We start from the raw sequence: 144179 nt of genomic DNA on the forward strand, positions 1-144179 counted from the left end.
TCCCAGTATTAGTCTTCAAACCTCCATGTTTAATAATGGCTTTTCACTTTTCATATTCACTGATCTCACCATGACCAAAATAATTAATCTGGTACATCTGTAATCTTTCAACAGGGTTCCATTTTCTTTTGTTTTAGGAAAATGGAGACAAATTAGAAAAAGCATTTAGGAAAATTTCCTGCTTCAGTAAAATAAGATTAACTCACTGCTTCAATGCTTTCCGAAGTCTCTTGGCTCATCATATCTCCAAAATAGCTCAGTATAGAACTTTCTAGATGAGCACATTGACTTAATCTGTTAGCTTTGGCAACTACTAGTAATGTTGAGTGAACTCTCTTCTTGCTGATAATGGTTAAGGAGTTGTGGTTGAAATTACTTTGTTCTTAGAACAGTTTCTACATATGTGAAAGACTCTGAAAGGCTCATAAACAAAGCCATAGGTAGTAACAGTGACATGACTCTCAGTTTTGTGGCATAATGTAGAAATTCTGGAAATTCTAGAGAAATGTCAAATCATTTTGTTTCAGTGTGGTTTTTAGTTATTAGTTTTCAATCTAGACTGTGAATCATTTTTCTTCTAATTTTGAATTTGTGAATATTACCCATACTTTTTTTTTTTCCAGATGTTCCATAAACTTTTGCACAAAAAGCAAACAGACAGGGCTATCAACATATTGGATAAAGATTAATTTGGAGGCAACATCACAGCTGTGGAGTGCCAGGGGTGCAGTTTGTAAAGCCCAGAGAGCATTATTGACTGAGTGCAAGGAGCAGGATTATGTGAGGGTCAGCAAGAAATGAAACAGTATTTGCCACTGTAATTTTACCTTTGGCTGCTTTCTTACATGAAAGGTTTTAAAGTGTAACTTCAAAGTGAATCACTTGGCCTTTTCAATATTTAAGTGGTGTGAGGAGAAAAAAAAAATCATGTATTCCCTTTGCCTGTCCCCATTTATGGCTTCATTACATTACTCATTTTCAGGCTACAGAAAGTGCAAAAATCCCTGCCATCCTGGCACAAAACACACTTCAAACTTAAGTGGTCTCAAGCCAGTTGTGCTTTAACCTTCATGAAAATTCCATTGAAACAAATTATTTTAGTGTGGCATAGACTAGTCCCTTTGTCTGACAGCAGATGAGATATCTCTTTCAATGACTGTACAAAGAATAGGTGCAGCAATATGCATTGTTTCTTCTGCTTGCTTATGAGATATATTTGAAGGCAGAGGGTATATTTTAATATTGTCATGTCTCATGGTTCCTGTTTCATGTGACTGAATTAAGATTCTAGCAGAGATTTAAATACAAATATTCCCATACATGAAGGCTAATTTTTGGAGGGTGGGGGGATGATTTTCTGCCTGAGATCTGTAGGACTTCTCGGGGCCAGAGCCTTGCCATTAGGTCAGTAGAGAACAGTTCAGTGCCTTCCCCCCCCCGTCCAGGTCCTTTCTTTTCTATCAAGTTGGTTTAAATGGATTTTAGCCTGCTGGCTTTTAACTATGTCCTGTAATATTTTAGTAAATGCCAAGTGGAGATTTGTAAGTGAGAAAGAAATTCTCTGTGTTAACAATGTCTGAGGAGCACACTGAGAAAAGAAATGAAAGCAGAAAAGAGAACTTACTAGAGTCATTCATGAGGAGAAAATGAGCAAGTCGGCAACTGGTGATACAATTAGCATTAACAGTGAAATAATTTAAGTATGTCTCCTTAGTTTCCTACAAGTGGCATAGTAAATGCTAAAATGATAAAAGCCACAGTTAGGATTAACAAGCATATGCAGTTTGCACTTTCAAGAAATAAAGAGACACTAGATATTTACTTGCATTTAAATCACATGTATTTTCTGTCTGTCATGGTGGTGAGCAATACCCCAAGGACCCATTAGCAGTGGCAGCCATCCCTTTAAATTTTGAATCTGTTTCCCACAAGTGTTGAAGTGTTTGTTTTTTAGAAGACTGATATATTTTCTGCTCTTTGATACAACAAAATCCCAATCACCTCTCTTGCTTCCTCACAGTTGAATAAATCTCCCACTGCCTTGTCTCATGGGCAAAGATACATATTGTACTGTCCTTCGTGTTTGCAAATACCTAACTCTGAACTCACAGCTGGCATTGTGGTTTTACTTGGCGAAAACGTTTGTGTGTTTTCTATGTGTATATTAGGAATTTTCAAGAACTGCTAAGCTGGGCTGTTACCAATAAACTTGTGCTTAGAAAAAATCTAAGAAACTAGGACACAGATGTTGTATCTGCAAAGTGTTAATACGATCAAATGCTCAAATACAGTAATTGTAATGACAGGGTTTATGGCTATGGCTTACAAAGTATTGATAGCTTGGACTAATTTGTTGCCACCAAACAACAGTGAATGGAAATCTGTATTAGAATCAAGTTCTGGGCTGCAGAATTGTTTTGTCTCTGAAGCTGCTGGTATTGACACTGCTGGGGGTGCTAGGCTGGATGGATTGCCTGGTCTTGCTAATATGACTGTTGCTGTTTGCTGTGTTTTCCTCACTTCAGTTGCAGCAGAATTAAGATAATAAGGAGCACTTTTGAAAAATCTATCTGTTTTTACATAAAACATGTGCATGGTTTAGTAAAGCCAAAGTAATTTGCAAATGTCTAAATTTGACCTCAACTTACAGGCCTTTAGAGCACATGATACCTGGTGACAAGGAAGACAAATATGCAACAGGCCTGGTTGAAAACAATTTGAAGTGCCATATGCTATTATGAAACGTGTAAGGTTGTTAAAATTTTCTTAGTGAACTATTCATAAAAATACCAATAGTTTGAGGGGTTTTTTTGGCCGTGTCTGTGATTTCTTCATTATTGATGGAAATAATTAAACTGATCATCAAAGATTTTAATAGCTGCAGCAATTTATGCACTTGTGTAGTTTCTGGACAACTGAACGGCAGAACTCAGTGGCTTTGTGCACACCAGCTTGTTGCAGGTCATGCACAAGTGCTACCAAAGAGGTGATGGAAGTGGGGTCTCCTCAGGAGCATGGGCACCGTCAGGGGACACGCAGCCGGGCAATGTCCCAGTTGTGTCAGGACCGCTTCCCCCTCCAGGCAGGAACTATAGAAAGCTGTCTCCTGTGACTTTTGTCATGGTTGTAATGTGTTGGATTTTAAATGGGTTTAGTTCAGGTGATTATTCTCATATGTCTGGACTTTTTACTAGAAGCATATTGCATTCCAGAATCTCATGGTATTAATTCAGGAGTTCAGATAAACTAAGCATCTTCAGCAGCAGCTCTAAAACTTCTGGATGGGTGTTTTTTTGTCAGAGCACTGCTTGAACATGACACAGCTTTGTGTGTGTTCAACCTCAGAATGAAAGTGCTCATTTCGAAGTGTTTACTATGGGCAGAAGTAACAGCAGGACAGTAAACATTGCTATGCACAAGCAATTTTATTCATAAAACATTTCTGCATTTTAAATTATAGAATAGGTATTTGAATATTTTGCCGGTGCTGAAGAGAGATTTGAAGTTACGTTATTTTAATTTCATCCTGTAAAAACATTGATGGTAGATTCGCATTGGGATTTTTGGGCAAGGGTTTTTCAGGCGGTGATGGGCAAGACAAGCACTGGAAATAGTCTGATTGTATTTATGTGAAAGGTGCTTGTCAAGCAGAGAGGCTTGGCAGCAATGCAATAATGCAATAAAATAATCGTGTGTTTTGCTGCCCACAAACCTGCACAAGCCCTGGGTACGGGGGCGCACTGAGCGCTGCTGAGGTACCTGCACATCGGCCACACGGCTGCTCCCAGGCCTTTGTCAGACATGAAGAATTAATGAGATTGGGGAAACTATTGAGCTTCTTGCTACTTACATAGAGGTTTATTTATTCAGACTTCTGGAAACTAAGTTCATGCTGAACAACTCTGCTGAATGTTTCATTATGAATAGCACCTTCAACGAAGGCCTGTTTCAAAATGAAAGCTGTTTAAGGGTCAAACGGAGTTTATAGCATCATTATTCACCGCGTGCTCATTCTTTGGGAACTGCATTCAGATGCCTGGTTGTTGTAAAAATATTTTTGCAAAGTAAAAGCTCTTTTTCTATGTGCTAGAAATGTTAGTTTTGAATTCAAGTGAAATACGTTATTTTATTAAGGCTGCAGAGCGATGTATGAAAAACAGATAAGATTAGTACTGTTTATGCACTTTGATTTAATAAAGCCCATTTTCCTTTTGGAGGTACCTTTCTTGGCCTCTTGCCCTTCTTCCTCAAACAGAAGTCTTTAGCTACTCATAGCTTACCAGCTTAAGTACACTTTAAAAATGGTAATTTAAAAGCCCTGTATAGCCAAAATAGCTCTGTTCCGGAACGACTCACAGCATGGTCTTTAAAACAGAACACCCAGCTACTAAGCTGTTCTGTGTCACCTCAAAACATCTGCTGGAAAACAAGGCTATAATAGATACATTGTTCTCAGATGCTCTTTTTTCTTTTTTTCTTAAGTCTTGTTGAATAGCCAGTATTTCATTTCAGTAGAATAGGGCCCTTTTCTCTTGCAATAGGAAAAACTTTCCTCCTACAAGGGTAATTCTCTATGCGTGCGTGCCTCTACTTTCTTTTACATCTTTTCTTTAAAGAGACTCCAATCAAGAGCTAATCTAACTCAAGTGGTGTCTGTTTACCCCTCTTAGCCATTTCTTTCCCACCGTGCAGAAGGCTCCCTACTTCCTTCCCATTCCTTCAGCGGCACTGATGCTCTTCTCTTGCTCTCTGAAAAAGGACAGTGTTCACATGTGTGGCTGTGATGTATTATCCCTTCACTTTTAGTGCCTTCACTCTAAATGCCTGCTGCTCTCTAGGTTCTGTTCTTCATCCACAGCCCTCAAAGCAAGTACCATGTATTTCTCCTACAAACATGCCCTCTTCTGCAGTCCATGGAGCAACAGCACTGTCCTATGGAGGAGACGACCAGATCAGTTTGGTGCTTACCCTGTGGCGTTGGCTCCCATCCACAGCTCCCTGTCTCCCTCTCTTTAAAAGTACCCAGCGAAATAAGATGAAGCATGCCTGTTCTACAAGGAAGCTTTGTAGTTGCTTTTAGGTCTACAGGTCTAGAAACTTAGAAGATAAAAATAGAAACTAAAGGTAGCTTTGAGATTCAGAGAGCTCGTAACCTGAGAGGACCCTTTGGAGGTAGTCAGCGAGAAGGAATCTCCTGAGGCTTTTCTTTTTATTCATCCTTTGATCAAGAGTGTTTGCCTCTGAAATGGCAAAGTTTAAAGACTATCTACAAAAGCATCTGCTATGAGCCAGCTCCTGAGAAATGACTGTATCTGTAGGCAAACTGGAAATAACATTTCCGCTGCCAGATGAACTTTCAGACAGTTAAATTCTGATCACAGTGGGGAAAGGAAAAAGGAACACTGAGTTATGAAAAACACTTTCATTAAAATAAAAAAAATATCCTTTTCAAGTTGGTTGCATTCCATTTTAAGTATGGCTCATAATACCTACTTATCAGTCAGGTTTAATGTAAATAGCAAGTAAAATAACTTACTTGATGTCATTTGATTAGAAATAGTTTTATTTTAATTCATATCATGTCAACTCTTTCCTCATTTCAAAACAACAGACCTACTGACTTCTTAAATTTAGACTTGTTCAGACATTTCAAATATCAAATACAATAAAAATACTTGCATAAGGAAGTTAACACATTCATCTAATCGTAATGGTGATGTGGAAAATGTGAAGATTCCTAAAACCATGTTTTGTGTTTAATCATGAAATTTGCTTCTGCCCTTGTGTGTGGAAATATATATTCCATCTCTGCCATTGCAGTAGATAAAGCACTGCCATTTCTGGTGAGCTTTAATGAATTTCAGGATGAACAAGAGAACACACAAACCAGCATAAGATGCTGCAGGTAGACGTTCCTTGACTGTTGGGCTTTCATTATTTTTCAAGAATCTGACTCACATATAGTTGCATATTCTTGCACGAGTACCGATCTCTCCAAAAGCCTTGGGAACCTGATTGTATGCACCACAAGGCAGCCCTTTGGCACAAACTCCTGTTTTCTGTGCTCCCTCTCAAAATAGCTGTACTGTAGCTGTATTTGTAGCAAGAGATTCTTTTAGTTTATAGCCAACTTCTGTCTGATACATAGACTTGGTTAAGATTTTGTTTCCTTTCCAATCCAGGCTTTCCAATAAAAGAACAACAGGATCAACCTAATGTTTTAAATCTCCACCTTTTTTTTTTTTTGGGTGGATTATTGCCAAGCCACTAAATCTTTTGTATACCCACAAAGGTTTATACAGTGGAACTGTAGCTGTGGCACAACGTGCAAGATCTTGGAGCCACCTGTAGTCATTTCCACTGTGTTTACTTTGTGCTTCTAGCTTCTGTTCACATAATTTTGGGTAGGTAGCATTAATTTTTCCTGGTATTCAGTTCTGTGCCTAAATACGTGAATTTATTCACTTGTTCCTTGGTAGCTGTTTCTTCTAGTGAAGAATTCCAGTGTGTCCCCAGTCCCATCTCTGACTCAGCAGGATGTGATTTTTGGATGCTGGAGTCTCCGTCTCGGCTCTGTTTGGTAGTGGATGCTACTGACCATATGTGGTCACCAGAGGTTCGTGGCTCAGTGCCCTGCTCTTCTCCTGGCCATCCTCCTGGGAAGGAGAGAGGAGGAGGGAGAGAGGTGGCCTTCATCCTCGGACCATCCCCTGGGATGGGGCCCACTGCTATTGCCAGATCATTTACTTGTGACTACTGTGGAAAGGCTATGGGGAGCCTGTGCAGTGTCTCTCTGTAGGCTTGCTGACGGATAGCACTTCTTTCTGCCCTTGCCTTATAGGGGACAATCTGCCTCTTGAACTTTTGCTGGAGTCCTTTTATGATCCCTCCTCCTTCCCACTCTGCTGCCTGAGTGACCTGTACACCTTGATGCTTTGGGAAGGGCCTAATTCTCCATTTTCCCCTTTTACAACAGGCTGAAGCCCTTTGGTTGCCTGTGGTCACATTGAACAATGAGCCATTTAATATTTGGCTGTTCCAGAGCTTTCTGTAAACCAAAAAAGTTTGGCCCTGCCAGCCCCATGCACCTTTTCTCCTGCTTGTGTCACCCCAACATCTTCTGATCTGGGCCTTCATTTGGGAGAAGAAGGATGGCTCATCTGGGCCTACCTCTTTCATAGTCCCTCCTGGCCCTTAGTGACCCCAGCCAAGTTCCCTGCCCAGGCAGCAAGACTTTCTGTGCAGTCTGGCTTAGGCCATGGCACTGGGCCCGATGGAATGCTGCTCCTCCAGCTTCAGATGTTCTGAGTTTGAGCAGCCATGGAGCCCTTATCACAGACACTCCATGTGCTGCAGAGCTGAGCTCCAGGCCGGGCTGCGCTCAGGCTCTGGCCGTCACCAGGTTGCAGACACAGCAAAATTTGTTCTCAATGAAACTAAGATGGTAACCACGATGCATCTGCACATTGCAATCAGTTCTGCCACCCCTCTCCAGTTTTACCTCCATTGTGAAGGGGGTGGAAAAACCCCAAACCAACAAAGTGTTTGAGAAACTGGACTTGGGCAGAGTGGCTGCTCCCTTACAGACTTCTCTAGGGTGCAGCTGCAGAACTGGACATCTTTTTACCCTTAAGAGCACTATGCATGACCAAAAAAATTGAAATACTGTGTACAGAAGGGGTAAATTTTAGGGGACCAGTAAAAACACTTGAACAAAAGGGAATATCTTTAATGTAATAATTTTAAGCAAAAAGAAAGAAGGAGACTAGAGTAAGATTGACTTTCAGTGAACACCGTTTGAGTTCATTTAGCTTTTCTATTGTCATTGTGAAAAAATATATATCTGAACAGCAACAAAATGTGACATATTAACTAAATGATAGACATTTGTCCTTGATTTCTTACTGTGAAAATTTCCAAAGAATGCAGTCTTTTCTAGATCTAAGTCAGCTAGAGTTGCATGTATTTTCTTAGCACTGTTTTCATTCCCAAAATGAAAATTTATAAGAAATAGGTAACAGAAAGCAAGGTAATCTTGTGCCAAAAGATTCTTCTAAATCTGGTGTGTTTTTGCTTCAGGAACTTTAGATGTACAAATATTTCTGTGGGTTTGGGAAGGCAACTAGTTGTTTCCTTTGAGGTATCAAAGGATATGAGCATTTTGGGGCTAAATCCTTGTCTCTGCTGGGACACTGGAACAGATTTCTAAGGCCCTTATTTAGGGCCCACGCCAGTGTTGATGAATGAACTAAGAAACTGTCAGGCTTTGTAGAAAGCCTGGCTGGGTTACTGATGAGCTTGGCACTTGAAGCCCAGATCTTGACCAGATAGAGACTGCACATAGGGAGGCCAGGCCAGGAGAATAGCGGAACAAATTACTAATGACACCTAAAGGAGGAAAAAGAATTCGGAAAACATCACAGCTTTGGTGTTCGTGGTTTGACTGCCACAGTTATAAAACTACATCAGTTTTCATCAGGTTTTCTCTGACTTTTTGACTAAGCTGGATCCTACCCTAAAGTATAGGGACTGTGCTTTTGATCATTGGTATTGCAGTGAATTGAGGGGGAGAGGTAAGGAAAAACAGACAGAAACTTATTTTTGACTAATAAATGAGAGATATTATAATTAAAAAAAAAAAAACCAACTTGTTTTGCAGAGGGTGGCCTCTTTTTGGTTCACCTGTTTTCATGTTGGGCCCAAGCCTGCAGCAGTTCAGCTTTTCCAGTTAGGAGCGAGTGTGGCTAAAGACGTGAGCGCTCTTCTCCCTGAGAGCTCTGGGCTGATAATAACACTGCTTGCTCTTGCCCTGTGCAAGGTTGACGGGCCAGGTTACTCCCCTGGGGGGAAATGTGGTCTGCAGAACCATCACAAAGCTGGTGACGTGCCTAGCGAAAACTTGTACAAAGTCCCAATAAGAGCTGCAGAACAAGCCCGCAGCGTACAGTGAGGGTCGACAGAGCAAGTATGTCTGTGTTCTTTGCTCACTTCTAGAGGACTGCCAGTTGTTTGTTTGTTTTTCTTCCCTCTTCCTCTTCAAACTGCCACATTTCCCTCATATGATAAAGGTGACTTCCAGATTCATAAAAACCCGACAGCAGGTAGATGACTTGTATGGTTTCCTTCCCTGTGTAGTTGTGCTTATCTTAACGTTCTTTGCTTTCAGAGAACTCGTCAGAGCGTGGTTACAGAGAAGGAAGGCTGGCTAGGCAAAGCTTTTCCACTGGGAAGAAAAACATGTCCTCAGTACTGCAGCCGGACAGACTATGGCATTTAGGAGTAGGTGTCTTTCCCTGTGAGTTACCAATTCAAACTATCATTTTATCTGAATGAAGAGGGCCTGTGGTTGATTTACAATCTATGGGAAATGAACTGATGTTCTAGTTGAAGGGTGAATTCATATCCCAGCTGGAGCTCGTAGTTTAGCTGTCAACAATCCCAGGAAAATGAAGCAAAAAAAGATACTCCTGGAGGAATGGAACATACTGGTAAGGAAATCTCAAGAAAATATTGCACCAACAGAGTTTCACTTCATTCACATATGAAAAGGGAAGGATTATTTCAGCATTAGCAAAACTGGCAATATGACAATTATACAATTGCTATTATACAAGCTCTACAAAAAATACTGTGTGCTTGCCTGTGAAACATTTTGTGTCATAATCTGTCATCTTTGGCTGGTATCTCTCCCTCATATGGTTTTGTGACCTGATCTGATAGTCTTTGTTATGGACACATAACAGAAAACACCAGTGCATAAAAGAATGAACAAGCCACATTGGAAGATGCCAATCATATGGGATTTATAGACGTAAGAAAAAGTAGCCCTTATTCAGTCTATTTAATATGGTGCATATTTGTGGTCTAGAAAAAGTGTATAGACATAATTACTTCCTTTTGAAACATAAAAACTGTCCATGTTGATTTATGGTTTAAAAAGTGTTTTGAGAGGCATTTATCAGATTCAGTGCTTGGATTCTATTTTAAAATCAATTTAATGCTATACTTACATTGAAACAAACATTTTGCAGCAGAGCTCATGACGTCATTCATGTATAAGGTGCCAAATTTGGCACATGAGAGGTTGCAGTTATTGTCCGTGTTAGAGATGCTGTAAGAACTGAGAAAACGTTGCCATTGTAGCTGAATGTACAAATGGTCCTGGCTCATTTCAGGGAGTAAATTAAACAGCTTATTTAAGTTCACCACAAAAAGATTGAGCTGATCTGTGCAATTTTACTTCCCAAAATGAAGTAGTAGTAATCCCATTATTTGTTAAAACTAAATCTTCAGTATAATTTCAAAACCTTTGAAGGTCTGTATCAGAAGGAAGAGATCATGAATTTATTTGGGGAAGGGAAAGAAAGGTGAGGGGAATGGTTTAAGTTACAGTAAACACTATGAATAATTGTATTAATATCAGGTCATTACTAAATCCAAAACAAAACCTCCCAGCGAATATGGAAAGAATCCACATCAATTCTTGGTAAGGGAAGCCACACAGCTGTCTGGCACTTCATTTTCATCGAGATTAATTTTCATCTGTTTATTTTCATGATACATACACAATACAAACAAGAACGTGGAGCAGTAAATAATAGCTAAATAGCACATCCGTGCTGAGGTGCTAAAAAGCAATTTTATTTAAAAGCATTATGCATATGATCTAGCCCTTAGATTGCCAAAAATATGAATGCACGCACATGAGATTGGAAGACTGAAGCAGGACTCATGACTGAATAGTCCTGAGGCTTTTGGGGCTGTGTCTGGTGTCACAGGATGAAGATCACATCTCCATTGCCAAACCAAGAAAGCAAACCTATGCAATTACGAGAAGGAGCCAGGATAGGTTCAGTATAACATTTTTAAAATGTAAAAGTTGGTCCCACTTGGTTTTCAGATGGGGAAAGACACTGGCAGATAAAGGGAAAGCTAAGTTTATAATTGAACTAAGGGTTTATAATTTGAGAAGAAAAATCATGATGTGTGGGTTGACTAAATATGCTGATTATTGTACGCCTTTGAAGGAGGGCATGCATGTCTTAGTGACATGAGACCACATTAAGGAGCAGAATATATTTGAATGTTGCTGAAAATGACAGATTTCTACATGGAGCAGAGACACCAAACCATTTCCAAACAAAACAGTGGGTTAAATCATCTACTGATTCACTGCACGAAAATTATTAACATTTTCTGTGATCTCTGAAGTTACAGAGAAATCATTGTCACTGTGGCTAGTTTTTCCGTAACACTAGAACACGGACCACGCTTGACCTTCTATGAGGCAGAGCCCTCTGCCAGCAACAAGGAACGACTGAGGAATCATCCAACTGATGAGAGAGAGTAGGTCTCTCTGCTGACTGTTGGTAAACAAGGGCTAGGAGGTTGTTTCAGCCCAACACCTTTTAGTTCAGATCTGAAGAACTTATGATTGATAGTTTTGAAGCTAGTTCTTATGTACCTACTCATAAACCTTTTATTCTTAGGATTGCTCCAGTCAACACACTGGACCAACCATTAAGCAATTCCATTTTGGACTAGATCACTGAAGAGGTAAGAGCTGCACTTTTTTAACTCTGGTCATGGAACTCGTGTGCACAGCAGTGTCGGCTCTGTAACCGTGAATGGCAGCAGCGGTTCCTGTCTTCTCTAGAACTAATGGGCTTTGGGAAAAAGCTGCTGTTCTACGTGCCATTCAGACTGATGTAAACACCATCAATCTTGGCAAAATTTTCTTCTAACACAGGAAAGAAATACTGATTTGTATCAGTGTCTAATTCTGAAAAACAAAAGCACTAAATTAATCATTCACAAAATATTCATGTAAATATTCTAAAACCTTTAAATTAAAATATGAAAGCAAGCAAAAGCTTACTGTTTCAAATTGTGAATTATTTCTTAAATGACATTCATATGTAACCATTTGTAAGGTTTGCTATACCTCCTGAAAGACAGATGTGCCTCTTTTCCACAGCTGAAGACCAGAATGCTTATTTTCTTCCTGAGAACAAGTAAAGCCTTGTGCTTCTTTTACTTACCGAAGTGGGAAGGTAGATCCCAGTAAAGAATTCCCAGTCCCTCGACACGGGAGCTGCTGTACCAGAGGCCGGTGCTGCTGTCGGTGCTGCCCTGTCAGCCAGTCCTGCCTGAGCTTTTCTAATGAGGAAGAGCCTACAAAAGTTCCAAAACTCCCCAGTCCTACATGCAGCCACTTAAAATGTTTATTAGTACCGGCAGCATTCATGATGCTGTTTTACCTAAGAGTCAGTGAGCCAGGCACAACCTCTTCTTTAGGCGCAGGCCTTTGAGGCACCTTTCAGGATGTGAAGGGCATAGTGACTGGCTAGAAATTGAATAAGCTTGCCCAAGAGCCAGCTTACTTTTAACCTTGAGATTTCTTGTACATCCTTCTACACTCCTAATTCCACAGGAGGTATTTACGGAAAAGAGCCAAGTAACAAAAACCAGCACGTTGTATCTTGGGTTGTGAGAAAAACGATGAGTGATCTTCTACAAAGTATTAAATCTGAGATTTTAATGGTAACAGAGAACTTTAAGACTGCTAATACAGCAAAACCAGAAATCTAGTTCGGAAAGGAAAGAGAAGAATGTTTGAAGTACTAAAATTGTATTTATAAAAAAACCCACAGCAAAACAAAAAACCAACAAAACCCAAATTGACCAGCACATGCTCACATAACAGACCTGAAGATCCAGCTATGAAGCTGGGCACAAATCAAACCTGTCTCCAGAGGCAGTGTAAAGACTACAGGTTAGGTTTTTGAACACAGCAACCAGCAAATTCTGTTAAGCTGAGATTTAGGACTGCTCCTGGTTTAAACAAGCAGGGCTCATCCTATCACAAGAGCTGGACAAAAGGTCATATTTTTCAGAAGCTGGTTGGCAGCTGCAAAGTTAAAACTCTCTGCAGAGGAAGCACAGCTTTCTTGGGGATGGATTATTTCAAGCTCCCAGAATAAACTCCCACAGGAAGCAATAAATACCTTAAATGTAATTTTCATTTTCTAAATGCATTTAGACCTTGTTTTTTTACTAACAAATATAGTGTATATGTAGGGAATTAGAATAATGAACTGCATTTGACACAGTGAGTCCTTGCTGATTGCTGTATGGGAGAGTGCTCACATACAACAACTATAATTAACATGACATTAAATATATTTATTGACTTGGCAAAGTTAGAAGTTTATAGCAGTAGTGTGGAGTAGCTTACAACACTGAGCTCAGATAAGTAAATGACATTACTACTTTTTGCTAACATGGTCTAGATTATGCATTTATTTTTTTTATTGTGATACTTTTAAGAAATAGATAAACTGCTTTTATAGATGTTCTGAAAAAAAAATCCATCTGGGGCAAAAAAATATTCCCTTTAGAACAAAATTAACATTCAGTATTGAAGAACAGTGCAAAAAAAAACCTGCTGAAAAAATTACAGTAAGCCAGTAATTCTTGTGATCTCAGTTTCTTAATAAACCCACAACAAATGTTTTCTTTTCACTTTTTGAGTATGCTTGTTAGGTGTCATTTTGAAGACAATTCTTGCTTCATCACCACCAGCAGCGCTGTTTCTAGAGGTAAAGACCTGCATCTATAAAAAAGTGTTGTTACCTTCTCTCAATCCTGTATGCACTCTCCAGAGCTAGCATTACTGACAAAAAATTATATCAAGAGGTTCTTTGAACTACTAAATGCCCCCTACCTCATGCAATCATTAAAAATTGTATTTTAAACTTGTGCTTATAGAACAGTTTAAGAGCTGTTCTGTGAGTAGGACTTGGTTTATTCCCATACATAACAGTCAAAGCAATTACAATAAAAGGTGCAAAAAAAAAAACTATTAAAGATTTCACAGTTTGAAACTGTGACTGTGTAGGCAAGCAATTTTCTCTTAACCTTAAGAGGAAAACTGAATTACTGTATCAGAAACTTGTACTGAAGGTATCTTCAAGTACATCTTTGGACCATCAAACAAAGACTGCACAAATCTCAGTACAACAACCTTAGGGAAATAAAAGGGTAAGAAGTAGTTCTCTTGCACTAAGGCTGGTTGTCTGTGATCCTAAAAGGCAGTTTTGACATTTTCAATTTTGTTAAATAAAGACAGTCTGGCTTTCAAGAAGAACACATCTTCTAAAGACAGACTTGATCTTTCCTTCAAGCCATTGCTTTCTTTACTGTAACAGAAACTATATATAAGAACTGGAAAATGCTATGCTCTTCAGCCAGCTCTGTCATATACCATATCATATACTGTACCAGCTAATATTACATTTAAAATGTAATAATGTGAAACTGACCCCTACCAAAATATAGCAGGTTTTAAGGTTTATTTCTGAAACGCTGATATACACTGTATTAATTACAGATTTTTTGAAGTTATCATATTAATGAAAACAGGTTTAAGTTTTAATATAATGGCAAAATCATAATTATGAAGACATCTGAATGTTTTAACAGTTCTTTGTCATCACGTTGCCATCTAGGTAATGGTGTTCCAGTCTTATTTCTGGCCAAGCTGGGACAGCTAAACATGAAGAGACAGAAAACCGTTAGGATTCTAAGCTTATTCTTTCAGTCAAACTGATATCCACTTAATACAATAAATATTTCCATCCTATAAGCTTCAGTTGTCTCTTACAATGAAAAGTATGCTCGTAATCGATGCTTCATGCATATCCTCACAGGAGAGGATCTGAGCTTCAAATCGTAATATCTGAATAAATCTCAGAGGTAAAGGTACATTGTACACAGTGAAGTCAACATAAAAGTTAACTCTGACAGAAGAGCTACAAGCTCATAAGTTCTATTGGTCTTCTTCAAGTACAACAAGAATTTAAATTAATTCTTAAAAATGTAGTTTTGAATAATAGTTCATTCTCATCTTAGTAGGAAGCAAAACCATAGGTGGTGACTGAAGGGCCGCTCTTTGCTGCCCACCGTGAATAATTTTTATTTTGCATTTGTATTGAAATGAGGCATAGAGAAGTAATGGTAATGAAAGTGTTTTTAACAGCACTAAAAGATTGATTTTAATATAGGTATGGACATCACTAGGACACCACTAGGCCAGTATTTATAAATAGGACAAAGTTTAAAGATCACCATTGAATAGCAGTTTTCAACTTGTAAATGTCACTAGAATAGCCTCGTAAGGTGTGATATTTGTGAAACTATCAAGAACTGAGTCCTGTTTTTCATTAGGATTTATGTTAAGGCTGATTATTTTGAACTTATTCACCTGTCTTACCTGTGAACTCACACTAACAATACAGGCCTCCAAAAGTTAATTAAAAATAATTACTCCAAACTTCCATTTCAATCAAGTGAAAACAGATAACAAGTGTTAACCTTTCACAAATGAGTGTGGTGGTTTTTTTTAATCAATGGAGAGATGTAAGGGTATATAAATCAACACACAGTTACAGAAGTAACAAATATTACTGAAGTTATCAAATATTCCTACCTGTTTTATAAACTGCGTAGCATTAAAAAGTTCACTGCAGCCATACAGGACATGTTTGCCTTGTTTACCCTATAAAAGAAAACAGACAGGAAGAAATCAAGTGTTTAACAGAGTAGCAGAAGTGGCTTAAACTAATTGTGTAAAACAAAACCAACCAAACACAACACAAAGTAACTCTGGATGATATTGAAGTCCTACACTTTTGGCTGGAAAAAGAAAGTTGTTCCACCAGAGGAAAAAATCCTGTAATTAAATTGCAGTGGAAAATGAGAGACCAGAGGCAGAAAGTAAGCAAAAAAAATGGGGCATTTTACACATTTAAACTCAGAAGAATGCCACGTTCTCTGACACATCTATGAATGGCTTGGGGAAGGTAATAACCTTACTTGAGCAAACTCTACCCCCTAAAATACCTGGGCAGTGCTCTAAGAATAGTAACAATGTATTTACTATTTCCGTTCTGTTACAACCTGAAAACCTCAACCTGTAATTCTTTTCCATGTGAGGACGATATTAAAACCAGTACACTTTTGTAAAGGGAATCTGAAACAAAATGTTTATTTCAATCAGATGTATAATAAACCTCGTTTGCAGAGAACAGTTGAACAGTTTTCACTTGCCAGTAAGGCTGCCAAAGTGCTACATTAGCATTTTGGAAGTGAAAATCAGTTTAAGTAATACATAGGTTTCAAGTTTTTTTATCATTGGGCTAATAATCCCATGGTTCCTCAAAGTTAAAGCGTAGGCTTGAGAAACTGTTTTTGCTGTTAAATTATATTGCTTTTTCTATATCAAATAGGTAAAACTTACTTATTAAAGAGCAATATAGGAACTTAAGCCTTGACAAAAATGATTTTGTTTCATACATATTACCGATTGTGCCATTTCAGCAGAAAGTAACACAAACAGATTCAAACAGTCCTTAGCTGGTGGTCACATGCTAATTGGGGGAGATGGTAATCCTCGTTCAAGTCCTCATCCTTATTAGTTTTGAGTGGTTTGTGGTAATAAGCTATTCTTGTCACTGAGCAGGATCTTGAGTTTGCATCTTCCCACGTTTGAGGCCATTTTTTCTTAATCTTGACGCCTGAACAGGTCTGGTTTTGATCTAAAGTGGTATTTTGACAGATTCCACTTTCAGGAGTACGACCAAACAGCATTTGTTTCTGCCTAGTACCAAAAATATTTTAAACCATACAGATCATTGTGAAATGAGTCTGTTGCTTTTCAGACACATCTGAAATACATTAATATACACTTCCAATCTCTCATATATGTTCTTCTAAAAGTGTAATTTTAAATAGAAGCATACATATTTTAAAGGTTCATTAGTCTATTCAAACAAAGAGCTGTATCTCCAAACAATTACTGGAGCCAAGTTAAAACAACCAAACAAAACAAAACACCTCGGTACTCTTCAAAGTCCCATATTTTTTAATGACTGAAAAACTATGCTGGATTTACATTTCTTGAGATAAATGACAATGTCTATCACAGGTGAATTGGAATGGATTATCAAGCCATCCACTAAAGGAAATTAAGGGACACACAAAGTTCTTTTTGTGCAAAACAATATGCAAGTCTCCTCTCAGAGGCTTGCAATTTTGATGACACGTTTTCAGCATGTTGAACTGAACTTGGCCAATTTATCTATTTTAAGGCACAATCTGCCATTATAAATATTTGCTTTTTGATGTTTGTGAAATAGTCCGTTCTAGCACAAAACTGCAAATAATTGGATTTGAGGGTTCCTCTTAGTTCTCCTACAAAAACCCCAGAATGCCAAAGCTGAATGAACATTGCTTTCTGTTTTAGCAAGTTTTAAAATACTTTCTTCTGTGCTTTCAGAGGCAAACTGGCAAAGCAGATAGTGCTTAGAAAAACAAAGCCATGAATAAAATCTTTGTGGTATCTGCTTCCAGGAACAGAGCTGTTGATTTTTCTCTTTTTATTCTGGAGGAATACTGATTGAATATTAGAATAATTAGTAAGCTACATCTGGTGAAAGAACAGATGCTGGAAGCGTACCACATGGAAAAGCAATTTGGAGAGGCCTGTGAGAGAGGCAGACAAGTCTCTGGGGGGTGGGAGATGGAATTAAGGCTTCATTAACCTTTTTTGTTTTCTCAAGAGCAAACGGCCAAGTGGAAAAGAGGTGAGGGAGTCTTCCCTCTTGGGAGGGCATCTCCCCCTGGCCATGTACGCAGCCTGACTGGAGAAACACCCTTCACCTGTGACAACTGGTGATGAAGAAACCTCTGTCCATGGGTTCCAGAAGAATTAAAACTACATCCAACTTCTGGCTCTCCAGAAGATCTAACGTTACCATTCCTATAGTTTTCAGTTCCTTCTGTCCTCTCCATCTCTTTACCAACTGACCTCCTGTTTGGCCTCTTATTTCTCAGAAATTTCAGCTTCTTGCCACTTTGTATGAAGCACTGAGTGTTTACCTTGTCATCACGCAAATGCTCTGCATACACACATATAGACATACATGCATACACAGCAAACCTCAGCTCTGTTGCTATGCAGTGACATCTTGGAGAAGTCTACTAGCCTCTAGAGGATTCAGAGTTTTATTTTAGTAGGAAGTAATGCATGCACATCACAAATACATGTTGCTGGGCATCTTTTGAATTAATATGGCACTTGTAGTGGCTTTGGGTAAACTAAGGAAGCCAAAGGTTTGACAATACTCTGGTACACACAGATGCCCCAATGAATGCTATAACTAGTTATCAAGAATATTTTAAAGAAATTATTTAGGTTCAGCTAAGCACTTAACTTGCATTCCTCTTCCTCTCCTTTCCCCTGTCCAGACCAGCTCTGTTCCTAAATGGCTGCCTGTTAGAGGAGGAAAACAACCCAGCACACACATTCTGACTACCCATTCTTCAAGATTTACCAAACATAGAACTCTCAAGTGCTTGTTTTGTGGAACAAGTGTTTTTCAGTGACTAACGCTCCATTATTTATTGTTTTGTGGGAAAAGCCTCAATCGAGTCCGCCACAGGACAGGACAAGTGTACCATGAAGAAGGTAAGATCTGGTAGGAAGAATGGTATGCTGCTGCTCTTAAATAATTTATTACCTACTTCAAAAATGTATCCAGATTCTTTTGTATATTGTTTATTGGTGGAAAGTGTTCGGATCCCAGCCCTGCCACTCAAGAACTGTAATCCTAGAATATTTCAAGTTGAAAGGGACCCATCGAGTCCAACTCCCCGTTCCTTACAGGCCAATGATGTAGCTACTTTATCCACTGATTGTTGGTATACATGTGTTCTGCTAGGCTGGCCAGCTGGAACCAGAGAAATTAAAGCTGTTAGAGCAGCATTACATAGTTGGTTATATTTTTTTCTTCTTTGTGCATATGAGACCTCTTATGATTTCTATATAGAATCAAATGATCCAGCATATCAGGAATGACCTGTCATTAACTCATTAACAAAAATTTCTAAATGTGGGTAAATAATAAATGCTCAGATATTGATGCCAACCTGATCTTTGCTTTGACAGATAGCACAGTGTTTGCATTATGTTGGCTTGTGAAATGATATCATGCTAAAGTAAGATCATTGTGAAAAAAGTTAGCTATCTGTAGGCCTTTTTTTGAACAGACTTCAAATTGCAGAGCTGCATATGAAAAAGCACTATAGTGTTTATTTTGCGAGATTTATGAAAACTAGATCATTCTGAACAGTTTCTTACTTTTGAGGCTATGATATGCTACAGCTGCTTTATTTGACACCAGTAAATGAAAGCTGGAAACAGGACTCTCAAACAATTCGAAAAGCCAAACTGACACTTGATGTACCAGCACAGAAGACAGGTTAATTCAGTCAGCTACTTCTGCTGACAGCTTTCAACCACTTAAGTGTGTAAATTATGAAAGACAAAACAAAGCAGAATGTAGTTTATGTACTCAATTCAAAAGTGAAATGTGAGCAAAAATACTAGAAACAGTAACTCTCTGTTGGTCCGAATTAATAACCCCCATTTTCTACTGATTTCTTACACAGTTTTTTTCCCAGACTGTGAATATAGTAAGGATGTTATGGCTAATTTCATAGACTTAATCTTCTGAATATTAAATGTTACAGAAAACTTGATAAAACTGGTTTCTATCAGTTATAGACTACAACCAACTGAAGTGCACATACCTTTATGTAGTCAATAAGATTCTGATATTCAATATAGTTGCCTCCTCCAACTACAAACACTATTGCCTAAAAAGTAACACACATGATCAGAATATGCATTCAAATATGTACATTTCGGTAGCAAAATATATACGAAATCATGAAGCCTACAGCAAAAATCATCCTAACCACACTTCAGTCTAAAAAGAACTTGATACAGAACTACTGACTTCCTGCCTGAAACACGATAACAGAAGAATTTCAGTGGGATGCAGAATAGCAAGCAGAGCTTTTAACATATCACTGGCTGCTAGTAAGAAATATCTGAAACATCTGCAGTTTCAACATGTTAGCTTTTTTGTGTGGAGATGTCTCCAGTGTCCACAGGAACAGTTAAATAACTTCCATGGATGCTTAAGAATTAATTTGGGACACAAATAAAATACTGTTATAAAGGAATACACTTTTTCATTATTTTTCCCCCTCCCAGTTACTTCTAGTAATAATCTAGAATATTACAGGTAAAAGCCATCAGTATTTTCTGGGCTAGGTTTAAAAGAGAATGGTTAATGAATAGAAAAAGAAGAGTTAATAGGTGCCTAATTTTTTTAACATTCAATACCCCAAACTGACTACACTATATGAATTTTATATAGACTTTGTTATTACTGACATTTTTGCAATACCACCTGCCAGCCATATATATGATACTATATGGTATTTCTTTTGTTCAGGAGGATGATGAGGACATTTAAAGAGAAATCTGAGACATTTGTACATTTCCAAAGCAAAGCCTTTTCCTGTGAAACGTGGTAGTAAAATCAGATAAGTAATACTTTTACTATTTGCAAATATTTATGTTGAAAAACACTGAAAGTTACTGGTACTTGTAGGAAATTACAGAACTTGTGGTTTTGCGTTTTTCTTTTAATTGCAGACACTGTTTCAAACACTGTCACTTAAATCAGTGGCCAACACTGCTGTTTAAGGCCAGACAAAGGATTAAATCTAGAGAGCATTCTAAAGATCGAGTACAAAAATGGGGGTTTTAAATTGCTGAGTACCCAATTATGATATTAACAAATCCCTGTAATTACCTCCAGAAGAATTGTCTAGATTTTTTTTCTCCAGTATTAGTTAATGCTTACACAGTCCTTTGAAGATGAAAAGATTTCTTCAGCATAACAGCTAATTATAATTAACACTAGATGTAGTTAGCCTAAGTGGCTTTTGCAAACAAGACCTCTCATTTTCTTAATCATGATCACCAAAAATGACTGGTACTTCAGGACCTCTTTTTTTTTTTTTAAACACATGAACACTAAAAAAATAATTTCTATGTGACTTACCTCCTGGAATGGATTTTTATTTCTTGGAACTGAGCTATAAAAAAACCCACAAACAAACTTCAACTTAAATTTTACTGGAGATTCATATAAATATGCAAAATAAGTATAACGTACACATCATGTTTATAGAACAATACATAGTATTAAACAAAAATATAAAATAGAATAATAATGGCCTTTCTGCATTCATTCTTTGAATACTTCATTTAAATGACTTGTTATAGAAAATAATTCATTCAACAGGAAAGAATGAATACAGGAATAACAGGAGATTTACTTCATCAGTTTAAAGGCTGCTGTTTGAATCATAAGCTTCATGACAAGACTTCATTTAGAGCTTAAAAGATCTAACTACAGTGCTGCTAGATGGGAACAAATACGGTGAGTTAAAAAAACCCCAACTCATCAGCATTAGCATGGTTTGTAACTTCCAAATCCTGCCTACTGGAACTGTAACAAGGGCAGCCAGTCTGTTTGCAGCATCTGCACTTACTGATGCTTCAAAATCTCAAAAACTACCGCAGGCAGCAGGTAGGTGTCCTGCTGTCAGGTGTCACAGCAACAACGCTGGGATTAAAATGATTTGAGGAGGAAGAGGTAAGTCAGAGTTTGGGTGGTACAGACTCTTCCTCTCCACTGGAACACCCAGGCATGCAGCAGGGAGATGAGGAGAAACCTCTTGTCCTGCACCACCTTGTGCCTTCAGGATGGGAAAAGCACAGGGAAAACTGTGCCAGGCCAGGCTCCCTCCAGCCCTTCCCTTCCCTCACACACAGCACCTGCTGCCCCAGGCCGTCTAATCCATCCTGCATCCCAGCACAGATTAAAAGCATCGCATTTTCCCCTCAACTCATCTATTCCCTTATTTCAAGAAATTTTCCCAGATCTCTGAGTGACCAACAACAGTTCACTCCAAACATATTCCAGAGTATCAGAAAAGCAGTTTCTAAGAGGGAATGGGTGTCCCTAATACACTGTTGTGATCTGTCATGAATACTACAGACTCCCCATACACAGAACTGTTTGCCTGACTGTCAGAAGGCAAGACCTGTTTATACTTGACACAGTATAAAGATATTGGTTTGCCAAGACTGAATTACAGTAATGCAGTCCCTACTCTTTAAAAATAATAGGTAGAAATGCCAATATTTCTTAAAACAGGAGTAGGTTAGGAAAAAAAAGTTCAGTTGCTTTTTAATATCCTTCCATTGATTATATTATTTGATATTGATTTTTAAATTAGTAATATTTTCTCAAGTCAGCTAACCTATGTTTTTTGATCATCATTTGAAGGGAGAATTAAGACAAACCTCTATGTGACTATACTAGAGTTTTGTTGTCGTGCTCAAATATGATTTAAGGAATGTAACTTGAGTTTCTGTAAAAAGCCCAAACAAACCCTAAACCAGAAATTTAAAATTTTTCCCTCTTATGATTATTCAGCTTCACAGAATGGCACATTTATCAACTGCTCTAAATACATATCTTCACATTGTTTAAAGCAACATAAGAAATACATGGAGTGGGTAAAAACAACACACTGACATGAGAAAACCCCTTTGGCTTTAATAGAACAAATCTTTGCACTTTTGCATAAAATCCTCAAAAAATGCTACAAAAGTATAACAACACAATGAAAGTTGCAATTAAAATGAAACATAAAATCTGCTTATATTTGAAATTGTATAATCTGTGACAATACTTTCCAATAAAACATATATTATCTGAAATGGTTTTCCTATTACTACTTATGCTTTCAGAAATATACTTTCCATGTTTCAAGAACAGAGGAATCAGGGACGGATTTTAATGCAAATAACTAAAACCAAGTCTGGACCTACTTTATCCATATTTGTCCTGTAATAAAATCAGGCGATTACATGAGCTGACTGCTTTCCCACAGCGCAGATGAGAATTATTTTTAGAAGATAGTTAAAATTAAGTGTTTTCTTTGTTTCTAGGATATTAGAAGTGAGATTATCTGCCACAGTTATTGGTAAAAGACATAAAGCAAAAGATACAAATTTATAAACTTTGAGTGTAGTTTCTGGCAAAATAAACTATATCCAACTCTCTCTTCATATGTACATCAATATAATATGTGCGCCTGCCTATACAATAGCAAATGCAGTCCATTTTTAATTACTTTTTTGCTAACTTATTAACAAACTACTAAAGAAGGGCTGTATTTCAAGTAAAATTTTAGCTGTTTAAAAAGTGATGAAGAAATTTTGGTGTACTAACCAATGACATTTTAATTTAACAGTGAAAAACCACAAAGTTTCAAAGAAAGCAAGCGGTACAACTATAAAGAATTCTAACATTTATTATCGCTAAAAATGAGTACGCATTCCTGTGACTGAATCAATGTACTTGTTAGCAGGCATGTTCAGTCACTGGAACAAAAGATTATTTTTTGCAGTGTTATAAAAATGTATCTGGTTAATCCAAGTTCCCGTTGTGAATTCTTTCAACATCAACTTAGAACTGATGATTAAAATTAATTACTTGTAGTCAGCAAGTAAAAGAAAACTGGATTTCTTAAGTTAGCCTTTTCATAGGGTACAAGGAAAGAAGCAAAACGCACAGCAAACTCACCTGTCACTGCCTCGTAGCATCTTGGGGTCAAAATACCGGTAATCATCTGTCTCCTATTAAGAAGTACATATTTATCTCAAAAGATCAGAATTTTGGCTTATGGATTTCTGCTTCTATCTACCACATTAGCATCATTCAAAGCAACATTTCCCATTTAGCAGTCACATCATTTAAAATTAATTGTGGTGTCCACTAATATTAGTAGCATTTGTACATAACTGAACCAGTGCAGAAGAAACAACCGTGAGGAGCTATGAGGGGTGCTATCGAGCTTTTTGCTTCTGGTTCATCTAAAATTGACTATTACACACTCTTCACAAAATACACAGGTTGCATAATAAATCCCAACAGAAAGGCAGCATGCAGAAACAAAAATTCAGGTGTTACCAGCTTAAGAGGAACATCACACAGTTAGTTATAAATGTTAAGATTTTCCAGATTACAGAGATCTGCCATGGATTTAATATTATAAACCAAACCACTTCTATGGCAATGAATGCTAAATACAAGACAGATCAAACTCTGCTACTGTTACAGAACTTACCCTTTTCATTTTATGATTTATGACTATTATTAAACTAAAATTAAGTTCATGAAGAAGAAATGAGTTCCACAAGAATTTGAAAAGCCTGACTGTCTAAACTATACGAAAAATTTCTTTCTTCACACAAAACACTGAGGCACTTCCAATATTTTTATTGGCAACAAGCAGGATTTTTGCCAATTATTACAGATGAAAAACAAAACTTCTTAGTAACTCCTTCTGACAACTACTTGGCTTTCTTCTCTTTCTATAGAACTACATTTTCATCCAGGTACTGTGAAGTTTAGTTTGTGGATAAACTGCATGCAGAACCACAGCAGATTTCATCTGGGTGCTTGCATACAAGATCTCTGTGTTTTGATGATTCTGTAGAGCAGAAGTAATTCTTTTTAGGTAGTAGACAGATTACCTGGGGAATTTATTAGAGCTCACAAAGCAAATACTACAAAATACTTAGTATATATGTGGTGGTTACACACAGAGAAAATAAATCTATTTGATATCAAAGACTTCCATGTAATTAGATAAAACAAGTCTCTTATCCTCAAGTTTGGCTTTCAATTAAAAAAAATAATGTAGATCTCATTTCACACTGAATCTCTGTAAAATGCTTTTATATGCTCCACCGGGAATTTCAACTGAATTTGTAAAGTCTGCCAGCATTCTTGATTTTGGCAGCCTCGTACAGAAAGTTGGTATTGCGACTGTGAAGCAATGAGAGCGCTGGGAATAGACAGATATTGCTACACTAAAACTGAAAGGTATTTGAGAAACCTTTAATTCTGACAAAGAGATGCAACTTCCCCACTTGTCAGAAAGAAATTACAGATTAATGCCAGAACTAACATTAGAGTTAAAAACCCCAATATTACAAACATGTTCTACTGAATGTATTATTGTCGTTGTTTCTTTCACTGTGGGCTTGTGTAAGCAGACATGTGAAAAGTGGTAAAGTAGTAGAAATGTGATAAACTAGTTCATTTTTTCTGTTGTTTAAATACAACATTCCTGCTGAAATCAGTTCTAAGGGTGCAGGGAAAGAAATCCTACTACATTTTATTTGCTTAAAGAAATAGCTAGTCTGCCAATAAAAACAACTGTATGGTGGTTTCCTTACATACAACTGAATTTGTGACTTCCCTAAGTTATTCAAGAATAAAATTCATACTTTTGAAATTGTAAACTTAATTTTCAAGATTTCAAATTAAAATGGAAAAAGACCCGTGGACATATCCTTGATTTTCAGCCTGTATTTGTTTTTGTGCAGGATCTAACATGACTAGTCAGACTAAGGAAATGCCTTTTTTGTAATTTGTCATTGTAATGCATGAAAGGCAATGTATGAAAGGTAATGTAGATCCTTAGCCTGAAAACCACCGTATTTACTGAAATGGACGATATTGACTAAAATATATTTCCACTCATATGTATCACAAATAAGATTTATCTACCCTTAAGTCAACACGAACACATAAACTGTAGTGACGGAGGCTAAACCCCTTTGGAACTTTGTCATAAAAATATTAGAGGTTTACTTATCAAAGATTGTCCTTACTCAAGAATCAAGCCACTTCTATAGGAAGTGGTGCTCAATTTCATATCTATGGGTTAAAATTTGTGTATACTTGACAACATTATCCTTTTGTGTTACGAAGATTTAAGGTTTTAATCAATTTCTATTTAGTGATACCAAAATGAAGCAACTATGCTATTAGATTTATGAAGAGAACACTTCTTTATGAAAACATAATGCCAAAATAAATTGCCTAAAAACAGGCTTCCACCAATAAATGTCACTATTAAAAAAAAAACAACCAAAACCAAACCAAACAAACAAGTAATGGATAACTTTATGGTCATTAACGAAAGTTTCTGAATAAATACTTCAAGAAAAAGTTTAACTATAGTTAAACAATCTAGAGAAATTTTAAAAATTACAGGACGGTATTACTGTCCATAAGAACTGTTCCATCTGTTCCTGCTTCTGAAGGACTTGGAAAATGCTGGTGGGGACTCACTTGTCCTTCCTGGTAGCCCTGCTTGTGAGACAAGCAGCAGCGGGCACAACCACATCTGGAATATTGTGTTCAGTTCTGGGCCCCTCAGTTCCAGAAGGACAGGGAACTGCTGGAGACAGTCCAGTGTAAGGCAACGAAGATGATTAAGGGAGTGGAGCATCTCCCTTATGAAGAAAGGCTGAGGGAGCTGGGTCTCTTTAGTTTGGAGAAGAGGAGACTGAGGAGTGACCTTATTAATGTTTATAAATATATAAAGGGTGAGTGCCATGAGGATGGAGCCAGGCTCTTCTCGGTGGCAAACAATGATAGGACAAGGGGTAATGGGATCAAGCTGGAACACAAGAGGTTCCACTTAAATTTGAGAAAAAACTTCTTCACAGTGAGGGTGACAGAGCACTGGAACAGGCTGCCCAGGGGAGTTGTGGAGTCTCATTCTCTGGAGACATTCAAAACCCACCTGGACATGTTCCTGTGCGACCTCACCTAGGTGTTCCTGCTCCAGCAGGGGGATTGGATTAGATGATCTTTTAGGTCCCTTCCAATCACAAACATACTGTGATACTGTGAACTAACACCCAAAGTGATTTACAGACAACTCTACAGAGTTTTGCACAGCATATCATTCTGAACAAATTTAAAATTTCATTTCAACTGACAATCGTATTTGCGAATGTTGGTGGTACAAGCTGTACTTTTCATATATTTACCTTCTTCTCGCAGTTTATATTTAGAAAATAATTTAAAGTATTTACATTCACTGTAATAATTGACTTCTCATTAATCTGTTCTAATTTGCATTATGACTTCTATTTGCGTGTACATTTCATAAACTGATCACGGTGGTCAGTACAGTTCAATGAAGTATAAAAAAGGTTTTTTCTTTGTTGTAAAAATAAAATAAATAGAATCTTAAACTTCCCCTCTCTCCACTCCCACCTTGTATTTTGCCTGCAGTGCAACAGTTTTCTATTCTGGGGAACAGAAAAGGATGTCAAATATCAGAAGATGAACAGAGGCCACAGTGGTGTATTTTATACATTGCTGTTTTCCAGATACAATTTCACTTCTGTTGATGGTACAGCAAATCTAAACCTACTCCACAATGACTCTCTGGCTTAATTGTTAGCTGGAACTTACTCAAAAAGTCACTGTCAATTTTCCTACAGGTTTTTGGAGAATCATTCTTTAGGCTTGCCTGGACTCCCTATGACTTGAAAAGCAGGATTCCCTGTTTTGGGCCACGAATTCCAGTCTCTAACCTGGCAGTGAAACGCGAAGCCTCGATCTGACAGACTGGCTCAATCTCTGCATTTTCAAGTGAGAAGATCAATGTTTTCTCTAAATCATCAAAGTGATTGTGGCAGTTTTCTGCTAAGTGAAATGTGACAGTATCTAATCAGAAAAAAAGCCCCATACGACTTGTAAACTTTTCCAAGTAAATTCCTGAACTTGTAGCCTGAGGGAACTAGTGTTTATTTTTTAAAAAATTGTTTCATTTTTGACCTAAATGTAAGTTATCAGTAGTTTTTAATTCCAGCGTTCTGCCTTAAGTATTCTGGGTGACCTCTACTGGTTGACTAGACAAAATTAGCCCTGTACAGCTTTTCCAAGTCTGGAAAATAGGGACAGCAATCCACCGCCACTGAAAGTAGAGTCCATTTCTTTGTTTGTTAAGAGAAAGCAATGTTTTTGCTAACCATCATGACATATATTAGCTACGAAGTACAGTTTAAGAAAAGACAAGATTACTTGCACGTTGATAATTTTCATATTTAACCATTATTTGTCTCTCTTTACATATAGTGAACACCTGAAGGTGAAAGTGGAGTAAGAAGAACATTTTGAATCTACTAACCAGTGTGAGATATTAGAATTGTATCTCTGTCTGAAGCTGATGCCATTAAAACGGGAAGAATGATACGATGTGGCAAACACATTAAAGCTTGCTAAATTACTTCTAATTTTTTTCAGAACAAGTTTGTGCAAAGGACAGTTTTACGTAAGAGTTCTGAAAGAATGAAATACATAGCAAGGATAAAAAGCCTGCTTTGACTATACACTATGTGTAAAAGACTTAGGGCTATTTTTAGCTGCAAGTCTAGCAAACGTCTTGACTATCTAGCCAACATTTAAGTGTGTCAAAAGTTTGTAACTTATGTAAGTCTGAATAAATGTTGACAGAAACAAGGGGAAGAGAGGACTTCTCTGACACAAAACCAAGTCTGCTTGCAAACTGAAAGACTGCAGGAGTACGAAAATATTTTTCCCTAAACAACAAAGCCTTAAAGATGAAGGAAACAAAATTTTCTCTTACATACCCTCTTTGGAACTACTTTACTTCTGAAATTGCGCTCTTATTAAAAAGAAAAAAAGTCACCTTAATGCAAAGAAAATTTCAGCCCACAGTCTAAATTTAAATTTAGGGGCAACAGCAACTCAGTACTGCACAAGGTTTACAGAAACTTAGAATAAGGAAAACCTCAAAAACACCGGTTCCAATGAGACACAATAAACTGTCATTGTTAAGAAGCTACTTTTATGCAAAAAAATCTTATGAAATAGTTACGAAAATGTTTCTGTTCTTGAGATACTTCGTGATTAGCTGTAACTGCATTATCATGAAAAAACCAGCCATGACATATCGCATATCACAGCCTCAAGACTTCATTTGTTCTACCTCTTTCCACATGAAGGCACTTATACTCACAGGGTTTGACTTCATCTCCATGAGGTTGTCCAAAATACGTGTGACTGGTAAATTCTGTAAAACGTAACACGAAATTAATGGAATGCTGAAATGCTTACTAGGAATTATTCACAGGTATACATTAACTACGAAATAGTTTACATTTGCAATACTAAACAGTAACTTTTTTCAAAGGTTGAGCATTTTTACCATAAGCTAAATCAGCTTTCTGTACAGAAAATGCCACTGTCTGAGAAGCAACTAGCTAGGGGATGAACAGAAAGTGTAAAAAAAAGTGCGAAAATGGAATCAAGAGTTGTATTTAGGTGTTACCAATATATGCAGATATGTGATGATATTTGAGTTCTTATTAAAAAAATACTGCACAATTTAACAAAAGAATTTTAATGCTAAAGATGAGAATGTAATGTGATTGTAAAAAAGAACTACTGCTGTGAAAGAAATGGGTAAAAAAAGCAATCCTGGGCAAAAATGTTTCATTGAACTGGAAAGGAATAAACTGAGGTGAGATTCGAGATGACTTGTCATTATTTAAGATGGAAAATGTCAGCTTGGACAAAAGATATGAAGTAACAAACAGTCAAATCACTTTAGTTACAATAAACTGAGGGACAGGTTACATAGCAACGGCACTGGAAATGTGTCTTGTTGACAGAATATATCAAAAAAGGACATTCCAAAGGATGTTCTACAAATAACACTGAAAAACAACTAGTAAAAACCCAGTGTAAATCCCTGAACGATTAAACAAGAAATAAAAAGTTAACTTTTACAGAAACACCACAGATATACAACAACTTAAAACTATGAGGAAGAAGAGTATTTTATCTGGCTACCCCAAAACAGCTGGAAAAAGAATTAAAAGTCACAAAAAAAAAAAGTCCTGAAAATATCAGCACTGTGGCTTCTTACTCAGAACTCAAAACAAAGCAAGTCATTTTGTCAAGAATAATACCGATTTTTTAAAGCTACACATGTTAAAAGAAATGTTTAACACAAGAAGAACAGGAATATAATTTTTATCTGCTGTTACAAGTAATAGTTTACATGAAGATCTCTATAAAATACGCATACAAAACATAGAGGCAAGCTGCATAGTAAAAGGTTTCCTCAACTAAATTTCATGACATATTGCTGTTTTGTAACCGTGCAATGTAACTTATCATATCTAGTCATAGTGAAATTCACACAAAAACAATTTTTAATTATTTTTTTAATGTGACAGCTGATATATGTCATACATAAACTAGGTGTATAACAGGATGACTAAAACAAACAACAGTTACAGATTAATTATGTCAAAAAGATGCATATTTAATTAGAGATGAGATTTAATTTTATTTAGTTTTGATGTGCTGCATTTCTAAAATAAATTCTGTTTTTTACAGAAAGAATTATACTGCGGCGAACAATCTTTTTCTTAGAAATCTTGATGTCAAAATATTACAGAATTAAGATTTTAAACTGTAAATATTTATTGCCATCTGACAAAAGCGCACACTGGATAAATTACTGTGTCCTCTACAGGGAAGCAAGTTTCTAGGAACCACAATTCAAAATTTCAGCTACCACAAGTTACGCAACCAGTGTCTTTTTCTTTGTTGTCTGTTTTCTTTTCAGGTGTGTACATTGAAATTTGTATGCAAGTCATGTCAGAAATATTTTCTAAAGTTAAGTGAATATTTGAAGGTAGCCATGTCATTATAAACACACTTCGATTTTCAAGCACATTTCAAGATTATGGTTGCTGTACATTAGTTATGTGGGAAAACCAGAAATGCTTGAATTTTAATTGAACAGAGAATGAACACACTCAGCCTTTCAGTCACTCTGGAATAGATGCATTTAATACATGCTGTTCTAAATAAAGACATGGAGGGGTGTTCTTGGTGTTTATGAAGGTCTAGTCAATTTTGAGTATTCCACAGCTGCTCTTTTTATAATGCTAAAATCAGTCCTAATCACACATACTGGAATCTAATTCCTCACAAACAGAGACATTCAAAGAAAATTTGAACATTATTAATTACTTATCTAAAAACTGGAAGCTACAAAGTGATTGAGCTATCCATCAGCAGAGGTTGATGTTTGGTTTTTTTTTACAGTACAATTAATTTTATTAATATAACAGAGGTACTGAAAGTTGTTTTTCTGAATCTTCACAATCCTCATGTGACAGACTTTTTAAAAAATTGGTTTTTAAACTTACTTGTTGCTTCAGTACCAAGTTCTTCACTCCTTCCATTACATACTGTGATCCTGTATTCATAACACGTGAAAACAGACTGAAAACCAAAAAAATGTGATGTGTAAGACCTTATTTTTTTCATTTGCATTCTAAAGCGTTATGTTGACATCCAATTCCCACTAAAGTTGATAGAACTTAAGCAGCAAATCATTCAACTTGTCATGAAACATATTCTTCAAACCACATGGCAACCAAGTGCAGGGGAAGCTACCTATAATGCAGCAGTTAGATATTCACCTATCAATAGGAGTCCTGAGTTCTAGTCTTTAATCCACTGAACTGTTTATTTTTGCAATTTCAGTAATGTGAAGATTTGAGTGCTCCTTTTAAGTGGGTGTCCTAAGCACCAGAGTTAACAAAGATGCTCAGTGTCTACACCCAACTAAACAGCAATTTTTCCACAAGAAACAGCACTGGAATTCTCTCTAACCACACTGCACCACAGTTTCCTTATGACAGCGAGAGTGCATTCCTGTAAGTGAAGTTGGTAATGAGGATTCAAATCCTTTCAAGCATGAAAAGATCCAAAAGTCCCATAACCTGTATGGGATATATGTACGCTTAGCTCAGTCATTATCTTTTCATGTCCTGAAATAAATAACTGCACCTTTCAATAAGCAGACAGACATCCAGTCTAGGCATGCTAATGAAAGAGCAGCACGTTCTTGCATCCCTGACAGTCTCCAAGCCCTGGCAGGAATCAGTGTTGAATACACAGGGCTGTTCTCATCTTCTTCCATTGATTAAATAAGGCTCAAAATGATGGCTGTCATATATGCGTCTCCTGCTGCCAAATTCTCCTATCTGCAGGTGCAGATGTCACTATATTAAGTTACTTTATGTATTTAGTCACAGATCATTTTATTTTCGTGTGTGTAAGTCCTATGCACTGTTAAGGGGAGATGAGTGCTTGGAATTGTCTGTAACTTGAAGCTTTTTACAAACAGGGAAATGTTTTAGTCTAGGCCTCGTACAGCACTAATCACACTTTCAGTGCTACTAAAATAAGCTAAAAGAACCCAAAGAGTTAGAGAAAATTAACCAAAGCATACCCCAAAGGTTTAGGCGTAGTGTTTCCATAGCTGGTTGGAGCCGAAGCCATCTTAGTGAAAGCCCTGTGAAAGCAGGGACAGAAACCAAATGTTCATGTCATGGCACACACTGCTATAGAATGTTTCACTCTGGTCATTTGAAAGTAAAGAACTTCTGCTTCTCAAACTCTCAGGAAGTAACTATGTATTACATACATCCCTCTTGTCTAGGAATACAATAGTTTAGGAACTGAAAGGAATTACATTTTATACTTAAAAGACAAAGTCTTATTTTGATACAATGCAAAACTGGAGTAAATGACAAGCAGCGTGGTCCTTTGGTATGAACCAAAAACACTTGGGAATCTGAACGTGCACAACTTTTATTTAATTCAGTACGTTGTTTCTGTCTCAGATCATTAAATACATTACTATGTGTCATGTTCAATAGTGTTCTAAACTGGAGTTTAGTTTGAAAATAAGATTTGCATGTATTACCATAACAAATGATAGCAAAAAATTATTGCAGAATGAACGTTTAAGTATGATTTATGATGTATAAGAAATAATACATAATTCTTTGACAACAAGGCTGAGTTCTGTAAAATTACCCAGTTACACCCTCACGTAGGAGAGAAATTACTTACTTCCACTGTTTTATGTAGTTCAAAGGAGCAAGATTACAACCTGCATCCATCAACGCTTTTTTATACTGCTCCAAATCAATCTGAAATTATGAAGCAGAGAATTGCAACAGGTTGAAACTACTCTTAACTCTCTTTATGTGGAAAGTCAGATATCCTTATCTAAATATTAAATAAGCAGTGTAAAGTGATAGCATTAACCAAAGTCTAAAAGTAACTATGAGTCTTAATCCCATCTCCTACCAAGTATGAAAATATAATTTAAAATGATTGGGTTTTTTTAAACTTAACAATATTCATGAAATAAAATTCTGTGCACTTTCAGATATGGGAACAGTCTTTTATATTAGCATCTTTTAAAAGCCTGACAGAATACTGGTTTCCGTAAAATGTCACAACAGCAGATAATAAAAATTAAGAAGAGTTAATATACATCTGCAAGAATACTTTCTCTTTGCCTAACCCAACATATTTCTTCTACCACACAGTATTTCTACAATAAAAATCATCGTAAGTTCAAAAGAAATACTAAGAAATTGTTTCCTGAATTATTCAGACATTGACACAAGAAGCATTTCAACTTTATTCATCTACTAGTCAACTGATCAAATTATTCTTGAATATACAAGGATGGAATGAAAAGAGTCACCTTAACGTCTTGGTTTATCTACTTCTTTTGAGCAGTGGAGCAGAATAATAGAAAGCATGCCAAGATGTGTCTTGCAGTAACTCTGAACTAAGTATTTCAAAAGATAATCTTCATTCTTACTACTCATTCGTATTCTTTCATATCCTTTGAAATGATGGCTGAGCTTTGTGAGCAGATTCTCTGATAATACTACACAATTTATTTAAAGGTTTAGTATTTCTTGGGCATTTCATACTTCACAGAAAATCAGAACTATCTATTTGGTGCCGAAATGATACAGAAAAATCCTGTGTGGTACAATTTCGTGCTGGAAGCTATAAAGAACATACATACCTCTGAAGGTGCCTGAGCTGAGCTTATGTAATAGATAAGAAATAATCGCATTTTGTCTTCTGGAGTTCCCGCTGCAGTAGAAAACAAAAATAATTTCAGTTGTAACTATGCTGCTATGTTAATTGCTCTTCAGTAATTATATATATATATCTACACATTCAGACCTCCAATAATGACATTAATACTTATCTATTATACACACATGGTCTCGTTCAGTGTATAAAATGGTAGAAAGACATCTAGAAATTTTATTAAAAGTTGGGTTAGACTGGCTCACTGTTTCTGAAAGTTTACTTACATTTCTCCCCCTTTGCTTGTAGCTAATAGTATTCTTCAAATAACATACTAAATCAGTTATGTAGTGGCATGATGTCTTATTTTATGTGGGGGCTGCAAGCATTATCAGGGAAGAGATCAATGAAAGAGGGACTAAAGAAAAATCATAAAAATAAAACCCACAGCATACTACTTTTTAGCTCTACAATTTGTTTATGCAGCTCTATGGTTTACTGTACTGAAAAATTTGAGGGCTGCAAAGGCACTTATACAAACTTCTGGTCAGGAAAAAAAATCCTGACCTTCCAACTTGCCTTCAGGAAGGATTTCACCTCCTTTTGTCACAGCACTCACTGGAGAAGAACACTGCTAAAAATTCTTGGGAAGCATTATCAATAGCAATCAAAATTCACCTCTGCCAGATGAAAAGGGTGGAAGGCCATCCCTGTATTACTCAGACCATAACCTACTACAGCAAATTTTGAACACCATCAACTTTTTTCTAGAAGAAAATCACTATTAGTACAGACCATAGTTTCATACAAAGATTTCAGAAGTACAATTTCTGAAAATAAATGCTTCAAATTTGTAATCCAATGCTTAATTTAAAAAGCTGGATAGCTTCAGACACAGTACAATATCTTATTAAAATGTACTTTGTACTTGTAAGAAAAACAATTTTATTTTTATTTTTATCTTTTTTTTCCAGTTTTTGTTTTGTTTTGTGTTTTCCTCCCCCCTCTATGGAATGTGGATCACGTCAGCAGGGGATCGTTTAATCTAATCTGCAACTTTTGTTTATATGTGAGCATATATTTAGTTTGGCAGAAGTTAAGAGTAAGAGCTGTCATAATGAACATTTATGACTTGGTACAATTTATTCTGGGAAAGAAGTTTTATTAACCTTTACCAAATACCAGTAAGCCAGAAGATCCAAGAACTGAAGAAACCTTGTATTATCTAAACCAAAAGCCAACTTTCAAGGTAGACATCCACTTGGAGTTCACTTGCGTAAAAAAAGCCCTTGAACATTCTACATATACAGGGTAACTGACTTTGGTTTCTGCCACGGACTTGGAAACTTTGTTTCTAGCTTGTTCCAGTACTTTGCTGATCACTAAGTTTCAGTTTCAACTGGAATCCCCTGGCACTCAGCAGCATTTCCTTCACTGGGTCTATGCACCATATCTTCGAAACTCCTCGAAAGTTTCTGCTCGCAAGAGTGTGATAATTTGTCTTACTAAAAGATAATAAACTTTAAAAAACATCTGTGATTGTATTGTGCACACTTCACTAAATCTTAGGAAAAATCACTTTGTTTGGCAAAAGTACTTCGACATACTACTGATGTAAATCATAGCTGTGAGAAACAGCAATAAGACCTGGGTCAGTTGCCTGTAAAATGTTCACTATATTCTTCTAGGCTATGGTCCATGACAGCATAGAGAGGGGGAGTGCTAAATTTTCTGAAGAAAACTTAACTCGGTAAACCTAGAACAGAACAATTTTATTTTCCACTCAAATCCCAGCCTGCAGCCTTTAGGGCTACTGACTAACTACTAGAGCAAAGCAAAACCAGTAGCTCCCATTTTATCACTCCAGGGTGTAACAACATCCACCGCCCTGGAGGCAGCTGACAGCCCTGAGCGGCAGATCAGCACAACACAGTGAGAAACGGGAGGCTGAAGCCTGAAGCTGTTTGGTGGTCAAGTCTGAGCGCCTTTGTGAAGAGCTCTGCAGGTGTCATCGTCCATGGGGCAAGCATCCCCACAGATCATGCAAACATGTGGCTCACCATGGAAAGCACTGGAAGACTAGATGCACCATTCCTTCAAAATACTTTCTGCTGGTATTTCTCAGTGAATCGTGTGATAGGAAGCTGGCCAGTTTCACAAGATGGCGTGCCCGGAAATAATAACCGTGATTTAACTTAAATCCTTTTGCTATATAAACTTATTGTAAACCTAGGGATCGCATATGAAATGCCAATGTGCTGCTGTGAACACCTGAACACTTAGGTTATGAAGGAAAACTCCAGCTTGGAAATCTAATCTTTCTCCTGCATAAAAACCAGGAACTTAACAGGCAGGACTATTGGTATGATACATCATCGGGCTTGGAAAACAATTTGCTTTATACTGCAATCTTAAAACACATAAAAAAATGTGGATTCAGCTAAAAAGTAATTGGTCCAGTAGGAAATACTAGTAAGCGTAATAATTTCTGGTTTTATAACTAAGTTCACGTGAGCATAAAAGCTGAACTCAAAATAGTACATGAACAGTTAATTCTGAACATGGAAAAGGACAAGTTTGCATTGATCCTTAATGACAATACAGGTTATATGTATATTTATTAGCTTCATATTAGCAATGACTGTCTCTACTGAATTACAATAGATTGATGCCTGGCATTAGATTTTCTGAAAGTCTGTTAGTTTCTAGACTTGATCCAATATGAGATCTGTAAAATTTTAGCTCAGACTTCTACCAATACTGCCTTTTGATTCTATAGTACAGACACTAATAAAAGATTCTTCTAAACGGTCAGCAGGATTTATATATACTCTTTGTATAAATATGAATCATTATACAAACTCCAAGCAGACATTATGTCCAGTGTGTAGCTACAAGACTATGCACATAAGCATGCAGTAACAAAACATTTTCTTTAAGAGAATACTGGGAAAAGAGCAGGAACCCTGGGTCTCTGCAATGCTCGAGGTTTGCCAATATACTTGCCAATATGCAGAAAGGCCAGTGGTCGTAAGTTTTACAATCTTGCTCTGTGGGTTATTTTGTTCCAGCCAACTGGTATCAGATGATATTGAAATCTGTCAGGGGGCTGTGACGTACCTCAGGTTGTGAGAGGTTGAAATGAGAGGAGATGCTGTGAAAAGCTGAGAACCCATTCTGCTCTCAAGCTTCTACAGAAAGACCCCTAGTGACTCCTGCTAATAAAGAACCTGAGTGTCACCCAGCGTGTAAAGCTTTGTTATGTATGAACCGCATATGAAATAGAGGCTGGGATGCATTGCTCTTGGCAGATGAAAATGGACATGCCACAGTTGAGTCAAGGAGTGCAGAACTTGAGGCGACTCAGTGAACTGGCCAATTTACCTCTCATTTCCCTTCTCTCCACCTTCTCCCATCCCTCTTTCTTCACACAAGCAAGAAGTACCCACATTACAACTCCATGATCTAATGAAATTCTACGAAATGCCCTCTTCCATTCTGTTTATGAGGTATGTAGGTGTTATAAAACATGCAAGAGGATTTTAAAGCAGCAGTATTGTTCAGACCACACAATTCCAAGCTATACTAATAAACACTAGAGAAGCACAGAAGTGAAAATATTTTGACATTCAGAATCAAGTAGTTCAGAAAGCATTTTAGTGGAGCTGCAAAAGTTGCCAATATTTTTGATATTACTCAACCAAAATACTAAACTCCCTAAACTGCTACTAAAAATCAAGAAAAAGCTGTTTTCTTCACCAGTCTTGCACAGCTTACACATAAGCTCTTTACCAAACCCTAAGTCCCAGCAGGTACAGATTTCTTGTACATCTTAACAAGTTTTATGCCAAGTTCAGATTTAAAGTACTCACCATCTGGGTCAGAAATCATGTCCAGAAGAGATTTATCCAGAGTGGATTTGCTCATTATTTTTTCCTCGTATTCAAAATACACATCCAGCTTTCGACTCTGTTTAAGAGTAACTGTTATGGTTAACATCGTAACTCTGTGAAAGAATATTTATTTCCTCTTTAAAACCCTACATAGTTTTTGTTAGCAGGATTGTTTTTAAAAATTTATTTTAAAATAAATTACCAGTAAAAGTAACTAATGCTTGCACAATAATGTGCTTTTACTGACTCTAAGAAGATTGACACTTATATAAATCTCATATTAAAAGTAAAAAACAAGTTAAGCAAGGAATGTCTGACATGCAAATACTAAACTGGCAGAGCAGCTTTGTTTTCAACTATGGTTCTGCCATAGCTGAAAACTACATGCTGTCATATGTAGTGTTATGCTGGAAAAAAATTATATTCTAGTGAATATTATATCAAATTTATGTTGAAACTCAAGTCCCTCAGTCAACAAGGCAGTTACTCAACCAAGATGAACGTTTGAAACTCCTGAATATGTTAAGGCATCATCACAGAGGAAAGCTGGCAACTGCCAACTTGGACTGGTACTGACATAACCACCTCAGATCAAAGGCTTGCAATAATTCATACACACCAAAGATGAAGGACTTAATAATTAGATTATCTTGCTAATACCAGAAAAGGAGTCTCTCATTATACAGTGACATAGGCAGATTAAATTGTGAAAAATCCTTTTTTTCAGGAGGATGGCACAGGGACTGCATAAAATTAACAAGGCAACAGCTTTATGGAAGCCACGGCATGGCCATGCAACTAGTGACCACACTGCAATACATCTGCACAAATCGCCAAGCTTTGCACTTTTTGACCATTGTATCATGAACGTACAATGTAAACATAGCAAAATGCATTCTAAAACTTATTTTCAAAACTTCCATGACATCACAGATCACTATGAGCGCTTGAACATTAAACTGTAGCATCACAACAAATGTTATACATACGCTGCTTACAAAACCTTAATATCCCATAACTAAGTAAATCTTGGTGTCTGGACACGTTCAGCCACACATTGGCTCAAAGAGGAGATGGGCAGAATGGATCTCATTGCCTTGGAAGTGTTTTGACTCCATAACATACCCATTGGGAGACCAAAATTATATTGCCAGAGTGAGGCAAGAGTCACTGGAGCTTTCCTTGGGTTAAGAGATTCAGGAAATTTTCACTGATAACATATAACTGTTATGGTACTGTCTAAGCCAGGGCACTGGTTGTTGTAATGACAGCAACAGAAAGACTTCACAAGACTGGTTTTCAATTGTTTTTGAATTCTACTAAAATTGTTCCTGAGGTCACAAATAAGGAAATGGGATCTTTAAAAATCATTATTTCACACCCCTCCCCCCCCAAAAAAAAAGGAAAAAACCCATACTTCTCTAGCTAAGGATTTTAGGATATCTCACCTTCTGAGTATTTTAAGTTCATAAAAAAAGAGTTGGAAATGAGAATACAAAAAAAAAGAAGAGGTAAGTCACAATAATATTTTAATACTGAAAGCCTTTGACAATCAGCTAATGATACAGGTAGCTATATAACACTTCTATCACTCACTATCTACTGGACTCATTGAGAAGAGCAGTTACTTGCAGAACAATAACTTAATCTAAAACCTTTGTGGAAGCTTGTAATTAAAGTAAATTACCATGAAGAGTCCTCAAAAAAGGATCACTTGCTACTTCTAGGGCCAGAAGGGCGTCTTCTGTTTGTCATAGTGACTATAACTACATTTAATGTGTACGAAGTGACAAAAAAGCTAGATTTTGTTTCAAGCTACATTTACCTTGAGCTCATGTTAGAAGAGCAGTCACAGACAAATTTTGGTAGTTATGCTACTGTAAAACCTGTATTTAGGCCAAATTACAGTGATTACGAGTGGTTATGTTACACTAAAGTCCAAATAGAACTGAACTACCAGCCTTTTTGCAAGTCCTTATTTCAGACGCAATTTGGCATTTGGCACGTCAGACACGTTCTGTGACTTCAGTTCTACAGCATCTTGGAGACTGTCAGCTTTATAGTTTCCTTAACTCTCTCTAGTGAGATAAAATAATTGCAAAGAAATCACTATGATTTTTACAGTTTTTCCATTAAATTCACTTGCTTTTTGTGTTTTAACTACATTTGTATCTCCTTACAGGGAGCTAGATTCAATGTTTTTAAGTTTAAAATATTTTTCCCAGACAAAAGGGCAAAATCCAACAAACAAAGGATTGTCTTGAAATGTGGAAATTTAATCTTATTAAGATAAATATATTATTGTTGAAGTTGGCAATGCCCTTATTATCTTAGCTGGTGACCTGTTCAAAACATATTTATTCAGATGGCATGTAAAAATGTACAACATAAAACAACCCCTACTAATTCTCTATATTCGTTTACATATCAACTTTTAAATGAAATTATGTAATTTAAACATTAAATACTTTAAAATGTAAGAATAAATTTACAGTTGTTAACTTACCTGAGGCATAAACTAGGTAAAATTCTTCTCAATCATGTGCAACCTTATGACTGACCAAGATTGCTGGACAAAACAGACTAACTGCAGCAAAGAAACCTCAATGGTTGTATATATTTGCTACACTTTGAACCTAAACTGAAACATAAGTGCTACATTTACACTCACTCTCTTCAAAAGTGTTGGAAAATTACTTTTGAAGTGTGAACTTAGTACTCTTCAGGGAAAACAAACAAACTCACTCAAAGTCCTAAATCTCCAGCTCCTTAATTTCTATCCACAATAGGGACATCAGAGGTAAGGAGCAACATAAAATTTTTGAGACTCTCTTCCTGATGTGACGAAAGCACGAACTAAAGAGATGGATCAGTATGGTGAGTTTATTCAGCTGCTTCTTCACTAGGTAACTAACAAAGGTTACTGTCAAAGATACTAACTAGGGCAATATTTTTCTTATACCGGTTCACCAGGAATTAAATGGTCACCTCAACAAATATATGGATTACAGAATAGCCCTAAACACTACTGGTTACCTTTTGACAGATTTCCCAGATATGCCACATCAGTGAGACAGTTACTTCCCGAAAAGCCAATTTGTCTAAGACGTGTTGATAAGAAGCAGATGTCCCATTTAATTTAATTAAGTACAGTTTTGCTCACTCAACGGCAAACTCAGACACGCCAAAAGGAAAAGCTGGGGAATAGGAGCTAAACAATCCTGTAGATTAAATAGAGAGACAGCAAAGAAGAGGTTCTCATAGGTGCCAAACTGGCAAGCAGGGTGAAGAAAAATAATAATAAAACCCAATAATAAAATAAAGATCTGTTTACATTTACAGTTTCTGCCTTTCTGCCTCCTGCTGTTGATTTCCTGCTATGACATCTTGTTCCACACCTCCCTCATTGAGGAGACCTTTCTGACTGCCAGTTCAGGGACACGATTTGCATTGCAGTTGAAGTGCGATGCTTCAGCTTGCTTTGACTTTTTTTTGGTAAATATATTTGTGAAAGCTTTCAACTCCGCATCTCTAGAAAAAGGCTGTTTGTAAGACAAAACTTACTTTAGGGTAAATTACTGAAGTGCACGGGCATCTCTACTTGAGTACGGTACTTCCAAATGAACACAAAATTCCTTCTCTTTTAAGCAGAGAAGTGGAAGCAGGACCCATTGAAATCTCTTAGAGGGTCATTTTTGTAAGGACATGTTGAAGACTCTCCATTTGTCTTTAAAGGACAAAGGTTCTTCCTCTTAGAGAGAGAACATGCAGAAGAACTTTTCTAAGAAATTACTATCTCAAAGATACTGACAGAAAACAACCAGAAATAGCAGCCTCTAGAATAAGTGGGGTGGGTCAGGTAATTACCGTGTTCTCCTGCCAGGAGGAAGAGAAGCTCTGGGAAAAGACTCAAAGTGGCAGCTACAGCCGGTTCCCTGCGACTGAACTGCACGGAACGATGCTGGAAAGGTCACTGTAACTGAACTCCGAAAAAGTAGTTATTCACTGGAAAGTTACTCAATTAGTTCTGAACTACAGAAAAACAGCCTGGACCAGTGTGACATATATACTTCACAAACACATATCGTGTCTGTTCACATGGTAAGACAAAAATGTAACTTCATTTAAAACACGATAGTTAAAATGGTGGAATTCCTTTACAAAATATGAATTTGACAATTTGAAAGGCTATCTGGCAACCAGACAATGGAGTCACTCAAAGTATCAGGCCTGGAGAGCAAGTAAAATTAGAGATACATGATAAGAAAATTACGTAGGAATTAAAAAAAAAAAACTAAACCAAAGAAAAGTAAGTAATCTAAGACAGACAACAATTCACATAAAAATATGCCACTTAAATTCACATGCATAGAATTCTAGCAAGATGCTATGTAATCTACCCCTTCTTCAATTCATAATTTTAGAAAAAGGTACATGTACACCTTTTTATATGTCACTATTTAACATACATCAGTAATCCTAGTATTCGCATTAAAATGACAGGCGAAGACAAGCATCACCTGCCTGAACTCTATATCAGCTAGAAAGATTTCCATAATTCTAGTTCTAAATTTGTTATCTGTTGGGTACAGTCCTTCAGTCACCACCTTCTTCAGAGGGAAAGAAAAAAAATCAATGCAAACAAGGCTGCATCTGTTCTAAGCACTGACAATAAATACTTGATAGTTCACTTTACGAAAAAAGTGATGCATTCTTTCCATTATTTCACTAAACACTTAGCTGTGCCAGAAAACTGCCAAGACCCCTAAGTATGTGATTAATTTCTGGTTTCCTCTTGCTGTGTCTTAGAAAATGATCCAAGAGAATGTGGAAAGCAGCTGTAAACTGAACACTAAAATTTGACCACAAGAAAAATTAAATTCACTTAGTATATCTAAAGTAGGTCCTGTAGGATTCTTCGCACTGGTATATGTAGTGAAGAAAAATGCTCAAATACTTGATGTAGCAAAAAACCATGAGGGACAATGCAAACAGTTTATTTTAAAGTATGAATGTGCTTTCAGATTATTTTAAAACTGAAAATACAGTAAGCTGGGGAAGAGCATGATGCCATATTAGTTCCTCATAACCGGGCACTTGCCAAAAAAATTCTCTCTTATCATAACCTGATTAAGTTATTTAACTGTATATAAAACCTAATAACCACAGCCTCACGGTGCCATCAGAATTTCTGTAAGAAGTACTGGCTGAGATAGCATCCTTTTTAAGAGTATTTTTCAAGAATCCATTAGGTAGCATATCATCCGGCACATTAAAATTCCATACCTCGAGAGAGATACTTTTTGTAATGCTATAACACTAGAGAGTGAAAAGAGAGGAGAAAATGGGCAGAAAAAGCAGTTGGAAGGCACTTTATATTCATTCAGCGATATGGCTTAATGTAGGTAAATTCCACAGAAAAACATGCGCTTCTGCATTAGTTTGAGTTTAAGACAGTTTCCTAAATATCTGGAGATGAAGGAAGTGAGCCTTTCTAAAGTAAGAGATGATACAAATGCACATATCATCAACATACTGAAGAAGCTGCATGCTCATTTGTCTCACAATCATCTTTGACAGCTATAGAATCAGGAGGTTTGGAGCCTGAGCATTTCACAATACCAGAATCAAGGGTCATTTTTGGAGCAGTGGGTCCGCGTTCCCTGGGAGCTCTGTGAGAGCAGGCTCCCAGTCTGAGGAGAGGGCCTGCAGGCCAGCAGAGCGCTGCAGTCAAGTGACCCTACGGTAAATATCGACATTGTCCACTTCTACTTATTTTTTTCAATAGTATTAATGTACTACTTTCAAATTGCCAGATATGAGAACTGAAATGCCCAATACTGCAAAGGCAGATAAGTTAGCCCCTACAGTCATGAGCCACACAGACACACTTAGATCTCTTTGCCAGCTTTATAAATATGTAAAATTAATTTATTCATTAAAATTCAGAATGAATCCTTTGTGCATTTACAGTGCTTAGTTTTAAAGAATTAAGTAGCAGTAATATGTGAGGACAGATTTTATGCACTTTACATATGTTAAAGTCAGCTTCAAAACACATTGCCTTCTATGAGTTATAAATAGCATCAGGTAAAATTTTCTAACTATTTATTTTCAGTGAGACTTGGTGCTTGAATCACTTTCAAAACCAGAACTTCAGTGTTTCTGAAAGCCTCATCTATGATTTCTGTTCTCGTATTTTGAAAACAGATCCATCTTCCTAGTTATCCTAGTAGTAACCAAGGTCTTTATTTGATCCTGAAGCCATTTGCAAGTTCACCGATACAAGAGCAGCAGACTTAAACAGGAAAGAGGACAGGCATCCTTCTGAAGTGCTTAAATTATGCGCAGGACATCTAATATGGACCCAGTGGGAAAGATCAGTTTAGTAACTTGCATCATTATTGCCACACTTCTACGTATCATTTTTGTTGATGAACAGTAAACAGTATCCTTCTGATAAACAGATACAGAACGGAAAATTGCTTGGACTAAAGTCGTAACTTGCCATGACACATCTCCAAAGCAAACAAGACACTTCCATCATAAACTGATTTTGGAAAGCCTTCAACCCACACTAAAGGTTAGGCCATCATGAAAAAATGAGAGCATACCAGTAAATTCTGATAAGGAAGACATGATACGTTCACTTCACTTTCCACACAGAGGCATTCAAAATTAATTCCCTCTCACCCTTCAACAGTAAATAGTTACACAGTGATTTCTGTAAAAGGTAGCACAGTTGAGAAGGCCCACTTTCTTATCCTACTTCACCTGCTCAAATGTGTTTCTCAAGGTAAGGAGCAGTACTGATAGAAAACTGAAGCTGGAGAGCAATCGTACCTTTATATGCTCCAAAACGGCTGTTGCAACATTTGTATGAAGATCAATGAGCCTCTTCTTTTCCAGAAGTTCTGGAAGAGAGCTGAAGAGATTAAATACAAACTAACCTGCTGAGTTGCACAGTTAGTTGAATTGTGTATTGTGTAAATTCACAGAATCATAGAAGAGTTTAGGTTGGAAGGGACCCTTAGATATTATTAAAATTTAAAATTATAGAATACAGTAGGATTGGAACAAAAAAATTACCAAGCATAGATGTAATGATTCTCATAACAGAAGGACGTTATCCACATGTTTCACTAACAGTTCTTTTTAAGGAAGGAATGCAGAGGCAGGAAGCTTTTCTGGTGGAAGTGTCAGCAAAGCTATGATGCGCTTAAGGTTATTCAGCTTTTCTGAGGAAGCACTCCAAAGTCATGTGTACAGGGCTCACACACACGCTGTGGAAGTCACATGGGCAAGTACTTGTCTAGGACATTGCATTAAACTTCACCATAATTATAAAGTATTTAAACTCTATTATTGAGCTGAATAGCCAATTTTTAAAGCTAGTTAATTCAAAAGATATTAAATGCAAAATGACAGAAGGAATTAGAAATGGGTCCCAATTAATTAAATAATAATGCACTCTTGATTACTTACCTGACAGCTGAAGTTAGCTTGGCTGTATTGTCGGAAAGCATACTTATTGCTCCTTCATCCTCCCCTTCTATACCCTGGGTTTTGAGGAAGGGTTTGGAAAGACGAATAAAAATTGTCATAATAAACAGCAAGACCACACATGCAAATACAGTCAGTGCGTTTAAAAACTATTTTCTCATAATGGCATTAAAGTCTGGATCACGTTTTACAGTTATTATGGAAGCTACATGTGTAATGCCAATAAATGCAAGACATTGAACCTCTATTTTTCATATTGTATTATGCCTAAAATTCAGTACGTCCTGACAAGTTTTGTGTGTGTGGTGACAGAATGGACTAAGCATCTCTACAAGTCCTGTTATGCTTTACATAAAACACATACAGGTGATAAAACTTACCATGATACTTTTAAGTCTTTTGACTTCATCTTCTTGGGCCCTATAGGATTCCAGTTCTTGCTGAACAGACTCAGCCACCTCTGGAAAAGGACTAACGTGACACTCTGCATTAGGCTCCTCAGTTAAATCAACAAATTGCAATACTAGAACCAGAGAGGTTGCATGATCAAGATGATAATGAAAACGTTTTCAGAAATACCAAAACCCAAACCATGCAACAGTATCAAATCAGTGAAAATAATAATATCTCACTGTAAGTTTACTTAAACTTTCTATGAAATATTTACTGCTTTCAATATTTTTATATAATTTTGATAAGAACAATTTTGTGCTCTGTAACAACAAGCTAATATACAATTAATAATACAATACTGACAAAGATCATTCCTTAAAAAAACAAACTTAAAAAATATTTTCAAAGAAGCTTAAAAATAGAACTAACGTACTATGAAGAATACTTAGAATTCTATTCACTAAATATAAACTCTGTACCATTATAGCTTACCTGCCCTTATGCTTTTGCCAGAATTTATCAGATGCAGTTAAATCATAGGACTTCTTATTTTTTTTCTTAGGTCTAGCACCTGCGGGAGAACTTTCTGTTCCTGTTGATTCTTCCAAGTTAACTCGATTCAAATGGAAATCCTAAAAAAAGACAAGACTTGTGTAAATATTTGACAGGTTTAAATTATTTAATGTCTTTTATACTCAACAAATTATCTTCCAGAATACTTTCTAAAAATATTAACACAGATGATTATAAGAATTTCTTAAAAGGACAGGAAACAGTTTACCAACTAGATAATAACAACAGCTATGTCAGAACTCCAAAATTACTCACATTTACTGAAAAAATGCCTAACAAAGAAACTAATGCTAAGCAAAGACATCTGATTGTCTCACATGCAAGCAGTCTTCTGACACCGGACTCTGAACACTGTTTTCTGTACAGAAAATAAATTACTTAGCAATAACTGAGCTGTAACGACTGATCAAAACTTGAAAGTAACAAGAGTTTGTTTTGCAGACAAAAAAATGTTTGAGGCTAAATTTTGCTTACACAGCTACAGCAAATGTATCAAAGCTGCAAAGCTCATGACATCAGCAACAGGAATCTCCACTGTGAGGACTATTTTGCTGCACCTTCACAGCTCTTTCCCTGTTTTTCTAGACACTGGTGAAATAGTGAGTGCATGATAAAGCAACAGCTTTCAAGAAAGCTGCTATTTCTCCATACAGTTTTTCTTCTTCCATAGGCACATCAACCTAGAAACTACATCTTTTTGCTAGATGACAGTTATGCTCACACAATTATGTCAGTGCGCTGCTCCCTGTGCGTCTTCTGGTTCTTTCCCCCACTACTTTTGCTAAGGACAGCTCTGTGTTTTCTGCTGCATACAGATTCCCTCTGGTTTTCAACAAAGATTAATGAGTATTCCACTTGCTGACTTCATTCTAACCCTTTTCAAGAATGCTTAAAATTTCAGAGGTGCTCTTTGCTTGGCAAATAACAGTAAGAACAGGCAAATCTTCAACTATACAGAATCTGCTGCAAATCTTTTGAAAGAGATATTTTTCCAGAAATAAAACTCCACTTTATTATGTTCATTACAGTACACAGAACTAGATCACTGTAATAAATTTGTCAAATAAAATTTAAAAATGTTTCTAGTTATCCCTTGGCAGAGTTTACACTTAAAATGAAATACTATAAATGATCCATTCCAGAATAGAAACAAAACCAAGTAGCTACTCAAAGGAAGCACATGCAGTCAGTGAGCACAAACCTCATCTCACAAGACTTGTTTAATGCTTCATCAAAAAAAAGAGTATATTTCAAGTACATATGTTCGATGAAAACTTAATGGAAAAAAATATCATTTGATTGCAAATTCAGCTGTAATTTTTGATGGAAATCTATGTTTTGTCTCAATTTAACTCACCAGTGACCAAGTTAGTTTCTAAGTTAGTTTTGGCATTTACAAGTTTTACTAAAATGATTCTTATTGACTAGAGTCTTCCTCCTTTTGCCTCCCCATTTTGTCTTTATAAGGCTTTCTATCCAGGTCTCCAGTTTTCCTGTATCTACTCCTAAAATGGTTTTCTATTCCGAAATGGGAATCTCTTCATACAAGCCTGTTTATGTGTGGAAACACCATCATTATAATCTAAACAGATGTAGCACACAACTTTGTGGTTGGATTAGCATTTAGTTCAACACCCCACAAAATTCCTGGACCACTGTAACTGAGAACTTAAATGGAAAACAATTTATTTGAAAGTACAGTTTACATAATCATCACCTTGGTAACATTTTCACGGTTAAAATTTATGGCATTTTAAAAGGCTACTGTGGTTATTTCATGAAACATTATGCTCAGTACATGAAGAACCTGGCATGCTTGCCTTTAAGATGAATAACTAGACTGGTTTTGAAATTAAACTATTCTCTTTGACATGGAATCACAGGCCACTTGGTTACAATTTCACTAGACAAATTTATCATCCTATCAACTCAGTCAAAACTGAGAAGCAACAGGCAACATTTAAATGTTTGTTCCAGAGAAACAACTGAAGCCTGATGCAGTACAAATGACTACCCAAGGATCTTCAAATCATTCTTTTAGTGTTATTCTAGTACCTCTCCATACTTGCAGCCCTAGTTCTCCTCAGCTTCCACTACATCTCTGATCCCTCTGCACCCTGATGCACCAAAGCCCTACCTCAACACGTGCCTGAGGCCGCCCAACCCTGCCTTCTCTACCCAGCAGCTGAGCAGGAGGTAAATACCTTGAGCGCTGCATGGATTTACTAGCTAGTAAGTGAGTATTTGCTGATTAAGTGGTTGGCAGGTAACAAACTGAAGTGTAGACCTTGTGAAATAGCATTTACAGCATTACAGCCATAAAAATTCTTGTCTGGGTTTCCATCCCCTACTCTTCCACCGATTTTTCAAAAGAAACCTGCAGAAATTCGGTACTTCTATTTGCACTGCAATCATTATTGAAGAAAACACAGTGCAAATTGTGTTTTTTTCATATATGCCTTTCCTAAAGAAACCAGGCCAACAATTGTTTATTTGTAAAAAGCACCCTTAATTTTAAGATGAAGGGACTTTTTATGAAAAGTGAATTACATAAAGTAGAATTTTAAAGTGTCCTAAAGCATCCCATTAGTGCTAAAATATTTTCATCATAGCAATGCAAGTTTCTGGACAACACTATGTATGACTATATATGTAGGACTATACAGTTCACAAGCAACTTTGTCTACAAACACGTATGTGCATGTGCGCATTCGACCTACTCCTCTAATAGTCTCAATAATAAAACCAAAATATTCCTCAAAGCTAGATACTGAAATGATTTGCATGTGTAACCCTACCATACAAAAAAGCCTTCAGACAGTAACTATTCTTACTCATATTATCTTCTATTATTTCATCCATAAATATCTACAAAATGCATAAATCTTAGGTAAATAATATTTGCTTTCATTCAAGTACATTTCTACTACTGATTTGATACTGTAAACTTGAGGAAATAGAAGTGGTTTATGGCTATCTGAATTTCCAAAAAATTATTAAAAAATTCTATTTTAGATTCCTCACAGTAGGGTCATTATACCACTTGGTAACTCTATATTGAACACCTACTCCACCTTGTGGAGAAAATCAGAAATAGGTATTTTTAGAAATTCAAACCAACACTAGATCAGTTTAAAAACCCATTAAAAGCATTTATTTTTCAAAACTGAATTGCACTTGATGGCATTTGGAGTTTACATAAAAGATCATGAACTACTGAAGAAAAAGCTAGGATTGTTGAATTACCTATCTTTTGATAATATCAAGATTTCTATGTTTTAACCGTTTTAGAAGTTCTTGCTAAATAAACCTTCTAGAGAAAATCTTCTAAATCAGTTTTTACTAAACAAGTTTCACATAAAACAAAGAGATTTTGGATTAAGAGAGAATATGGTATTAAATTTTACAAAAAACTGAATGAAGAAATAGTTTCAGGAACAAGATCAGATTTATTCTTACCAGAACATCATGCACTAAAGCTTGGTATGTCCATGTGTGATGTAGAGGAGTTGCTAAATCTATGTTTCTGTCAACAAGGACTAATAGGGGCCTTTGGAAGCTGAAAAGATGACACTGTATTAGTACTTCTTTAAACATGTTTAGAACGCCTCAGTAACATCCTGAGTGATATCAACCACCTTCTATATCATATTTCAAGTTAAAAGCCAAACTGCCTACTGCAGAGCTCCTCCAGCCTTCCCCAAAGCATCTGGGGCTGATCACTGCCAGAAATTCCATGAAATGCTGTCTTAGTACAAAATAAAATAATCTTTTTATCATTACTAAGTGAAATTAACAATACATAAATGTTGAGCAGAAGTCAGAACACTGAACAGTAACTAGCTTTTTAGGTATTAACTAATAACTCCTCCTATGGGTACACATTTGAGTTCCAAACAACTGTCTGAGTGGGTAATATTTGACCTTTATAGCCATCATGAACCTCAAATATAAAATCTCTCTCTCAAAGGTTTTTAATTTAATTTTTCTCTTTATATATGAAATCCATAAAGGAAAAAATATGAACTTCTGAGGTGCATTGTGTTAATTCCATCAATACTCAATTTAGTGGAAAAAAGTATGCGGACATGCCTTAATGTCTTGGGTTATGATTACTTGAAACATTTATAGTGAAGATAGGAAGGCTGCGAATTGACAGAACATTACTGCAACCATTTCCCTTAAGCACATTAATCCTACAGTAAATGTGATGGCCAAATTACAGTGTATTTGAGCAGAGTAAAAGCATGTTAATTCCATGCTCTGGATGTCCATGCAGTAAGTATTTTCAAGTAGATATATAATCTCAAGAGCCTTAGTCACCTGATTCTAAAAACCAAACTAAACATCTGAAGCCATTTAGCTGGTTCCCATGTTTCCCTTTCCCTGCATTTTGATTTTCTGAGGGCAGTGATGCTACACTATCAGGAATACAAGCCAGTGGTTAGAATTCACTTCCCATGAAAATGAGGGAACTGGTATTTTACAGCTATTCTCTCCTAATACCTTTCGAGCTCATTCCGTTTTGCAACCCTTGACGGTTTTTGTGTCTTTTATCCAAGTTCTGGTCTTAATTTGTGACACAAATATGATTACTATTTTATATCCAGTTACGAGATCATAACTGTTTCCTACAGTATTCTCAGTATATCTCCTCACCTTTCCAGTACAGTGTAAACTCCTGTAATACACTTTCCTAAGGCAGCCTCTGAAGTATTCAGCGATCTGGGGGCAACGGTATACACAGGAGGCTACAGAGAACACATTGTCAGATACATGCGAGCATCCACAATGTCTCTTCTCACCTCTCTCCTCTAAGGATTCAAATGGTCATGACTTAACAGTCCTTAACCATCTAATAGTCCTTAAGCAATCCTCCTCTGGTAGAATTTAGGGGTTGGCTGAGAAATACTTGCTTTAGACATAACTACAACTGATAACAGTGCTCACAAGTGAGAAAATGGGTATTTCCCTTCAATGGACTAAAGGTTGCTCACAGATATGTTCAGACAGCCAGCTGCATATTGTGGTTCTGACAGCTGTGTGGTTTTGCAGGAGCTTGGTTCTTGCTGGGTTTAAAGGTTGAACAAAACTACCCAGTTTGTTAAATAATTTCTGTCTCACTGACCTAAGAGTGCACACTTATTAGCTATAAAAGTTTTCAAACCACTTATGCTAAGAGACTGGAAAACTCGCTCAAGAGTATATAAATTCTTTTAATATAGATTTTGAATCAAATTCTTGTAAAGACAATTTTCACTACAGTGGTGACTTATGCTAATATTTCAGACAACTGAAATATGAAAAACAAAACTACGTAGTTATTACTAACACCATACCTGAACTGGCCAGTTCCAAGTGCGTCACCTGTAAAAAGACTGTTTCTGGCATCTCTTAGATTCTCTCTGAGCTTCTTATCTAATTTCTGAGAGGGGGAAAAGAAACAAAACAGCTTTTAACAAACAACAAACCAGCTGTTTCCTAACCCCTTTGTAAGGTGAACATTTAAAGATGTATTGGGTTGTTTTGGTAGTTTACAGATGTCTTAGCTACAGGCAGTCTAGATCCACTGCACACGTGAAAGAATGAAATCTCTTCTTTCTATTTTCTCCCTCCAGCATTTATAGTTGCTTGTGGTTTAACTCAAGCTAGCAATACAATCATGAGAGCTGCTCACTTACCCCCTATCCTCCACCCAACAGGAGAGAGAATAAAAAGGGAAGGGAGAAACTTGGATTGAGATAAACACAGTTTAATAATATAACAAAATACCAATACACTGCTAGTAAATATATATATAATAGAAATAAAAGATACTCAAGGCAATTCCTCATGAACTCTGTCCACAACTGAGCAGCCAGTCCCAGCAAGCCACACCTGGTCCAAACAGCTGATCCCAGAGAGAGAAAAGAGAAGAAAAAGGCAGAAAAGCCCAGAGGCCTCTGCAGGATGGCAAAAGGCCAAGCTAAACATTCCAACCGAAACTCTCCCACATCATTAGCAAGAGCAAGAGACAGAGGAAAAGCTAAACAACCTGGAAGAGCAACTCTCCTTAAATCACTAGCATGACACTAATGGGGTGGAATACTCTTATTCATCAATGTGGATGTCAGTCAAGCTCTGCCCTGCCTGTCTCGATGTCTCACACCTTTTAGAAGACCCCTCAGAATGCCCTTGTCTCTTACACCAGAGCAATCAAAAACATTAGTTCTGTGCGAGGGTGTTACCTGCTTGTTCTCAAACTAAGTCCAAATAATGAGCATGCTTGCTATGAAAAAGTTTCTAACTGCACAAAGACAATTAACCCATTTTCAGTCAAACCAGCACATAGCTATATCCAGGACTACATAGAAGATGCTTCCTTTATGTCCACTAATCTCCTTCCTGACAGTGAGCACACCTTCTCTAAACATGTGAATAGAAAATACCAGTAGGAGGCACCAAGAGAGAACCACAGCAGAAGCAGCAAACTGGGCAGTCAGACGCTGCCACATTGTGTTGCATAAAAATGAGATGACCCTCAATATGAATGCATGCACACTGAATGCTTAGGTCTAATCAGTATTAAGACTTCACTGACAAAGAAACACATGAGGAAGACAGAAGAAACAAAACACAGTGACTCCTAATGAAGACAGTGCTGCAGATATTTTTAATTTAGTTTGGTAATTTCATCCCTACTTGATGATCAAGCTCAATGTGAGCTGGTTCAATATAGTAAAAATGTCTCGCACTTACGGGGTTTTCCACTAAGATAAATAAAAATTTCTTACTAAGACACACAGAAAAATCCAGGCCAGACAGCCACTTTTTAAACTGTGTAGATATAGCTTAATGGTTGTAATTATAATGCCTGTCAGAAAATCTCAGTAAACTCTAGATTAGGAATGATTGTTCACGTTTAAGTTTCTCATCAGTTGGTTCCATAATATTACAATTTCTACAGATGAGTTCCATAGAACTGAAATCAGAGAGGAAAACTGGTGTATCTCCTTTCCAGTTTTATTTCCTTCATAGGGAAAAGGATGACACTAGATCTCTGCCTAGTATTGAGAAAAGTAAACAAGCTCTTAGGAAAGTTTTAAAATGATACTTGTTTAGAAAACAGTTTCTTACCACTGCCACCATTTCAGCTGCAGTTCCTCTTGAGCATCTGATTATAGGAATAGCTCCTAATAAAAGATACATTGACTGCTACTTGCATTATAATTTTCAGATTATAAGTTAGTGTACTTTTCATAAAACAAATTTTAGGAACATTCTGAGATGAAATTTTTCAAGTGGACAATACAAACATATTAAATTTGTCTCTTGTGGTCTTTATATATGAAACAAAAAATACTATATAGAAATATCAAATAAGGTTTTACAAAAGTAGGTGAACACCTCATACAGCAATTTATGAGAAAGCTACTGTACTGTGGAGGGGACATTGTCTCACATAGAAGCATTAAAATGTAGTTTCAAAAGGTGAGAGGTCCCTTTAAAACAATAACAAGCACTATAACACCACTACCACAATATATCCATTACAACTCACTGCAGGGTAATGTTATTTTCAAAAGCGCATTTTTCATTGGCTTTCAGGTGTCAAAACCTTTAGCTACTGTTTCTCACTTATCTATATAAAAATGAAAATTCAAATACCATAGAGTTTAAGTGACTGAATAGAAGAGACTTATTTTGCAACATGCTAACATTTGAAAGAAATCAACAGGTCCAAGGGAATCTCTCTTGAACAGACTGCCCTGTAGCATTCCTACAAGGGAAGCTGGGAATTGCTATCTCTGACTGAGATAAGTCCACTGAGAAGGTAGATTAAACGTCATGAAAACTCACAACACAATAAGTAAATTTAATCTTCCTATCCTGTATTTCAGGTAGATCTTTGCAGGGTTTGTGTGTGGGATTATTTTTTCTTCTTTTTCTGTTTTGCCTTTTTTTGGGTTGTTTGTGTGGGGTGTTTTATTTGTTTGCTTTTGTTTGTTTCTTTATTTTTTGAGAGCTACAAAGCCAAACTCAAAGCACTATTGCTCTTCATTGCAAACTAGGATTTTGTAAAAACAGTGAATCCAAACCTTTGCGCTTCAGTATTATTCTCCCATTGATACTGAAGACTGACACTCAACTCCCATGTAGGGCAGTCTTTACTGTCTTTTGCAGTGATGTATAGTAATGATTTGGAAACCCACTCCACAAACTACTTCTGTCACAGATCTAATTCTGCCTTTAATTTCCAATATGAAATCACTCAAATTCTAGGCACCTCATTGAACATGGATCTTTTCTAAAAGGAAAACATATGGAAAATATGCTAGAATTTGAAAACTTACCAAGTGTAACAAAAAAACAGAAGAGACTATCAACAATAGTGTCCATTATAGTTTCCATTTCTGTGTCCGTTATATCTGGTCGGTTAATGGCTAGAACAGTGTGGAAAAGAGTTAAGAACAGGGTTAAAGAAGTTTATGCCACTTTAACACTGAGAAATTGATCCTCTTCTTACCTAATGGTTGTTAATAGCCAACAGCTTTTGTTGCAAAGAGATTAAATAATGAAATTTCCCTGTTAGCACATCCATTGGCTTTTTCTCCCCCCCGCTTTCTTTTTCTTTTTTTTGAGCAAAAATATGGGAGAACTTAATTATTGCTCACCGTATAAAGTCAAACACTGAACAATCTTTTCCAATTGTCTCTGACAATGCATACTGTAACTTCTGGATTGTGTTAGTATTACATTGTTAAAAACCTCCCATGAAACCATGTTACAGAACAGAAATGGTCATCCACTTGGAAACCATTTTTCAGATATAAAATCCTCAAGAATTAATGCTAAATGCCTGGGAGAAGAGACCAATCCACCTGGCTGTAACTTCCCTTCAGGTAGTTATAGAGAGTGATGAGGTCACCTCTAAGCCTCCTCTTCTCCAGACTAAACAACCCCAGCTCCCTCAGCCTCTCCCCATAGGTCTTGTGCACAAGTCCCTTCACCAGTCTTGTTGCTCTTCTCTGGACCCGCTCCAGCACTTCAATGTCTTTCCTGAACTGAGGGGCCCAGAACTGAACACAATACTCCAGGTGTGGCCTCACCAATGCAGAGTACAGGGGAAGGATCACTTCCCTTGTCCTGCTGACTACATTTTTTGATACAGGACAGGATACCATTGGCCTTCTTGGGCACCTGGGCACACTGTTGGCTCATGTTGAGCTTCCTGTCAATTAGTACTCCCAGGTCCCTTTCTGTCTGACTGCTCTCCAGCCACTCTGCACCCAGCCTGTAGCGCTGCAGGGGGCTGTTGTGGCAAAAGTGCAGGACCCGGCACTTGGCCTTGTTGAACTTCATCCCATTGGAATCACCCCTTTTTTCCAGTCTATCCAGATCCCTCTGGAGAGCCCTCCTGCCTTCCAGCAGGTCGACACTCCCTCCCAGCTTGGTGTCATAAGCAAATTTGCTGACGATGGTCTCAATCCCCTCATCTAAATCATCAATAAAGATGTTAAACAGGACTGGACCCAACACTGACCTCTGGGGGACACCACTAGTGACTGGCCGCCAGCTGGATGCAGCCCCATTCACCAGCACTCTCTGGGTCCGGCCCTCTAGCCAGTTCTTAACCCAGCGTAGAGTGCACTTGTCCAAGCTGTGGGCTACCAGCTTTTGCAGGAGTATATTATGGGAGACAGTGTCAAAGGCTTTGCTGAAATCTAGATAGACCACATCTACAGCTTTCCCCTCATCCACCAGGTAGGTCACCTGATCATAAAAGGAGATCAGGTTGGTCAGACAGGACCTGCCCCTCCTAAACCCATGCTGGCTGGGTCTGATCTCTTGTCCATCCTGAAGGTGCTCTGTGATTGCATTCAGGATGATCTGCTCGATAAGCCTGCCAGGCACCGAGGTCAGGCTGACAGGCCTGTAGTTGCCAGGGTCAGCTTTGCAGCCCTTTTTGTGGATTACTTTCTAGAATGCCCTTTCCCAGATTCTTCCCTGTGCTACTCCAGCCCCTGATCCTAATCACCTCCCCTTGCATACCCCCAAGTTTTCATGTCTTGAATAAGAAAAGCAGGTACTGACTGGTCACTCTCCAGAAGATACAAGAAACTCTTATCAGTTAAAGTAATCTTTCTTGCTTTGCATTTCTTACGGTAACTTTCCAACTGACCATTCAAACAGAAACAAAATACTTAACTCCTTAAGAACTGCAGAAGGGATGATGACAAAACAGTGGTGCCTCCACAGAGCAGCTACCCACACTATTTATCTACATGTGCAGATAATATCAAATTTTTCCACATATAAAAAGCTGTACTATCCATATAAGGTTATGCTGCAGTTTTGCTTTATTAAATTTGTTATTTAAAAATACATAATTATTTTTCAATATTACAATAGCTGTGTAGTAAAAATGCTGAAATTAATATCTAAGAACTGCTTCCTTCATGACTTTAAACTACACATTTAACAGATTATCCTGAATTCTGAGCAGATCAAAGCAAAATAAAATCTTTGCTTGATATTAGCTACAACTTCAAAAGTAAATTTAAAGTTTAGACATTCTGGTATAATTTTTATACAAATTTTACTTACCACGATATGAAACAAGTTCTTTGTTTTGGTTACACAATATAAACATGTCATCTTCTAAAGTAATAAAATTAAGATATTGATCAAACACCTAGAAATCAAGGAATAACAGAACAGTCCAGAGTGAAACATAAAAAAAAAAAATCTGTTTGTGATTTATTGCTACTTCTTTTTGAACCTTTTACAGAACTACCTATTAAACGAAAGAAATGCAAATATAATGTATGCATTAAAAAAACCCTGTGTGACGACTGAGTGATAACACAAAGTATTATATATGCACTGGATGCACTTAATGAGCTAATGAGATTGGCAATACTCTGAAACCACTATATTTCCCCTCTAATCATTTAGCACAAGGGTCTTGCAGCACCTTTAACTAAGCTGAAGTGTAGTACTAAGCTGCATTACTGAGATGACTGAGATTCCCTTTTTTTTTTTCCCCAGTAAATCTATGCCTGACTGTGAATCTAGCTAAACATTTATTTGTTCATGATTCAGTCAGAAAAGCTGTGTATGGCACTGAAGTGGCCATGTAAGAACGCAATAACACCTGTAATGGTAGTATCTTTAACATTAGAGACTGTGAGATTTTCTTACCTTGGCCACCTGAGTTACTGCATTAGCACCTATGGCAGCATTTGCAATATCTTCCAGTTTACTTCTCGAAATGGCAGAAATAAAGTTTAAATAATAAGATTCATAAAGCTGGTTTCGAAGATCCTAAAAAGGAGGAAAACCACAATATTCTTTTTTTCTGAAGAAGTACTAATATATTTCTAACTAATTAAAAAACATTCTTACTTTTATTATGTGGTGTTCCCATTATCCACAGTCAAACTAAATTTTTGGAAGTGCTTAGCTGTCTGTTCATACAGCCCTGTACACAGTGGTTTGACTACATAAATCGATTTAACTAACCTAACACAGAACTGCAAAAAAAAGAAAAGGAAATTTAAGCTACCAGATACTGACTATTACTCCCCACTTTACCACTGACCAAAAGTACCTTTTGCTCTTCTGCTGTCCTTTGGCAAGGATGTCAACCTTCCATCAATTCCTCCCAGAGAATGTGAAAAACTGTGGTTAGCCCAGTCCAACCCCCCTGCCCAAAGCAGAGTCAAACAGAGCAGGCAACTCCAGCCGAGTGCTGAACATCCACAAGGATGGAGACCCCACAAACTCTCCAGGCAATCTCTTCCAGCATTTGATCACCCTCATTAAACCAGCTTTTTCTTACGTTTAAATGGAACTGCCTATATTTTGATTTATGCCCACTTTATGCCTCTTGTCTTTTCACTCCCAAAAGTCTCTCTCCAAAACAAAGACCACTTTTCTACTTTCTTCAAAACTGGAACATTTGCATGTAAAAATTTTGGGTAATATTTTTATGACAAATACTTGCTAATATATCAAAAACGCAAGCACAGGCAGGCACAAGAACTAGATGCAGAACGGTCACACTCTGGTGAGTGCAGGAGTGCTTCACACACTTTACCTCTGCTGCATCCACTCATTTGAAACACTGAGCACTCAAGTTACCTGGCACATTCTGTCAATATTTTCTTCTGTTGGCATTACAAAGTAAACAGCTGGAACATCTGGAATAGCATCCCGATCTGAATGCAAAAGCCTGAAAGGAAGAAAAAAAATACATCTCGAACGTGTTGCTCCTCTGATTTGTGTAAAATTAGAAGAGTTAAAGAAATTATTTACTCATACAGACACATGTAATCTCCTGCAACTTCTTCCTATATTTAGCTAGATTTTAGCAAGAACAAGACATGGAAAATAGCAAAATCGTATTTGTAAAATTTCTAGCTGAATATATTAATAGAGCTCTCCAAAGTTTATCCAAAGCTTGTGAAAAGGCTTTACAAATCTTCAAAAGGAGATTAATCCATTCAGAGAAAAGTAAAACACTGCATCCGCAAAGTTCATATACCAATTATTAATTGTTGACAGGATAACAAAAAAACGCAAATCTCACACTATTAAACTTGCCTTTCCTGCTCATTAAAACAAAGACGGGCAAGGTGCTTACATGTTTCTCTCACATTTCTGCTGATACATCAAAATGATAAACTGTGTTTCCATTTCTAGACTTCACTTAGTAAAAGTTAAAAAACTTTTCAAAAAAATAAATGTATCTTCAAAGATCATCCATGACTCTTACCACAGCTAAGGAATGACAATGAGCTAAATAAATATAATCTGGAGAAAGAGAAATGGGAAATCTCTTAAAATAGTACTTAAAGATTCCATATCTTTAACAAGAGACCATTACAATCTATGTGCATAAAGACGAGCAGAGTGTATGTACAGTCCCATGAAACAGTTTGTGCCAAAGTAATTTTAAGACAGATGAATACAGAAGGAATTGTACAGACAGATTCCTCAAAAGTCTTATTGGGTAATTCTTACTTTGGAGCAGGGAGCTCTTCTACTTCATAAGAAATCTTACTGAACAGTATTTGAAATGACCTTTCTACTTCCTGATTCTGAATAATACCACCTGTCTTTAGAAACAAACTAGGGTATAATCTTTATTTTAGCAGTTATTCACCAAATGATTTTCAATGCTTTGTTTGTGATTTTGGGTGAATATAAAATAATGTTATTTTTAGAAAAAAAAAAAAACAACTGTTTTTTTTTTTTACTTACAGATGCAAAGTGATCCCCATATCTCTCAGCTCTTTCACTGACAGCAAAGGTGAGATTATATCTTGGCCAAATCTGTCATAAATGAGAACCTGAAATAGATACACACCTTTTTACAAAGTGGATATATTAGAATACAGGATACAGGAATTCAAGTTTCAGAACTACTGTCCTAACCTGAAAAGTGCTAAACATTTACCAATTTATAATACATCATCAGTCATGGATTTCCATTTCTCAATGATAAAGGGAAACAAATTCATCACTTCCATCTCCTGAAAAGTGTCAGTCAAACAGGAATGTGCTGTCAGAAATTTGTTATTTTGAGTGCAGAATTTCTCTACTGCATTTGGGAGGAAACAAAAGGAGAAGCAGAGAAGAAAAAAAGTAACTAGCAAAAAAAGAGACCACAGAATGGATGAAGAGACATAATATATGCTTTGTAGTAATAGTAAAATTCTCACAAATTACTTACTCTTTAAATCTAATAAAAGTAGCTTGAGCTCAGTTGTCCTAAATTTAAGGCTACCAATAGTTGTTCCTGACTGTTAGTTTATCTGTAAGGTATCCCATAGGTTTCTGCCAACAGGTATCAATGAGACCTGAGTATATTTCAAACATATTCTCCTCAGTTGCTCATTGAAATATTGTCTAAAGAAGCAGTCACTGGGTCTTGAAACAGCTAATATCTCAAATATGTATTTTTCTCAGCAATTCTGATATTTAATTCTGCACATTCATAACACACAGGAAAAATATTTTGTACAAGTTAAGAACATAGAAAAGATACCGGAGTTAGTTAAAATTTCAAAATCTGAATTTTTTTGAACACTATAAGATTCTCCTATTCCCATTCAAACAGTTCTTACCTTCCATACTGGTTCTCCTGTGCTGTTTTTAACAGGAGGAACATTGAAGTTCAGCATACGTTTCAAAGCCACTGGAAAATAAAACAGAATAATGCTTTACTCTCTTTACATTTCGACAATAGAGATCAAACACATTACCAAGGCTTTATCATGTTTCATTTAAGAGGAAACCATCATAAAATATAAATGCAACAAATCACATTTTCATTATTTTTATGTAGCTTTGACTGACAAGTGGCACATATCAGCTAGAATTTATGGGTTCCCAAAGACACACTAAATGGAGAAAAAGCAAGTCCCAAAACAGAAAGAAAGAATCTCTCTCCTTACCTATACAGGCTGCATTCTGTCACAGTTTGCCTTAGGAATAATGCCAGTATCTTCCTGAAGATGCATTCTGTATGGTAGGTACTAGTTTGCATTATTCCCCCGATATGCTTTTCCCACCCCACGAGAACAACAGTATGCACACAAGCAAAAAATACCTTTTCACCTAACTAAAACTGACACATATTTTGAAACATTTTGAGTACTTACAGGAAGAAATTGCTGCTTTAAGGGGTACAAAAATACTACTTTGAGGCAAAAAAACCTCTTTGAAACAAGAATGAGCTTTCATTTAACTTCCCATTCAAAACAAAAAACAAAGCAGATTCCTTCACCTACCTCTAACTTATAAATCTATTAAGTAAGCAGTCTTTCCTCATTTATTCGACTCAACAATATAGACTATGCACTGTTCTCCCATCTTTGACTACAAGCAAAAGACTTTGTATCAACATAAGTTAGTGGCTATTCTGTTCAAACTCAAAACCAAAATCATCACAAAACTTTGCAAAGAGGAAAAAATTTCAGAAATTAGGGCAACATACACCACTTTGCTCATAAATGGAGAAGAGTAGAAACGGTTAACTTCTTACTCTTTATCTGAAGGAGACTTGTGAGCATCCTCAGGGCATATCCCCTGGGGTTTACAGTATCACAGGACAGCTGAGGCTGGAAAGGACCTCAGGAGATCTCCAGTCCAACCTCCTGCTCAAGCAGGGTCAGCTGTGAGGCCAGGCCAGGCTACTCAGGGATTTACCCAATCAAGTTTTGAAAAATCTTCGGGGACGGAGATGCCACAAACCACCTTGTGCAACCTGTGGCACCAGCTGTCCTCATGGTGAAAAAGTTCTTCCTTATATCAGGTTTGAGTATCTCACTTCAACTTCTGCCTGTTGTTCCTCAACCTACTGCCATATACCACCCCAAGGAGCCTGGTTCCATCTTCTCCATGCCCTCCCCATAGGTATTGGGGAGCTGCTGTTAGGTTGCCCCCTTCCAAGCCAACTTTTCTCCAGGCCGAACAAGCCCCAGTTCTGCAGCCTCAGCTCACAAGGCAAATGCTCCAGCCCCTGACCACCTAGGCAGTCCTTTGCTGAACACTCTTCACCTGATAAATGCCTTGCCTGTACTGGTAGCTGCAAACTGGACACAGTACCTAGATGTGGTCTCCTGGGGCTGAGTAGCAGGGGGACAATCACTGGCCTCAATGTGGCTGCCCTCCTGTGGATATGGCTGCGGATGCTGGTATGCCGGGGAACACCGCAGGCTGGTGCTTAGCTCACTGTCCACCAAGAATAATCCCCATGGGCCTTTTGGGCAGAGCTGCTCTCCAGCCTGCCAGCGTCCTGCACTGTCAGCTGTATGTTGCAAAGGGTTCTTCCATTCCAGGTGCAGGAATTTACATTTGTCATTGTTGAATTTCATAAGGCACCTGTTGGCCCATTCCTCTTGCCCACTGAGGTCTCTCGGAGCTGCAGCTCTGCCCTTGATTGTATTAACTGATTCACCTAGTTTGCTGTCACCAGTACAAGTAATGAGAGTGCACTTTGACAGCCCCTCCTGGTCACTGATAAGAGATTTTTAAACCAGACGGGTCACAGGACAGACCCATGTGGCACCCTAGGTGTCAGCAGCCTCCAGGTATACTATATCTGATTAATCACAACCCCCTGAACCTGAACCACTCAACCCTCAAGCTTTTTTTTTTTTCCCCCACTTATCCAGTTGTCCATCCCTCCAGCTCATAACATCCTAACTTGGATACAAGAAGACAATGTCAAGAGCCTTGCTGGAGTCAAGGTGAATGACATAAGTCTGCTCTCCTGTCACCCACAAATCCAGTCATTTTATCACTGAAGGCAGTCAGGGTGTTCAGTCTTTGCCAAGTGGGTTCACTCCGTGATTGACTCCAGAGTGACACAAAAGCCTGGGAGAATTTGTTGGTAAAGTCTGAGGCAAAGAAGGCATTGGATATCTCAGACTTACCTGTGTCCATCACCACTAAATGACTGGCTCCATTTACCAATGATATAACATTTTTCCTTATTCATATTTTTGTATAAAGCTGCAAGAGTTTGTATTTTGGTGCTAATGGATCTGAAGCACCTGCTTTGTAGAGCTGACCATTTACATTTAAACTTGGCATAAGCTCGCTACAGAAGACAGCAATAAGACTAGTGACATGCCGTGACAATCACAACAAACACTCAGCAAGTCCCTAGGTTTCTTTCTTTTTTTGTATCTATATTGCCACTTCATTTATATTTAGGCTGAACACTATCTGGGATCAAGGATCAAGTTTTTGTTGTGCTTGCACAATTATATGTTTTGCCTGGTTATGAACCAGGACAAAGGTCACAACAGATGTTGCACAGATGTGGTAATACAAACACTAAATGACAATAAATAATTTCATTTTTCTGAGTGTCTTTTAGTTGTTCAATCTACTTCCTTGCAAATGACATTGCCAATGGAAGATGAAATGTGTTCAGGGGTAAAGGCTGACTGAAATAATCAAGTAACAAGGTGAAGCAGAGTAGAAAAAAATAAAGCTGTATGGAATAAGGGCTCAATGACAGTGGGCTTTGTCAGAAAAGTAGCAAAGAGAGGTAAAGGCCTGCAAAGGAACATCAAATAGCACTGTTAATGCCAGATGGCCACAGGAATGAAACTACAGAAGTAGGCTGCTGGTACAAAAAGATGAAGAATACTAGTAAATATTTAAAGTCCACACAGAGACTCAGATTGAAATTTTCAGGCAGATGATTTTAGACATTTCATGTTAAATAAATGAAACCAGAATCCTCTATACCACCAGGAAGATACTGCAGTTGTCAAGGAAAAGGTGACAAGATTACAGCTCAAACTACTGACAAAAACTTTGGCAAGCAAGAAAAGTAGAGGGCTGTGGAGCTGATGTGAGCTTTAGGGTGGCACAAGGCTTCACAAACCAGTGTCAAGACAGAGAAGAAAGCGTCAGTCACGAAGCTGTAGTACAGCATAAGGAAAGGCTGAATAACTAACCCTTTAACCACAGCAAACCTCCTGCATAATTAGTTGTAGTTGTTAATCTCGCATTCTCAGTTACCTGAGGGTCAGTACACACTCCCAAGCCCCTGCATTGCCCTAACAGAAGCATCACCACAGAAGCTTTATTTTTGCACCACTAAACGCTGTTTCTTTCCCGTTGATCCTTGCTACAGGCAGAAAGGAAACTGAAACGGAGGGAGCGCACAACCCGCTCCCACGGCCACGGGAGAAGGCAGCACCGCTCACGTCCCTTCCCGGGGGCGACTTCCACACCACGGCGGCACCTGCGGCAATGCCCCCGCGGCCTGTGCCCGGCGCTGCCCGGCGGGGCACACGCACGGCCCTGTGCCCGCAGCGGGGCCGGGCCTCTCGGCAGAAGCTTCGGCCAGAGACCCCGGAGCCCCGCTCCCCCGGGCCCGCCGCTGCGGAGGCAGCTGAGCGGCGCCCCAGCTCTCCGCTCCAGCGGCCGCGGGCTCCGAGCGAGGAGCAGGCCGCCGTCCCGTTGCCGGGAGACCCAAGCCGGGTGAGAAGGCGCGAATCCCGCAGCGGCGGCGAGGCGCCGGAGACGCCCACGTCCCGTCCCGGAGCTCCGCCGGGGAAAAGGGCGAGGCAGGAGAAAGCCTCCGACAGCACCGTGAAGCTGAGCGTGCTCCCTCCCCACCCCGAGCCCCGGGAACGGCAGCTGCCGCGCCGCGCTACGGGGACCGCGGGAAGCCGCTCACCTGTTTGCTTCTCCCGGATACCGGCCGCCATCTTCCTGCGCCGCCAGCCCGGCCTTGGCGCGGCGCCCCGCCCACCGCCGCGTACGCAGCCGCCGGACGACGTGGCGGCCCGGAGGGCGGCGAGAGGCGGGCCGCGCAGGCCGGCGGCGACTGCTCGGCCCTGCCCCGGCAGCACAGGTGCGCGGTCCTCCCCACCCCGAGGCGCTTCCCCGGCGGCAGCTGCGGCACAGCGCCGCGCTCTCCCCGCCCCGGGGGCCGTGCTGCCTCACGGCAGCCAGCAGCTCTAGAACCAGCCCTCGTTCTTGAGGGAGTTGTAATTAAGAAACTGCACCTTTTCAGTTAAAATTTGGGCCTGTGCTTTTCCCCAGCTGAGAAAAACAGGTTGAGATGGTTCAGAGAGCAGGGTGGTGCTATTTCCCACCTTTTTTTTTTTAGCAAAACCTCGCTTTAACTTTTGGGAACAGAGAACTGAAATGCTTCCTAGAAAACCGCTTAAATACAACCAGGGCAGCTCTGAGGACTGTTTCAAAAACAGGCAGCCAGCTAAAGATAGAGTAATGAAGCTTTAGTGAGTTATCAAAAAGTAAAATAGGTGGTTTGCTTCTCTCAGGCTCTGGCAGCATCCACCTCGGCTCTGCTTTACAGCTGCGCACTAACAAATCCCACAGGGGAACAGTCCCACTCACCCTAACAGTATTGATGTACAGAAAGGTGTCCATAGGTACACAAACCAAACTACAGAAAACAGTGATGACACTTCTAGAGCTAAAACCCATCAAAGTACTGAAATAAAACCACTGAAGTTACATACTTACTCCAACAGAAATTTATGGCTTTATTGCACTTCAGACAGATACAGTTATTTCCCACAATTACCAATTATTTCAACACTGATGCTACACCTGTCAAGTATAACATTGCTTGAAGATGCAACACTTCAAGCACTGATCCTGCAGTTCAAGTTAGAGCTAGAAGTATTTACAAAATCATACTTTCTTACATAATATTCTAATTAGCATAAGTTTTAAAATAACATTGTATATGCAATACAAAAATCAGAGGGCTGCATTGTTCTTTTTACAAACCTTAGTATTTTGACAATGATTTTTTGTACACATTATTTGACATTGCAGAAGTTCTTGCATTTCATTTTTTTTTACCCAACCAGCAATTCCCTTAAGTAAAAAAAGAAAAGGAAGCTTGAGCTTTAAAATGCTTTCCCCATATAATACAAAATGAAAATAAGTTTTAAAAGACATTTTGTAGCCTCCAGAGCTGCATTTCCTTCTATTTGAATGAGAATTTTTTGATAGTTTTCAAAATGCACACGCAGAATGTGAGTGTTAATAATGACTAATACTTTGCTTTACATGTTAAATATACCTCTCAAAATCTGCAAGTCTTCCAATCCCAAGACTGAACATCTTAATGAAAAAAGTCAATGCTGTGGCACACAATGATTTAGACTCTAAATATGAACTGATATTAACTTCTTTTGACTATATTTCACCCATAAACAAGGTAAAAATACTATCAGCTTTTTCTAGTAAGCATCCCTTGCATGGGTGAAAGCAAGTCACAGAAATTTCTTATCCCTTGTTTTTTCAGACATAGATCTAAAATATTTGAGGGCTTGTTTTGTTTTGTTTGTTTGTTTTTTAATTATATGTGCTTCTTAAGGAGGCCATACTAAACCACTAATACTAATCTATTATTGTTAACTAGGAAATGATCACTCTAGAAAATAAATAGCTTATTTGATGTGCTAATTCCAGATGGAAGCTTAGGGTTTGATGCAGAAGCTGAGGGGTGAAGTTCTTTGGCTAAACCCAAAGAGGAGTGCAATAGTTCTCTTGTGGCCCTGACAAAGATGTAACTTCTATAAAAACATACTTAATACACAACAGCTAATGTATATACAGAAATACTCAAAGTACACAACTTCCCTGATTTCCACAGGTGCCTCAGGTTAAAGTTCATGTAAAATGAAAACTACCCAATAATATTGCACTTCAGTGACCTGCCATAGCAATTAAAACCTGGTGGTCATTATAGCTATGGAAATTGCTCTTATGGTATCCAGACAAAAAGAGGCCTTTCTGTGTTTTGATGGATTGGACATCAGCTTGTTCAACAGAAATTTTAATAAACAGAGGAAATGTAAAATTGGTCTATATAACTGAAAGCTGAAAATGACCAAAAGACAGGAGGCTCCTCTCCATAGCAGGAGTTAGGAATTTAACTTGAATATATCACATATTATTTTACAATGTCTAGATGGAACTTATCAAACTGACAAGAAAGGAAAGACAATTTGTCCTGCATGTGTAAACATCAATATTAGAAAACAAGAAAAAGTTCTGTATTAGCAAAATCTTTTCAAGCAATATTAGTAACTACAGGATTTTACAAATTCCATGTTTTGATATAGCGTTGTATAGCAGATAGTTTTAAAGTTTAATTAAGATTTCTCTTACAGCTGACAGATAGGTTAGTTCTACCTTTATATAAAATCTATCAACTGCTGAATTCAAAACTAAAACAATAAAAGGTGTGAACCCTATTTTTGTCTTAGATACTTTTTAAAGCCTTCTATTCACATTACCTTCTATTTCTTTCTCCATGAAATATTTTAAAATGCAGTTTATTCCAAGTTCTAAGTAATATCCCTTGCCATCGCAGGTACCAAAAGTCCAAGAATTGTCCTTTAAAGTTATCCACACTCTGCTTGCTACTTCTGTAAGTTCTGTACCTTCCATACAGACAAACAACATAATATTACAGAAGACATTTGTCTCCAAGTAGGTAAGAAAAAGGAACACTGCACTGGGTACGCCGCTCATTTCTAAAGTACTATACTCTATCTGCAGGAGACTCATTGCTATATTTTAAAAATATGAACAGACAACATGAATCCTTACTAAGCAAATACATTTGCAACAAAACACCTTCCTTATAATGGTAGCAGACCATTCTGAAGGGTAAGGATATAAAGAGGTTATTGGCAGTATGACATTCAAAAATTATGCAGAGATGACAAACATGGAATATTATTGGAGAAAAAAAATATCAGTAAAGAATGAGAAAAGAGTATATTAACAAGTCAAATGACATTCTGCAAGAGCTTATACACTGATTTTAAAGGAAACTTTAATATGCTTTTGGCTAAGAACCAGAAAAATACCACTAGCTCTTCCTTAATTTCAAATATTCTTAAATTTTTAATGACAGGACTTTGAGATTAGATTGTTTTAGCTATTTGAAAGTAGTGAGAAATGCTTGATCTAAGCCTTGCAATAATTCCCTCAGAAACGCTGAAATTAAAAAAGGCACGGTCACTTTTGTTATCCAGTGACAGAAACAGGTCTGTCTAACAAAAGATTAGCACCTCTCCCAAGATCAAGAAAGAAAGAGGAGATATAGCAGTTGAAGAAAGATTTCAAAATAGCTGCTTATTGTTAAATGAACTGTGCAATTTAAATACCCATCTGCCTCTTTGTCTTTAACCCTTCATAGCATGTTCTTAAATTTAGTGAGACTTGACTGCCACTTCCATAGTTCCCGAGTTGCAGTACGCTGCTGTGCAATTAGCATCTAGTAAAGCAATCTGTCAATTAGAGGAATATTTGCAATGAACCATAAACCAGAAACCAGGTTAGTTTGGATTATTTTTTTTACTAGAAGCACCTATCCATTCGTAATTTCCTGTGGGTGTAATTTCTTGTCAAGGCATTCAAAAAGAGTAAAGCAATCCTCCTTGTATTTTCAATTAAAACCAAGCTATATTAATTAAACAAAGAGTATGACTACTTTTCAGTATTTTGAAGAATGTGCGCGTATCTAGATATGTATATCTATGCACATGTATAACACAATCTATGTTTAGGATGCAGTATAGGTGGTCAAACTTAAAGGGTGGAAATAGTCATTTCAAAAGAGAGACCTGCATACATTTTTAAAAAACTGTACTTAAATGTCCTTTTAGTCTCACAGTTTTAGTATTAGTAACAATAAAGTGTTACAGTTTAGGGGCTTCACTTCTTATCTTTTATATGGCTTAATGGTATTTATACAAATACTGCGGAACTGAAATATATTTTGTACAGTTGAGGTTGCTCAGAATGCACCTACAATTAAACGGGAAGAGTTTAGACTAAAAGCTAGAAAAGTGTCAGGCACTGACAAGTTTGATGGTAGACTACCTTTAGTTTAATGGTTTTAGTGCATATTCCTATGAAAATACTGACATTAAAGACGAAGTAACATGTTCTAATGAGCAACAAATTCCTATATTTTCATACTCAATAGCATTAAGTTTAACTCATTTCATTTTGGAAGACCACTTATTGTTGCATATTCAAGATTTACTTCTAGTCTTTATTATTTTGGCTACATGTACAATTAAAAACTAATGTATAACAGCAGAATGTAGAAACATCTGCAAATGCCAAAGGTTTTGTTTAACAAGAGAAACTGGAGTTCCACCACATTTTGTTCTTGTGCCTTATTATTTTGCCTGGTTTTTCTTCAGACCTGAATTCTATTTCAACGCACTAACCATAGTGACTTAAAACTCCAAGTTTCTTAACATTCATACATTTGTATGAATCATCAAAATGTAAATGAATCATCAATATTAAAAAAATATACACGGAACAACTGAAAAATAGCATCACCATTTTACCCGAGACAAAGCTCTGCAGCAGTTATCTTCAAAATGTACCTGACTTGGCTTTGATAAATAAGTTACTGATGTTATACACTCAACATACTTACCTGTGGGAATTAACTAGAATGTTAGAGAGTTTTGTAACATTTCATAGGTGTCTACAGCAAAAGTAGACATTTAAAGTACTTCTGCAAGAGATTGCTGACTCTTAAAGCCAACTACAAACAAGATGATTCAAAAGTTGAAGTGTATTTTCATTTGAAAATAATTTTCCAACTTACAGGATTACTACTTTTAGCATATCTTTGGAAGAGAAGTGAGAAAAGGCTGAGAGCATGCTGTCTAAAAATACAGTAGCGATTTCCAAACAGACGTTCCTGCAGAAAACTGAAGTTTCCAGCATCCAGTTCAGAAGCTAAATTCTCTTTCGACTGTTAGTGTGTTTCTGATTGTCAAATCCATTTTATTTTTAAACTGCTCATATGTTGTTGTTATAGGGAGCTCTAAGCAATTAAGGAATCTGTTTCCAGTGGGATATCTTCTATGCGAAAACTTAATAGTAGGTTCAGGATCAAAACCAATGGGTGGTACAGAGTGAGAGCCTGTTACGAAGAACAGAATATCCTCCAACGTCACTACAGACTCACCACCTGAAAAAACAGGATTAGGTTGTATCATTCATTGGCTGTTACTCAGAGACCATTATGCTGCATGTTAAATGCTAGAGGAAAAAAAACCCTGAAACCAGGAAACCCCAGACCAATATGCTGAATGAATACGCAGATATATGGCCAAATAAGAAAAATTTTAGCAAGAAAAGCCCACTTGGGTTAGTTCTGAAGAATGTTAGGCAAACAGAAAAATAACTCTTCTGCAAAAAGAGACCACTGTTCTCTATTTTTGACACAAACACTGTAATACGAGTAAGTTCACAGCAAACCTGAGGAAAGGGGATTAAAGGATTTTTCTGTATCACTGAAGTTGTTGGGTTTTTTTGTTTTTTTTGCTTGTCCCTTTTTTTTTAGTCACAGATATTTACCTCTTTTAAGTTTGATTATGATTGGAAAACAGTTTCAGAAGTTATCATTAGTAAGAAAGAAGTGGAAGAAGCAACAATTAGGAACTGACAGTGACCTCAAAATCTTCACTTATTTACCCCACTGAGCATTAAAAAACCAAACCCCGTATTTATACCAACAGCTAAATAACCTCAACAGGGAAGGGGGAAAAGAAAAGAAAAGAAAAGAAAAAACTACTTACTTTCCACATCTTGCAAATAACCCATCCAAAAGTCAGCACCTTGAACCTTATCTACATCTGATGAGGAATGGATTTTAAACAGATCACAAATGGTTTCTGCTGAAAGTCTTTCAGGTTTGTGGCACAATATGCTAGAGAATGCTTCTGGATGCATTTGCATTTTCTCTAGTACACCAAGAGTTTTCAAACCTTGCCTAAAACTAGGAGGCGGGAGGGGGGAAAAAAGTGAGCACATGTCAGAAATCCAGTAGGTAACTAATTGTATGTTGCATTTTATAAAGCTGTAACACTGGACATAGTAAAAGTTTCCCCTTCCTCAGTCCTCAAGTCTTGTCAATAAGGTGTACATAGTAGTCTCATTTTTTTAAATCGTGTAAATCAATTTAATTCTCATTTTAACAAAGTGTTTCTGTGGAACATATCAGTGATATGCAGAAATTAACTTCATTTCCTGGTATTTTACTGTATGAACATAATTTACTTTTAATTTTTATGTAAGAACATACTGAATTTCTTTCTTACAAATATCCCTATAAAAGCAGTTTAAATTAATTGTCCTTAGGTAAAATGAGGTGTTCTAAAAGCCTTCACTTGGCTTCTGCAGTCTCCATATGTTTACATGCCATTATTTCTCTCTGTGGCAAATGCAGATAATGGTATCCTGGGCTGCATTAGGAACTGTGGTGCCAGCAGGTCAAACGAGCTGATGCTTCTGCTTAGCACTGTGGTAAAGCCTCACTGAGAGCACTGTGTCCAGCTCTGGGGTCCCCACATACTGGAGAGAGCCCAGCAGAGGGCCAGTAGGATGCTTAAGGGACTGGAGCATATCCCTGTGAGGAAAGGCTGAGAGCTGGGACTGTTCAGCCAGGAGAAGGCTCAGGTGGAACCTCAATGTGTATAAGTATCTAAGGGAGTGTGCGAAGAAGTCGGAAGCAGGCAGCAGTGCCCAGTGCCAGGACCAGAGGTTTCATCTGAACATCAGGAAACACTTTTTTACTGTGAGGGTGACAGAGAACCAGCACAGGTTGCCCAGTGAGGCTGTACAGTCCCTATCCACAGAGACACTCAAAAGCTGTTTGGTATTTAGTATTTCAGTGAGGAAAACACCCAGGAAGTTTGCAAACTAAAACAAAGCAAACCTTTCTAAGGGTGAAATGATTCTCTTGATTACATGATGGATCAATATGTCATTCACCAGCATCTTCTTATCGCACAAAGATGTTATAGGTCTTAAACATCCAGCAGCAGCAAGGAATTCATAACAGTCGTGTATTGTAGACTGTAGTTCAGCCAGACTATCTGCATATTTTATCTGTATCAGAAGATAAAAGTTAGGAATGTTTACTACATGCATGTGTATTTATATTTATATATATATATATGCTTTTAAATTTGAATCAAAGTTATATTTAATCAGCCTTTATCTCTAAATATAGTGTTGAACAAGAATTTGCCAATAAGTTTAGTTTTATTTACCATTTTTATTGTTTGTGCTACATCAACATCAGCAACATCTTCTAGAGCTGGCTTCACCTTCTCTGGACCATAGACAAGACAATCAAACAGTGTTTTGGAAAAGAAACCAGGAGACGGGCCACCATGAACCAGAGAAACTGCAATCATTTTACCAGCTTCAAAATAAAGATTCTCTTCTACAGCTGCAAATGAAAACAAAAAATTACTATATTATGCATAAAAATAATTTGTGATCCTCAATTTTTTAATAGAAAAATGTCATAATGCAATTCCTTCCCAATTTAGGAGAGGAAAGGAAAATAAGTAACAGAGAAAGTGAGTCAGGAAGAAAGAAATTCACTTGTAGTTAATTAAAAAGTCCCAAGTCTAATTATATGCTGTATTTTCTTGGTTTTCATCAACTTTTTCAACTAAACCAAGGGTTTTTTTTTGTTATTACACATCCACACCCCACCTCCCTTTAGAATTGAAAGGCAAAAAAATTCAACACCCAATATCTATCCATCAGGCCTGTAACTGTGAACTGACAGTCATACTGGCTGAAGATTTAAAAACCTTTCAAGTTACATAGTTCTTCATGTATTTTTGAACAAAGCATTTAATTACCTTGAAAATCAAGGGCCAAGTTCTTTGCAGAAGAGCCCTCAAACAATGATGAGTTCTGAAGGTGATGCATTAATAACTGGAAGAAACGGTGTTTTGAAGCAGCAGAAGCATCTGTCTTGGATCTATTTTTACCATTTGTGAATTTTATCTCAATGGTCTTCATAGGATTGAAGTTGCGCTGTTTAAATCCTTTTAAAGCACTGTTCCAGATGTTTTCTGCATTGATGTTAAGCCTTGTAGTTTTTGTATTAACTTGCAGCTTTAACTCCTTCAGTATATTAGAAGCTTCTCTTCTTTGCTCTCTTAAATGCCTACAAGAAAATTGCAGGTTATTTTCAGATGAAATTATGATTCATAATTAGCAACAGTTATACAAGAAACATTCTAAAACCTTTTAAGAATAAGGCCTCTTTAAACACTTTGGTTGATATGTTGCAGTTCTCATTTAAAACATAATACACTAGGCTAAATAAGATCCCTTCCTTGTTTTCTAACTTGCAATCAAAAAACTATTGCAAATACTCTACCTACTAGAAGTAACTAATTCCCTCAAAGTTTTAGCACGTGTTACAGGTAGGACTAATAAATTAATAACTCACAAGACAATGAATTTTGCATTCTTAACCTGAATAGTCTATATTACAACATGTTTTTAACCACTGATTTTAGTATAATCCTGAACTATTCCTATGGTACAAATGCAAAAACATTGAAAATTCAGGACATGTCTAATTTGAATAAAGTAATTAGAGGATTCTTTTTATTCCCCCTTTTCTAAAGAATGGCTACCATGCTTCAGTAAGGACAAATACTCGTTTCTGGGTTTTGATCCCTTTATTACCTAACCTAAAAATTCTCAATAGGTATCATTCTTCTCACTGCCCCCTAGCATTTAGAAACAGAGGCCTTTAAGTTATGCCTTTAGCTCTTCAGTCTACTATTCCATTTTTTGCAGTGACTATATATACACACAAATATAGATAGCCACTATATACACAAACACACACACACATATATGCAGACATCCCCACTGCCATGTTCTCTAGGAAATATGGTATAAAGTCATGTGCTAAATTACTCTTCAATGTAAGAAAACCAGAAGAAAATACTTTTTCCTCAGGGACCAGTTCCTGTTTGACATCAGTGGAGATAAGGACATCATGACTCTGTTGGATGCTGGAAGTTCTAGGTGAGAGCAGGCTGACAAGTTGTTCTGGCACATTATTTTTGGTGATCTATAAGCCAAAACAGTATTTTAAAAAGATACAATTGAAGAATGGATAAACACTTCTTATTTTAAGGTAGCAACATAACTACCCCCTATTTCAGTACTGAATCTCATTTGTATGTTCATTTACATAAAGCTCATCAGTACCTGAACTACAATTTAAAAAATAATTCAGTATTTTACTATGTGGTGGGTTTAGGACCCATTTTTAGTTGTATCCTGTACATGAGATGGAAATCCTTCCAGACACAATGAAATAAAACCTAAAATTTTAGTTTTCACAGATTTGAAAAGTTTTTATTATAGCAGAGGAAAATGTTCTTTACATATATATTTCTGTAAAATAGATTTCTAGCACACAAATGACATGGAGAAAATACTGATAAGCAACCTCAGCTTTAAGTTTTGCCATTTGTACATTTGAAGTTATATCTAAATTGTTAAGATTCCTTCTACAAGGATCTAATTTTATCAAAGTAAAAACTGGTTTACATGCTATAGAATGTGAATAACTATAGCAAATTTACAGAGATCATGGCTTAGTCAGAAAACTTAAATCACTAAACTCTACTCCAATTTTATTCAATTTGCAATTTAGTGTAAGCAGTTTCTGCTACAGAATAAGCCATTCACCTCCTGATGTTTAAGTACTATTTTATGTTATAGTTTCTGATTGAAAACAGAAAATTACACACTGGAGAAGAAAATTGCGTTGAGACCCAGGTGACTGTCGAGGGCACTTTGGAGATGGCTCTTCCAGCAAACAAGTTGTTCCACCCGTCTTTTCCAAGGTAGCCAAAGAACGCTTCTTCTGTTTGCTATAGTTCCCTATAGGATTAAATTACACTAGTTTAGTGAATTTGCTAGTTGTAAAATACATGGCATTAAAATTTATCATTTTAAGAAGTCACTGTCACATCCATAACTTTACCTGATTTTGCAAGGATACTTCTGCATTCCGTGCATTCCCAGTTTTGCTCCCATGACTTCATAGATGAACAGGCCAAATGAGTTCCACGGGAACCACAATACTGGCAACGCTTTATTTCCCATTTACTAAAATAAAAAACTTACGTATTTAGAATAATGAAGCTAGTTAAAACAAAGAATATTTAACAGTAAGCGTAACCCAGACACTAAACTAACAAAGCATGATTTTATCAATCTGGTAGGACTGTACATAATCAAGGGGAACTTTCTTCAGAAAATATGTACTTGCAATTCCTGGCTGCAACTATAGTTAAAAAAAGCTACCCATGTTCCGGCATCTTGTATTGAAAGAAGCTATGAGTTATAGTGTGCCTTGAAGCTTACAGCTAATATTTTCTCCTCATGTTGCTAGCCAGCAACTTCCTCTGTGTTTTATGGGTATGCACCATACAACTTTTCCAAATGGTAAATTTTTTAAAGCAGCATATCTGATTATTCTTACACATTCTGAATAAGACTCTTCATTAGTGACAGTGTTTGTTAGTTTTTTGTTCAGATTACTTCAATTTTGCTTAAACATACAATGGAACAATGTGACTGATACTAATTCAAATATTGGAAGCTTAAGGTACAACTCTTAAAGGCAAAGTAAATCCTGAGGTGTACACATGCCATGAATGAACCAAGCAATGCTTGGCCAAGTTTGTACAAAGCAAAGTTAATGTCTACTGGACATGCCAATGGATGGTACACATTTCAGAAGCACACAAATGAAACAAGAGAGAAGGCAGAAAATGAACTTGTTAATCAAAAATTAAGCAAGTGGTAGAGCAGAATAAAGCCTTTTACATGATCACTCAAACCCCCCTAAGCTATCAGTAATATTCTAGCTGCCATTTGCATGCAGAGGGACAGCTCACAGCTAGATTGATTTTAGACTGATTTTACACAGCTAGTGTTCAGCTAAGTCCAATACTTTAATTAATTTCTGTTAAAGTATTAATATTCTAACTATTATTAAATTGTTGAATTAAATTTTGGATGAAAGATACACAACGTTAATTTAAGCACATATTTTTCTACATGTTATATGGATGTGCAAATTCTCCTTCAGCTCTGTATCGAATGAGACCAACGACAAGATAACTGATAATTGATTGGTTTGGTTTGCTTGGCTTTTATAATCCGATTAGAGAAAATTGTGATTGAAATACTATGATTATACGGAGTACAACAAATTTTTTATTTGGACATTGTGTCTTGGCTTGACATTAATACTTTTAAGCATCAGGTTTTAAAACACTTAAATGTAAAACAAACAAACAAAACCACAAAACCCAGAAAAACAACAACAAAAACTAAACACACCAACACAAAAGCACACCAAATCAACAAACCATGACACCAAAGAACTATGCCAACCTAGGTTATACCTTCCTGCAAAAGTGTCGTACCTATCAGGTTCATTATAGTCTCTTCCTTTCTTGCAGCGGCATCTTCTAATGTCACAGTGTTGATAACATTGCAGTAGGTCTTGATATGCATTTTCTTCAAGTTCCCAAGATGCATCCCTATAAACAAGGCAGAAGATCTATTATTACAACTGTATTTCTGATTGTTTAAATAGGTTACTGTCTTCAGAAAAGAAGCATGTAATAACCACATGAATAACCAATCATGTAATATTCTAGGCAACAGCTAGACAACTGAGAGGGGAAAGAGTCTAGGAACAACAAAATAATACTATAAAATATACATCCAGACTTTTGTGTACAGTTATTTTGATTGAAGTATTTAGTATTTTTCCTATGACCTCAGTGCATGTTTGCTCTGTTTTGTATCATTCCGCTTTCTCTCTCACAGCAGACATGGGTATTTGTTTCAGCAGTCTGCTCAAGTTACCCATGAAAGGTTACTCAGAATTCTCCAGGCCAGTACAGCAAAGTTCATCAAGTACTTTGACTCTTCTTTCTATCTAAAATCTTGAGCTTCTGTCTCTGGAGGAAATTAATGGTAGCCTCTGAAGAGATTAATAATTATTAATGAATAATACTTCCAACAAAGAAACATTCTGATCACTTTCTCTCTTATTTTGAGCCCCATCAAATGGTGGAAACTTATAAAAAGCAGATCAGAATTTTAGAAGCAGTTGTTATACTAAACATATCCTTAACAATCTCTTGAGAGAAGATGGAAGCTGTATGGCTGAGTAATCAGTCAGTTATAATACTATCTGGAAAGAAATCAAAATAATTTGAAAACTTGGGCACAGAAAATACACTTCTCGGCAACCTTTGTGTTAATGAGAAACAATTGTGTTTAAGAAGTGTTTTGGTTTTTTAAATAGGTCCTTGATCGAATCATGGTATTAAAAATCACTTTTCAGATCTTCCTGCTTTATGTTTGAGATGACTAATCTGGCCTTTGACGCTTTTTATGCATTACTAAAAGAGAACAGGCTACTCCTTTCCAAACCAAACAATCCTCCCATTGAAAATAGGACTATGTTGTCACATATTAATAGATGCAGTCCTATAGAAAAATAAAACATAGCTCTAACACCTATAAAGTTTTTATAGTAGAGTGATTATTTACAAAATTACTTACTTTTCTGGAATGTGTATACCCATTCTCAGCATTTCTTTCTGAAATTTGTCCTTGTTATTACATACTGTACATCTAAAGAAAAATATCCCAGCACTCAAAGCTTGATACTGTGTCAAGAGAAAAAAACAAACAAAAAAACAGCCACAAAAACAATTATTGAATTACTACCATCCTTAGGATGCCAATAAATAATGCCTTAATATCTATAACCATTACATTCATGCATATTGTCATGACATGGATGTTAAAGCTGACATCAATCATGATGTCACTTGACATTGAAGCAAATGGTGAGCATTTTCCCTTAGAGGATAAGAGTTCCCATGCTAGAATCAGGTTCATAAAGAAAAGGTCAATCCTTTTCATTCAACCTCTCACGAGCTAGAGTGAGCTTACAAAAAGAACCTTACAACTTTTTCCAGCTCTAGACATAAGCAAAGAACCCATGATGGATAAATGACATTTTTAGCATTTAGATTCTCCACATGTCTTGCAAGAAGGCAACCACCTAGGCTGGACTTCAGTTCCCCAAAATAACTTAAAAATGTTCAAGTATATCACGTATGCAGCAACAGGGGGAACGGGAATGATTAGTGTGAAAAAACCAAACCAAAATGAAAGAGTCTTCTTGTAAGACACTGGTCTCCAAAACACAAAATTGCATATTGTCCTTCAAACCTAGTACATAACCTAGTATATTTCCATACCTACTGCCTACACTAATCCTAAACAATTTAATACAATTTTAAGCAACTCTTCCATTATTTTTAAACACAAAAGAAATGTGATCCCCACAGAAAGGGAAAAGGCAAAAGGAAAAAAAGAACCTGTGTTACCTGCAAGCATTCTCGATGAAACCAAGCATTTTTACAGCAAGGACTTTTCAATACGGCGTACATTGGAATCTGTTCAACCAAATCCAGACATATTGTACACTGTGAAGTTCCCCTAGATTCTTCATCTGAAATCTTTTGGACTGGTTTATGTTCCCAACAGTAAGATCTAGAAAAAGTAATTTGAGGTTCCCTTATCAAAACAAGGTTTTAAGAAGCTTCCTCATAAAATTTGAAGATACCAAAATGAATTCTGTATTACAGCTGTTTTTCATGAATAAACGCTGTACAACAAACTAGAAAGGCAGACAAGTACTGGTTTTAGCTGGGACAGAGGTTATTTTCTTCACAGAAGCTTGCATGGGGCTGTGTTTTGGATCTCTGATGAAAACCGCGTTGGCAACACAAGGATGTTTTAGTTATTGCCAAGCAGTACTTGCACAGTGTCAAGGCCTTTTCTGCTCCTCACATCACTCCACCAGCAAACAGGCTGGGGGTGCACAAGGAGCTGGGAGGGCACACAGCTTGGACAGATGACCCCCACTGACCAAAGGGACATTCCATACCATATGACATCATGCTCAGCAATAAAGCTGAGGGAATGGAGGAGGATACGGAGATATTTGGAATTACGGTATTTGTCTTCCCAAGTGACTGCTACACGATGGAACCCTGCTTTCCCGGAAATACCTAAGGATCTGCCTGCCAACGAGAAGCAGTAAATTAACTCCTTATTTTGCTTTGCTTGTGCATGCAGTTGTTGCTTTCCCTATTAAATTGTCTTTATCTTAACCGATGAGTTTCCTCACTTTTACCCTTCTGATTTTCTCCGCCATCCCACTAGGGGTAGGGAGCAAGCAGCTGTGTGGTACTCTGCTGCCTATCAGGGTTAAACCACAACACACACGTTAACAAATTACATACCCAACAGAGCAAGTCAATAGAACAACAGAAAGGAAGAAGCATATTGCCAACTGATGCTCTGTAAATTGCAGATACCTCCTTTTTCTCAAAACTTCCTTTGGTCCAAATAATGGGTTTCCTGTCTACTCAGCACCTCAAGATCTTCCTATATTTCAATGTCACCGTGATGTTAAAGGAGTAATTTTGAGTTTGCACATTGACTATGCAGAGTCTAGGTAGTGTGATAAATTTTCTAATTTTGTACAAACTCAAAGGAATAAGCCAAGAAATGCAGCTCTACAAGAAACCTTTATGAAAATGCATTATTTTTACATGTGCTTGACTTAATATGATTTAAGAAGTAAAAGTGCCTGCAAGTCTATCCACCCTGCAAACTCAGCTTACAGCAGGCAGAAAAAAAGCCATTATCAAATGTACTCAAGAGTTTTTGCCTACAGCCAAGATGCTGGACAGGTGATAGTAAAAGAAAATAAAACATTTTTTAGACATTTGATATTAAACCCATTTCTCCAGTAGTCCATCTCAGATATTTTTTCTTAGATACCCAGATGTAATTGAATAGACTGTTAATTATAAATGACAAGCCATGGAAAAAACAAATCACCTCCTGTATAAAGTTAATGGAAAATTTAAAAGCAACGAAAGCCCCAGAACTTACCTGAAGTCTTCCATGAACTGGAAAATACATTCTTTTTGTATCCCACAAGGAAAATGGTAACTTCGTTTGCATTTGGGAGCTACACATCCAATTGAAGCACCCTTCTTCTTACAGATGTTACATGTCTAGGAATAATTTGTTTTAGAAATAACAGAATATTAACATCTAAAGTCCAAGTAAAATTACAGGAATTTGACTAACAGTACCTACAGTTTAGTTGCATTCATAAAATTATATAATGTCAGCTTGAGGTTTGGCATAATGTCATGAGATATTATGCATGTGTAATTTGCTCTTTTTAATTTATTGGCAACACACCCAGGAAATAAAAATGTTAGCAAAATTCTGCAGGTTTTATCATCCATTATAATTGCTACTTAAATGTAAAATTCAGATGCTTGAATGGGTTCAGCACACTGCCCATTGCAGAAGGAAAAGAAAACAAACCCCACAACCAACACTAAGTGCATTTAAATTTATTTTTTTTCCCTTGTAAATACCAAAGACTTCATTCTTACCAGTTTTGCAGCTCTATTTACTTCTTTTCTAATATCTGTGATTAAGAATCCATCTACACCTTCATCTTCTTCCCCTCTCTGCCAAATGCCACTTGACATCAACTATGAAAACAAATTAAGCATTTTTTAAAAAATCACCTAAAGATTTAAAATTACTTACATTGCGTTTGTCAAGCAAGAGAGAAGTTTAGTCTAACAAAGCTTGTGCACAAACATTTCGATGATTAAAAACACTGATCCAAAACATCTCTGTGTTTTCATCTGATATGACACAATAGGGAATAGTAACCCGTAACATGAAAATAAATATTTCATAACATCAGTCTTATGTAATGTTGTAGAGTCCTAGATGGTGTACTTTACCTTCTTTTTGGAGTATACAGACTATTCAGATAATTGTCAAACAATTATTTTCAGCGTATAAAGCTTCAGAGGAAGTAAAATTACATTAGTTTAGGTAATGTGAATAACAATTGTGCTATGAAGATAATGACACACAGTAGGAAGTATCTGTACTGAAGTGCAACCACTTTAGAGGAAAATTAAATAAAAACAGAATCAACCAGGCAAGTCAGAAGACCCTCATGATAATTTAGATTAAAGTTACTTAGTAATGCAGTTACATCACAGACTTGAAATAACTAGTTTCACAACTTCATGCCTCCTCTATTCTTTATAAACTCATTTTACAATTTCAACACAGCACCATTTTCTAACTATAGCACTGGATCAATATTTTGGTAGAATAAATGTAAAATTTTATACTAAAAACAAATATATATTTTTTCCAAAATGTAGGACATTTAGTAAAGAAAAAATGGCCTCTTTTTAGCTGAACTCTTTTCTTATATAATATTCTCTATAATTAAGTAAAATCACAGCATTTTGTTTGTTTGTTTTTAAAAAGAAGCAGGAACCAAAACCTAGAAGACAACTGCAGGAAGCTCATAACAGTAAAATATCTTATAAATCATAAGGCTCAGTTTTGCAAGCATGCACTTTCCTAGCTGTTCTGCTCCATCAGGAAAGGACTTTTTCCTATCATTTCATTTGGCCTTCTCTATGAGACAAAATTATCATGAACACACATTTCCTTTCAGCTGCTTAAAAGTTATTTAAGAAAAAAAATAAAAAAATAAAAAAAATCTATCTTTATATAACTTCAGGAAATCTCCACTCTCCCTAGTCTTCAAAGGATTCAATATCCAACCTATTAAGCCATCTGCAATCAACACAATCTTTTAATAACTGGTTGAGAAAACAAACATTCCAAATTGTTCTTGAGACTGTTTTTTTTTTTAACTTGGCAAAAAAAATTTCAAACTGTACTTATTAACAAAAAATGTTTTGAAGTATTCATATTACTGTAAAGACCTGCAAAAATTTAGAGTTTGAAAGGTAGTTTAAGTATACCTTTAAGAATATGAATCTAGGAAAATATCAAGTGTGATAACAAAAGATACTCAACTGTAGTTTATGTCCATAGCTTTGTTCAAATTACAAGCTTTTACTAAATAGTGATTACTGTAGCTTTATATTATCAGTTGGGTACATATTACTAAACTGAAAAGTAGGACTATTACTTTAGTGTTAGAATGTCCTATATAATAACTCACACCCAAGCAAGAACTAGTGAGAAATGAGGGAAAATAAAAAAAGACAACTTTTCTCAACTTTTTCCACAAGGGGTGGAATTTTTACATTCCAAATTTTGAAACTACACTTTCCTATAGAAGTGAATATGTGGGTGCAATCTTATCTTTCTCTTAGAATGTACTTTCATTGCTATGATAGGTTGGGAGAATTAAGTCATTCATTTAAATGGGTCATGAGCAGAATTTAGCTTTGAATAACGGCTTGTTGGGATTTATTTATTTCATCTGCTGCACCTCACAAGTACAAGCCTTCAAGGCTACAAGTTAAAGCTGACAGTTCAAGTTTTACAACAACAAAACTATTACAACAACTGTTTGGACATGCAATTCCTATTTAATAATTGTTGCATTTTTTTTTTTTTCTCTAGTTAAAACAGACAAGCTCCAAGATCAATACTATATACTTACCAAACAGTAATAGTGAACAGTGAGATTGTGTTCCACATAGGTCTTTTTTTCTCCATACTTTTCAGGGCAGTCATCTGTCCGTCCACAGAGAACACAGACTAAAATATAGAATCATATTTATAATCACAGCAAGTGTACTGGAATTACTATGGATCAGCTGTAAAGCGGTAACTTTCATATATTGTAATCACATGTATCTTGAAGTAGCTTGCTAGATAAAGGACAGTAGAGACCTCTCTCCCCTTAATGCATTCCATAGTAAATACAGAAGAGGGTACTACTTGTTCCTTCTCTAGTTCCTAACCTGCCTGCTAATTCAGGAGAGGGCTATCACCCAAGCTAAATTCACAAGCAGTTTGTGCTCCCAGCTGAAATGTTCTTCCCAAATCACCCACAGGTACTTATCAAATGGCCAACAAAGTCCAGATGCATGTGAAATGTAATCCAATTCTTTTTAGTATTGTACATTAAGACATCGCTACATTAGAATCCCTGAAACAACTGTTTCTTTGTACATTGGTGTGATAACCTTTGTGAAAAGCATATGAATGGTATCCTGACTGTATCAAGCCATAAGCTACCAGTGCTTTTAAAACATATGCTAGTTTCAAAACATTCAAGGATTTGAGACAACATTGGAGTCAACTAAAACCTTAAGGATTTCCCCATTTTCGCAGTTATTAGCCCACTAATGTACATCCATGGAAATGTAATATCTACCCTTCAAGTCTCAATACATATACACGATACATTTTCAATATTCTAATATCAAGAACAGTCATAGTGATGGGAATAGAGGTACTGCTTCAGCCTATGTAAGTACTGAATGATGCATCTCAAACACAGCTGTATGTGATTTTAGCAGCTGAATTCCCAAGGTTATGTTCTTAAAACATCTGCAGAAAAGACTACTTTTAAATATTCAAATTACAGCAAACAAATCCAGGGAAGTTTAGAATTTATTTCTTTTTCATTCCCTGAGGGAGTGGTTCCAACACAATTTGATTACTGAAAATTCACCTGTTCTTTGAGTCCAAATACAGCTAGTTGTAATTGGCATTGTATATGCAGATTAAAGATTTCTATAACTATTTAATAAAAACCTTACTTACATGGACTTGGAATGCCAAAATTATTGGTTTTACTCATCCTGAGTTCCTCTGGCTGGCTGTCATGAAAAAGAAATGAGGTGTTAAATTCACCTAGTGCATTAACAATTACCATTATAGTCTACTTTTACATTTTATTTTAAATTGGAAAAAAACCACCCAAACTCAGTAAAAATGGGATCAAGAACAAAAGAATATTATAATCAAACTGTTATTATGAGAGACAAGGGTTCAGAAAGCAGGATCCAAGTGTTCAAAAAAAATAATTTCAGACCAATGAAACATGTAGCAACTTATAACTATTTCCCCAAATTATCAAACAAGATGTTTGATTTTTGAAAGAGAAAATAAAGAAGTCCAATGCAACAGCTAGTTAGACTTAATTGTACAGAAGAGTTTGTAGTTATTTTAAGCATCAAAAATACTGATCCAAGGACAACCAAGGAAGTGGCAGTGACTCCTGCTCATATAAAGATTGTAACAGCATGAGGGACCCAGAAGAAAAAATTAACTGGGTAGGATTAGTGACATAACTATGAAGACAGTCTCCATTGTTTGGAGAAAAGGCAGGATCCTGGCCTAGTCAAAGAAATCCTCATCTAAGACACACAAAAACAGAAAAAAAAAACAACCCACCAACAAACCATGCACCAAAAAAACCCCAAACAACAGCGAGGAATCCAAAACAAGGATGTGGGACATGCATACAGGGGAATTAATTTAGAAACACTTATCTAAACCACACTTCTTTTAAACACCACATGCCCCCAAAAATTAGATCCCCAAGATACATTAACATGGATATACTGGGAGCTAGTCTTTACTTTGTGCCACACCATGCAATCTAGCCCACCTTGGAAAAAAATTTAAAAATACATGTTTCTTCACTGCAGCAGATGATTATTCTTCCTCTAGTGCAAGGTAGAACGCTTTTAGGAATGTATCTGTAGATGTTTGACTTGCCTTCTCCTAGGAGGCAGAGGAAAGCATTACAGAAGTTTTACAAGACAAGAATCATGGGTGATTGCTTGCAGATCCATGCTTGACCTCACAGGTAGGTGAACAACTTCCTTCACACAGGCCAAAGTGAGTAGGGAGGCAGCCAGTAACAAATCCAACATCTAAACCAGAAGCCTGACAGGTTCAGGCTTCAAAAACAAACCTCAGGCTAGTCCAAACTATTGCAAATTATGTTCTGCAGTCCATTTTACTGGAGTTTTAGGAAAGGAGTTGCATAGAGAAAGAAAAAAAAATGGAGGCAGAAGTCTCAGGCATTAGGCAACTGCTGTACACCATTTCACCTTGCTTCAGAAGCAGAGTAGCTGGACGCAAAAGACCTTTGCCAGTAAACAGTCTAAAGGGAAAACAAACAAATAATAAACAATGCCACAACCAAACTAGGTCAAGAGGCTCTTAAGAACACACACTGCACCGACAGTCAGATGAAATAATTACTTCCAGATCCCAGTTTGCCGAGAAATACACTTCCCTCTTTCAAAATTACAAAAAAATAAATATGCTTAATCAGGTACAGGGGGAAGCAAGACAAGCGCACAGGTCACATATGTTCCCTTCTCTTCAAGATCTCCCAAGAATGGTCACAGTCAGCTTCACAGTTCTGGATCTACCAGGGTATCACAACAAAGAAACAATCTATACATATAACCACCTACCAGGTGGAGAAAGCACATATCTGGGCGGAAACAAGAAAAGCATCTTCCGACCTTTCCCTGGCTCCAGAAAAACACGCTACCTCCCCAAGTCCTTCTATTTTTCTCAAACTCTTTCATGAAAATGGCCCGGAGTTCAAATTTGCAAGTTAAAAGATAGAGAGAGCAACCACTGAGGCACCATGCATAAGTCCTACTGGGCTTTCTACAGGAACAAAGCGATTCTGGATCCCTCTATTTGCAGGACAGGAACACATTATCCCACAGTGTTTATAAAAACCGAAGCGTAAATAAAATCTATCTACTTTGCCTAAACAGGCTAAAAAGACGCTCGGAGTGAATATTTAGGAGTTTTATAAGTTCTATAACCCTTTACTGCTCTAGAACATAAGGTGCTTTTAAAGAGTTTTTTAATTACAGGATGGGGAAAAAAACACATACCCCAAACAAACCCCAAAACCAACCAACCAAAAAAACCCGACCAAATAACCCTAAAAGGCAAGGTTTCTGGTGCACGTTTTCTCTAGGACACCAACAAAGACTTCGCGGAACCCTTCCAGATCCCACCCGTTAGTGCTGCGTGTCCTGAGCTTACGTTTGACAGAGTCTCCGGTTCATCTCACGGGTTATAACAGGTCGCCGTGTCCTGGGAGAAAGTCCCGCCTCAGCAGCCCCCCGGCGGGAGCGGGAGAACTCCCGCCACGTTCCGAGGAGCCCCAACCGATTAAGGTTCAGGTGGCCACTTACTGTCCGAGTTTTACACGGGTTCAGCCACGAAACCCGACCGCCGTCTTTTAAAAGGACACAGCAGCCATAACAGCTTTTGTGGGAAGCGCCACCCAGAGAGCCCGTCCCGCCTCCCTCCCGCGGCCGGACCGGGCGAGTCTCCCGGGGACGCTCCCCGACGCCCCCGCCAGCTTTCCTCCCAGAAGCGCGACAGAAGAGGGAAGATTTCTTCGTAATTTGTTATTCCGCGATCTCCTGCCCCCAGACACGGGCCGGGAAGCTGTTGCAGGTTACTGCCCCACCGAGCTCCCCTCAGAAGAACCACGGGCCTCCCGCTTCCCCGTCACGGCAGCTCAAACTGCCCCTTCCGCGGCCCAGCGCCCCACCCGCCTCTCCTCGCCCGCAGCAAGGCTGTGCTCGCCCCTTCATCCCCAGGCTCAGCCAACCCCGAGGCCAGAGGTGGCCCCGAAAAGCCTCAGCCCCCTTGAGGCGTTACTCACCGAAGGCAGCCCCGCCAGCAGCCCGTGCTAACTGACAGACGATTCAAACCCCAACATCCGCCGCCGCTCCGGAAGCGGAGAGCCAGCGCCCCCACGCCGCCCCGCCGTGCATTGCATCGGCGCGGGGAGACGGGCGATAGTGGAGCCCGGTGCTTGACCGGAGGGGCAGCTGGCCGCGCTGTGTGGCCGGACTCAGCGGGCAGGAGCGCCCGGGGCTGCCACTCCCCTTGTGTTCCCTCCCGCCGCGGGCAGCGCTGCTGCCGCTGGGGTTTAACGGGCCGCCCGTCTCCTGGCGCCGCCGCCGCGCAGAAGCAAAGCCCCGCACGGGGGCCGCGGCAGTCTGCGCTGCCTGTGGCATCTCTGCCCGCACAAGGTGCCGGGGCTGCACGAACTGTCGACCCCCTCAGCCCTTGCAAACACTGTAATACCGGGTAGTCCATTCCAGAAAGCCTGGTTTTGAGCACTTTTTCCCCTTTTCCTGAGAAATCCACTTTGTTTGTGTGTTTTTAAATTACTGCCTTTTGCAGCTTGCTCTGAAGGGCCCCAAGGGCCCTAAGCGATTCTGCTTCCAGGCCCTGACCTGTTTGTCCCGTGGCTAATGGGAAACCCACTTGGACAAAATGGTATTTACTACAGTGTAGTTTCTCCGCTAAAGCTGTGTATGTGGTGTTCACACAATGTTTTGCCATCTGGACACCACTGCCTCAACAGGAGGCTCAGTCCGGGGGGTTTGGGGCTGTAGGTGAGCTCTGTCCTCAAAATACCTTCACCGCACCCTTTCCCCATCTTTTGCCTTTCCCCTAAAAGTCCCATAATGCATTTTGCACAGTCATACAGGCACCCTAAAATATCCCATCATGAATTTGTTAATTCCTGAGGGACTTGTGATAGTCTGCCACCCCCCTCACCATTTAGGCAGTTCCAGTTGAATCTCCTGAAGACTTTTGAGTGGTGCCTTCAATGGCCCATCAGTGGCCTGAGATTTCTGGTCTTTGGTATTGTGTCCATTATCTCCTGGGCTCGTATATTTGGAGTTTGCGTACTTACTTAAACAGCTGTTAATCAGATTACCTCAGAAAAAAAATACTGTTCCCCATAACCTTATAGTGTGTACTTCTGAAAAAGAAGGACGTCTCCAGATGTGAAACAGGGCAAAAGGTGGAGATAGACCATGATAGGTAATCATTGTTTTGCTAAAATAAGTTATTTTTAAGAAATTACATTGTTTTTCCTAAATGTGCCTCAGTATGATGGATGTCCCATTTTATCCAATAACTGAGCACTTACCTGCTATATGAAAAATCCAGAATAGATTCCATCTCTTATGTGGATTTCCATCCTCCTATGTGGATTTCACTCTGTATTTTCAATAAGTGTGGTGTGTAATTCCTGACCCTACCTCCTCTGGCTTGCTGACTATTCTAACATGTAAAAGGAGCTGTCACACTGCCAACGGGAATGAGAGGCCTTAATATTGTCTTTTGAGAGTCAGGGGTTAAAACTCAGTCTGACACATTCTTGATAAATGTCCCAAGTAATAATCTACATACTTTTGCTGTATGCTGATAATTTCTAAAACCAGTATATTGTTGTTGTTGTTGTTGTTGTTGTTTTTTAATATTATTATCAGTCAGAAAAAGCCTGAACATTTTGGTTTTCTTTCAGTCTTTGTCTGTCATTCAGGTAGCCCTACTCAGACGGAAGAAAAAGTTCTAAAGGAAGAATTAATATTTGAAAGCATCTGTGTGTTCTGCTGTTCTTTATGGATGTTTTTTTTTTTTTGTAATGGGACATCCTCAAACATTCTTCTATATTTAGGTAAAACTCTGACAATCAATAGCATCCTCCTCTAAACATCTGAAGTACAGTGGGCTGCCTAGAATTCCAGATCATGTCCGGAGATGCGCAGTCATGGCATAGCTTGTTAAGGTTTTAGGACCTAACCATGATGGCAGCATTTTATACTCAATTTGCATGGTTAATATTAATAAAATGTGAAGACCAACTAATTGGGTCCTTAGTCTCTAACTTTTTCAGGAGAAAGGTGGCTAGCTTACCTTTTAAAAACTTTTTAAATCATGGGCTCTCTCGGTTGTTTTGTTTTCACATAACCCCTTGAAATGTACTAGTTCACTATTTAGCACAAAACAAATGTTTTTGTTCCCCACCCTCCCCCCCCCCCCCCCCCCCAGTTCTTCCATGTTGTCTTTGCTGGTCTTTGTTTTAATGTTTTGATCTGAAACCACTTCTGACTGTTCTCAGTGTCTTTTGAACGCAAACATACCACCTCTTGGCAGCAGGAATTTCCTCACAAAACAGCAATTTCAGGTCTCCTGGTACCGGCTTGCTCAGATAATGAGCAGGTACGTGAGCAGCAGCGGTTAGGGGTGATATTTCTCCTGCTGCGAGATGCTGCGGCTTCACCCTGCCGAGCTAGTGTGCTGCCACCATTGCTGTGCTCATTCTGGATCAGGAGCTTAATGCATCTATATTAAAGTGCAATACCACTCTGTTCCACTCCCTGTCCTTTCAGACAGGACATAATCTAAATTGCTTATAATTCTTCCCTCCCGAGCTAAAAGTTTAAATGGTGCTTCTCTTTTGCTGTATGTGAACACTGTGATCCATGATCAGCTCTCTGCTGAGGGCAAGGCAGTTGCCTTGGGTAGGTGAACCCTGGGGGAACAACCCAGATATTTGAGGTGAAAGTGATTACACACATTGTGTCTGTTACCCTTTCTGAAGTTGAGAAAACACTTAAAATTACCTTTCTGCATGTGATGACCAGTTGTAGTTCATGTATCTATGTTTTATTTACTTGCTTGTTTATTGAGCTTTTTAGGTTCATTAAAAAACTTCGAAAGTTTTTTTCTTATGAAAAAAATATGTAATATGTAAATATGAGGCAGGAAAACTTCCACTTATCATCTCCCAGTCCCAATGAACAAACTCTAGCCTGTAGGTGTAAATGTGATGTTTTGCTTGAATAGTTTATGTTTTGTTTTATATTTGAAAGTTATATTTAAATGTCAGTTAATACTTGCCCTGCAGAAAGCATTTTGTAGAGTTGTTAATTGCAGATTGTGGGTGATGCTGATGATACTTCGTGAGGTATTTGATTAAGATGCAAACAACCAGTCATAATATCTTTAAAGGGTAAGGTACATCCTGTTTTCTAAAGGTCAGGAGAACACTGCCAGGTCTTACACGGCTTCTTTAGTACCTTGAATTCATTTTTGCAAAAATACTTTTGTTTTAGAGTCTTCTAAACATTCCAAAAGAAAATTGTATGATTTTTGTACAGTATGTATCTTTGAGGAAAATGAGTAGTTGGGGAAATGTTTTGGTATTCTACTGCTACTTAGTTCTTTGAAGGTCAAAGCCTTTCTGTATTTTTTCTATCTTTAAAAAAGTTTAAGGTTTCTTGAGATGTTCATTTAAGCATACAAATACTTTACATAATTTGGGAGACAGGCAGCCTCGCTTATCAAATTCCTAGCCCACCTCAGGCAAGAATCTAATCAGTAAAGGTTAAGTAGAATATAAAACATTTTCTTTGAGCATTTAAATAAAATACTTATTTTAAAGGTGAGCAGGGGTTGTTCCTTTAAGGGCTGCTCTTTTCTGTTTAGTTTACTGTGGAAATCTTAATGCTTTTATAAATAAGCAGAAGTAGGCAAACTTAACTGAAATAGTTTAAACCAAAGTGCTTCAGTCAGATAGACTGCAGTCAGCTTACTCATCGAGTAATAACTGAGTCCACGCACAGTGAAACAGGTAAGGGAGAAGACTCAGATGAGGAAGCAGTCAATGGATGCCAAAACAGGAATTTCTGAAGCATCTCGAAATGAAACAAAAGCGTACGTCAGATGATGATGTTTTTACTTGAAGAAGGTTTCTGTCTCTTCCCTGCTTAGGATGTTGCTTCTGCTAAAAGCTCGTGGAGAACCCTGCTGGAGAGGTGATGAGTTCCTAATAAAACAGGACTTGTTATTGTTTTCCTGATCTTTAATGAGGATGCCAGGAAGAACCTCAGATTTTGGAAACAAGGGGAACACATCCCTGAATTGTCAATGAGAGTTGACCACCATTTAGAGACGATTTTAAATTCCTTTCACCTAATACCCAATCATATTTTTTTTTCCTTCAGTACTGGTATTCTGCATATCATTTACAACTAAGATGGATAAGACCCTTTTAGTTTTTATGAATACAGAGACACAACTTCACACACCAAAAAGCAAACTGCCCTGACAAAAAAAAAAACAAAAAACCAAACACAAAAACAAAAACAAACTGCATGTTTTTGAAAGAACTTCGGTTTTAACAGTGATAATTAAGATGCTAATTTTGACTTCTCAGACAATGGTAGATCATCCTTCAGTGCACCCTGCAGACCCTTTGTTTTCATCAGACCCAGACAAGACAGAAACACAGATACACTTCCATGTGAAATCCGTGATGTACCCTGAGGGAGCACATAATGGTCCTGTGCTGCACAAATGCCTCTAAATTACATATGAATGAAGATTCCAGCTTTGAGATCCAGAACACTGTTTCGATTTTGTTGCTTTGTAACACTAAATCTCTTTTCAGAAGATTGAGATGCTAATATAGGAATTTCACTGGGAAAGAGTAGTGCTGGAGTCTGACAAAAGCAGAAGAAAAATGGCGATGGGCTCAGTTAACTCTCTGCTGACCATACTTCATGTCAGTAAAAGGCAGGAAGGTTTCAGTGGGTTACGATATCTACATTTTTTTGCTGCAATGAAGAGTCTGGGAGGAAGGGCCTATGCAAGTACTCTTGTGAAGTTCATGGGCAGGTGGAATGAAAATACCACATGAGCCAGCACCAGACAAGGAAGCATTGTTCACTGGTGACAAATGAGTATGAGTCTTGATTTTCGTATTTGTTACTGATGATTTCTTTTGTATTTTCAAATATAGGAAATTTGATCTTAAACCTCTTCATTATTTATTCTCAAGTGCTGAGATCAGGTTAAATTCTCAGCTCCAAAATGGCAACCCGAAGTCTTGATTGTTTTAATGATTATGAGATATTCTGCACCTGAATTCAGCTGTGCTACCCTTATGTAAACATTCTGTGTTTCATTTCCATTCTACCAAGGAGATCTTCTTTGAAGAACACAAGTTTGGTTGAGATGTTGTCTCATGAGTGTTATCTCATTGCAGAAATTTAGAGCTGAAACTAACTACCACAATCCATGATTATCCAGACTTTTCACAGTCTGCAAATTGGCCAAGATCTGAAAATTATTCTTATTTAAAAGTCTGCTCTTCTGTTTAGGCATTTTTGCTTTTTCTAAGGTATGAGTGTAATAGGAGGAGGTGCATACAACTATAAGACCATAGTATTAGAACTGTGCACTGGGGACCAGCTCTGGGGTGTAATTTAGAAGGTAAATAGAAAAGGGCTAGTATCTGATGTTGGTCTTTTTAATACATTAATAAAGCTGTGTTTCTTACAACTGTTTGCTGGATCACTTACCATGAAAAATATAGTACTGTATTTGTTTCAAGTCCTGCATTTATTATGTTGATCTACATCTTATTTATGAACAGTCAGGAGAGAACTGTTACTCACATCCAACCACTCATACCAAATTATTAGATTGTTAGATGCTGTAGAGGATGTAATAAATCCTAAATGACTGGTCTCATGCCAGGCTGCAGTTGGCTCATAGATGAAGACCTGAGGTCATCCTGAATCTCCATCACTTGAAAACTGGAAAAGGGCTTTTCTTCTGTTTTTTATTTCTTTAATCATGCCTGAGAGATAAGAGTCCTATGAAATTCCAGCATTTTAAACTCTTTAGCTACCAGGCCACTCTCAGTTGTCTAGAGGATTACTTAAAGATGCTCTATTCATACACAGGTGTTGACAAGAACAGCCGTAAAATAAAACTTTGTCATGGAAGGAGCGTACTGAATGCAAGTGATGTCTTGTGAAAATGCATGCTAATAGCTAAGAACCAGTCAATTTTCATTAGTACTCTTGTCAAGGGAAGAGAGGTTTGAGTGGGAGAGGCCTTGGCTGGACAAATGCTGTGAATCAACTGTGGTTGCTTAAAACCAGCAGAGGGCAAGTGAGCTTCTTTATTGACATGGGCTATTTATATTGCTGCTGGAAGCGCGCTCTGTTTCCCAAGTTTACGTACTCAAAATAATCTTTGGATAATTTCACCAGTGAATGCTTTTTTTTTTTTTTTTCAGCTCTGAAAGCACAGTTCACTGTGTTGCAAATCCTTTGCTTGGTGTCCAAGGTGTTATTGTAAGCCATGTTTGACAAGGTGGTTCTAGTCAGATCAAGCTAGAGTTGAACCCCAGTAATCCTGCTCATGGAATTATGTTTATTTATATCAGTAATTGATATTTTTCTAATAGCTGTGGGCCAGTTCACAGTTTATTGACAGCTTTGCAAATTATTAATTGGGAAGTGTTATGTATTTGACTTTATAGAACAGTACTTTGGACATTTATGTTGCCCTATCATGTTAACCAGAGATGAATACTGGGCCTCCTTCCTGAGGTCCACCATATTGCTTGAACAGTACTGTTGTAAAAATAGAAATAAAAATTAACCTTGTTTGATGTCCACACTTCCACAAAGCCCCAAATCTTCACAATGTTAAAATCACTGTTGTCTCTACTTCCTTTGATTCTGATCACTATGGACTTCATCGACCCTGAATAAATGTGGCAGCCTGGTGTAAACTGCTTTCCAAGCCTCTCAGACTTTGCAAGCAGACTTGCATTGTCCTTGTTATATTAACAAGAATATCCAAAATGACTTCATCTGGATTAAATGCTTTTGAAAAATGTCAGTTACTGCCCTGGGGACTCAGCATTTTTTTTTTCTATAGAATAAAGTATATTATTGGGGAGTGGCAGTGTAAATTCCTTCCTACCATGCTGTAATAAATTTCGGTTCGAATCTGAGTCACGACATCAAATTGTAATAAATTTTGACTCGATCTTGTAAATAACAAGAATTTATTTAGAATCTGACAATAAACAAAGACAGTGCTGGGTGCAGCCTAGAGACCTCAGTCTCTCTCACGGCACGCGCACCAGCTAATTCAGTCCTCTGGGTTTTATAGAACATCTCTAGTCCACAGCTTCTGGGTGTAACTTTCCAACTCACGGTGTGCCTTGCATCATGTGAGGTTGACTCTTGTGTAGCCAGTTTTGGTCGCCTTACTTTGGTTACTTATTAGGTAAATACATCAAACAGAACAAAGCAAGCAAGCATACAAAGACTTCTCAGAACTCAAACAAACATCTCCTTATTAGGTAGTTACATCAAGCAGAACAAAGCAAGTAAGCATACAAACACGTCTGGGAACTCAAACAAACATCTCCAGGAGCTTTAATGAACAAACATTCCTCAGACTTGCTTGTTACAATGCTACCACTTTGATTCTGTTGTACACTAGTGGGAACTGTGTAAGTAGATCAGGTTGTGAAGTCTAATGAGTTTATATCATCTCAGCAGGCTGCAAACGTACTTCATTGTAATGGCTAAGGTCGTGGCTGCAGTGAAATGGCTCCCTCCTTTAAGCTATAAAGTGAAAAAAAAAATTCATTTCATTTGTCATCATGGAGAGCCAGTCAGCACCAGTTTGTCCTTGATCTAAGCCAAAAACCTCCAAGGAGAAAGACTCGGCCTCCCTCATCATGGTTCTCGATGGGGGAACCCTGAGCCACGTGGCTGGGGAGACTCAGGTTCTTTCCTACCTTCTGGCACTGGCCAAAATTGTCTCATTTCTCCCTGTCACAAGTATATGAAAAATGATGTTGACTTTCTTTGCAAGACATTTTGAGCACCGTTCTTGGAAGAGAGATGGGAGTTACTACCACCTGATTTTCCTAAGATTAAAATTGAAACGCTTAACCATAGGTTTTGAAACAGATTTACTTCAATACTATAAAAAGTCTAAAAGCATTTCATATATCAATCAAGTGGATTGCTGTTGTTATCTCTTATTTTAGAATCAAAGCTTGGAATAGAGTTCCCTACTGAAGCGGAGTTGCATGTGAAAATTACAGAAAATCACCACTAGATGGAGTCAATGATTTTCTGAATTATTCTTCATCACTTTGGATATAATAGAGTTGCAAAATGATTATGATCACTGAGTTGTTAAGTGGAATATGATAATTTAAGTAGCTCACCTGTATCTTGTTATAATTACACTACCTGTTCTTTAAACTTCACAATTCTATGATTTTTCACCTCATCTGAAAATATTTTTTACAATTTAATGCTGAACAACAATATTTTAATAGAATTCTTTAATAGACTTAGAACATTCTGTATCAATGCTCACATTCCACGTTTAGGTCTCTAAGTTGTTGTTATAAGCCTCTTAAATCCTGTTTTTCAAAGGGTAAGTTCAATTGTAGTGGTTTCATCATTTTATTAATTATAAATGGATAAATAGGGTGAATTGCCATACTTATAACTTTTAGTTCATGTTTAAATAAAAACACCATTATGCACTGTTTGGAAAAGCAACTTGGAAACCATCACCAATCATGAAATCCCAGGTGTGAGAAATAAGCTGTGCTAAATTTACCAGCACAAAGGTTCTTCTGTCAGGATCTGCAAGCTTTGCCTTAGACCAGGATTATTTTCATTTCAGGTGTCATCCAAGTGAAACTGTAGGATTTTTTTGTGATCCATTACTTAGAATAGTCTAGCTTCCTCATCTGAAGATAGCTAGCCAGCCAAAGATTTCATTTGTTTTTATTCCATAAAATGTAACTTGTTTTCACCAAAGAGTAGTCCAGAAGTGCCAGCTTTTTTCCCATGGGCCATTACTAACACGTCACTTGTGAAGTTGTGCAGGATATTCAGCCACTCATTTTCTGAGATTTTTGCCCTGTGGTTAGGCCTGTTGGGCTTGTCTTTTGTACCAAACAAAAAAGGGAGAAAAGTTTTCCCTTCAAAAACATTGCTCTTCTTGGGCTACAAGTACCAGGCAGACTTTTAGTAATTTGTTGAAGAAAACCACTTCATTTCTGGCAAAACAAGCACGTGGCAGTACTTAAAAAGAACTCTGTCACGATTTAGTGAATATAATCACTAGTTCAGAACTCATTTACCAGTGCTGGATCTCTTCTAACACAGCTCTTATTTTGTTCCTTCTGTTAATAATGAGAAAAAAAGTAATAAAAAGAAAAATCTCATCTTACATTTAATGTTTCTGTTACTAGGCAAATTAGTTAATGCTTTGAGGATACTACTTTTACCCAGATTCTTAGAATATTTGTTTATGCTAACAAAGGAATTGTTAATAATATTGAAAATAGAAGATAAGTGTTTTGGTTATGTATGCTGTGAAAAAATCACACAAACAGAAAGATATATATTATTTAGATACCGTAGGAAAAAAATGAGAAAAATATAACTTTAACATTTGTTGTTAACTGTAACTATAGAAAATTATAACTATTTAAAGAAAGCAGATGACTTGCATCTTATTTTTAATTATCCCCATCAAAAAGTGATACTGAAAAGAAATTAAGAGATTTATGTGAATCCCTTACTTGCTTGCACATCATGTTGTGCTTAGTGAAAAACATAAACAAAACTGATGAGGAAGAAAAGAGAAACAGACTTTGTTGAGCCAAAAGCCTTTTCTTTGTTGTGTATCTAAAATCTAAGCCCTATTATTTCTGTATAACATTGCTGTAGAACTCAAATAGTCATATTCAAGCCTATATCTATAGGTAACTTTTTCTATACAGGTTGCTGAAAGCCAGACTGAGAATTTATCTAAATTCTGCTAATTATTTTTGGTCAGGTATTGTCCAGAGCACAATATTTTGCAGACTAGATTAATATTCTTTTTATCAACTACTGCTGCTGGACCATAGGTTTAAAATACACAGTTACTTTCATACATTTACTTTCATTACTTCACAATTTCACAATTACTTTCATACATAATGATGTAGCTAAGACTTTAATAGTTTGTGGTGTCTTTTCGCATCTAAATAAGTAAATGGGTTTATGCAACAATTGTGTTGAATAAAGGTCACACACACCAACAAATGAAATGGAACGCGTTAGAACATGCCATTTATGTATAAGCTTGATTTTGTAAAGTTTACAAAGATTATTTTTAAACCATATGTAGGCTCAGAGTCAGGTATATTGTGTATTTGATGATATAGTCATCTCTTGGAATAGTTTGTTTCATTATCCAATTAATTTCAGAATTATACTGTATGGATTTGACGTGTTCACTTTATGCATTCATAGCTGTTATCTAGAGCTTTAATGGCTCACTAACCCCCACCTATGAATAAAGCTTTTTCCTTTGTAAAACTGGAAGGATGTGGCAGAATAGAAGCAAGAAGTGTTCTTACACCTCCTCTTGTCAGTCTGAATGATTCACTAGTCATGGTAGGCTGTATGCTCTATATCAATACAATTAAATAATCAGTACCTGTAAGATAAATCACTTCTCACACCCACTTGTAAAACTATGACAATAAAGCTATTCCCATTATAGTTTTCTTTTTGCATTGAAAGTAATTACATATAGTTTAGAAACTACAGCTACACGGCATAAAAAGATACCTAAAACTTTTTCTCCGTAGATAATAAGCTAAACAGAAGAAAAGATACATTTCTGCAGAAGTACAGTATGTAATTTTTACGGGGACAAGACACTGAGACGTGGTAAAGTATCATTTATTTAATTGTAAGCCCTGTAAATGTCATTAGGATCCTAGACAAACAGTACTTTGACTTGAGAATTAACTGCATGATGCAGTATTTATAAAATGAACATATAAAACATTTTTTTTTTTAAAGTGAAGCATTGGTTTAACACCTAAACTCATTCAGTAGGAAGAAGGTGCTTATCCTTACCATGAGTTGCATGGCTAGATCTTCTAATAACTTGCGCTGGGTCTTGACAGCTCAAAGGCTCTGCTAACTCATGTAAGACCTGTGGTCTCTATGTAAGATTTCTCTTAGAAACCCAAGTGGCAATGAAAGATTTTTGCTACCTGTTCACAGGGTTCTTTATCTAAAATTAAGTTGTTACCATTGTGGTAGCTATAGTGTAAAAATATCACTATGATTAATAACAATTAGTATCTCTGAACTTGTGACTTTCTCAATCTACTCTGAACTATATCTGGGCTCCATGTAAAGTCTGGTTCACTGTCTTTTTAATTTTATTTCAACTGTGCCTTAAAGAAGCAGAAACAATAAGCTGAATCTCTACAGTTTTATGTTCTACAACGATTTGTGCTGTAGAGGTGCACAGGCCAACCTTGGGCTTTCTACATCTTAGAAATTCAGATAAAAGGTTACTCTGACCTTTTGTTGTGTTTGAGTAAGAAGCAGCTAAATAATGTAGCTAAGATCTTTTTGGCACCACCAGCCTATGAAACAAAAGATTTCAGGGAAGCTCTAGGTATGCAATTTCGATGTTCAGTCTAGACAGTACAATCAAGCATTAGCATTTTGAAGATGCATGTGGCATTCAACATATATGAAAGGAGATTATGCAAATTCTAAATTGCCTTTTGGTAACTTAGGTGGTCTTTTTAATGGAGGGAGGATAATGAAAACTTACAAGTGATGCAACTGGCCATCAATGAAGAAAGGCTGCAAGATGAAGCACCTCAAGGCATTTTTTTTCAGGAAAGTTTAATTTTGCCTTGTAAAATACTGTATATGCCTCTGTCACCCTGGAACTCCACTTTTTTACTATGAGAAAATATATTAAGTCTTCTTGAAGGAAATAATTCAATTTTGGTCTTTCAGACTTCCTGCCCTTTTGCCAGATTTAGAAGGAACATAAACATCTAAGAAAAGCAGATGAGTTTCTGTCTCTATAATAATTCATATTGAAGTTTCTGAAGCGGGAAAAGTATTATATGAAGACATTACAGGGCAGAACAAGAAATTTTTAGGAATACATCTTGACAGGCTCATTCTGTTGACTTACAGTGAAGTGGACTGCAGACCTTATGTACTCAAGTTTGAAAATAAACTCAATTTTGCATTTAACCACAAAACTTAAACAAGTTACCTTTATTTTATAGTATATGCAATGCCATTTTAGAATGCATGGTATGACTTCACTATTGATAGAGTCATAGGAAGGTGGGTGGCCACACTGGAGGCTTTTGGGACAGACAGCTTTATTAGTATTGATACATTATGGGAGGTGTACTTGGATTGCAGGAAGCTTTTTCTTTTTGTCTGGACACCTAAGGCAACAGCAAAAGTTAGTTCTGATATTTAAACTGGCACATTTATTACAGAGTTCACAGCTAATCTTAAGTGAATAATCAGAGTTAATATATCTGATAGATTACTGGTCAAGGATGTCTGCAGAGTGGTCAGGTTGTGCAGCACTGGTTACTCCAAGACTGCAAAATGCCCCCTGCCCTGCCCCCTCACATTTCTGAAACACAGTTCTGTTATGCGTCTTTTAGCAATGCATATGAGCCAACTGGACTGCATCCATAATACCTTCAGAGACTCTGTTAAGGGCCAAGCCCTTCACATGCACACTGAAGGTCTTCAGCATGCCCTGGAGCCCTTCCTAAACCTTTAAGGTCCTGTGACATACCTTGCATACCTTCAGGGATGCTGAAGTGGCCTTTGTTCTTCTCTAAACTCATGTGCAGTGTTGTACTGTAGTAGAGGTCAGTGTAGGGATGGTGGAAAGGAATGGACAAGAAGGAGAATGCTGAGAATTTCTGTTTCTGTATGTCACAAAAGATACCTGGTGGTATTTGAGAGTTCTCTCTGCCAAGATTCTCACTTGTGCTTCTAGGCTGCCAGTGAGATTCACAGGAGTTTTATGTCATCTGCTGTGCACTGACCATACTAATTGGCATAAAAGGTCTTGTGATGAGCAGACTCACAAGAAAGTGAGGGATGGCCTGGGATGCCACAGAGAAGGCTGTTCCCACAGCTGAAATCCACTTGTGACTTTTTCTTCTCTTTCTGTGTGTGTGCAGAGAAAAGTGCTTTTCCCAAAATTGATGCTGATGGCCAGGCTACCCTTTGATACACCATGGGAGAAGGCAGGAAAAAGAGATCTGCTTGGTTCATCAGCTCTTACCTTGCAGAGTAGCTTAATAGGTACAAAACGTACTTGAAACATGTGCAATTAACCCTGACTAATAAAGGGTGTTGTGATTGGGTAGGGGTGTTAGATACGACAGATGGTTAAAACAGGTTATTTAGCAATGTTGGCAAGGTGTGTTACAGCTGTGGCAGGGCGGGTAGTCCAGGGAACCAGTCCTAAAAACACCAACCAGGCAAGAAAAGCAAGTGCAATTAGTAAATTTTGTGGATGCAATCTTAGAAGCTGGCAAGTGGCAGTGGGTATCTGTTTCCTTTATGCAGACAGATCTCTGTTACGTTCAATTTCCTGGAGTGGCTTAAGTTGAACTTTGGTCTTGGGACAGTTTTTTAAACATTTGTCGTGATTTTTCCAGTATAAGGTGTGAGCCACATTTACATCAGTACATGACTCATATCAATAATTAGATACTTACTCACATTGTCGAGTGAGCCCTCTGCTTATAATATTTAAGTCAACTGTTTTCTTTCTGAGACAGAAAAAGTCATGTGAATAATTCTGCTATGCAATTTTTGTTGTGTAGGTCTTTGAAGTAATTATTTAGATTTGTTTATGTATCAGTAATTTCTCCTGATGCTTGCCAAAACGCAAGGTATGTCCTTGTATGCTTCAACCATATTTTGTATGTGTCTCCTTGCCTTTTGTTTATTCAACAGTTAATACAAGCAGAAGGATACAAATTAAGTTTTTAGCCAGAGTGCTGACTGATTAGTTTTCCAAGAGAAAGACATCAATGGTATTATATATGATTTTAAGATGTACAGGACCAGTGATATTTCTGAGCACATGGTAGGTGTGCATAAATGAGTATGTTTGTGTGCATGTCAAGTGGCATTTTATTGAAGAATCTGAGGTGGGTTGTCATGGAGATTAAAAGCTTTGAAATGCTATTCATTGGTATTAGTTGTGTTTATTGGGCATAAGGATATTCATTCTGCTGCTTTGAAACTTTCATTGTAAAAACAGTTACACTTCTACCTGTGTCACAAAGGCTATTCTAGCAGGCTAAGTTATAAATAAAGATCCGATGAGAACATTCAACTTACGGAAAATAAACTGTGATCTATTTTTGATCAAAATTACAATTTTAGTTTCAAAACCATTAAGATGTTTGTCTTTTCACTGTGTCGTATTTCAGGCTATTTATAAGATGGCAGAAAGCTGTCAACTCTCCCAAACCTTCCTACCCCCTACCAAGAAAACAAAAGTTCTGGTCACTGGTAAATGAAAAGCTTTGCTTCGCATGGAAATGACATAGAAATGAAAAGCATCAAGTATGTTTTGCTACAATTTGCTTTTACAGTATTATATACATTTTCAGATTTCTCTGTGTAAAAGCTAGGAAATTTCCGATGCTTTTTCCTTAAGTAATTAGAATTAAAATTTATAGACAAGTTTTCCTTTAAAGAGCATTGTTTTCTGCATGAGATCATTCATGTGTTGCAGCTAGTATTGTCGTTTTTTTAACCAATAAATCAATGAAAATGCTGCAACAAACGCTGCATATGTACACAGCATCACACACACTCAGAATGAGTAATACAGTTTTCATAACAGACATGAAGTGATGATTATTAACTAGAATTATATATATTTATATTTAAACTGACACTACAGAATTCTTTTGAGTCTTGACAGATATGTGGAATATTTAAATGGAGTAATTGTAGTTACCAGACCTCCTGGGATTAACCTGCTGGAAAGAAAGTGACATTTTGCAAAGAGAAAAATGAATTTATAATGTGGAAAAAAGCTAAAAATGAGGTTATGGTGTGCTTGTTTATAACCATTCAGGAGGAAAATATGTTTACATGGAGTCACTAATACACCATAGCAATATACTTCACTTACACTTAATTATAGGGGGGGCTTTGAATATAGCTTATTAGGTTCTACGTTTCCTGAAATAGAATAAGCCATACTGAAAGGAAACTTATAAGATATTTTATTTTTGGTGCATTCATGTTTAGGAGTTGATTCTGTGCTATTTATATTTTCATCAGGAACACCTCTACACCAGCACAGAAAAAATACATGCAAAAGAAAACAACACCAACCTCTCTCTCTGTGGCACAAACTACTTTTGGATAAATCACACCCTTTCAATTATAAGAGGGACCTCTTCTCTCAGGCATACTTAGATTTTCAATTAGAGTGGTTTCTTCAGCGACAAACACTGCCTGCTGAGCTCTCTCGAGCTGGCGTTGACTGGATGACAGAATCACCACATAATTTAGGTTTGAAGAGACCTTTTGAGGTCATCTGGGCACACTTACAGCAACACCAACTTAAATAGGTTGCTCAGTACCTCGTGTGATTGAGTTTTGAGTGGTGGCAATGCCACAACTTCTCTGGGAAACCTGTTCCACTGTTTGGTGAAAATATTTTTCTTAACATCTGATTGGAATTTCCCATTTTGCAATTTGTGTCCATCACCTCTCATCTTATCATTGTGCACCCTAGAAGGAGTTTTGCTCTGCTCTTCCACAGCCTCCTAGTAGGCAGTTGATGGCAGCAATAAGATCTCCCCTTTACTCATTCTTCTTAAGACTAACAAACCCACTTCTTTCAGCACCTTCTTGGCCTGGAACAGCCAGCCAGTGTCCATGGAGATTGTGGTTGATTGCTAAGAGCAGAAGTAGAAATATCAGGATTAAGTGGAAAGAGGTTGTTTCAGAAAAAGGAAGTGACTAAGTAGGAGAGAGATCAAGTGTTCCTTTAGGGACTTGCAAAGACCTTAACATCAAGCGTAGTCTAATGCAACAGACAATGCCATCCGTGAGCTGGCAGGGAAAATTAAGCCATAAGAACCTATGCAGTTACAATTTCAGAGAAACATTACATTCATGGGTACTGAAGTGGCCTTAACTCATCACCTACCTGTGTACTATGATATTATCTGCAGCATAAATGAAAGTGAGGCATGGTGTATGACAACTGTATCTTCCTACATTTTAGAATTTTCATTTATTCTCAACTTATATACAATAAATATAATATATTTTTTATTAATTTAGCATAGTTATCCTATTTTCTCACCATCCTTCAATCAGTCAGGGTACCATAAGTAATTTTTTTCTCCTAAATGCTCCAGGCTAATAAATTGATAATGCATGACTAAGGTGAAACTCACACATCACCCTCCTTCTTTTTCTATTACATGTCACTTAGCAGCTAAAACCTGAAGTTACTGCCATTGCTTTTCCTGTAACTATGGTTATTAGCTAACTTCAACTGCTATTACTAGGAAAAAAAAATGCTGTCACTGGTCTCTTTTTAGCAGCAAAAATTTCTCCTGTTTTTCCCACAGCACAGTCATTCACCCTTTGCTGAAAGCTGCACTTGCCCAGAAATAGTACCTGCTGCTATGCTTTTTGGTCTTTTTCTCACCTTGGCCAGACAGCAATAGAGGATTTAAAAAAAAAAAACCACCACCAAACTACACTATAAATTGCTGCCATGAACCATGCAACTTGTTAATTAAATATAAGCATTTATTTGCAAAACATTTGGCCAAGTATTTCTTGAAGGTAATCACATGCAATTCCAATTACAGAATGACTACCCCTTCCCTGAGAAGTAACTGTGGTAAATGAAGAGTAAATAAAGGAAAAAAACCCCAAACATGCAAAGTCCCCTTTAAAATATTTTATTCTGTTGTCACACTATCTTCCGTCTTCATCAGGGTAGTGTCAGCACCTTGTAGTTGTGCATTAAGCTAAGTGTTTAATGAGTGGTTCATTCTCTTGCTTAGCTTCTCCTCAGGGGGAGAATTAAATGTGCACTCATACGTCCTATTTTGGTGGAGTTTTATTTTTTCATTTTTTAGAAGATTTATGCAGAAGGTGCCTTAACTGCAGAAAGTTGTCAGAATGAAGGACTCGGGGGACAGAGAATTACAGAGCAGAACATTATTATGTATCCTAGTAACTATTCTTTTAATCCTATCTCAGGGGCAGAAAGGGGAATAAAGACCCCTGCGTATGGTTCTACAAAGCCAGGCAAGCACTGCAATGTGTAACTATTGGGAGCTCTGCTGGACTGTGGGATCTTCTGGGGTGTGTGGAGGGAGGTCGGTAGTGTCATCCCACTGGCAAGCTGTCCTGGCGGATTTCTTTTCAGGAGCCAAGCCGTTTTGGATGAGGGTCTGCAAGACAGGTCTTTGGTGTTCGAGGAGAATATACTGCCTCCCAAACACGAGGTGACTGCTGTGTTTCTGAGCCCCTCTTTTTTGAGGCCACTTCACGCAGACATTAACTCTTCATTGGAGATGAGAAGCTGGGCAAGTATGGGAGTCAAAGGGTTGAAGGCTGCATATAGTTCTGCATCATGTCTGCCCAGCACCCATATATTAAAGACGTCTTAATAAGATTTCTGTCTTTTTCTGTATTCTGTCTTTTTCTGTTTTTTTGGCATTTGAATTGTCACTATGAAGGAAAGGTAATACTGTAGCAAAACTAAGCAAAATCTGTACACAAATCTTAATAGACGTCTCTTTTCCCCTTTATTCTTTCATGTTTTGCTGAATATTGGGAGAATAAAAAGACAAGAAAGAAAGGGAAATATTTGCCTAATATGAGAGAGTTACAAAATGAGCATTCAGCTTGAAGAGAATGTCAGGGAACAACAGTACCTTAGACTGCACTCTGAAAAATTGTAAAAAGTACAAAGGTTCATAACATATTGTAAAGAAAATTCTTTAAAAATTGCTCTGTTATCTTGGAGGTAACAGACACACCATATGCTGTGTCTGGCAGTTGTCATGGCAACTACTTTTAAAATTTAAGCGTAGGGAAACTATTGCCTAAAATCTCCATGACTTGGGGCCAAATCTTGCAGGATGCTGAGCACCAAGGGAGAGTAAAAAAAGACATAAAGGGGATCTTAAAATATCTTTCTTGTTAACTTTTGGAATTTTGTCTTGTGATATTTTTCTGAATGTCATCTTTTTGTCACTGTTTTATGTGCTTGAGAGTTCTTGCCTGGAAGTCAAAGAATACTAAAATACTTGAAGGAAATAGATAGGAAGGTAATACACCTTAACAGTTGCCAGTACTTATTAAAAATTAGCATATGCAGATTTGTTTCTGTGGAAAAGTAGTTTCAAACTTCAAATAATGTTTGCTCTATCCCACCAGCAGCCTTCATAATGCACTTCTGAGGCAAAAGAGGGTTAAAATATCGAATAAGGATGTTTCTAAGGAAATAGCAGTGCAAGTAAAATTAAGAGGATTTTGTTAATCTTAGCTAAAAAGGTCTGTTAGACCATGGCGCAATGAATGCTGTTATAAAGAAGTTTGGCACCTCAGTACCTGGATTTCTGTGATGAAGCTGCATCATAAATTCTATCTTGCCCTCATGCCTTGGCCAGTGCCTCCTAGAGGAGTCCACAAAGGTCGGACGTAATTTGGCCAGAATATGGTAGTCATGTACTGTACTGTAGCTCTTAACAAAACTACCCATACAAATCGCACAATGCGGCCTGGAGTCATTCAGTAATGGTCTGATCCAAAGTCACTGAAATTGGTGGGATTCCTTTTATAGAGGTCCACAGACTTTGTTTGAGGCACTGTCCATGCTGCTTACCTTATATTGATATACATCAAAACAATCATTACCAAAAAAATCTCATGTTTTGAGCACACATCATATAACATTGACTTTTAAAAAATATTTTTTAAAGTTATATTAAAAATTCTTAGATTATGTGAGATTCTTGAGAGAAAGTTTAATTGGTCTCAAGAGTATTTATCTCATGCTGTTTGGTCACACAGGGGTGAGAACTTTCTTTAAGTTCCTCCACCAAAATAATGTATCCTGAGAGCTATTATCCTGTGATTCCAGCTCTCATAAGCTGCCTCAAAATTGCTGGTGCTATTATTCACCCGAGAAAGACGTTCAACTTCAAACCTAGTGTAGGCAGCGATCCACTCAGGGCTCTTGGAATAAATTAAATTATTTACATTATAAAGAAAAATATGTTTTAAATGCTCCCTGTTCAACTACATGGGTCATTATTCTGTCTTCCTCTCTTTGTCTGCTCATTAATGAAGGCAACTTAATCTAACTTCTTCAAAAATTCTTTGATGGGCAGCAACAATAGAAAAGGTTAAGCTGACTTGCAAGTAATGTGACATTGGCTAGATTATGAAAATGACAAGTACATTCCTTATCTGAGAAATTATTAATATGTAGGGATGTGAAATGAGTAGCAGAGGTTGGAAGGAAGTGATGAAAAGGCTTTCTTTTTCAGCTACCAATCCCATTTTTAAGTTTTCGGCAGGGAATTGTAAAAGGATTAGGACTGTACTGAAGGACATTGGATTTAGTCTGGCATAACCAGCTGTTAAAAATCACAGCTGGTTCCTGGATCTACTATTAAAAAGGGTTTTAGCACATTTTGTTCTCTGCTGCTACTTTCTCCCTGGGGAAATGGTGACCAGCTCCTTGTCCTCTCTTCTCTGCCCACCTGGGTGAAGACCTGAAAGTTGCTGCTACATCTGGTAGAAAGACACTTCTTGCTGACTGACTGTTCCTGCCCCTGTCCTCTGGCTCTATCTCTGTGTTGTCTGGCCTTCTCAAAATGACTAATATTTGCTTGGCAGCACAGGGATAGACATGGTTTTCCCATAGGTCTGGCAATTCTGGATGCCACAATGAAGGTATTTGCTTGCAAAAGCCAACCTGCTGCTGCATATACATTAAGGCACTGATGTTCACAGTATAGCTGATAGCTGGTGGAAATGAAATAATCTGTATTGACACATTTGGAAGTTTCACATCTTTTTCCACTTAACATGCTAACGTGATAATTGCTAGACTGATGATTTTTCCAGTGACACGTCTCCTTTTGTCAATATTTAGACCTGTGTATAGAAAGCTTATCTATCACACCTGGCTAATTTTCACTTTATTTAAAAATAAATGGAACATGTTTAGTTTGCAGGGTTAGCAGAACAAAAAGGAGGTTTTTATAAACATTTTTCTTGAAACATTCTTTGAAGGGTAGGAAAAGATAATGACTAAAAGGTTACAAAATCTGGCTCAAGAAACAGTTGATTATTTTAATGCCTAAAACTAATTCAATGTTGAAGATTAAACTTCATTTTGATAGCCATTTAATGCAAATGAAAACAAAACATAATGCTAAATAAAAATAGCAACAAATACCAAATAAATTCACTCAGCAGCACTCTGTGAGACAAGGACATTACAGGACATTTGTTCATAGGGTTTAATACTGAATCTCAGGCCTTTATTATCCAAACAGTTCATCCAGCTAGGCCTCTATCGTAGCCTTTTTTTGCTGTGCATTCAATGACTTTCACTATTAGTGATTAGGTAAGAATTTGTTGGTGAAGAAATATAGGTGGTATTATTTTGAGTATTCTGAAAGAACTGGGAAACTCTATTAGCTTTTTTTTCTTTAGCTTTGGTGCTTTTTGCAGGACTGATCCTCAGGAATGAGTGTGACCAGATTGATTTGCAAGAATAGCTATGTTGACCATGGAGCGAATCACTTAACCATTACTTTGAAAGGTTGAAGTCACATTTCTTCTACATGCAGTTGTCATTCTTGCTGTAGTTTTGTTTTCACACCAGTGCCTTGCAACTGGGGATTTATTCTATTATCTTTAATAGCGGCACTTTTGGTGAGAGGAATTGTGTTCACCTACTTAAAGCTCTTATTCTATAACACTTCTTACATAGTTTTGCTTTATTGTGGTAAACACTGATATTGCAGTCACATGATGGAGTATTCAAGCATGGTCAGCTTTTACTTAGTCTGCATGGTTATGGGATTTTACATATAATACAGGTGTTTTGCATTTTCACTGTTATATCTATGACATATCATAACTTTTGGATGCCATTGTTAGTTAAGGAGACCTTTTTCTTCAGATAATGAGAACCCACCTTTGGATTTTGCATTTGGAAACTTTTGTCTCACAATGGCAATTATTCTAGAAATATGCCATTGTGAATTTGCAACATACACTTAAAAGAGGCAGAATTCATACTTTTTCCTTCAGGTTGTCATCGTTCCTAATCCTTCTTTAACATTAATTTGTTTCCGATATCACAAATATGTAATCTGAAAAAACTTTTGTAGATTTTTATGAGATCCAAGAAAGAATCTTTTTCTATATGACCGTGGGCAACACTACAGCTTTGTCTCCTAGTCAAGAATATATTAATCCACTTCTGCTTTTCTTTGCATTTTGTGGTGCAACTTATGCTGAAACCGACTGCTTTCAATGCATGTCTGACCCAGTGCTGCTTTGCTGAAAATCTGTGGAATTGTTTCCATGTGTCTTGGGAAGAAATCTGGTCTTTGCTATTGGACTATATTAATATTCTGTTTTAATGCCTATTTATTAATTTTTATTTGATAGACATTATTTCACATATTGTTTCTCAGTAGATGGTTTTAATTTATCCTTCAAATAGTTGCAGTTGCTTATGAAATGACTCAAATAGCTTGTCTTTGATCAGATATCAGGGATTCTGTGTGCAGCTTTTACCGGGTTTTCAGCTCCATATCCCTCGCCATTATTGTGCAGGCCTTTAAAATCAGAACTGTGGGTAAGTGGAGAGAAAATGTGCTTTTGCAATCAATAGTCTTGTTAGAAATATTCTGAATTATTCTGTCTTGCAAGCCTTCCAAAGGACTTTGCAAATCTCCCTCATTCTGCTGAAAGATTATGTCATAGCTTTCTATAAACTGCAGACACAGCTGAATATCTGATTTCCTGAGTGGTAGTGCTTTTTTTCAAAAAAACCTGGAAATATTGCTTTCATTTGTTTCAGTTCTCAGGTTCCTATCGAGACTAAGAGATTCAGATGGCTTACTTTTTCAAGGAAAAAAAAGAAAATTCACCCAATATCATAAATTAGTAGTGTCAGAACATTTGCAGAATGCCAGTTACTTGAAAAGGTCAGAATTACAATAGGTTTGTACCCTTTCATGTGACAGTACCCATAAACTTCTGAAGCAATAAAACTAAGATGCGGCCCTTGGATCCAACATTGTAATCTTTCAGATTTTATCATGTTCTTGTGATACGTGGTGCATTTCTGTATGTTTCAGCTGCTAAAATTATTTGGATAGAGTAGAATCTGAGGATTCAATTTGAATAAAAAATATAAATTCCTAGAATTTATGCTTCTCAAAAAATTAACATATGATATACACTTTCACAAGAGTTTTCAAAATGAAAAGTAATAAAATTCTAAAATGTATTATTAAATACATATTTGTAAATTACTATAATTTTGGTCTTAAAGCAAAGGACAGGGAATATTTGATGATGCTTGAGTACTTGTGGCTGATAATGTTGTGAACCAGGGCATGATTTGGCCAAATCCTTGCCATTTTTGGAACCACAAAATTTCTGAATGGGTTTATTCTTCTGTGGGTGTATTTGCACAGGGAGCGAACATTAGGGCTCTGGTAGAAAATACATAAAACCAGCAGAGAGTAGTTTTGCCTTAAGACTAGACTGTTATAATCACCCTCCACAGCTTTGGGAAACAAGAGTCTTGGTTTTGCATTTAAATCTGTTTGGCAATATGCACTGTGTCTCCCAGCCACTTGGCGATTTGTAGAATTTGCTGTATTCAGGGGGTTTGAAATACTTTAAAACAAATTGAGCTGAATGGGGATCTTAAACCATTTCCTGATTGGTGTGTCTTCTAGCCCCTAATGTGCCTTTCTAGGTCTTGGTTATTTCCTTTTCATAAAAAAATAATTGCTCTTAAAAATGTCTGGTTTGATTTCTTTTGTAAAGAGAGCTGAACTGAGGAGCTCTAGGCAGATTAACTGGACTGCTTCGTTTAGTAGGCTCTCTGAGCTTTGAAGAATGCTTCAAAAGTATGGAATAAAGCTCTTTTTCTTCCTATTTTTACATGGGCTAACAACTTCCCAGTCTTTTAATTTGCTGTCCTCTTGCACTCCAGTTCATTATCTTTGTGTTTCAGTTTAGTAATTCAGTCTGAGTTTCTATCTTTTCTCTCTTCTGAGTCCCTGCTGAAAATGGCAATACAAGTAACACAGCAGAAGCTTGTATACAGACAGAAGATATAATGAGAATAGCACTTCTCGTGGGAATTAAATGCTACATCACAGGGTTTCATTTGCAAATATCTGCAGTGGAAAAGCATGTTGAGAAAGTGCATTCAGATTCACTGTTTGGAGTCTCTTCTCGTCTGTTCTATGCCTGCACCGTTCATATTACAAAACAGGGGACACAGTTTGAGGTTGGTTGAGGGTTAGATATGTAAATTTGGAGAAGACAAAGTCAGAACATGGTTTTAAGGTACAGTAAAGACAAAAATCACTTTAAACCTACAACAGAAACACAAAGCAATTTGCAAATGTTGGTTTATAGCTTTACTTTACAAGTGAGAAATTTGAAGAACAAAGTTTGGCCAGATAGTGGAAAAATACAGGTCTTCAAATGACAGTTCTTGTGTGCTGTCTTCTCAGGGAGATTATCCCATTGGCTTTGAACACAGAGATTATGTTATGAGTGCAAAACCTTACCAGTCTTGTACCAGTCCAGAAGAAGTCCTTTGCAACAGAATAAAAGGTGGGGAGAACAGATACGGATAGTTCACACACAGAACTGCTTATTCGGTGAAATGACCAGCTATTGTCATAACGCACTGGAAGGAAAAAAAAAAGGATATACTGTGTGGAAAAAATTATAGTGGCCCTTGTATGAGATGTGTTCCCTTTGGCCTTCATAGAATCTTTCAGTAATTCCTTTGCTTTTTTAATATGAAACTTGGGAAAAGCTTAAAATGTCAATGTAGGTATTTTTTCTTTTAATGACAAAGAATGCAAAACTTACAGAAAGGTAATCTTGACTTTCAAAGAGATCTTGTCAGTACTGTTGATGTCAGTATCAAAAGAAGTTAATAATTATCTGAAGAAAACACATTTCTCTTGGTTACTCTCTTTCTCATACATAATTTCTCAGGTTAATCACAGCAGCAGATCTGCAGGGGCACGTACTGTGCACCTTCACTTTTGCAGCACATTGTCTAAATGCTACCAAGATTCATACAGGCAATTATAGCATTATACCTTCACTGGCATGACTAAACTTATGTTTGATAGGCTGCAAAGACAAAAACCTAGTAATTATCTTCAACGTATATTTCTTGTACAGTATAATTATACTAAAGGAGTGTGTTGCCTTTTTGCTATCTATAGGTCACACGTTTGGCCATGTTGTGTATCATTTAAAGGGGACAACAGCAGATGTTGAAGGTGAACAGGTAACTTACAGAAAATAGTGAGTGAATTTCACTTCTGTATGATTAGTGTTTATTTGAGACAAATAAACCTCAGCATTATTATTAAATGTCATGAGTTCTTCAGCCAGAACAGGCTCTGTTCTGTGGAGTATTGGTCCTGATTTGGATCTGTGTAGAACATCTAAAAGTGTTAACTCATGAAGTCACCGGAGGACTTCCGGATGAGAGTTTAATTTCTAACTGAATTGCCATCAAGATCAGTTCTGAAAATCATCTGGATGATGAAAGAAATAAAAATGCCTTATTTCAAACGAAGCACTGATCATTCTTTTTCTATAAGAAATAAAATAAATTCTAATACAGTAGTGCTTTTTGGATTCTCTGTAAATTTCCTTTCAGAACGCAATAGGATAATCCTGTCTACAGCTTCCTTTGGTTGGGATTGTGCAGGATGATTCAGACAATGACATCTTCAATTCTGCTCAACAGGAATTATCAGCAGAATAGTGCACAACAACATTTATTCATTTATTTATTGTGTTCCATTTTACAGATTTTTTTAAGGTCTTATAGCTTAAAAAGGCACATCTTTTGCCCATTATGTTTCTTTCAAAGCTGCATCCATGAGAAGTAAAAGGAGCTTGGAAATGCTAGAAATTCAAAATTTCTCACATACTAATTTTCTCTCCTTTGGATTTTTCATAAAGACAAATCAGGCAGCACATTTCTGTGCCTTAGTTTCCTCAGCTGGAGAAAGAGGGAAAAAAAAGAAGCTGTGCTAACTCCCACATATATTGGGAGAATAAATGCATTCGATAGGCTTAAATGAAAAGCTTTACATGAGGATATTTACAATAACCAACACTTTATTTTGTCAGGCCTCTCATCAAAAGAAACACAGGGTTAATTCTGGAAGGTAATTCTTGGAGCTATGCTGTTGTATAAGTCTAACTTTGGTATTATTCAGTGTTATGTTCTAAAAAACACCACACTTTTTTTTTCCTTCCCTCTCAGTCTTTTTTTTTTTTTCTTCCAAATAGTACTGCACCATAATTACAATTGCTGTAGAGGCAGGAGCTAAGCAATTAAATTCCCCATAGGTGTCGTCTGTAATTGTTCCTAGCGAATCAGAAGATTAAACATGGCAACAATGCACAGCACAAGATAGCCTAAACTCAGTTTTTCCTGCAGAACTGCAAATAGTAGCAAATCAAAAGACTGTTCTCCTTAATTACCACTGTATGAGGCATCAAGCTAAAAGCAGGTTCACTCGGTAATGTTTTCTATACAACTACAGTATGTACATACAATGCAAGCCTTTATGCACCACCTAATAGACAATATTATACACACAATTATTGCTAACTTTCATTTTACTGGGAGAAACCACTGGTGAGTCTGGGACATTGGCCTCTCAGCTTCCCCAGCAAGCAATGTGTTGACTAAACTAAGGGAACAGTTTTACTTCCTGAAGCCAGTGCAGTCTATTTATACTTAAACACATTTCTTCACAACTTACAGCATGCTGTATTAGGTGAGAGTTTGTGAGCTGGATGGGCTGCAGTCTCTGTGAGGTTTGCAAGCTGGAGCTTGTGGAACACTTCACCAAGTTTACACATTTTCTCTCTCTTTATTCTGCAGTCAGCTATCCTGCTGATCAGAAGTCCATTTGGGACTTGAGTTCAAGTCATCAAGAGTCAAAGAGCTGAAACAATAAAAACAATGTGGGATTTTGGGGAAGAAATTGTCATTCTTGTGTGTTAATGTAACACGTAAATGCCCGATAGATTTTTTTTTGTTGTCGTTCTGAGCCAAAATAAGTATTGGTGCAAAGTGAAACATCTGTCATTACCATTCCTACTGCTTTTGCTGGGATTTTGTATAGTTTCACATCATTATTTCTTTAATCAGCTTTTCAAGTGCTGTAAGGCAGCAAGCTATCCCAGTAATGAGTTTCTTCCTATTGTAGGTTAACTGCTTGTTGAAATTTCCATTCAGTTGCAGAAACCATCTTGCTCTCTGACATGTTTTTACTGATTATCAGGGTTACTGGATACACTGTGCACTGAATTTTAATTGGCATCAAGCTATATATTTTTAGTGAGAAAAATGGGAAGTGCTTTTCATGAAATCCTTGGGAATTCAAGTGCTGTCTTTGAAGAGAAACTGATTCATAAGATTTACTGATTCACATATCAGAAGCAGATTATAAATCAACCTTCCCATTTATGAAATGTTTACCTGAGGCATAAACAAAGGAAAGGAAATTGTGAAAATCCTTATTTAAACATACAATTATTCATGTTGTTATAGCAAGTATTATTTTAATTACTATACAAGGTCACCAGCTGGCAAGTGGATTTTAATTTCCAGTGTATTAACCTGTTATTATCTATAAATTGAAATAACTCAATTGTACTAAAAAAATAACTCTGAACAATTGCATTTTATAAGAGTTTCTTTTAGTAATATTAGTACACCAAATAACAGCTATATTTTCTTTTTCCATTAATAAAATGCAATGTTGGAGAAACAAAAGTGGGAAAAATTAATTTATCAGTAAATAGTCTGAAGAATGGAAAGTGAAATAAGACTAGGTAAGCAGTTTCGCACTATTTTTAATACCAGTAACCAGACAGATGAACAGTTTTAAATTTTATAACAAGTCAGAAAGAAATACACTGAAGTTGGAGTGCATCAAACATTTTTTAATTATAGCACAATAGACAATCTCATACACCCAGGAAGCCTGGCTGCTGTCTTTCCAGCCTGTAGTTATGAAATCCATTACTTCATCTTCTTGAAAAGACAGAAATTATTGTGTAGCTCCTCAAATCATCACAGTCCAGCCAGCTGGGGTGAAAAAATGAACTCTCTAAAGCAGCTTGTAATTCCACATATTTGCCACCAGTTAATTAAAAGGTAATGTCCGTAATCCGTATTTTCATTGCTAAAAGGCAGGTAAAAGGATAAAGAGAATCATTAAGGAAAAGAGAATCATTAAGAAATACTGTAGCCAAGGTAACATCATGTTTTTGTGGAAATGAGATATATACACCTTTTGAGACCATTTTATTAGTGGTGATTGCTCTACACAAAACACAATGTTCATTATATATATTAGCAAAGAAGTTCTATCTATATTTATTTCTTTAGAAATTCTTAAGCCCTGCAGAATGAACCAGCCTAAAGATGAAGTGCAGCGTATATTTTTTTTTCTGATTGGTATGAGAGGCTAAGCCAGTGTTAAGCTACAAATAATGGAAAGAGAGGAAGTGAAAAATATACTAATGAACATGTTGCAGTGAAACTCTCTCAATGACTCTCTCAATGCCTGAGTCTATTTTCCTTCCAACATAGCCTGATTTGTAGTTGTTTGCACAGTTATTAATAGTTTAATTTTATTAGTTCACTGCAGAAAAACCTGATTTACATCTCGTGCAATTAAGTGATGAGTCAGACTCAATCACGTACTAATCTCGATTACTTGAATGCAACACTGAAGGTGACCTCAATATGTTTTTTGACATTGAACTTACCAGAAGCATTCTGAAAAACAAAATTTTGTATTGTGTCTCAAAAAAAGTAGACCCCAAAAGACAGAACTTCATGGCCTTGTTCAAAATTGATAGAGTGACTAAATTCTGATTCCAGGGACACCATAATTAATGAACTTCTCATTTTACACTATTGTAAATTTTAGAAATGTAGCCTGTAGCCATCTGGTGAAAAAGGTAATCTTGTAAATACAGAAAGAATATTTTAGGATGGGAAATAGTCGAACTTGTGTGCTGAATAGCTATGTGGGAATTTGCTGCAATAATTACCCTCCTATCATTAGTGACAAGTAATTGCTATAGCAACCCCACTGCCACCTGTCTCACACACACTATTTCTCTCTTTCAAACACACACACACACACACACACACACACACAGACTCTCTCTCACACTCTCTCACTACATATTCATGCTATTGAAACAAAAGCAGAAAAGCCAGTAGCTTAATGTCATTTATTGAATCACTGTTTTTTCTAATCAACAAAATATAACCTCTTCCTCCTCTGCCAACTCCTCATAAATATTTATTAAAAATAAAATGTTTGTGTTGTAGAAAATAGTGGTGTTCAACCGCAGTATCTCTATTCAACACTAATTCTCTGAGGGAGAGAAAAGAGAATTCTCACAGCTTGATTTCTCTTTTTGCTTTATTGCATACACTGGGCCTGAGACTGATTTCGCAGATATGGATGTGAATTTTAACAAAGGCAACTGTCTACAATATGTAAAACTGGTTTGATATTCACAACCAGGGCAGCTGAGATTTGTTCTCTTTCATTAAGAAACATCTAAACCGCCATGTTTTCTGCGGCTTTCTGTCACCACCAGGTATTGCTTTATCACATGTAAGCACTTAAAATTTGTACATAATGTTTTTATCTTGTTAGCAGTGGGTGGAGGCTGAAGAACGGGCTGGCTATTGAAGTCTCACTATGGCACCATCTAACCCAGGTACCGGGATTTTGCTATCACTCCTGATAATATCAGTGGAACCTGACTTTGAAATCTCAAAATAACCTACAAGAATATCAGTTTCTTTGTACCTGAAAGTAGCAGAAATTATTAGGCAGTGAAAGAAGAGAACTATTGCTGAGCCTTTTCTTCTTCTGTTTATGAAATGCCAGCCTCGCACCCACGGTTACAAGCATTCTGCATGTGATGGTCTTGCTGCATCGGCATAGCACATAAAATTGGCTAACAGCTTTGTCACCACTAGATGTCATCAAAATACCAATAAAGAGGGTATAGACGTGCAAATTTAAAAACACTAGATCTTTCTAACCCTATCACTCAGCGTGTTCTAATGTGAAGATGAAATAAAACAACATTTAAAATGTGAAAGAATAATAAAGTAATGCAGGAACAGCATGCCTTGACATAAGCCATTTGTGTCCCACATTCTTATTCCACCTCTTTTGAACAAAAGAGACCACTCATATTTAGTTCTTAATACAGGACATGGAGTTTCTCATTCTGCTCACTCCATCTAAAAATAACTCTGTCCTACAGTCTTCATGCTGCTGGGGAGGAGAAGGGAGGTGTCTAATAAAGTACAATGATATCCAATTTTTTTCAGATAAATCATATGGAATACTATTCCAGATTAAAGCTTGGATCCAAAAAGTAAATCTATGTACTATTTTTAGAAAAATCATCCCTACTGTTTTCATTGTTTTGTTGAATAAAACACTGATTAAATAATTTAGATCAATGAGGTAGCAGACTTAATCTTAAGATGACCTCACAGACTTTTAATAAAGGCACTGAAGGCTACGTGCCTTCATAAATCCATAGAACATCTCACTGCATCTGATAGCAATCTGAATGTTTTATCTGTTTAGTTTAGAAACTAACAGGAAGAAACCTGTATCCAGTCAAGTCACCATTTAGTGTGGAATGGTTGGCTGATCATGTGAAGTGTGGGTAGAATTCAGCTTTTAAGAAGGAAATCCATGTACTGTCCCTTATACTATTTGTCTCATCTATTTCTGATTTAATTATTCATTCTTTTTCTGATGTTCTCTCTCAAGACAATATGGCCTGTCAAAATACAGGGTTTGCAAGCAGAAAGTAGCATTCATTTCCCAGACGCGTAGTCCTTCTGCGCTAAATCTTTAAGCAGTATACATTAATCTGCGGGATTTGTTGGTAAATTATGTCCTATATTTTGTCACCCATATGTCTTGAATTGTTCCACATATTTGAGGATTAAAGGGCTGCATATATTGTTAATGGGAAATTTCTGCCTGTTAACAACTGGGAATATTTAGAGACAAATTAGTAACAACAAAAAAGAAAACTCTGCAAACATGTAAACCATAAAATGTGGTCTCAAAACCTTTATAGTAAGAGCTGTCTAACAGCTTACGATGAAGAGGAGAAAAACAGGGTTTTAAAATGTCCATCAGAAATAACACTGTGCTTTGAATGAGTCCCAGGAGTAGAGAGCAGCTACCAGTGCTCTCTTCACAAGCATCAGGGGTGCATTCAGTCAGCGCCCAATAACGTGACATACCAAGAACTGCTTGTAACCCTGCTCTACTGTACGTTGAAACTGTTTAGCATTTTATAGAAAACACCTGGCTTCTTACGGATTCAGGCACCTATTTTGAGTCCTTCAGAAAAGAAAGAATTCCAGCGATTTCCCTGAAGCTTACTCTCAGAAATGGACACTTCACTCCATTATTTCTGCACTCAGTTCATCCAACCAAATAAACTAATTTTACTTTCAGCAACAAAGAGGCATTTGTACAATTTACCTCCTGGACATCAGTGCATGACTAAAGACAAAAACCTGTGATGGTGAGTATTAAAATTCAGTAATGGCTCGAGACTCAAACATTTAATAGCACAGGAACTTCTTATTTCTACACCTTAAAATTAGGAGCCTGATGTCTTCCTGATGCTACCCATGTAAGAACTCCTCTCACAGGAGGAGGAAGAGCTTCCTGGGGGCTGTTCTAGGAGACTGTACTCTCATAGCTTGGCTGATGCTTGCAAGAAAAGCCGCAACAGTGCCTTCATATTTGCTGACAGAAATAGTATGTGCAGCTCTAAAGTCCATGTGCAGAAAAGCTGGTTATTTCTCTAGTGTAATGGATATAACGGAAGAAAATATCCAGTTCACACCTGACTGTGGGTTCTGCAAACCTAAGGATCATTCTATTAAAGTCAAAGCCCATTAGCAGTGTGTAAACAACATCTTAGACACTGACTGTTCATGTTGAATATATTTTTAAATGTTTTCAGTTCTCATTCAAGGCAGAAATGTCAACACTTTTGCCAGACAGTAAAGGGCAGACATTAAAGGGTGCTACAATCTTGAGGCTGCCATCTGGTATCTTTGAGTGCCAGTCCTGATGGAAAGGAGAGGTGATACTTAAGAAGGATGACAACAGAGAGGCAGTGGGAGGGATTGAAGGGGGGAGGCTTTGTCAGGAATTTCTGTTGCTCTTTCACATTGACTTTTTCACTAAAATCTTGCACATAGATGGTATTTTTTTTGTTCTGGAGCTGAAAACTGCTGACCTCTTAAAATCTGCTTGGTATCTTATGAAATCTCAGTGCCTTATACATGTGATTCAAATACAAATAGGGGATTGATGGCATTTTAATGTCTTCTACAGAAGGCATATTGATGGGGATTCATGAGTCACAAACAAATTGCACATGTGAAAGCAAACTGTATTGGAACACATTGCACTTCCATCCAGAGGCTGTTTTCAGAAGCTAAATACTATGGCTTAATCATGATGGGGGAAAACTGCCTTTTAAATGGTAGTGGAAAGTATTCTTTGACATAAATGGATGAGGAAAGTTCTTTTCCTTTTCCTCTACTGCCAAAAAGAGAGAGAAGCACTGCCATGCCAGTAGGATGGCAAATGTTTGAGAATCTAAGATAATTCAGATTGGACTTAAGCTGAAAGGGAATTCCCAAGTCATCCCAGATAAGTAGGGATGAGGAAGTCAGAATTTATTTTGTATTTTCTGTCAAAGATTGATAGTTTTATTTCCCTTTCTGACCAAACTCATCTAACCTTAAAACATCAAATCCATATTTACATCCAGAGACTTTTGGCGAGATTCTAGATTTCTAGCTGTGATGACAGATATCATCATAGAATCACTTTGCCTGAAAATCAGTAATTATTTGTCAGGTAGGCATACTAAATATTAATTCAACTAATGAAGACACATGGTTACCAAAAGGCTAACCACATTCTAGAAAGTCGATGTGTATTTTTGAACCTCTGTTGTCCCTCATGATATGGTAGACCAAATTTCAGAATGAAAACAGACCAAAATTCAGAATAAATTGTACTTCAGTACACTGAGACACTTAACTGAGTACTAGTGTATTTACATTCGTGTAGCTGAAAGCAAAGACAGCAAATATGAAAAACATCAGACCAAGATCTTACTTGTACAATCCAGATCAAAATTATGAGGCTGGCTCATGCTACAAAAACAACCATTAAAGATTAGGGTTTGCATTTAGAAACATCCCTCACAATGTGAGTTAAAATATCTCCCAAGATAGGTCATGTGGAAAAAGATGCCAAAATAACTGGTAAGTCAGTAGCAATCTGCAGATTCTTTCTAACTCCTTGCAGACCGATCATATTTTTAAAGTGAAAAACTGGGGTGTTGTGTTCAAGGGTTCTCAAGGAAACATTCTGGGACAGGGAAAGGGAAGCTGGCCAGGAATTCAGGAAAAAAAAATAAAAAGAGGGCACTCTTCCTCTCACTTTCAGTACTAAAATAGAAAACTGGGACACTTTGTAGTAAGGACAGTTTGGGATAAATTTTTATCACTGTATCACCTCTTCCCTATTTCCACTCTCAATTTCATTCATTCAAATCTAGCTCAAGTCTTGCCCCCTAATGTCAACATGTACACCACCAATTCCACATGACTTATTTTGCTTCTTCTACACTCAGTTTTGACAACGCAACTCAACCATTCTAAGCTCGGTGCCTCCCATAATTTTCCAGTCATGAACTTAAGATCTCTAAGAGAAGCTCTCTCTTCAGAAATACCCACCCATTTCATGTTATGATTTCGTGTTCCTCCTGTTTGATCATTTTACATTCACAACCAACACTTCAGAAACTTCCATCAACTGCCACTTTGAGGCTCAGGGTACTACTCTTTTCCTTCTCTACACTTCCTTCAAAAGCTTTTCATTTGATTGAAAACTGACCTTCCTTTATTATAAAATCCACACCTGACCATACACCTACACCTCACACGTGTACCGCCTATCCTGCACTACCTCCTACTGACCGAAAAGTCTGAGTATATACCTATAAAGGCAATAAAGACCTTTGTATGCACAGAGGTTACCCATGTTACTTACAAACAGACTTTGCTACCTCTTTATGCTTCCCAGCTCTCTGCCGAACTATTTAATATCTTTCACAATATTTCATCAGAATAAATAATTCTCAGATTTATAGGAAGAAGGACATACACTTTATTACTAAATTTCAATGTGTTTTTGAGCAAAATATAGTAAGCATTAACAAAAGGATAATCCTCCAGGAAACCTGCCTAGAGCAATAATGGAAGGCGAGTGCCAAACAGTTTCCCTGATAATAACTTGGAAAATACAAAGAAAGTAACTGGCAACAAATCACGGTAACAAGAATACTATCACTTTATAAGTGGTCATACATTATAAGGGTTCAAAAGTTTGATTTTCAGGAAGAAGAGATGATATTCAACAAAACTGGAGAAAAATATTGATTCTCAGACCACAAACACCAGCTCTGCTACAATGACAGAGCAACCATGTGAAACATGGAAACTTTACAACATGGAAAACTTTAGTGCTTTGGAATTCAATGGGGATAAAATCCATTAAATTTAGGTATGCGTTACATATTTACAGGCTCAGTGCCTGAGTAGAAAAGGCACACTATACAGTTTGAATCTCTAGAGTAGATGAAATGCTGTAAAAACAGGGACTGTATTAGGTCAAAATCATTGTGACTTTTATTCTTGTCAGGGTGTAAGGCAAGGTGGCAATAAACTATGACAGATGGTCTCTGTTACCCTCTTACCTCTCACCACTCTTTTTCCTTTAGATTGGAAAGATGATAGGGAAGATAAAAGAGAAGAGAGACTTAGACTTCAAGTTGGAAGGGCTTAAAGAGTTTTATTAATGCTACTAATAAATAGAGAATATATACAAAATATACAAAACCAATCTCAAGTGCTCGATGTGGATTTGGCGTCACTCCAGCAGCAGGAGCTGGGTGTGCGGAGCTGGCGGCTCCAGCAGCTGTAGGGCAGGCACCCAGAAGTCATGGGCGAGACTTCACAGCAAAATGGAACCTGGTTGCAGGGATGCAGGGCCTGAGGCCTGTAGATCTCAGGCAGACAGACAGGTTCCTCTCTAGATGCCGGCCATGGTCAAAGAAAGATTGACCCTTGTGATCACCCTCTTATATAGGGGGTATGATGATTACGGGATGGAATACTTCAGTTGTTCAGTTTTAGTCACCTGTTCCATCCACCTCCTCAAACACGCCCCTCTCACAATGGAACATGGGAAAACTTAGCAGTCTTTCTTGTCTACCATAGTAATAAATCTAAACATGAGCTTCTTCAGCGTTCCATTGGTCTTCTTATCAGCACTGAGTACAGCATCCGAGAAAAAATATGCAGACTAAAACTCAGAAAAGTACAGCCACCTGGAAGAACTTACCTGAAAGAAAAAATCACTAAAAGAGAACTGGTCTTGTTTTAAACAAAACCAGGACAATTCTATAATTCTTCTATTATTTGATAGGCCTTTCAGATTTGGAAGGTACTGTGTTTAATTTATGTTTGATTTAAGAAGTTGTCCTAGAAGTAGGTTAGAGGTTGATGAAAACTGATGAATATTCATCCCTGCTATGTTATAATGGTATAACCATTTAGTAGAGAGGACTTTTAGGCAATTCAAGAAGGAAATAAAATGTAAATAAACGTATGGTGAGGCTGTGGAGTCTCTGTCTGTGGAGATGATCAACACCTGAGTGGACATGGTCTTGAGCAACCTGCTTTAGCTCACCCTGCCTGAGTGAGGCATGGGATTAATGATCTCCAGAGGTCCCTTCCAACCTCAACCAATCTGTCATTTTATGATCCTCCTAGGCTAAATTCTTCCACTAGCTAGAAAAAGCCGAGTTCTCATACTAGAATTCTCTTGTAAAATAGGATATACAGGATATATCCTGTTTATAAAAGTGATCTTGTTACCACCAGGAAATAAACTGTCAGTTAATTTAATTAATTAAAAAAAATAGAATTACCTCTCAGATGAAAGCTAGTCTGCAAGTAGCCCAGAGGTCAGAAACTGAAATCTTTGAGGTATGCTTGATTATCTCAGTTTTCAACACATCCTTGCATGATGCTGTCTACAAGTTTCTGAAAATGATGAAGACACTCCACATTTCCAGTGGCTGTGGGAACAGTAAAAACAAGCAAAAAAGTGAACTTCCTGGATAACGCAATGGAAACAGCACCTCTATGCCCATCTGAAACTTCATTCAACCAGCTAAGGTTTACAGTCAGTCTAACATTACAGTGCTAAATTCATTCAGAGGATAAATTGGCTTATTGCAAGTGAAAACAGTATTGCAAGCATTAATGTAATTTCTAAATTCGACTTAGCCATAGATACTTTGGTGGAATATAGGTAATTTGAGTCTGGGCCTTTAGGTCTACCTGTGTAAGCTACATCAAAATAACTACAAATTCTGTATTAAAACTGTAAGATGATTAGAAACTCAAGAATTTGCAAAATGACTGTCAGTATTGAGGAAGTCTGTACAAGAAATTAAAGTTTTGAAACAAATTCAAATCATCAAGTTTTCACTAATATATAGCTAATTTGAAAGAGTTTGGGCCTGATTTTTTCAGAGCACTTTAAATAACAAGCACAGATCCAGCTCATTTTAGTCACAGCTGTGATCACTTGGCACTTCTATGTATCTGCCAAGGATGACTCAAATAGGTACCCAGAAAATGTGGCCATCTTTAGCAACCATTAGCAGCCATATGTGAAAATTTTGGTTTAAGTGTCTTGATTACCATCACATTAGAACTTTGTGATAGTTTCAGTTCTTACTGTCACAATTCAAATCTCTCATCCTTTGCTTACCATTTCCAGACATAACTCTGCTCCTACAGACTTTCCTAGTTACACGATGGATGAATCAGGGTTTTTTTTGGTCATTATTCTCCCTCACAATTTATCTTTAATTCACTTCCAGAACACAGTGTAGTCTATTCAATTAGGCAAAATGTGAAAAAAATATTGCAAGAACAGATAAATAAGGACTACAGCCTAAAACATACTTGTGAAGACTGAATTGATATTGCCAAATCAACCTCAGTTCCTGGGTTTCCTGTTTTGAGTTTCTAACTTAGAAAATTAGCATTCTTGCACAGTAACAGATACAATTTTTTTTTTTTTTCCAGAAAACAAATAGCAAAAGTTAGCAGCATAGTAACCATATTGCATCTTGTATATAATCACCAACACAGAACTTTTGTAGTATATCTTGGTAAATAGCTGGTAAGTAGTAGGCTATTGTCTTTTAGTTGATGTTACATCATTTTCCCAGCATGCTTCACAGGTATTTTTCTTACTGCAGAAGAATTCTGGAGCAGTTAATTGGGAAATAGTATAGTTGTGTGGCAGATTGCTTCCCTGTAGCTAAAGAGCCTGGCGTCTTTGTAGGTTTGTTAGAATGGATGCAGTTTGATGCTGAAATACCTAATCCACTTTTGGACTTGAATAGTGTCTTTGCATAGGAGTACCTTGGACTATATAGACCTGTTGACTGCTGGGTAGGGTTGAAGGATGTCTAGTGCACATACTGTCATGCACTGTTGAGTTAAGCATGCCTAGTGTTCAGGAAAGTATGTTGCACAATTCTGAAAATTTCTTACTAAGATCTAATACGTGATATTCCTTAGCACAAGATGAACTGTAATATCTAAAAGTTCCTAACTTGGCTGTATATGATTGGACAACATTGAGATTTCTGCTCCAAAGCATGCATGGGCTAAGAGTTCCTTATGAAAGGCTTTTATAATATATAGCAAATATTTGAAAAATATTCAGAATCCAACACCTGACATGAGAGTTTGAGTCCAGAATTTGAAAATTTAGCAAATTTAAGTGTAAGTCAAAATTGAATATTAAAATGCTAAAGTGTTAGACAACAATAAGTCTAGACATTTTCTAAAATGAATGTCTTTTGTGCAAAGGAGCATATTTAAATATGATAATATAAAATTACTACTTTTTTGTTAGCCTACTCATTATCTGCTTTCAAACAAATTAAAAAGCACAATACAGCTTCCATGATCCTAGATTATTTCCTCTTTAAAGGTCTGTACATTAGTTTTCATAAGGCCTCTTCCAAAGGTAAATGGATGTTTACTTCTGTTTTTTTGTGGAATGTATGTGACTAAACATCGTCAAGGATGTAAAAACTTGTATTAGTAACTCCAATAAGGTATTAAAGGAAAGACAATGCAGATACCTCTCAATGTTTCAGATAGAATAGATACATATTCTCCCTCAGAAAAACAATCTTCTGTTTTAATAACCTCGCTATTGTGACTTTCTCAAAGGATGTGTAAACCAAAGACTAGGGAAGAAGTTTGGTACGGTTGTCTTTCATGATATTACTAATATTTTATAATATATGGCAGTGATGCATAACCTTTCATGTATGTTTATGAAGTAATGACATAATTGTTCATACTTGCATGATAATTAAATGTGTTGATGTTTACAATTAGATGTAATAACATAAAGATGGTCTGAACATTTGCCAATGTATCCTCTATCTGGATCTTTTAAAAATTATATACAGTAGCAACTAATTAGGTGACTAATCTTTATGGCAATTTACAAATGGCCTGTACAATATACACACAAGAAGACACACATACACACATTTTTGTTCTCACCTATCTAAGCATAATTAGGTGGATAAAGTATATTTTTAGTGTGTCTTGCTTCAGCCTAAGGCATATTATCCTTAAAGAACACCTGACTGGATTTAAATTAAAATACAATATATGCAATTGTGAAGTATTTTATAATAAAGTTTACATTACCTGACATTATAAAAATAATTTTTTCTTAGTGTTTTGATTAGTATATATATTTTAGACTTGTAGCATGAACCAGTCACCTCCTGTAGAGGAGTGACCAAAAGGGTCATTTATATGTCTGACATAGAATTTGCATAAGAATAGATTTTTTGGTGTGTTTTGATAAAGGTGTTTCGCGTTTGCTAAAACTGAAAACCTTGAATTATATTTTTCTTGCAGTGACATTAGAAAGGACAAAAGGCTACAAGTACTGTCACTTCAGAAAAATGCCGAACATGATCTTTAACCACTGCAGTTAACCACAATTTCCTTACAGAAAAAGGATAAATCGTGAGCTATTTAAATATCCACAAATGAATGCTGATACATTTTTCTTTTCAAATATTCTTTGGGAAAGCTTGGTTTAAGTTTTAAGTTTTCAAGAACCAGGGATTAATGTGACCACTGTACATTTCTGAAGAAACAAACAGTTTATTAAAACTGATCCTTAGGAAACTTAAACACAGCAGGATCTTAATAACCTTTGTTCATTGCAGCTTTACAGAACCTAGAAAAGGGGACAGTGCCTAAGTACTGCTTAACACATTTGATATGTTACAGTTGTAAAACTGTAACCACAAGCAGCTAATCTAATTTAAAAAAAAAGCAGAAGTGATTATTAAGCTTCAAGGGAGCTGTGAACAAGTGTTAGTGATTGAAGAATATGTGGGACTTCCATTCAAACAGTCAAATTAAGTGATCAGCCCCTATTTAGGAGCCTTTTCAATATATTTTATACCCCAGGGAATCTAGATCTAACCAAGAGCCATGGCCTGTGGTTGTTCTGCCTACATTTGCAACAGCTTGAGGTATGCCATCTCACATGGCTTAGGGAAATTGCTGCCAGCATAAACCAAATAATTCCCTCCCTCTGGTCCCCGAGAATAGCTGGAAAGTGCAATCTCTCATTATCAAACCTTCTGCTTTATTCTGTCCTGCTGTAGCTCAGTGTCACTGGCCTTGTTCACAGTCATCTCATCTTTGTCATAGATACATTTTTTTAATGTGACAGAACTCCATTTAGTAATCATGAGCTTGACAGATATGTATCCATAAAAGAAAACATATAGAGGGCAAATTTGGAAAGTTTTTATCAATTTAAGGAAAAACATATACACTTTTGCCCATGTAGGTCGACACATTTCTGTTGAACATATAAAACCCTGATTATGATATAACCCTATATATTCTTCATTTAAATAATAAAGATGGTATCCTGCTTGATGATTCCTTGTATTCAATTTTGTTTTTCTCCATTCTAATAATTCCTTCAAACATATTATTTTCAATAGTTTCAAATTTAAACTGTAAAATGAAACCTTGAAGTTTAGATTTGTCAGGAGCATTGCTCTCTAGATTTCTTATATGTAGATAAGTGTATCAGCATAAACAGATTTCACTATGGATAAATAAATGAGTGCTTATTTGCTACTGTCATAAACCAGCTCAAAGGTACAATCTTACCATTCATACACTCAATCTGTTGCATATTTTTCCAGCCAAGAACTTCCAGATGTAATTAATTTACCGTACTGAAATTTACTTCACCTGACTCTAAGTAGCAACAGGGATGTCCTGGTGCAGTAGTCCCATGACATCTGAGCAATAAGAAAGCATTAGCCTTCAACTTTTGTTTCCTGTAATATAATCCTATAATTAATTGATCTGTAGATGAGAATCTGGTTTATTCCTCTGGATTCGCTGAAGAGTGAATTATTAATAGGAGATATTTTGCGGACTACATGCAAAATATTGTGGAATGAGGGGAATGAATGGTTTTCATGGAGCTTCATAAGGCTGGTATGAAGTAGAAAGGATGGACTGCTGAACTGAAAGCATGAAACTACTCTACAGAGAATCTAAGAAACTTCTGAAGGATGTTGTATATTTATAAATGCTAAGTAATCTGCCCATTTTTTGGCTGTCGCTACTGAATAATGATATTCAGTGCTGAAGTTTCACTGTTGCTCAAACTGACAGGGCAAGCCTACAAACAGCTGGAAGCCTCATCTTTTGTTGACAGCAAAAGCTCTCAAGCAGATCTTGTTCTGTTCTGGTCTGTGGGAATATACTATATTAGTGTAATCAGTAGAAACAGGATCTTGCCTTCTGAGTAGTAGGGGAAAAGGCAGAGAATACGCTCCAACATCTTAAAACAGACTCAATAGAAAGGATAGAACCAAAGTGCTCTTACGGGAAAATCTGGGAAGAACATTGTGTTTGACATTTTATAGCAAATCAGAGGCAGAATCAAGACTGAAGTAAAAGTCTTCTGAGAGCATTTCTGTATTCAAATACTAACAATCCCACACAAGGCAATTTATACATTTTTGTCTTTTCTAGTAACTTTTGTCTGAAGAGTGGTTATTAGATATTAGAGTGCCATGTAAGAATAATGCATAATTATGAGAAAAAGAGAAAAAAAATATATACCTGAATTTGTATACCCCAAAATATATACTGAGAGTTGCCCCAAAGGATGACTACAAGAAGTCGATCTCTCACAAACTCAGTGCTCTTCTCTTTGAAGTGTGATACAACATATATTTGTCAGAAGATATACAGAGGAGAAACAGCAAAAGCTTTACAGATACAGTGTTATCAAAGCCCTTGAACACGGTGCTCTTTCCCAACCAGATTCTGGAACCTGATTTTATTTGTCCTATCATGGCTAGGTTCCACCTCCAGTTCTTCTCAACAAGAGAAGAAAACCTTCTCTCCCTCTCTGATTTCCAACATACTCCAGTTTATTTTCCTCTAAAGAATAAAAATCAGCACTGCATCTGGAACAGTTTAAGATGTGCAGGGAAAAAAGACCGGACCAGACTGTCCCCCACAATCTAATAATTGCACATTAACTCACTTATATTATCTATATCTGTTCTTTCTACAAGCCAATGGCCACCTTGCCTTACACCCCTTAGTTTTTTGAATAATATTAAATTTGCTGGATAATGGTTTTATGTCCTCCAAGTTAATTTACTGGACTTACTCCACTCTTCACTCATTTTACTGCAGGAAGAGATTAAGGCATGGCAATAGCTATATGAATGTTGCACGTTTATGTTGGGATTTCTTGAGAATACCAGCTATATTATTTCTTGGGAATTCAGTGATCCATCACTATCAAAATCCCATGTTCTCACTTTTTTTTTTTTAAATTTTTTTTTTAATTGTTGTCCAGGTTTTGACAAGGATAGAGTTAATTTTCTTCCCAGTAGTTGGTATAATGCTCGTTTTGATTTGTGATGGACAGAGTGTTGATAACACAAGTTGTTTTTTGTTATTGCTGAGCAGTTCTTACATTAAGTCAAGGACTTTTCAGCTTCTCATGCCACGCCACCAGCAAGGAGGGTGGGGGTACACAAGAAGCTGGGAGGGGATACAGCCAGGACAGCTACCCCCAACTGACCAAATGATCAAATATATCCTTGGGTGAAGACACATATAATTCTGAAATGAAGTCTAAATTGTTCATGTCTTTTGTTCTAAAGTTTTTGCCCTGTCAAGAGGAAACTGCTTTCCATCCTGCAGAGAGGTCATAATACTCTCTGTTCCATTATGTATTTGCACAGCTCAGTAGATGATCTGTACAGAATGCCAGACCACAAATCTGTCACTATGACACTTGCAATTTCATTCTATGATGCAATGTTTTGCAATGACACCTGCCACATTTCTCAGATGGCTACATATCTCTCAGAGGAGTTTAGGGTCTATCATGAGCTAAATTTTTCAACATGGGAATGTGGTTTACAGACATCAAGCCTGTAGACAACAGATTACATGGACACTTGCAAATTCAGCATTTATATCAAGTTTTTCAACTTTTAGATATATTTAATTTTATGGTTTTTAGCATTTTTTGGCCTTACAGTTTTTGCATGTCTTTCAACACAGGTATTTCAAAGGAGAGGCTTAAGCCTTTAACAGTGCCTACTTGCATTGCCATTGCTTTGGATTTAAAGTATATTGACATTTAATTTAAATCTATGATTTTGTTAAAATGGCTTGTTTCCATTAATGATGATGAAATAATTTTAAACCTAAAAAAAAAATTCCCCTTGCATTTGTTTACTTCAGTTTTTATTGTGCACCATATTTAAAGAGGAAGTGAGGTCAGTATTAAAAAAAAAAAGGAACAAAAACCAAACCTCTTTATTTTTTTCCTTTTAATTTTATCATGAAAGTGTTTATCATAAGCACCTCATCAGCTTTTAAGAACTCTTGAGTATTTCCTTTTGGAGTAGCATGGAAGGCAAATAGTGTCTCGAAGCAAATAAAGGAAACTGTTCTTCAGTGTTTCAAGTGATTAGAATGGCATAAGCTAGGCTTTATCTACAGAGGCTTGCCTGTTATTATCCAAAGGTGAGACACAAAATAAAAGAAAACAGCAATAGAAAACTCATCAAGAAGGAATTCTGACGGGAAGGTCAGCCAGCTTTGTGGGGGAGGTAGGAAAGAAAAAGACTGGTCCAAAAATTCAGAGAGGGATTTTTCAGAGGTTAAAATTAGCAGAAAGTTATATGACTCTTAAAGCCATTGGAACAAAGAGTCATTTGTCACATGAGAAAAACAGGTGGCAGTACAAGGAGGTGCTTCACCCATTGGGAATAAATAGTGTTGCTAAGCAGGATGGTCATTCATTCAATGCCTAGGAATGGAGAATTTCTTTTTCCAATCACTTGTTGCAGCTATTGTAACTAGATTTTGGGGTAGGGAACATGAGTTTGAGTGTTCTTGTTTGTCTCACTGGGCTTGTAATTTCCTCAAATGGACATCTGAATAGATGGCAAGTTTTCTTTCTTTTACGCTGTACCAGTCTTGTCACAGGTAGTCAGTAAGTGATGGTTACTGATTTCAGTAACTGTTATAACATACATTTTATCTTATCCAGTTTTATTACATTTAAAAAAAAATCAAGTAAGATAAGTCTATTCTAGTTGGTTTCTGGTTTCTATTTGCTGTTTATGCAGACAGTCAATAATGATGCTGTCCTAGGGAAATGACAAATAGTTATTTTAGGTTGTTTTTTATAAAAATGCCATTTTCATTTTTCATAGTGAGCTGAACAGAGAAACGCTACAGGAATTGGTCTGAAACTGGCATTTTTTACAAACCCATTCTATACTCCAGGGAAAGTACTATCCCAACAACTAAACTGGTACCAGATCATTTCATTAAAGACATGTTTAAAAGGATCATATCTGTGTTCTGTCTTTCTCTTTTGCTTTCACGTATGTTATGTGGGCTAAATTTATATAGAACTACACATGTGCGTTCCTGAATCTTTGCTAAACTATTTTTTTTCTAAGCAAGTGACTTTTTTTAACCTTTATTCCTTCTGTTTCATAGCACTTATTCTTTTCTATTACTATTTTTCTCTTGCATACTTGAATGACAGAAAGCTGCACCCACTATCACATGACCTAAATATTCACTTAGAGTGGAATATTTTTAAAGTGGTGACCTTTCAAAGCAGGCCACAAATTTGATAGTAAAAGCCATTCTATTGATGCTTCTCCTTTCCTTTGTTCCTTTCTCCTAAGGAAAGTAGATTGGAAATACAGCAATTATTCTGCCTGGAAATGGAGAGGAATTTCTGAGCAACCTTGCACAATTGAGATAGCACATCTAAAAACTGTTTCTGACTCACTGAGCTGGCATATACTGCTAAATCAGCATTGGCAGGGCTCCAGACAGCCTGTCACCAACACTGGATATTGCACTAAGTACCAGTTCTGGGTATTGTATCCAAATTGGTTTTATTGAGTTGTTTCGTTCAGTGCTGCAAGGTCTGGCTTAAGATACTAAAGCCTTGGACTAAAAAAAAAGAGACCACAGTAGAAGTAAAAGTATGTCAGCTGAGCTATGGCTATGGTAACTGAGTGTGCTATTAATAAAAAGACTCTGCTTAAATTATTTTCAATGTCCATATTTTCTTACACAGATTTCTAAATCTTTTACAAGGGTATCAATTAGTTTCTCAGTTATCTTTATGAAATAATTCAGAAAATAAAAACATAGACCAAAACATACAAAGAGTGGTTCTAAAGTGCAATACCCATGATTTTCCCAGCAATCTTTTTTTCTTTTTCTTTTATTTTTTCTTCTTTTTCTCTCTTTTTTTTTTATTTTTTTTTTCCCCAGAAATGTTTTGTTACTTTTTCTAATTTCTCATTTCAGCTTAAGCTACATCATATTTTCTTTCACTTTCTGCAGATTAGGGACATCCACAGAGACAGCAGTCACAGTTCAACTAATCATGCAAATTTACTAATATGCGATAATTCAGTTGAATTTGGGCTGTATCAGGCACATAGTAAGGATCTTCAAATATATGTGATGGAAAATAGTAGAAAGGTCTCCAGTGAGGTTCATATGTTAAATGTGGACTTTAGAGAAAGAAAACATGATAGAGGCAAAAGATCAGGAAATGGCACATTAGAATAATGGAGCCTGAGATCATACATCCTGAATGCCAGAAACCCTGTACAGCTCTAAAAAGATTGTGAGGTCTTCATTGCTCTTACTGTCTGTGTTAACTGGATTAAAGGTAATCTCTGTCATAGAATCATAGAACGCTTTGGGTTGGAAGGGACCTTAAAGCTCTGGTTCCAACCATCCTGCCATGGGCAGGGACACTTTCCACTAGATCAGGTTGCTCAAAGCCCCATCTAAGCTGGTCTTGAACACTTCCAGGGATGAGGCATCCAAAACTTCCCTGGGCAAACCTCACCATCCTCATAGGTGAAGAATTTCTTCCTTATATCTAATCTAAATCTACCCTCTTTCAGTTTAAAGCCATTACCTCTTGTCATTTGACTACATGGCTTTGTAAAAAGTCTCCAGCTTTCTTGTAGGCCCCTTTAGGTACTAGAAGGCTACTATAAGGTCTCCTTTGAGCCTTCTCTTCCCCAGCATGAAAAACCTGGACTCCCTCAGCTGATCTTCATAGGAGAGGTGCCCCAGCCCTCTGATCATCTTCATGGCCTCCTGTGAACTTATTCCAACAGGTCCATGTCCCTTTTGTGGAAAATAAGAATGGACCACGAGAAATCATGTAATATACCCTCCCTTGCAAAACAGAATGAACTGTATCTCAATTATTCCTGATGTATCTTATGAAATCTGGTTCCAAAAGGCTTTAGAATTGGATTTAAAGATGGTCCAACCCATTCCAAACAATTTGTTTGGTTGACACCTAAAAACCTTTTAATTGTAAATCCCCACATTATCAGTTCTCAAGTTGGAGCAGAGACAATGTCAGCTTCTAATAATGGGCTGGGAAATGCTAGAGTGCTTGATATCCCTGTCTGCAGGTTCAGTGCATGCTTCAAAATGGAATAAATCTGTCATAGAAGAACTAAATTCACCTGGCTTGAGACCATTTACAAAATAAAAATAAACAACTACTATAATACAAGTATTAAGACAATAGTACAGAAATGGAAAGCTGACTATAACTCTACCTAATACTTAATGAGTTCCAAAAGTTTTTCTCACCCTATTTGTATCTTGCTGTCAAGCTAAGACATACTTTATGGTTTCTGGCTGATGTACAACCCTGCATCTTCAAGTTATACTAATGGAAAGGAATCTGACAGCGTGGAGTCATACTTATTTTTATAGAAGGCTATCTTTGAGAGCTATTCATATTCAAAATCCCCCTCCCTCCCACTCTTTCTGTTTTTGTTAATATTAATTCAGTGGTGAAAAGTTTCCTTTCATCACTCCATTGCCTTATCTTCCCAGCTTTGAAAATGCCAAGGTCTTCTAGGCATGTTTAGATGCCTTTATAACCTGTGGAAATACTCTGTGCTGGTCAGAGGTGAATCATTGACAAATCAAAAAGGAAAATTCTCTTTCCTACATGCTAAAGCAATGCTTAGTCATTGGTATCTTCATATTTATCAAGATAAATTGTATGTTACATTTCATGTAAATGTGTAAATTGACAATTGTCCTGGTCTTGTTAAAAACAAGTTTCTCTTTCAGTGAATTTTGCCTGTCAGCTAAAGCCTTCATATTAACTGCATTTTCCTGGAGAACCAGACACATGTTTTGGTAAAACCTAGCAATGGAATGCAAATTTATTGATAAGCATGGATGGACATCTCGCGAGAGGGGCGACGAGAAACAACTGACCAACTGTGTATAACATTCCATTCACCTGAATACTTCATATAAAATGGGAGATCACGAGGATCTCGCTCTCTTGTTCTTATGGCTGACATTAGGAGAGGACCTTGCTAGTCGTCCCTGCGAACTGAGGCCTAGTGAGAGACTGAATCCAGCTCTGGTTGGCTGTGGAGTCTAATCCAGGACTTTGGGTGTCGGCTCTGCAGTTGCTGAGACTTTCAAGATTGGTTTTGTATATTTTGTATTATTTTCTCTATTCTTATTAGTAGCGTTAGTAAAACATCTTTAATTTTTTCCAACTCTCTTCTCTCTGTCCTTCTTTTTTCTCTCCCGATCGCCTGTCCTGAGTGGAAGGGGGGAGAGGGAGCGGCAAAAGGGGGAAGTAGGGGGGGAAAGAGGGGGTTAACAGTACATCTGCCAGGGTTTTATTGTCACCCCGCAATCTTAACCCTCGACAACAATCAAACATATTCAAACAGGATTATGATTGCTTTTGATTAAGATTTTGTCTCTTCATTGTTTTTCGATTAAGACTGGGTAATACAAACTGACTTCAGGGAGACGCTGAGCTTAGGGTGCACAAAGCCACCCAACCTGTCTTTAAGGTTCATGTATCTAGTGGCAATTCTGCAATATGCTGAATCTATCTATGCCTGTATGTTATTATGCATTCTATTTACATGGTCACTTGTATAGTTTAAAACTTGTTTCCTGTAATTTTAGGCTATTCTTTCTCGTCATATCCAGCACGGGGCAGGTTAATAGCATATTCCCTTCCTTGCTGCCTTCTCTCAGCTTTTTTTAGCTACTTTCTTCCAACCTGTAATAATATGTCAAGTTTTCCAGATCTTTGTCTTAGTTCCTTTTTCTGGACTCTGTCCAGATGTGCACAACTTTCTGTAAGTAGCATTTTCCAAGACTGGATGAAGTTGTCCAGCTAACATCAAGTGGACCAAAAGAAAATTCAACATGCCTTGAACAACAAGGTGTGAGACTTGTTGTTTCAGATTGTGTGCGGCAGAACTCCCCCCTCACCTGTTACTGCCCATGCTGTGTCTGTATAGCTGAACTTTGACACTTGTCCCTACTGAGCTGCAGTCTCTTTTCAGCATCACCTTTCCAGTTTATTAAGAACTATTTAATGCAGTTTAATGCAGTTTCCAATATACTTGCAATTTCTCCTAAGTTGTGTCATCTTCAAATGTCATGTTTGTTTTCTATTCCATGATACAAATCAATAATAAGAACACTGAACCAAATACAGGAGAGATCATTGTGAAACCTGTACTGAAGTATCATTCTAGTTGGATAATGTGGAAGGATTTTGAGTTCACTTGTTGTAACTCTGTCACTGTACCTTAATTCTCTTTTTATGGTGGACAGTGCTAAAAGCCCGATGAGGTCAAGATAAACTACCTCTCTTATTATATTTACATACAAAAAAGTTTACATTTGTTTTTTCAGCATTACTATGGATATATTCAGTCAATATATTTTAACATGCAAATGTTACAGAATGTAAATGAATGCAATTATTTCAAATGAATGAGCATTATTTTAATAGAAAAATGCAGTTAAAGTAATATATATTTGTTGATACTAGAAATGTACTCTTTTCGTCTTGTTCATGCAGCTTTTCCTGAAAAAAAAAAAGGCTTCCCTGAAAAGGCGAGTGTATGAAAATCTGCAATGAAATCAACGTCAGTATCTTAAGAGTTCATAGGTAAGCAAGGGAGTAGATCTCAAGGTTTCTAAAAGAAAAATGACAGGTTTTTAAGTAGACTTCCCAGCTGTAGACAGCTGGTTTTCTCTATGGCATCACTATTTTCTACACCTTCAGCTTATGAAGATGTGCATGCTGAAATCCTTAGAATTAGTGGCTTTTCCTAGGACTGACTGACTTGAAAGAATTTGGTTAGCAGGGCAGCAGCCTTTCAATACTTGTTGTAAGGAACCAGGTTTGGTTGTCACTTCGACAAAAATGGTTTCTACCCTTAATGGTTGTGTGATATATTGTGTAGTAAGATACATTGTAAGAGCTTTGCTAACCAATTGTATGGTTAAATAATAATCAAAATTGAAATATTTGAATTATTTTAAACAGATAACTAGAGGACACCTTCCTGTATCCATGAAAGAACACTAATGATGATCATATCTAATATAACATAACATACTAAATACCTTTGCAAAGCACTCTGCCTTGGATTAGCTTTATTCGGAATACAGACTGTGATTTTGCTTTGGAAATCTTTGTAATTCCTGTGACCTATACAGTTGAGAAAAACCACCAACCCACAGCTATACTTTTCCAAAAGCAGAACAAAGAGAAGAAATAACATACCTTTCAGAAGGGACTTGGTATTATCTGAAACCCTATAATCCAAATCTCATTCTGTTTCTTCAGTTGGTTGAGTGATTTCAGTAGGCGTGCCTGCAATCCAATCAATTTTAAAACAGCTGTAAAAATAGATTTCATTCACTGAAGGACATCCTACTCATGGATTAACATCAACGTTAGTAAACCTAAAAGGAAGTGTGATGAATTTCAAATATCCCAATAGTACCATACAACTTACCCCAAGATTGTGATTTGTCAGTGATTTTTGGGATAACTGCTCCTTTGGAAACCACCACTATCACTGAGGATAAATATATTTGAAAAAATCTTGCTTTATCTAACAGCAGAGAGAGGTTTCTCTGCCAAGGAGATCTTGTGAAATGCTATAATAACTGATTAACACTCATCTGGAAGTTTTAAAATGGTGTTTACATAAATAAAATATCATAATCATTTTAGACATACAGAATATGTTATAGCTGAGATGAGCTACAGTAGCCTTGCTAATACTTTGATCTTATGTGTGCTTTCTTGAGAACAAAGGATGTTTTTGTTAGAACTAGTTCTCAGAATATGAGATACATCTCTGAATGGTGACAGCAATCATTCATGGTGCCTTACTAAAAATACTGTTTCTGGTGACAATAAATTACTTCTCTATTTAAGACATGGTAAATATGGAAGGGTTGAGAGTGGTGGACGCCCAATATGAAGGACCTTAAGAGAAATATTAGAGTATTTTGCAATGCATTTCCTCCTGTTTTTCAATAAGAAGATATTTTTATTACCCTGTGTGTTACAATGAACACACAAAAGGAACACCTAAACAGGAAGAAAAACAAAACAAAAGCAAAAACAAAAAAACAAGCAGGAAAACCCATCAAATTTCTTACTCTCATGATTCCAAAGGCAGAAGGATCAGAAATGGAAAGGAAGAAATATACTGATGCAAAAATCAAGCTTGTCCTTAGCTATACTTCAGAAGAATATTCTGAGCTTTACTTAATAAAACACAGTCATGCATATATTGTGAACCAGAAATTCCCTGCACTTTCAGTCCAGTTCCTCTCTATAAATTGGCGGATACTTCAAGGGAAACCACAAAATGCTCCACAGTACACACACCTGAAACAATCTACCTAGAGGAAAAGTACTTTTTCTTAACTTTCTCTGTGCTGATTTATGTTCATTAGCATGAAAATTTATACGACTTCCAAATCTGAAATCTATTAGGCATTAGCAGCATCCCACGGCAATGTGTTCCCTAGGTGGAATATCTATGACGTAGTCGTTCAGCTTGTTCTGTGTATTTTACTCTTTCCTTCTTCACCTTATGAAACTGCTGATCTTTCACATTACTCAATATGCCAAGCCATTTATATTCCTCCAGTAATGTTTTTTGAAATGCTTTTCTATTATTGATGTAACCTTTTTTGAGATAAGATGACCAGGACTAAAATCAATTTAATGGGAGAGCATATTACTAATTTATATACATTCAATATTATTTATTCTTCTTTATTTACAATGAACTCTTTATTTTCATAGTTGATTTACATAAAATGAAACCCACCCCAAATGTGTACTACCATTTTAATGGAAGTATTACAGAAATTAATTCGATCCAGGATTTCTAAATGCTTTTTTTTTTCCCCCAGGTCATCTCATTTTAACACTCTATGCCAAATACTTGCTTCACTCATGCTAGCAGATGTCTAACACCATTTTAATGTAAAATCTGTGTTTTCTATTGATTTAATGGGATGATATTAAAATAGTTCCCTGTGCCAGTTATTGAATGTGTAATATCTGTGGAAATCTAGAAGCTTGTAGATTTTATCTCAGCAGCAGCAGATGTAAACTTATTTGTTAGAATAATAGGGAGTTGTGATACCCTTTAGCTTACCTTATTAAATGTTATATACATTCAGATGGGGTCTGTGTCTTGTCTTAAACTATATACAAAATTGTTTTCTAAAATCCTTCCAGACATTTCATAAAAGTAATTGAAACGGGGAATACCGAGTCCTTTCTAATACCTGGTATGTGTTACATATGAAAGTCCCCTTAAGGAATAGCTTTGCCCTTGGTTGAGGATTCTCTTCCACAATGCTCTCATGCATTCTTTTTTCAACATACGGTTTTACCATCCACAAAATCACTAAGAATTTAATCTGAAAAGTTCATTTACTATCATTCTGCTACCAAAGATGACAAATGAGAATCCTGCCTATTGATATAAAAGTTCCAAACTGGTACAAAAATAAACAACAGCAGATCGAAATTTCAACAGTATGGAAACATGGAAACCACATGAACATGAACAATAGATTTGATATAATTGTTGTAGAATTATCAGTGATGGCAAGGCATAGTTTGAACACCTCTGTCCTAAGTCTTCAGTAGGCCTGGAAGGTCTATACCCTGCCAGCTGGAACTCCACTGGAACCAACACGCCTCTGGTTCCCAACTCAGTTACAGTACATAATGGCCAACAAAACTTTCACTTTGCAGGCAAATTACCTGGGACGATAGTGTTCTCTCCTGCTTCTTTAGACTCAATATGCACTAAGAGTTTATCGCTACAGGGGTAAATGTAAGAAAACTTCTGCTCCTATTTGTGACAGTGGGTAGCAGTTTTAGGAATCATTTACTGTAGTTGATGCTGTTCTAATCATAGGCATTACCAGAATTTTGGGGTTGTCCTATGCAGGGACTGGAGTTGGACTTGGGTTGTAGCTGGGCTTGCACCAGTGGGGCAGCGCTCTAGAACTGATAAAGGCCGGGAGGCCTCCCATTCCCCTAGGGTGAAATTTGTGTGCTCAGCTCGCTCTCTGAAATGCCTGTACACCAATGTGTGCAACATGGGGAACAAGCAGGAGGAGTTGGAAACCTGTGCTCGGTCAGGTGATTATGACCTGGTGGCAATTACAGAGACATGGTGGGACAGCTCACATGACTGGAATGTGGTCATGGATGGCTATGTCCTTCCCAGGAAAGACAGGCCAGCCAGGCATAGTGGTGGAGTTGCTCTTTATGTGAGAAAGCAACTACAATGTATTGAGTACTGTCCAGGGGTGGATGAGGAAGGATTTGAGAGTCTGTGGGTGAGAATTAAGGGGCAGGCTGGCAGGAGTGATACTATTGTGGGTGTCTATTACAGGTCACCAGATCAGGATGAGGAAGTTGATGAGGCCTTCTACAGGCAGCTGAGAGCAGCCTCACAGTCAGAGGACCTGGTTTTCATGGGGGATTTTAACTACCCTGATGTTTGCTGGAAGGATGACTCAGCCAGCCAGCCACAGTCCAGGAGGTTCCTCCAGTGCATTGCCGATAACTTTCTGATGCAAATGCTGGAGATGCTGACTAGGAGAGGTGCACTGCTGGATCTCTTCCTCACTAACATGGAGGATCTGGTTGAAGCAGTAGAGGTGGAGGGCTGCCTTGGTTGCAGTGACCATGAAATGGTGGAGCTCAGGATCTTGTGTGGCAGGAACAGAATAGCAAGCAGAATTGTAACCCTGGACTTCAGCAGGGCAAACTTTGGACTTTTCAAACAATTGCTAGGGGAAGTCTCATGGTCAAGGCTGCTTGAAGGTAAAGGGGCCCAAGATAGTTGGTTAGTGTTCAGGGACTGCTTCTACCGGGCACAAGATCAGAACATCCTGACACATACGATCCTAGACGCATAGTCAAGGAAGGGAGCCAGGAGACCTGCGTGGTTAAACAGGGAACTGCTGGGGAAGCTCAAGTGGAAGAGGAGAGTTTACAGATCATGGAAGGAGGGGCTGGCCACTTGGGAAGAATATAAGGCTGTTGTCAGAGGGTGTAGGGAGGCAACTAGGAAAGCTAAGGCCTCCTTAGAAGTAAACCTTGCGAGAGGGGTAAAGGACAACAGAAGGAGCTTTTTCAAATAAGAGGCAGATAAAACTAACACCAGATGCAATGTAGGTCCACTGATGAATGAGGTGGGTGCCCTGGTGATAGAAGATACAGAGAAGGCAGAGTTACTGAATGCCTTCTTTGTCTCTGTCTACTCTGCTGGAGGCTGTCCTGAGGAGCCCCATACTGCTGAGGCCCCAGAGGAAGTCAGGACAATGGAGGAGTCTGCCTGGGTTGATGAAGACTGGGTTAGCGAGCAATTAGGCAATCTGGACATCCATAAATCCATGGGTCTAAATGAGATGCATGCACGGCTACCGAGGGAGCTGTTTGAAGTCATTGCTAGACCACCCTCCATCATCTTTTCCAAGTCTTGGGAAACGGGAGAGGTGCCTTAGGGCTGGAGGAAAGCAAATGTGCCTCCAGTCTTCAAAAAGGGCAAGAAGGAGAATGCAGGTAACTATAGATCGGTCAGCCTCACCTCCGTCCCTGGGAAAGTGATGGAACAACTTATCCTTGATGCCATTTCAAGGCATATCAAGGATAAGAGGGTCATTAGAGGCAGTCAACATGGCTTCACCAAGGGGAAGTCATGCTTGACCAACCTCATAGCCTTTTATGAGGACATAATGAGGTGAAGAGATGATGGCAGAGCAGTGGACGTGGTCTACCTTGACTTCAGTAAAGCATTTGACACAGTCTTCCACAGCATCGTTACAGCCAAACTGAGGGAGTGTGGTCTGGACGAATGGGTAGTGAGGTGGACTGTGAACTGACTGAAGGAAAGAAGCCAGAGAGTCGTGGTCAATGGGGTGGAGTTGGAGGCCTGTATCTAGTGGAGTGCCTCAAGGGTCAGTACCAGGGCTGGTATTATTCAATATATTCATCAATGATTTGAATGAGGGAATAGAGTGTACTATCAGCAAGTTTGCTGATGACACCAAGCTGGGAGGAGTGGCTGACACGCCAGAAAGCTGTGCTGCTATCCAGAGAGACCTGGACAGGCTGGAGAGTTGGGCAGGGAAAAATTTAATGAAATATAACAAGGGCAAATGTAGAGTATTGAATCTGGGTAGAAACAACCCCAGGTTCTAGTGTAAGTTGGGAAATGACCAATTAGCGAGCAGTGTAGGGGAAAGGGACCTGGGGTTCCTGATGGACAGCAGGATGACCATGAGCCCGCACTGTGCCCTTGTGGCCAAGAAGGCCAATGGCATCTTGGGGTGTATTAGAAGGGGGTGGTTAGTAGGTCGAGGGAAATTCTCCTCCCCCTCTACTCTGCCCTGGTGAGACCACATTTGGAATATTGTGTCCAGTTCTGGACCCCTCAGTTCAAGAAGGACAGGGAACTGCTGGAGAGAGTCCAGCGTAGGGCAACAAAGATGTTCAGGGAAGTGGAGCATCTTCCTTATGAGGAAAGGCTGAGGGAGCTGGGTCTCTTTAGTTTGGAGACTGAGGGATCACTTTATTAATGTTTACAGTTATATAAAGGGTGAGTATCACGAGGATGGAGCCAGGCTCTTCTCAGTGACAGCTAATAGTAAGACAAGGGGTAATGGGTTCAAACTGGAACACAAGAGGTTCCACTTAAATTTGAGAAGAAACTTCTTCTCAGTGAGGGCAACAGAACACTGAACAGGCTGCCCAGAATGTCTGAAGACATTCAAAACCCACCTGGACACATTCCTGTGTAACCTCATCTAGGTGTTCCTGCTCCGGCAGGGGGATTGAACTAGATGATCTTTCGAGGTTCCTTCCAATCCCTAACATTCTGTGATTCTGTGGACTTGATGATCATTGTGGGTCTGCTCGAAATCAGTGCATTCTGTGATTCTGTGATATCTGTAATAACATATGTTACTACACAAACCCATACTGGAGGTTCAGCAACTTCTTGTGTTGTTTTGAGGATGATGTGTTTTGAGGATGTTTTGTCTACTGAATCCTTTCTAATACAGCATACCTGCAGAATGTGTTACCTTACGCTCATCTGCACATCCACAAAGGAGCAAAGAGATACAATGGCAGGGGGGCAGCTTTCTTTCAGGCCCATCACAGGAGCCATCAACCCATTAAAGGCCCATCTCCAGGTGACCAGAGGGCACTGGGACACAAAAGCAGTCAAGAAATGCAAATTAAGGACTGAAAAGACAGGACAGCCTATCAGACCTGTTCCAGGAGAATCTGAGCCCCACTGTCCAGGTATGAAACCCGTTGAGATGAATCAATGCTGGAGCCTTTTTGGACTGATGGGGGTTGCTGCCTAGTGATGTGGGACATTATGAGATGCAGGAGAAGAGCATTTCAGGATTGCACAGGAATTACTATGGAAGGTTTAGTGGAAGAACTAAAGGATGGAAAAGAGAGGAATGTAGGTGATTTGTGGTGAACAAGTGTGGGAAAAATAGAGAAATAAGGGGATAAAAAGGGCCTGTCACATGTAAATAGTTTGTTGCTGGGTATGCTTGTGTGGCCACACCTTGTGCCTGATCAGTGCAGTCTGTTCTGTCTTCTTATTAAATTCCTTCCCAACTCTTTCTTGGGTGAGGGTCTCTCTACTCTGTGTGCATGTGTGTGTATGGGGGCCTGAGTTCACCAGCTGGAGTCAGACGGTGTGTTGGAGGGACTGTGTGTCTGTGGTGCCAGGGACTGGAGCATATGCAGACACGTGAGTGTGTAAGCACTAGCAAAGATCAAACCAGATGCGTTAGTGATTGGATGAAGTGGCCAGGGAGCTGTATGTTCATGTCTCTCTGTGTGTGTCTAAGGGTGAGACCATGGGAGGAGATGACTGCTGGAGGGACCCGGGGAGTCCCAGCCAGCTCTAGAGAAAGACCTGAAAGATCATGGGGTCTTGGGGAGGTGGGTCTCTTGAGGTGACAGCTGCTGGTGTTTGTGTGTCTCATAGGGGGTTAGCTACTGGGGGCTTCACGGCTTTCAGGCATTTGGATCCAGCCACATTTTCCCCCTCAGAACAAACAAATCTTTTGGTGTGAAGTGTCATCATTGGTGGAGACTCTTCTCCTAAAGTGTTCCACTGTGCCCTCTTCTGGCTTCACCACCCCAGTCATAGACAATGAAAATTTCACTTAAAAAGTAATTTTATGTCTCTCCACTACAAAGCTGACAAAATAAAGTGTTCTGCATGAGTGTAATTTCAAATCTCAAGTTAGTGCCCTTACCTCACAAATGGAAGCCAGATGCAATTCTGCCAAAATTTAACATGTAATAAATAAAAGGACTTTACAGACATATTATCAGCTATATCCTATATATAATCTATAGTTTGCTCATAATTCAGTTAATGTATTTTTTCTTCACAACAGTTACTGCAAAGTTACAGTAACCTGAAGATCCAGTGAACTGTCAGTAGAGTGGCTGTTGTTTTGACAGACACTGAAGACCTCCATGTGTGAGGGTGATGACGGAAAAGCTAAGCCTGTAGCCAGTTACAGTATCGCCTTTACGTTCAAGGCTGTCTGCAAACAAATAGCTTTCCCTTTATGCACTTTGCACATTCAGTCATTCTTAGGGTTAGCTTAATTAGGGTGATTAAAAGGCTTGTTAAGAAGTCAGACTGTTTTGAATAACTTTAAAAATTATGTATTCATTTACAACATTTTTTGTGGGTTATTTTCAAAATGTTTGATACACATTTGTGTTGAGAGTCTTGGATTTCAATCAAGTTTGAAGTGACAGATTTGCCCAGTAACAGCAGTGGTTCAAAGTATCAATGTTTTCCTGGCAACACTGATATCAGAGCATTAATGTTGTTTTAAGACTCTACCTGTGAGTATAGCATACAGTTTATATTTAGAAAGAAAATCCCTCTGGGATTCCATAAATCTGTAAAATGGTCAGACTTCCATGCTGTTATGGTTCACTGCACAGCAACATTTCTGTGTGTGACTCAGGAATAAAAGTGCTAGATCAGCTTCACATTAAAAAGCCAGAACATTTATTTGAAATGTGGGGTTTTTTCTTCATTATGAATGAAGTTTTAATTTCGTGTACTGCTTATTGATCTATCCTCATTTATTTGTTGTTCTGCTGGTGACTTTAACATAATAATAAAGGAAAATCAACCTGCTTTCCTTTTAATTAAAATAAAATATTTCACCTTAGACATTCAGGCTGAGACAGCTTCTCTTTAAGATTTGTAGAAAGGTGATGTTTTGTATGATTTCATGGTCAAGCACCAATGGTGGCAACTTTAATATCAATGTGTATCTTTTTATAAGTATCATAACAGCAGAAAAGAATTTATAATTCCAGTTGTGGAGAAAGTATTACCTATGTTGCTATATATCTTTACAGTGAAGAAGCAGCCCTATATGTTTTTTCATGGTCAAAGGTTCACACTACTGCACATCATTTAAAAATGAAATATTGTTGGTAAATATTTAAATGGAACTTATACTGAGACCCGTTACTAATTGGATCTTACTCAAACCTGACCTACTTACGTTAGGCAGAAGAGTTACAGCAAAACTTTTTAACAAGCAATATGGATAAAGTGAGCACTCACATACTAGAATGTGTTTCTAGGTTTTATAGAAAATTACACTCTAATGGCTACAAGCTAAACCAGTATTAAAAAATAAACAGCTATGATCCTCTGGCTATCGATCTACTCAGGTTCTCTTGTGAATCTTGGGGACACATCCATACAGGCATATATATACGTGCCCAGAGCTGAACAGTAGAATCTTTGAACATTTGGGTAGCTTTTATTATAATCATTATTCCTACACTGCAACACCAGCTTACTCACCGTGAAGGAATTCAGGTGTATGCATAGTAAGCATGTGTAAACAATCTGCTGGTGCCATCCAGAAAGTGCAGAACTTGCGCTATTTTGGAAGAGCACAGCAGCACTTTGTTCTCTTCCTGTCTTCTTGAGCAGATTCAGAGGCTAAAGAAAGCAAGAAAATAACTGCCCTGTACTTAGATAAAATCTGTTTTCCTTTCTGCAGTCTTCAAGTGTTAAATTAAACTATTTTCAAAGTAATTGTTTAATTCATTAATACATGCATGTATAGTTCCTTTATTTACCTTGCTTATGCCTGTTATTCCTGGTTTCAGATAGGAAAAGCATATGTCCTGGTTTCAGTTGGGATAGAGTTTATTTTCTCCCTAATAGCTGGTGTTTTGGAATCTGGATGAGAAGAATGTCGATCAGACACTGATGTTTTAGTTGTTGCTAAATAGTGAGGACTCTTCAGCTTCTCACTGTGTGCCAGGTGCACAAGAAACTGGGAGGGGTCACAGCTGGGACAGCTGACCCTGACTGGCCAAAGGGATATTCCATACTATATGGTGTCCCACTCAGTATATAAATCTGGGGGAAGAAGGAAGGGTGGGACATTCGGAGTGATGGTGTTTGTCTTCCCAAGTAACTGTTACATGTGATGGAGTCCTGCTGTCTGGAGATGGCTGAACACCTGCCGGTGGAAAGTGGTGAATGAATCCCCTGTTTTGCTTTGCTTGTGTGCATGGCTTTTGCTTTACTTATTGAACTGTCTTTATCTCAAACCATGAGTTTTTTCACTTTCACTCTCTGATTCTCTCTCTCCTCGG

General features: G+C 37.5%; 2 protein-coding genes across 7 annotated transcripts; both read right to left on the reverse strand.

Moving 5' to 3' along the window:
- Nucleotides 1-12522: 12522 nt before the first annotated feature.
- On the reverse strand, nt 12523-64381 carry SCFD1 (sec1 family domain containing 1). Of its 3 annotated transcripts, XM_080345727.1 has the most exons (25): nt 64320-64381; nt 60241-60311; nt 59375-59463; nt 58253-58343; nt 57311-57433; nt 56714-56801; nt 54460-54549; nt 53243-53298; nt 51466-51551; nt 49586-49685; nt 46046-46185; nt 45541-45631; nt 45143-45216; nt 44501-44582; nt 37637-37733; nt 33754-33824; nt 32775-32854; nt 32149-32211; nt 31058-31133; nt 28849-28902; nt 23580-23632; nt 20982-21015; nt 19654-19719; nt 15491-15559; nt 12523-14551 (listed from the first exon to the last, which is right to left on the reverse strand). In XM_080345727.1, exons 1-25 carry the CDS (start codon nt 64348-64350, stop codon nt 14528-14530), a joined length of 1899 nt encoding a protein of 632 aa, XP_080201853.1. In that variant the 5' UTR covers nt 64351-64381; the 3' UTR covers nt 12523-14527. The 3 variants fall into 3 exon arrangements, 2 of the variants coding, with proteins under 2 accessions (XP_080201853.1, XP_080201854.1); XR_013922207.1 differs by lacking the exon at nt 20982-21015 and having other exon boundaries at nt 19654-19712; XM_080345728.1 differs by lacking the exon at nt 64320-64381 and having other exon boundaries at nt 59375-59480; nt 60241-60307.
- Nucleotides 64382-65626: 1245 nt separating this feature from the next.
- On the reverse strand, nt 65627-86122 carry G2E3 (G2/M-phase specific E3 ubiquitin protein ligase). Of its 4 annotated transcripts, none has more exons than XM_080346171.1 (16): nt 86097-86122; nt 83204-83259; nt 82092-82189; nt 80029-80130; nt 79511-79635; nt 77932-78097; nt 77096-77202; nt 75943-76059; nt 74490-74614; nt 74254-74386; nt 73440-73565; nt 72331-72641; nt 71725-71906; nt 71388-71560; nt 70249-70448; nt 65627-69638 (listed from the first exon to the last, which is right to left on the reverse strand). In XM_080346171.1, exons 2-16 carry the CDS (start codon nt 83238-83240, stop codon nt 69397-69399), a joined length of 2244 nt encoding a protein of 747 aa, XP_080202297.1. In that variant the 5' UTR covers nt 83241-83259; nt 86097-86122; the 3' UTR covers nt 65627-69396. The 4 variants fall into 4 exon arrangements, with proteins under 4 accessions (XP_080202297.1, XP_080202296.1, XP_080202298.1 ...); XM_080346170.1 differs by lacking the exon at nt 86097-86122 and adding an exon at nt 85466-85517; XM_080346172.1 differs by lacking the exon at nt 86097-86122 and adding an exon at nt 84054-84147.
- Between the last annotated feature and the right edge of the window lie 58057 nt (nt 86123-144179).

Source organism: Nesoenas mayeri (genome assembly GCF_963082525.1).
Source record: "Nesoenas mayeri genome assembly, chromosome: 5".
Taxonomy (NCBI): Eukaryota; Metazoa; Chordata; class Aves; order Columbiformes; family Columbidae; genus Nesoenas; species Nesoenas mayeri.

Bases quoted from the DNA above. Each gene is read 5' to 3' on its own strand.
- SCFD1 (XM_080345727.1), bottom strand. From the start codon at position 64,350: ATGGCGGCCGGTATCCGGGAGAAGCAAACAG. The intron at 54,550-56,713 runs GTAAGTAAAATT...ACACTGTTCTAG, and splicing joins AGAACTTGTTTCATATCGTG to CCATTAACCGACCAGATATA. The intron at 19,720-20,981 runs GTAAGTCACATA...GTTACTTTTTAG, and splicing joins ATAAAAATCCATTCCAGGAG to GCAATAGTGTTTGTAGTTGG.
- G2E3 (XM_080346170.1), bottom strand. From the start codon at position 85,488: ATGAACCGGAGACTCTGTCAAAC. The intron at 74,387-74,489 runs GTAAAGTTATGG...TTAATCCTATAG, and splicing joins AAGTATCCTTGCAAAATCAG to GGAACTATAGCAAACAGAAG. The intron at 73,566-74,253 runs GTGTGTAATTTT...TTTGGCTTATAG, and splicing joins CAACGCAATTTTCTTCTCCA to ATCACCAAAAATAATGTGCC.